The sequence below is a fragment of the Pinus tabuliformis genome, chromosome 6, assembly GCF_031772625.1.
Source record: "Pinus tabuliformis cultivar Carrire ecotype Pingquan chromosome 6, CPIR1, whole genome shotgun sequence".
NCBI lineage: Eukaryota > Viridiplantae > Streptophyta > Pinopsida > Pinales > Pinaceae > Pinus > Pinus tabuliformis.
Genome location: NC_142292.1, coordinates 559,247,606 through 559,391,784, shown reverse-complemented (window position 1 = coordinate 559,391,784; position 144,179 = coordinate 559,247,606). Strand labels below are relative to the sequence as shown.

Here is a 144,179-nt window from a genome sequence, read left to right as displayed (position 1 = left end):
TTCCCTAGAGAGTCTGCTCCTGATGATGATGGGTTAGTTTTTAGATGGTGGGGGGTTTTTACAAATCTACCTTGACTGTCTCTAAATCTAGGCATAAATGAACATGATTTCTAACTGTGTTTTTGTTTATTTTTGTGTATTGAATTTTTTTTTTTCTTTTTGTTTGAATCCTTTAAGTACGCCTCCCCGGCAACGGCGCCAAAATGTAGTGTTCTAGCTAGGGTACTAGACTAGACTATATTTATTATCGACCAGGATGCGTAAGCTTAGAGGCATGCGTCTAAAGTATATAGACATAAAGGATTGTTGGCTAAGTGGTTATGATGTAGGTCACAGGGCTTTTTTACGGAAGACTGGGGTATGTCACCTATCATCCAAACACTCAGGTCACTCTGCTAATATACCTGATTACAATACTATCATTAAATGCATTTACCAAATTAAACACTGAACCTAAACACTGTGTATCACTGCAACAATGATCTCAATCTCCTTACAAAGACATTACACATAAAACCCTTGTTCAGTAAACACCCAGCATTCACTAATATTTATACAATATCAAAATATACAGAGATCATAAATGGATTTTGAAATGAAAACAAAGTTCATGACAATGCTTTTAAAAGACAACACAGGGATCGAATCCCTTACAGGACGCACTTCAAGATCTCAGTGATGACTGTTCAGGCATTACCACAAACGCAAACCATATACATTCGATGGAAATCAAGAGCTATTGAAATCGAAACTCAATCAATTGTAACTGCTGTGCAAACCATATAATACCTATTGAAATCGAAATCCAATCGTAACTACTGTGCAAACCATATAATAACCTAAGTGCGAATAAAATGAAAAGGACAGTATACCGGTTGAACGCAGGGCCCGTCCGCGTTCCAGAGGTACACTGGACTATATTCGACCGGCTATCAAATCAATGCACAAGACACAAGTCGTAACTGTAACTGGATTCTTAGTATTAAGTTCAAAAACTCTGTTTCAGAATGATACAACGATTAACCATTACATCCATTACTCGGACTGTATTTACATATGTCTAGCACAACCATGTCATTTCGATAATGAATGTACATTCGGAATTTGGTTGTTGCCGCTTTTAATACATCGAGCTTTTCAAAATGTTTCTATCCTAACTGATTTCAAAAAGAACAAAAACTAAATCAAATTAGAATGAGCTGTTGTTTCTGCCTTTGTCGCCAGTGTGCCATGCTTTGACCTGAGTTGACCGCGCATGTAGGAGGGTCGATTCGGCTGTAGGATAGGTGTTTGTCCATGCTTGGACATTCTACTTTTCATCCATGCCTTTCGCTCTAGCCCAGCTGTTGTGCCACATGTCAAACAATGAGCTAATTACAGGATGTTGGAACTTCCTGTAACCATTTCACCAAAAACTTATAATTCTTCAACATAAAATTCCTAAATCAATTTCAATGCATTTTAATAACTATAAGACTATTAACTAACCAATTTTCAAGGATTCTAAGAGATATATGATGAAAATGAATGGGCAAATGATATGTTTTAGGAGGAAAAAGGGGGTCATGGGATGATACCAACATGAAACATGATAGAAAACATGTTTATGTCACTTGCTTTCCCTTGGCGCTTGAAGTAGCTTGCTTCATTTTGTTGGGACCTACATCACCGACTCTCACATTGATAGGACGTTCTTCATTTGGAGTTTCTTCCACTATGACGCAACCATAGGTGTTGGTGCCTTATGGAGAGGGCACCTTATCGACAAGTTGGGCAACGTTAATGGGGAGATGCTTCAACCTACTCTCCTTTGCCACCGACTGCTAGCCTAGAGACCCCTGGGCTAACATGCCTTTGCCTTGCCCTTCAAATGTCAGGATAACAGAATGAGAAGCAGAATGAGGCTAGTGGGTGCGATGTGGGTCTTCAGACCTTTCTATAGAGATTTAGGACATAGAGGTTACACGCTCTGATGGAAAGTCAATGTTGATGGATCTGGAGAGGTTATAGAGAGATATTCTAGTTCTGTTGAGATATGTATTTGCTTCAAACAATTGTCTTTCAAACATGTCTTGCTAGCTCCATTGTCCAAAGATGTCATGCTATCTGATTCCAAAAAACCTAGTGGCAATCACATAATCTTCTGGAATCCTCCACTTCCAAGGTGGCCACTTTGTGTCAAATGTGTTTAGGGATGTCTAGATTAAATAAATCCATGTGTCATTAAGCCCAATAATCTTGGGAGGGTTCCCATGATCTCTCCCTCGCCAGCGAGCTTGACCTCTCTCTCTAACCATGGACGCGATCTGAGATTCCAAGAAATTTGTGAAATGATCTTTGGCAACAATGGCGGGGGGGAGCAATGAAAAGCCTGAGCATATCCTCTTTAAATCTCTACATAGAGGAATTTAGGGGAAGACTGCACAATTGTTACAAAAGTAGGGACATGAGTGTTAATTGATATATTAAGGCGACTAGGAGGAAGATCATAATACAGATGCAAAGGGAATGAATTGGATGAGCGATATTAACTCGAGAACAAAATGCTTGGGGAAATGTTGCGATGCATGGCCACCATTCGGTGGTGTCAATCATTTCAAAAGTGAATGCTGTCTTGCCTAGGCTAATAGGGTGCCATTGATGAGGAAGCACCTAGATCTGGGAGAATTATAATTATAATGATTAATTTAATTTTAATTATATCTATATTTTATGTATATATATTTTTTGTAACTAGAGGAATTGACAACTCGTTCAGTCTTGTACTTGTGTGACACAAGGTTGATTATGGTCGTTACTACTATAATTTTGGGGCCTACAACCTATCTTCCTCTTTGTAGACCATGTTACAACAAGGGGATTGAACCTTGGATCTCTTAGTTTCCATGATTTCATATCACTTAGACCACAAATTGAGTTTCCCCTTAGGACTTATTTTTATGTAATTTGACCTAGTCAAAATGTTTTATTAATAATTATATTTTTATTTTATTTTATTTTTATGTAATTTATTGAGTCAAAATGTTTAACATGGCATGGCATGACTTTATTGTGTCGAGAGACGCTCTCCAACCCAGTATGGTAGAGATGTTGTAATAAATATAAAATTAATAATTATATTTATGATTATAATTATCAATCAAACATTTTGACTATGTCAAATTACATAAAATAAAAAATAAAAATAAAAAACATAAAAGCAATAATTATATTCACAAATATAATTATAATTAATATTTAAACCATTCTAGATCCATCTTAGCTTGATTTACCAAGCAATGAAAGGGATCAAATTGCTTGAGATTCAAATCTCTTTTAGAATGAAAAGATGTTTGATTTGTCTCTGTGCTTGGTAGATCTAGAGTTAAAATGAATCTAGACTGGTAACCTCTCTTCCATGTTGGGTTGGAGAGTGCTTCTCGATGCAATTATATATATATATATATATATATGTATATATATATATATATATATATGTATATGTATATATATATATATATATATGTATATATATATATATATATATATGTATATATATATATATATGTATATGTATATATATATATATATATATGTATATATATATATATATATATATATATATATATATATGTATATATATATATATATATATATGTATATGTATATATATATATATATACATATACATATACATATATATATATATATATATACATATACATATACATATATACATATATATGTATATATGTATATGTATATGTATATGTATATGTATATGTATATGTATATATATACATATACATATACATATACATATACATATACATATACATATATATATATATATATACATATATATACATATACATATATATACATATATATATATATATACATTTTTAAATATTTAATACAATTAAATTTAAAATAAATTTTCATTGGTCTAAGATTTATAATATATATTTATTATAAAAAAAAAATATTAGTCCTTTGTAGGTAGATTATTTGGGAATACATGTGTTATGTGATTGATGTAAAATCCATGTTCAATTCTCTGTGATTACCTATGTGATGCTGGCTTGGGGTGGGGTGATGCACTTAGGGGTTATAGTGGTAGTGGACGGAATTGACCATGTGTCACACAAGTACGAGCCCTACCCAATTGTCAATTCCTCTAGTAAAAAAATAATAAGTAAATAAATATAATAACATTTTTATGGTTTGATAAAAATCAATATCTACAGGTATAAGTTCTCAAACATATTGATATTTTATTTTATAATCTACATCTCAGCAAAATCTCATATAATTAATCTATAAACATTAATATATTTTATTTCATATCCATGAGATAGATCAATTGGTTTGAGTGGGGTTTAGTTCTCACTTGGTCTTAGGTTCAAACCTCATGGGGAGGGGTTGATGATGGAAGCCAATTTTGGGGGAATTAAACCATCCCAAAGGGTGTCCAAGTTTGATTGATCTTGGACCAATCTTGATGATAACATCTCACTATTGGTAGATCAGTCTTCCATCGAATAGACAAGCTAACCTCGTTCAAGGCTCAACCTAGTTTAACAAAACATATTTTATTTTATAAAATTTCATATAACTACTCTCTAAATATTAGTATACTTTATTTCATGGTTTGCAAATGGTTCTCTAATATTAATATATATATATATATATTTGTTTGCTAAGTTGTGTCAGTCTTGAGATGATTGCATACTTAACCTTTGGCTTGATAAACTATTACCCAGGGGCATCTAAGCTGTCAAAATCACCTAGGGATCACACATGGCCTGGACCACACCAATCCTTAACATGGTTGGATTTTTGCCCACAGAGTTTTGAACCAGTGACCTTCACATCACAAAGTTCCTTAACAATACACCCTATCACTGTCTGTTCTACGTCCCGTGGGCTAAAGAATACCATACACAAGAATATCAATTGCCATATCTTATTTTTTTTCTATGTGATTATCAACCTTAAGGGATCACTTCGTGCGAGCTTAACCTCAAAGCCTAACCTCGAGAATGTCAAGAAAATTGAACCCATGACCTCTCAATAGGGAAGGTGCTTTATTGATGGAGACTCAACCAATTGAGCTAGCCCTCGAGACTCACATATACATAATTAATTTAATGTAATATTAAAAAATAATGTTAAGGTATTATTAAATTTGATTAATAAAATTTAAGAAAAAAGGGTATACGAAAAAAATAACTATAAAGATTTAGTAAGAAAAAATTCAAAGTAAATGGTTGGGAAAATTATAAAGACACAACATTAAATTTTATTACAAGTTAATGAGAAAAGAAGGAATGAATAATCTTTCTTAAAGTTTGAGGTGAAGAAATGTTTTTCTTTTTTAAAGATCAGAGTTGTTATATTAATTTAGAAAACACAAAATTACATCATAGATAGTCTCTACTGGTCTATTGCTAGGGAAACTAGATAAGTAGCATAAACTCATAACTTTTAAGTTGCCCCTATTGTTTCTAATTTGTTGATTTGAAAACATAAACCATACACAAAAAGAAAGTGTTACATAGACCATGGTGCATATACTGATAGGCAAAATCATGTTCTAAGAAAAAATATAAAACATAGTCTGAGCTCTGAGTGCTTTCATGCTATTGGGATGTGTATGATCAAGCAACTGGGATTGACACTAGTATTTGATGTTGGGGGTTCGGTGCCATTGATTCTTGAACATAAGAATGATTTTTCCATTGACAATGCCCATTTTCTCCATGAGGTCAACCATATGGATAATAAGCTCCTACTGAGACCCTGCTTTGTCAATGAGAACCCCGCCCATAAGAATTTTACATGCCAATATAGATTAACCGTCTACATGTAGGTTGATTCCCTAGCTTGATTTGAATTACCGACATTGGGGATCCAATCTCTAGTCTCCCGCTCCACATGAGAATCAGGGACAAATATATGAGCTTGTTTAACTTGGTTTTGAATATTTGAAATAACTCTCTAGACGAATTCGAGGATAATGGATATATATCGCTCCATGGTGTCCTTGGCTGAGGTTTGGGCGTGGGTGTTGTGCAAGGAGGGGGGTTGAAGGCAGGAGGAGGCGGTCTAGGTCTACCTCGATGACCATGACTTGAGGGACTAACTAGACAGGGGCACACCATTATTGAAGAGGGAGCTAAAATAGGGAAAGCATGATGGGGATGAAATAAATTGGCTTGTGGATAACACCTAGGAGAGAAAGGTAGAGTGTCAAGGAGGAGTTGTAAATTGATGGGAAATTTTGGTAGACCAAGAGGGAGACAATGCCAATTCATAGAGAGATAGTCAAGCAAAATGCCCTAAGAAAAATAGGACCAAGGAGGGGGATTGAAAACCAAAATCCAAAATACCAAGCTGGAGTAAACAATGAAAGCATAAAATGATGCCAGTCTTGAAAGGATACCTGAGAAATGAAGAACCACACAGAGGAGAAGCCCGAAATAACCCCTGAAAGCCTTAAATCTCTAAGATAGATTGCGAGCATTAAAGTTTGAGATTGCATGCTCCCTGGTTGCCTAGTATGTTAGTCTGGGATTGCTCCAACTAGGGAGTGGTTTGCATGGTATAAGAGCAGTTGTGTCTACCAATTTCCTTTGGTCGACTACACAACTAGTTTTCTCCCACTTCACAACATTATAACCACATCCTTTCTCTTACAGAACCATAATTGTGTCCTTGAACTGGCAATTGAATAGTCCTTGGTGTCGATGTACCTTCCTGAGCGCGCATGTTCACATGCATCATTGATGAGAACTTACATTGTTTGAGACGAGTTTCCTAGAGACTAGGTGGCCATGCAAAGTGTTATATGGGGAGCAACCCGCCACCCTTCTTTAAACCTTAGCTTTGTCATGGATGTCTTCTCGCAAAATGGATAACACCCTCCTTGAGGAGTTCCTTTAAAAAATGTTCTGTTAAAAAAATTCAATGTTGAATGTTCCATTCAAAAATGGAAAAGATCTTTATGTTTCCTCATTTTTACATAAATAGTTAAAGTAATGTGAATTAGAGTTAGGATACGCCATTATATCCTTTAAAATCGATTAAATGCTTTTTTTTGTAAGCTAGATGGTAATATTTATATTATAAGAAAACCAAGTTTACATCGATAATGAGATTGCTCCAGAAAACTTTGCATGGACTTTGTACAAGCTAATACACTCTCTATCATTTGTTCCCAGTAGTCCACATCTATCCAAAAAAGACATGCATAGTAGCATAAGACAAGGTAGCCCGTCCAAAATTCCATGCAGTGGATATTATGAGCTTGACAATAGAAACAAAACCATAAACATCAATAGTCCAATAAACCATAAACGTCACCATGACTATTGAGTAAAGAAGGAACTAAACATAGACCAAAATAGACCAAGAACAATAATACTTAATCTAGAACTATAACTGGAGAAACGTCATTGACATTTCCTTGAGGAATGTCTTCTACTAGTGTGGTGATGACTGTTGGAGTCGAAGGTTGCGAACCATAGCCAGAGTCTGAGTCAAAAGCCGCATAACATTCCATCCAGAACATCCTAGAGTCTAAGTCATCCAAATTAGATCGTTTAATCAGTTGTAATAAAAAACAATCGATTAAATGCTTTAATAAACATATACCTATAATTTTAACAATGAATTTAAAATCTCAAATATACACAAATCTTTAAATAAATATCCACAACATAGTTCATAATATGTCAAATGTGAGAAAATGAAGTGGTTTTATGATTTGGACTTCTTATTACATGACTTAAGTATGTACAAACCACAAGGTTTATGATGATTGCTCCCTATCATTCATTGTTGAGATCCTAAATTCCTTATGATGAAACCTAGCACCATAAGATTTGCCCACTAAGATAGCTCATAGTGATGATAAAATTATTTCCAATATAGATATAAGTACGCTAATGATGATGAAGTACATTTTGTGATAAAAACCAAAGTATACCCAAGATATGATATTTATTTATCTTTTGTAATTGCTTATGAACCTTTCTTTTTTACACCACTAGGTCAAAAATAAAAACATTAGATTTTGGAAGGTTAACAATACCTTGGCTAAAATAGTGTAAAAGTGTCACAACGTTTAATACCAAGAGTATCAATATTTATGTTTATGTGAACGTATATACACATGTGCCTTTTACCTCTAAGATAATGTTTAAGATGGTTGTTTCAATTCATTGTTTGGGTTGGGTACAATATAATTCACTTTTTTAACATGATCATTGGGCCTAGCTTATGAAAAAGGCACTTGCTAAAGTTTTTTTTTAGCACCCATGACCCATCAAGAGTGTTGAGACTTTCACCCAGTATAAGATGGAATATTAAAGCCAATCCATTAATATCTTCACAACGAGCACTTTAACTTACTCTTTAACCGCAACTAAAAAGACTTTAAAACAAGGGGTTGTGGGGCAACAAGTCCCTGCCTTAGTGGCCAAGTAATTGACCTTGAATGTCAAAGTTTACAAAAATGGATATAAGGAATTGTGTGGAACCTAATGCATAGAGATAGAACTGGAAATTAACTATTAAAGAAGAGTTGGAACTGTGTGGAACCCAATGCATAGAGAGAGAACTAGAGATTAACTATTAAGGAAATGCACATCATTCCAGCAGTTGGTTCTTATGAACCCAACCGAAAAATATGAAGAGCTATTTCAGTTGCTGCCATTGGGAGGAACTGTGGGTGAACCTCAACCACCTACACCTTCCACCAATGCTAGGAACAATATCTTCATGAAATAAAAGACAACAACACTAGGATCGGGACAACTCTTCTTCATTCAGTCTACAACAACCAAGCCACCATGACTAATCCACTCATTAATCCATGAAATAAATTGGTTCTTTAGCTATCATTAATAAGGGAGTCACACAAACAGTCATGTTGGTGAAAGATTAAAAACTCAAGATGATAGCTATTTGATGGTTCAACGCATAAGAATATTACATTCATTACAATGTTTTCTCAAGGTTTTTATTATTATATTGCATTTAGTTTATGAGTTAAAAGTGTTTTACAGAGTAATATGCCATTCTAATGAGATTATTTTTACTAATTTTGTAATATACATTTAACAATAGTTATGCGTTGGAGAAATGCGAGTAGCCAATTGAGATGGGTGAACAAATGTATATTGAAAATAATTTCTCTCATTAAATAAGAAAGTGAAGAGGTGTTTGAAAACAAAAATAAACATCGCAAGAGAGGATGCCCTCACTAACTAATAGTAATAGCACTTGTGATTTCATGTACGTAGTCTAATGAGCTAAGTTAGATGAATCTAGATTCAATTTTATGATGTATCAAGGGAGAGGCACTCAGGTAGTGCTATTTCATGTATGTAGTCTAACGAGCTAAGTTAGATGAATCTAGATTCGATTTTATGATGTATCAAGGGAGAGGCAAGATTTTACACTCAGGAGAAATCAACAAGGTTATAAATAGAGGAGGTTTAGCTTTAAGTTATGCTTTTGGTGATGGGAACGAGAGTTGAGTATACGATGTTGAATATATGGTCAAACACTTCTAATAATCGGATTTATGATATGAAATGATATATATCTTACAATAATATCAAGGCTTGGTTACTGCTTTGATGTCAAGGTGCTCAGAACTCCAAATTTATTAATTAAATCTCAGTTGTGGGCTAGGGCTATGGATTAAAAAAAGCATTGGTTTTATTTCTGATTTGATAAGCATTACAGTACCAAAGTATTTCAAATATTCCAGGGTTTTAAGACTATTATGTCGAATTTAAAGGGTATTTTAGTAACATTTGCCTTCCACTAAAGACAACATTCCTCTATTTTTTACCAGAAATAGAAGTATTGATGTGTAACCGAATGTCATATGTTATTTCCTTTTATTAATGTTGTTCTAGATAATGAGAGTGCATGTTTCTTTCCTTGATTATTCTTACCAACACGTAAATGTGAGTGATTTTCTAAGAATTTTGTGACAAATAAAAAAGAAGCATTCTAACATAACAACTCTATATGTTAAGGTTCTATTTCTCAGGCATGTAATACATTACCTGATATCAAACAAGATGTCCTCCAAACGTGCAAGGCATGGAGCAATATAGCCAGGCTTGTATTGCTGAAATTTAAAAACCAACACATTCTGTGTTTAATACGTTTATTAATGATGTACCAATAGCAGCCATATTTAAATGAATGTTTGTAAATAAAAGTAACTACAAATCTCTTCAACCTTGAAAAGATAATTGTATTGCTGAAATTTAAAAACCAACACATTTTGCATTTATTAATGTAGATTCTTCAATTGACAGAGATTCATTCTCCTTAACCAAGTTACGAATTTCTTGCAGAATTTTTCTTTCGACATCTGAATTATTGCAAAGCAAATGAAAAAACCAAGGGTAATTGTAGTTGTGTCCTCGCCAGCTATAATGAAATTCAGAATAATATCTTGGAGATACTTATCCAAGTAATTCTCTGGGTGTTTCTCAGTTAATGAAATAAAGCGACACAGTATATATGGTTTTACATATTTCAAGCCAGTGACTGGAGAAACAAGGTCATGAATACCATCAATAAACTAGTCGGAAAAAATGTGAAAAGAATAATTAGATAGTCTGCTTGTGATATCTCATCCTACGTTGACAGCGGTGAGATCTCATCCTTAAACCATGTTATCAAGTTCAAATGGCTTCTCTGCTCTAAAAAGAATACTTACATTTGCAAGAAGAATGATAGCCTCAGAGGATGGGAAACTACATGCACTTGTTTTTAGCGCGCTTTTTCCGTGATCACCTTCAATCTGCTTCCACATTTTACTTTGACCTCTAGGCCCTGTCAACTCAGGAAAGCAAAAATATTCCTAAGCTAATCATATTCACTAATGGGGCCTTTTCCTTGAGCTTGCGGTAGGAAAGTTGACATGGTTATATAACTTTACTAAAACATAGATTTATGTGGTTCAGTACAAAACAAATATGCCACTATTCAGTCAATTGAAACCCGCCACTAACAGGATGTGTCCCCTGAGCTTATTTGGATTGCTGATTGGCCGAATATTTGGCAATCAGACATGGGTGCGGTTAAATTATGTTCGTCTGATTGCTGAATATTCGGCGAATCAACAATCGAGATAAGGATCCTTAGATGCGTCCCCTTAATACCCTAATGCCACCCCTTAATACCTAATGCTATGTGTAGTAGATCCAAAGAATCAAATTTTAGAAATGAATCAGATGATCTTCGTTAACTACAAAATAAAAGTGCTACTTAGATTATCATTTGTTGTAGCACGCTAACAAAGAAATGCTTCAGAAAATTAGTAAACAAATTGAGAAAACCGTTTAACAAATGCGAACTGCATCACAGTTTGAAATCTACACTCTTACTATTGAAATCTTATTTGAGATAACGAGAAACATACTACACTTACCTTTATGTGAACTGACTGTGGAATTATTGGCTTTCTTTGCTGGCAACTTATCATCTATAGTCTTTCCATCTTTTTACAGGCCTGACATCCAGAAAGAAAAATGTTAAAAGGGGCTTTGTGTGACAAAGTCAAGGTAAACATTTTTAAAAAGGCTAATCATTCAAACAATCAAGTATTAGTAAGCTTTCAAATTCGATGTTCTTAATGGTGCCTAAGAAAAGTATCAAGAATCGTGATAGATAAGAATCCATTAAATGTTGCATTAGATTGTACCGACAATGCAAAATATTATTCCTCCAAATGTTATTAAAGGTTAATAAAAGTATGTTAAGGAATTAGAAACTTTTGTCACTTATAAAAATTAAAAGACACTTTAAAAAACCTATACACATGGAAAAACATGCCATCCTTGGACCACTTGTCCACACATACATGCTCTTTTCGCTATCATTTGCATGCTAGGCACCTGTAGAATAAGTTGTTCCTCCGACCACTTGTCCACACAGACATGCTCTTTCGGCTGTCATTTGCATGCTAGGCACCTGTAGAATAAGTTGTTCCCCCAGCTCGAAGCACTTTAGTCTAGCCTTTCAACCCCCTTGCTTGCAGACACAACCAAGGAGAGAGGTAAACTACTGGTTTCTTTTAGACACAATGAGAGAGAGGTAAACTATTGGTGCTGTTGGTAAGACTATTGAAATTGGTGTGGAAGAATTATCATTAAACAATTGTCATTGGTGTGGAAGCAATGTCATCCGTTATTTCATACCATGTGCAAATTCTGCATGTGATTGGGATGATTCCGACCCAAATGGACTTCAGGTAAATCAATGGTATGCTTCCAACTAGTTCTTCCCAATAATAGAATTATTTTTGTGGGAGGCAAGCTAACGTTCTCCTACGAGTTTGTGCCTGTAGGACAAGCATTTTCATTGTCATTTCTTACAGAGACAAATACTCCCAATGTACACAACAATAGGTATCATTTTCTTCATGTTTCCTCTAATGGAAATCTCTTCATCTTCACCAACAAAGATTCCATCTTATTTGATTACACCAACAATCGTGTTGTAAAGATGTTTCCAACAATACCAGATGGACCCATAAACTAACATTTGCACCAGATGTTGCAAAGGAAACTTCGTAAGGCATAAATTGAGGAACAATCGCATAAATTGAAGAACAATCGCGACATGGGTATGGGAAAATATAAATAAGATGCAGAGATGTAGCAGAAATGAAATTCGAAAGCTGTATAAACTGAAGTTGATTTAGGGTGCCTGAGACTATATTTTTTATTAATTATTGAATTAATATTGCATATAAATCTCATAAAATTCCCTATACCTCTCTTTTCCAGCCTCTCTCTCTCCTCCCCTCTCCCTCCCTATCCCTCTGTCTTCCAGCCTCCCCCTCTATATCCCCACCCTTCTCCCCACCTTATCTCCAACTCTCAATCACCCCCCATACCTCTCTATCTCTCTATCTCTCCTTACATCCCTTCCTCTCTTTATCACCCTCTCTATCTCTCCGTGCATCCCTTCCTCTCTTTAGCACCCTCTCTTCCCCCCTCCTTCATTCTCTCTCCTTGTCACACCCTCTATCCCTCCCTTCGTCTCCTTCTCTCTCACACGCCCTCTCTCTATAATTAACCCCACACATTAAACTTTCCCTCTCTTTCTCTCTATTTTCCCCTTCAACTCTCCCTCCCCTCTCCATCTCTCTCTCTCTCCCACCCTCTTTATCTCCCTCCCTCGCTCCACCTCTAACTCTCCCTCTCGCCTACTCCCATGCTCCGTCTCTCACACTCCCCCCTCCCCTTATCTCTCTCACTCCCTCTATCCCTACCTCTCTCTTTCACTATCCCCATCCCCTTCCCTCTGCATGTTTCTTCCTATCCCTCACTCCTTCACTATCATTCTCCCTCTTTGTGTGCCTTTCCCCCTCCCCTTCTCTCTCTCTCTCTATCTCCCCCTCACACTCCACCTCTATCCCTCTCCTCCTCTCCCTTTTCCCTGTCCTTGTCCCTCTCTCTCTCTCCCCCCTCACCCTCCCTCTAACTCTCTCCTCCTCCCTCTCTATCTGTCCCCATACCCCACCTCTCTCTCTCTGTCTATCTCTCTCTCACTCCCTCTTCCCATCTCCCCCTCATCCCTCCCTCCATCTCCCCCTCTTTTTATCTTTCTCACACTCCTCTCTCTCTCTCTCTCTCCCACTTACCCCCCTTTCCCCTCTCACCATCCACCTCCTTGTCGTCCCTTCCTCTCTCTCAACAACTTACTCTCACTATCACTATGCCTCCCTTCCTCCATCTATGTCCCACCCTCTGTATCTCTATTTCCTCCACCATCCATATTTCTCTCCCCCATACCCTAGCTCTCTCCCTCCCTTTATCTCTCTCTTTCCTACCCTCCCCCTCTCCCTCCCTCCATCTATCTCCTTCTCTCACCACCTCTACCCTCCCACTCGCTCTACCTCTATGTACATCTTCGTTGATTCCATTACCTCCCTATCCCTCTCTCTCCCCTTCTACCCCCTCTCTCTTTGTCCCCATTCATGCCCCTTTCTCTCTTTGTCTCTCACTCTCACTCTCCCTATATATCCCTTTCCTCTCTCTCTTTCTCTCTCCCTCTCCCTTCCTCTCTCTTCTCCCTTAACACTTCCTCTCCCTCTAACCTCTTCCTCTCCTCTCCCCCTCTCTCCATCCCCCCTCTCTCTCCCCCCTATTTCCCTTCCTCCCCCATCTTTGTCTCCCCTATTTCCCTCCCTCCCCCCTCTCTCTCCACATTCCCCTCTCTCACTCTTTATCTCTCTCTCTCCTCCTCCCCTCCCCTCTGTCCCCTTTCTCCCCCTTTCTCTCTCTATTTCTTGCTCTCTCTCCCCTCCTCCCTTCCCCTCTATCCCCTTGTCCCAACCTGCATCCCTCTCCCCCTACTCTCTCACTCTCACACACACCCCTTTCACCTCTCCTACTCCTCCTCCACCTTCCCCCCTCTCCCTCACTTCCCTTTCTCCTCTTCCCCTCTTCCTCCTCCCCTACTCCTGTCCTGTCTCTCCCTCTTCCCCCTTCTAACTCTCTCTCCTCCACCTTTCACCTTTCCTCTCTCACTCTCCCTTCATCGCCTCTTCTTTTTATTTTTCAATTAAATTTCCAAGATTAATAATTTCTTAATTAATATTATTAGTACATATACATAAAATTATAATTTTTTTTTCTTAACATATCTAGACCCTAAATGCAAAAGTACACGCATGAGGAAATTTAGTGGCATATTCTTTAAAATATATATATATATATATCCAACTTTCTTTTATTATTAATGTCTCTTTTAATATATATCTATATATATATATATGACACAAAGTATGTATACCATAATTAATTTTAATATGGCCTAACCTCACCATATGAATGGCAAGTTTTATATCATAAATTAAATTCAACTTTAATGAAAGTGACTTAAAGAAAATTAAAGGATGTTGTTCACACTTTTTATTTTATATATAGATAGACAGGCAAAGTATATATATCATAATTAATTTTAATATGGCTTAACCTCACCATATGAATGGCAAGTTTTATATCATAAATTAAATTCAACTTTAAGGAAAGTGACTATAAGAAAATTAAAGGATGTTGTTCACACTTTTTATTTTATATATATACATAGACAGACAAAGTATATATATCATAATTAATTGTAATATGGCTTAACCTCACCATATGAATGGCAAGTTTTATATCATAAATTAAATTCAACTTTAATGAAAGTGACTATAAAAAAATGAAAGGATGTTGTTCACACTTTTTATTATTTTTTATCCATTTAAGTAGATTAATTAATATTGAATTAAGAGTTACTCTAATTTAATATGAAGGTGATAAATGATTCTTTTCGTCTTATGGAAACATAAAATAGATTTAAATAAAATACCGCTTGGTAAGATCTAGTGTACATTTGAACTAAAAAATATATGAAAACCATCTAGATAAGTGGATAAAAGTCAAAGTAGATTGACTTCAAACTACCACAATATATGCATTTTTGTTTTGACTTAAAACATAAGCTTACATTTATATTTATAGTTTGGACGCTTGTGCTGAGAGCGCTGAAGAGCTTTGCCGTGGTATTGGCAGATACATCTCACCAATACATAGGTCCACCATTGTAATTACAAAGAAATGCACACACAATATTGAAACATGTAGAAAAAGATATTGCGAAGGCGGAGGGAGGGCATGAGTTCGAATCCTGATCAACACTTCGAGGGCTTGATCTTTTCCATCGTTAATATGGGAAAAAATCATAAACTTCATGGAAATAGGCGCAAAAATCATTAACTTCATGGAAATGGGGGAGAATTTCATATTGGTGATGATATATAAAAGCATAGGATTATGATGAGCGAGATAATGCGGTATCATATCTGGCAAAGCTTGTTATTTCATTTTTGCCGATGATACCGCTCTACAAATTCGATTATCTATATACGATCACTGTTGTTATTCTTTTACCCTTACATCGAGGTTTCAATCTTAACTACGCTGAATTGCACAGACCATACAACTAGGCTCGACATATTAGATTAAGATCCATTAAAATTATTACCAATCAGCCATGCCAAGCTGGATCAGGTAATAAAATTATTGTCGATCAGCTTAAAATTAGTGTGGGTTTTGACACCATAAAACTTCGAAAGCAACAGATCGCAAAAGTAAATAAAAATCTAGCCATAACCAAACCCTCAACAAAATTTATGTTACTCTTGTTTTCCAGAGCCAAGAAGGCTTGATCCAACGACCTTAACCCCCACCCAGAACCATGGACAAACGACTTCGCTGAAAATACTTGTAAAGTTTTATCGAGAAAGTTATTAGTGGGCAGTTATAGTGTGTCACTAAGCCCAGGAATACCATTGTCTGGAAATTCTGTTCTAATCATCATTCCTCAATTTAAGTTATGTTTGCGGGTGTTGGAAAAATTAATACAGTTAAAAAAACCCACCATTCAAAACCTATGTCCCTAGGTCAGTGAATGCAGTCAACTGTAGGCTCAATAAAAACACTGAGACCTCAAATAGAGGGCTGACACATGGCATCAAGCGTATATTGGCCATAATCTCAACAGCAATAAGTGTGCCCTTACTGCTGTTGTACAGATCTGCTACTGTACTTGGTCACTGACTATGCCCTGCTACTCTAGAGTACCTGCACTTTCCAAACAAAACGATAGTAGACTACCCCTGCTGCCATGGAAGTGATCCCAACACTAAAAGCAATCACAGGAAACGAATATGCATATCATTCATCCTTCTTCCTGCCTCTTTTCTCAGACACCTTTCTCTGGCTTTCATTTATTTTCATTAACTCAAACGCTAACTTTGACTGCAAGGGCTCATCAATATTTTCCTTCTCATCTTTCTCTAGGCCTTTCTCTGTTGCTATTTATTGAGATCCTTCACTCAATGCCATGTTGCACAATGACAAGATTTCTACACAATAATATTAAGTAATCCTAATACTAGCAAGACCAAGGCCAGGAATGTCTTGTCTGGGAAATGGTTCAGTCCAGAAAAAATCCAAGGCAGTTTGTTCAGGTATAATAACACTAAAAGCAATCACAGGAAAACACAGTAATATTTCCTTTTATACAGATTGTTCTTGTTAGCATAATTCTGAAATAGGCTTCTCTCCTCGTGCATATAGGCCATGATGACTCGTCACACACAACATAAAGTATGCAATGTTGTTACAACTGGAGAGCCTGCCATCCATTCAGAGAAGGTAAATCTTAAGGAGAATCCAATTAGGTATAGCCACACTCTTCAGCCTTGTATCACTTGTTTTGGGAATAATACATTTGATATTTCACTACTACACAAGAAAAATGCAAATCAAGAATGATACATTATGAACCCAAAAGACAATGATCCCAACACTAAAAGCAATCACAGGAAACGAATATGCATATCATTCATCCTTCTTCCTGCCTCTTTTCTCAGACACCTTTCTCTGGCTTTCATTTATTTTCATTAACTCAAATGCTAACTTTGACTGCAAGGGCTCATCAATATTTTCCTTCTCATCTTTCTCTAGGCCTTTCTCTGTTGCTATTTATTGAGATCCTTCACTCAATGCCATGTTGCACAATGACAAGATTTCTACACAATAATATTAAGTAATCCTAATACTAGCAAGACCAAGGCCAGGAATGTCTTGTCTGGGAAATGGTTCAGTCCAGAAAAAATCCAAGGCAGTTTGTTCAGGTATAATTGCATGGTAGGGGAATTTATTTAACTTCGTGGTCCATGACAAAAATGAATTCATCACCAATGTTGTCAGAAGAAACCAACCCCACATAACTCCCTCCTAATGCTCGTTCGTTCAAGGTCCTGAAAATATTGGAGGCTTAGATCCCTAGACTACTGGAGTGCATCAAACATATGTTGTTCTAACTCTTAACCAATAAATGGCATCCCACATAGATCATTACAGTATGCCACTTTCTCAAGTATTGTACAAGGTAAGAGAGAACATCAAACCTTCTGCTTCCCTAGCTCCACAACTAATTTTGCCAGCAATTTTTCAGTTTCTATTTGAGTATCCAACAAAAAGGAAAATTTTAGTCTATGTGCATAACAAAATGACTATGCCAACACTTTAAATTTGATACAGAACTCTGAGGAAGCAATCAAAATCTTTTGATTAGTTTCTTCTCCTAAACTCATATGAACTTTTGAATCATATCATGTAATATCAACTACATATAACAACTGAACTGTCGGTGCTGTTGCTGCTGAACTACACCGCCTCCTCCTCCTGCTCCTCTAACCGTACCGAAAACCATGGGAAACCAAATCATACTAACATACAACTCCTTATGGAAACAACGGTGCAGAACAACCTTCTAATCTAGTGCATTTTGGATAAGAAGTTTCAATTAATAGAATGGAGTTGGCTATGCAAATCTCTAAGATGATTGAAATTTTTAGGGATGATGTAGATGCATTGAGATCAGATACAAAATGGACATGCTAACTCTCCTTGCTTATATAGGGAGGGTGAACCTAGTATGTGGTCACTGTCTTTTGGGTTCATAATGTATCATTCTTGATTTGCATTTTTCTTGTACAGTAGTGAAATATCAAATGTATTATTCCCAAAACAAGTGATACAAGGCTGAAGAGTGTGGCCATACCTAATTGGATTCTCCTTAAGATTTACCTTCTCTGAATGGATGGCAGGCTCTCCAGTTGTAACAACATTGCATACTTTATGTTGTGTGTGACGAGTCATCATGGCCTATATGCACGAGGAGAGAAGCCTATTTCAGAATTATGCTAACAAGAACAATCTGTATAAAAGGAAATATTATTGTGTCTAATCTGAAAGATAGTGTGACATACAATGAATGGAACTGCCCCACACCTGTCATCATGGCCTATATGCACCAGGAGAGAAGCCTATTTCGAAATTATGCTAACAAGAACAATCTATATAAAAGGAAATATTACTTTGTCTAATCTGAAAGATAGTGTGACATACAATGAATGGAATTGCCCCACACCTCCACTTGGATATTGGTTGAATTAGGTTTGTGACGGTAGCCATGTAACTGTAGTATGACAAGACATAATGCTAATTGACCTAGAGTCTGTAAGAAATAAGCATCAACCTGTTCAAGGTACACATTACTCTGAAATGCTTGATTAGCTTTATGCAAATCTCTAAGATGATTGAAATTTTTAGGGATGATGTAGATGCATTGAGATCAGATACAAAATGGACATGCTAACTCTCCTTGCTTATGTAGGGAGGGTGAACCTAGTATGTGGTCACTGTCTTTTGGGTTCATAATGTATCATTCTTGATTTGCATTTTTCTTTTGCAGTAGTGAAATATCAAATATATTATTCCCAAAACAAGTGATACAAGGCTGAAGAGTTGTTGGCATTATGATTCTGGTTTGGCTCTATGGTACAAGTGTTGTACTTGATGGCAACTCACTCAAGTGGCAAAACTCTTTTCAGGCTCTTAAAATGATGGAAAATAAGAGGTTCGCAGGTGCATCGTTCAAAAGGTGCGGACCCGCAGGTTCGTCGTCCAGGGAGTGTGGACATACCCGCAGGTTCACCGTTCATAAGGTGCGGTCCCCCAGTTCACTCACTCCAATGCAGAGAAGCGCGCTCACATGGGGTATCCTATGTTTGGCCCTTGGTATTTAGCCCATCTTTTACGATCCTATGGTTTTGGCCCGTGGTATAGGATCTAATTTATTGAACCCCGGTTTGGATCCCTTGTATTGATTTTTTATTGGTTTGTCCCATGGTGTGGATAAGGGTTTGACTATAAAAAGGGGAAGGAGATCCCTTGGCTAGACACTTGTGAAAATTGAATATCTTAAGATCTGAAATTTTGGGTGTTTGGTTTTACAAAGCTAGATCTAAATCAAGGAGAAATCTTAAGGAGAATCTATTGATAGGTCGTGAACTCTCGGGTGCATGATCAGATCTGTGGATCTAACTGACTGTGGCACATGGAAGACTGTTAATTTGGCCCTAATCATAGGTTTGCAGGCGGTCCACGGCGTAGGTGCGGGGGTACGCAATGCGGGAGAAGAGGCAGTGCGGGGGTACGCATCTCAACAGAAGGTGCAGTGCGAGGTACACAGCGCAGAAGAAAGGAAAGTGCGGAGATACGCAGAGGCACAGAAGGAACAGTGCGGAGGTACGCGGTCTGACACACAGTGCAATGCGTATCTGAGTTGAGGTACACAGTTCAACAGAAGGGGAAGGTGCGGTGGTACGCAGAGCAGCAGAAGGATACAATGCGGATCTGTGCAGTTCAGACACAGAAACGCTGTGGATATCCGCAGGTGTATATTGGTGAAGTTGTGGACCTGTCTTGAAACATTTATTGGTTGTCTTTTATCGATTGTTGCAGAGTTCTGGGTTTAGATTTCTGGTATTACTTTTCTGTTTACACCATTCTGAGAAGTTGGTTGATTGTATAAGGAGATTGGGTGATTTGCGTGTACTTGATGATTATTTGATCTTCTTGGATCCAGTCTGAAAATTAATGAAACGTGGTCCTTAAAGAAGTAGAAGAGCAAAGGGGGTTGTAGCTCCCTTCCAGGAGAGACTGGAAAACGAGAGATAGTTGTAGCTCTCTACAGGTTGCAGCCTGCGTACTGGTAAAGGACTGCACCAGTACAAAATCCTTGTAAAAGAAGTTTCTAATTGAAAGAAGATAGAGACATATTGCAGCAGGTGGTTTTCACCCACATTGGGTTTCCACCTTATATCTGGTGTTCTTTGGTGTGCTTATCTATTTTTCTTGTTCTTGTTCATTATTATATGGCACTGACACACAAATTAATGATCAATATCTAAAGAATAAATTAAAGTATAAATCTGGAAGGCATATTGAAAAGAATTTGATAATACTGATTCACCCCCCCTCTCAGTATTATTTCCAACAATTGGTATCAGAGCAGGTTCTTCAGAAGAAGCTTGATCGCTTGAAGAAAGATCTTGCATCATGAGCAACTACGAGAGGGAAGCATCAATCAGGCCACCGATTTTTGATGGGACAAATTTCGTTTATTGGAAGGTAAGAGTTACTACCTATCTTCAATCTCTTGGTACAGAAGTCTGGGATATCATAGATACAGGGTATACTTTTCCTTCAGCAACTCCTACAGATCCGGCTGAGAAGAAGAAATATGAAACAAATGCAAAGGTGGTCAATACTCTATTAGGATGCCTATCTCAATCAGAATTTGTCAAGGTAATGCAGTTTAAATCTGCAAAAGAGATATGGGACAAGATTGTTATGAGCTATGAAGGAGATGATCAGGTAAAAAGAGCAAAACTTCAAACCCTCAGGATTCAGTATGAAAATCTCAGGATGTATAATGATGAAAGTGTGGCTAACTATTTTCTTCGTGTAGATGAGATTGTTAATTGTATGAAAAATTTGGGTGAAGAAATAAAAGAGGCTGTTGTGGTTGAAAAAGTTCTAAGATCTTTGTCCCCTAGGTTTGAATCTAAAGTTTCTGCAATAGAAGAAAAAGAGAATCTACAAAGCCTTAAAATGTCACAGCTGCATGGAATTCTAACTTCTTATGAAATGTTATGAAATGAGGAAAGGAGGTCCATGAGACAGGAGAGAAGCTGCCTTCAAGGCTTCAGGAAAAGGCGAGTACTACGAGTCAGGACACGTGTCAGAAGAAGAAGAAGAATCAAATTTTATCAGAAATCTTCAACGGGGTACTGGACAGTTCCGAGGTAAGTTACCTTTCAAATGCTTTGCTTGTGGAAGAGTCGGTCACTATGCTGCCAAATGTCCTCACAAGGATAAGATTGACAAAGGAAAGGAACCTGTTAGATGGAACAAGAAACAGAATGCAACTAAGAAAAGTTACTACACTCATGAAGACAGTGATGGCCTATCAAATAGTGACGAAGATGAACGAGGTAATGATTATAAACTCTTAATGGCCTTTGAAGATGATGATTACATGGATGATATAGATGTGGATGACTTTTATGAAGAGATTTCTAGACTCAAGACATGTTTAGAAGAAAAGAATGTGATCATTGATACTCTGCAATTTCAACTTGATGAAAAAGAAAAATCTCTTGAGAAGTTAGAATGTGAAATTGTTGGCCTTAGAAAAGAAATTGAGAAAACAAAGGTTCTTAATCTTAAGTTTGTTAAAGGATCTGAAACTCTGGATGAGATTATCAATGTTCAGCGTTCTCCACTAATCAAGACAGGTCTAGGTTATAATGGAGAAACATCTCAAGCATCCACCTCAAAGAGTTATCTTGATGCAGCAAGGAGGAATGAGCAAAAGCCCAATGGAGATCATCAGGTAAAACAGGGACGAATTACATCAAGAACAAACAGAGACTACCAGGTAAACCAGGGGCAATCCATCTTAAGGGTGAACAAAAGCTACAACCAGCCACAGGTAAAAACTTCTCAATTTGCTTCAAGAATGGATGACAATAGAAATTACAATCATTTGGCTAGTAGATTTGATAATCGCAGAAGTTTCTTCAATGGCCAATGTTTCTCTTGCCATAACTTTGGTCACAAAGCAGCTCAATGTGTTGCCTATAAGACAATCATGACTAGAGAAGCTCAAAAACAAAGAAGTACGACCGGGATTACGAAAATGACCTATAACAATTTTTCGACCCTTGAAAATGAAATTGAATGTTCTATTTGTAATAACTTTGGTCATGAAGATTCTGAATGGAGGAGCAGGTTTCGGCAGACAAAGGAACAAGCCTCAAGCACCCGAACATGGAGAATAAAGGAACCACAACCAGAAAGATGTGGGATAGCTTTTTATGTAGAAGGACAGGAAAATCTACGGTACATCGACAGCGGATGTTCGAAGCATATGACAGGTGATAAAGAAAAACTTGAATCATATACTGCTTTAGAAAAGGGTAAGAAAGTTTCTTTTGGAAATGATACCCCTGCAGCCATAAAAGGAAAAGGCACTACTCATTTGAAAGAAAAGGTCAAAGCTAGAAATGTTTTGTATGTTGATGGCTTGAAGCATAATCTACTGAGTGTCAGTCAGATGTGCAATCAAGGAACCGAGGTAATATTTCGATCAAATGGATGTAGCGTTCGTGATCTTGATACAGGAAAAACAGTGATCAAAGGCAGAAGAACTCCAAATAATCTATACATATTTGAAGAAGGACAACAATAATGCTATTTGAGCAAAGATGATGAACATTGGTTATGGCACCGGAGGTTGGGGCATCTAAGCTTTTCACAATTAAGGAAAGCATGCAAATACCAGGCAGTTCATGGTCTTCCAGATATCAAAATTCCAGACAACACCATATGCAAATCATGTCAGTTTGGGAAGCAAACCAGAACTAACTTCCCTGAGAAGGAAGGATCAGCCAGCAGGCCTCTTGAACTAGTCCACACAGATGTATGTGGTCCATTTAGGACAAGGTCACCTCGAGGAGAAGAATACTTTATATTATTCATTGACGACTTCTCCAGGATGGTTTGGTTGGGACTTATGAAACACAAGGACGAAGCATTCGAAAAATTCAAATCTTTCAAAGCCTTGGCTGAAAACGAATCAGATCACAAAATTAAGTGCCTCAGGTCCGACAGAGGTGGGGAGTTTACCTCAAATGAATTTTTTGATTTCTGGGAAGAACATGGAATAAGAAGGGAATTCTCTACAGCTAGGACTCCTCAACAAAATGGAGTGGTGGAAAGGATGAACAGAACGCTCCAACAAATGGCTCGTGCTATGCTTGATGAGTCTGGGACTCTCGCAACCTTCTGGGGTGAAGCTGCATTTGCTGCGGTTGTTATTCTCAACAAAACAAATGTTCGAGTGAACAGCACTCAAATTCCTCATGAGCTCTGGTATGGTGAGACTCCTTCGGTTAAGCATTTCAAAATTTTTGGGAGCAAATGCTATATCAAGAACACTGATGAACAACTTGGCAAACTTGAACCTAGAGTAGATGAAGGCATTCTCCTTGGTTATTCTCCCCACAGCAAAGCATATAAGTGTTACAATAAAAGACTTGGAAGAATTGTTGACAGCATTGATGTAGTGGTTGATGAAAAAGGATACATCCCTAGGCAAGTAAATCATGAAAATATCGAAGAGGATGAAGACTACTCTCCAAATCAGACAAATGATGAAGAAGAACCTCAAGAGGCACCTGAGGAGCAAATAAGGATAGAAGAGAAGACTCCATCCAGGTACGTTCAAAAGAATCATCCAGAATCTCAGATTTTGGGGCAGAAAGAAGCAGGTGTACAAACAAGAAGAACAATTGCAGAAGCCTCAAGCTATTTGGCATTGCTTTCCTCCACTGAACCACAAAATGTAAGAGAGTCATGCAAAGATGAATGCTGGGTCAAGGCGATGGATGAAGAACTTGAGCAGATCGAAAAGAACAACACTTGGGAGTTGGTTCCTAGACCAAAAGATAAGAATGTCATAGGGACAAAATGGATCTTCAAAAATAAGTTGAATGAAAATGGAGAACTAATTAAAAACAAGGCCAGACTTGTGTGTAAAGGGTATGCTCAACAAGAAGGAATAGACTTCGAAGAAACTTTTGCTCCCGTTGCTAGACTTGAGGCCATCCGAATGTTCCTTGCTCTCTCAAGCTTTCAGAAGTTCAAAGTTTTTCAAATGGACGTGAAATCAGCCTTTCTGAATGGGGACTTAGAAGAAGAAGTGTACATTGAGCAACCAGATGGTTTCATCCTTGGGAATGATCCAAATCTTGTATGCAGACTAAAGAAGGCTCTCTATGGTCTTAAACAGGCTCCAAGGGCTTGGTACTACCGTTTGGACAAATATCTTCATCAACAAGGTTTTTCAAAGGGATCAGCAGATAGCAATCTTTACATAAAAATTGAAAATGACAAATTACTAATACTTGTTGTGTATGTAGATGATATTATCTTTGGCAGCAATGAAGAAGCTATGAGTCAAATCTTTGCCTTGGTAATGCAGAAAGAATTCGAAATGTCTTTGCTTGGAGAATTGACATATTTTCTTGGATTGCAAATCCAACAAAATGAAGGCGGGATCTTCTTGTCTCAAACCAAGTATCTCAAGCAGATTTTGAAGAAATATGGCATGGAAGATGCAAAACCAATATGTACCCCCATGGTCACAGGGTGTAGCCTCAGTGCAAATGATGAATCAGCAGCAGTGCATCAACCAACCTACAGATCTATGATTGGAAGTCTACTTTATTTAACAGGTACCCGACCAGACATCATGCATGCAGTGGGAATAGTTGGAAGATTTCAGGAAAATCCAAAGGAAACTCATCTTCAGGCAGTGAAGAGAATTTTCAAGTACCTTCAAGGAACTCAAAACTATGGCTTCTGGTATCCTAGAGATACAGATCTCACACTTCATGCTTATACAGATGCAGATTGGGCCAGAAGTGTGGATGACAGGAAGAGCACAAGTGGTGGTGCATTCTTTATGGGTTCCAGATTAGTATCTTGGTTCAGCAAGAAACAGAGTTTGATTGCTTTATCTACAGCTGAAGCGGAATATGTGGTTGCTGCATCTTGATGCACTCAACTCCTTTGGATGATGCAGACCTTGCAAGATTTCCAAATCACTTGTACTCCACCTATCTCCATCTTATGTGATAATACAAGTGCAATCAGCATTTCAAAGAACCCAGTCATGCATTCAACGACCAAGCACATACCAATCAAGTATCACTTTCTCAGGGAACAAGTGCTTGAACAAAAGGTCAAGCTGGAGTATGTTCCTTCTAAGGAACAAGTTGCTGATATACTCACCAAACCATTGCCCAAGGAGACCTTTGAATACCTCAGGCAAAAGCTGGGGGTTGTTGATGTATCATCTTGTTGTTAATCATCTGTTTCAGAGATTGTTGGTTGTACGCAAGGTTCATATGGGGTATACGCGTACATTTGCTGGCTTATGGATTGGTCGAAGATCGAATGGCACAGGTTCAGGGGGAGCACATATAATGCATTGTTGGCATTATGGTAGCACAGGAGGAGATCATGGATGCTGCTGCAATATGTCTCTATCTCTTTCTCTTATGGTGTATGGTGGATTATGGTTTGTAGATATGGTTTACTGTCAGGGGGAGCATGATTAAAGATTTAAGCATGGTCTCAGGGGGAGCATAACCCTTTGCCCTTGATGTCAAAGGGGGAGAATGACGATGAGGATCTTGAGGTTGCCATCAAGTCCAAAGGGGGAGATTGTTGGCATTATGATTCTGGTTTGGCTCTATGGTACAGGTGTTGTACTTGATGGCAACTCACTCAAGTGGAAAAACTCTTTTCAGGCTCTTAAAATGATGGAAAATAAGAGGTTCGCAGGTGCATCGTTCAAAAGGTGTGGACCCGCAGGTTCGCCGTCCAGGGAGTGCGGACATACCCGCAGGTTCACCGTTCATAAGGTGCGGTCCCCCAGTTCACTCACTCCAATGCAGAGAAGCGCGCTCACATGGGGTATCCTATGTTTGGCCCTTGGTATTTAGCCCGTCTTTTACGATCCTATGGTTTTGGCCCGTGGTATAGGATCTAATTTATTGAACCCCGGTTTGGATCCCTTGTATTGATTTTTGATGGTTTTGTCCCATGGTGTGGATAAGGGTTTGACTATAAAAAGGGGAAGGAGATCCCTTGGCTAGACACTTGTGAAAATTGAATATCTTAAGATCTGAAATTTTGGGTGTTTGGTTTTACAAAGCTAGATCTAAATCAAGGAGAAATCTTAAGGCGAATCTATTGATAAGTCGTGAACTCTCGGGCGCATGATCAGATCTGTGGATCTGACTGACTGTGGCACATGGAAGACTGTTAATTTGGCCCTAATCATAGGTTCGCAGGCGGTCCACGGCGTAGGTGCGGGGGTACGCAATGCGGGAGAAGAGGCAGTGCGGGGGTACGCATCTCAACAGAAGGCGCAGTGCGAGGTACGTAGCGTAGAAGAAAGGAAAGTGCGAAGATACGCAAAGGCACAGAAGGAACAGTGCGGAGGTACGTGGTCTGACACACAGTGCAGTGCGTATCTGAGTTGAGGTACACAGTTTAGCAGAAGGGGAAGGTGCGGTGGTACGCAGAGCAGCAGAAGGATACAGTGCGGATCTGCGCAGTTCAGACACAGAAACACTGCGAATATCTGCAGGTGTACATTGGTGAAGTTGCGGACCTGTCTTGAAACATTTATTGGCTGTCTTTTATCTATTGTTGCAGAGTTCTGGGTTTAGATTTCTGGTATTACTTTTCTGTTTACACCATTCTGAGAAGTTGGTTGATTGTATAAGGAGATTGGGTGATTTGCATGTACTTGATGATTATTTGATCTTCTTGGATCCAGTCTGAAAATTAATGAAACGTGGTCCTTAAAGAAGTAGAAGAGAAAAGGGGGTTGTAGCTCCCTTCCAGGAGAGACTGGAAAACGAGAGAGAGTTGTAGCTCTCTACAGGTTGCAGCCTGCGTACTGGTAAAGGACTGCACCAGTACAAAATCCTTGTAAAAGAAGTTTCTAATTGAAAGAAGATAGAGACATATTGCAGCAGGTGGTTTTCACCCACATTGGGTTTCCACCTTATATCTGGTGTTCTTTGGTGTGCTTATCTATTTTTCTTGTTCTTGTTCATTATTATATGGCACTGACATACAAATTAATGATCAATATCTGAAGAATAAATTAAAGTATAAATCTGGAAGGCATATTGAAAAGAATTTGATAATATTGATTCACCCCCCCTCTCAGTATTATTTCCAACAAGAGTGTGGCCATGCCTAATTGGATTCTCCTTAAGATTTACCTTCTCTGAATGGATGGCAGGCTCTCCAGTTATAACAACATTGCATACTTTATGTTGTGTGTGATGAGTCATCATGGCCTATATGCACCAAGAGAGAAGCCTATTTCAGAATTATGCTAACAAGAACAATCTGTATAAAAGGAAATATTACTGGTTCTAATCTGAAAGATAGTGTGACATACAATGAATAGAACTGCCCAGACCTGTCATCATGGCCTATATGCACCAGGAGAGAAGCCTATTTCGAAATTATGCTAACAAGAACAATCTATATTAAAGGAAATATTACTTTGTCTAATCTGAAAGATAGTGTGACATACAGTGAATGGAACTGCCCCACACCTCCACTTGGATATTGATTGAATTAGGTTTGTGACAGTAGCCATGTAACTGTAGTATGACAAAACATAATGCTAATTGACCTAGAGTCTGTAAGAAATAAGCATCAACCTGTTCAAGGTACACATTACTCTGAAACGCTTGATTAGCTTTATGCAAATCATTCAATTCTTTTACTTGTTATTTATGGGTTGTAAATTCGGCACAACACCCAATCATCAAGCTGGGGAACAGAAGTACCATCAAAATCAACAATACCAATTTTAGTTGAATGAATCAATTCCTATTCATAAAGAATCAAAACACAAGAACTGTGAAAGGAAAATCATTCATATTGATCAATATTCACCGGCATATGAACAATAATTCCATCAAATGTTATCACAAAACAGTCAAATTAGAAGATTTCAACAATATTCTGGAGCCCAGATTCAGGAATTCAACTAATAGCTATACTTACTCTCAAAGAACCCTTCTTGTTAGGAAGACTGCTAGGTCTGGCTCCACTATCAGTAAGACGGTATTCATGCATGATCCAGTTGGTTTTTATCCCTTTGGGTGGTCTTCCTCCATAGAACACCAGGGCCTTCTTCACTCCCACCTTCTGTGTACCTGTTGATGTAGATGTTAATATAGGCTTGTTCGTTCCAGTAGCTTTCCAGTACCTAGATGTTGCAGCTCTATTAGGTCTAGCCCCGTTGGGGTATTTCCTGTTCTCATAGTGTATGTTAATGGAAATCAATTGCTTGTAAATGCAGTGGCCTGGTTCATACTGTGATACGCGTAGAGGATGCTGTTACCCTCGCACAGGAAAGCCTGCTTCCGACTTTTCCATTCATGGTCTCTGGCCCAATTATAGCGACGGGAAATGGCCACAGTTCTGTGATTCTTCCAGAGAATTCGATTACTCAAAGGTGCTACTCACTCTATACTTTTCCATGCGTGGTAATAAAATATAATGTTTGACTTATATGATCATGGCCGGATTTTATGTATTGTGAGAGAATTTGCAGATTTCAGATCTGAAGGAAGAGCTGAACAAATATTGGGATTCTTTAAGCTGTCCTAGTAGTGATGGACACAAATTCTGGGGGCACGAATGGGAGAAGCATGGCACTTGCTCTCTCAATCGTGATGAGCATCCATACTTTGAGTTGGCTTATCCAGTGTACTAATCTGAGTAATGTGTCGAATTTATTGTGCCTAATCTGAAAGATAGTATGACATACAATGAATGGAACTGCCCCACACCTGTCATCATGGCCTATATGCACCAGGAGAGAAGCCTATTTCGAAATTATGCTAACAAGAACAATCTATATAAAAGGAAATATTACTTTGTCTAATCTGAAAGATAGTGTGACATACAATGAATGGAACTGCCCCACACCTCCACTTGGATATTGGTTGAATTAGGTTTGTGATGGTAGCCATGTAACTGTAGTATGACAAGACATAATGCTAATTGACCTAGAGTCTGTAAGAAATAAGCATCAACCTGTTCAAGGTACACATTACTCTGAAATGCTTGATTAGCTTCCCAAGTACCCAGTTTATTAGCTCATTATACTTTAAACACATTTGAACGGTTCGTGTAATTATAATGGTATTTGCACTTACAAATGCATTGTTGCAATCAAAATTAGATGGTAAAGAGTCATGAGATTGATAACCCAAAAAATGACACGCACTGTCTAATTTCTGAGTTGTGTATGTCCCTTCTGCAAAACAGAACAATCGTTAATGTTACGATACTTTTGCTAGAATATCATACAAGAATCTAGATTTGTTAGATTATATACAAACTTATTTAGTTCCATAAAAACAACTCTAAAATCAAGACCATGGTAAAATCTCAAGGTCCTGAAAATATTGGAGGCTTAGATCCCTAGACTACTGGAGTGCATCAAACATATGTTGTTCTAACTCTTAACCAATAAATGGCATCTCACATAGATCATTACAGTATGCCACTTTCTCAAGTATTGTACAAAGTAAGAGAGAACATCAAACCTTCTGCTTCCCTAGCTCCTCAACTAATTTTTCCAGAAATTTTTCAGTTTCTATTTGAGTATCCAACAAAATGGAAAATTTTACTCTATGTGCATAACAAAATGACTATGCCAACACTTTAAATTTGATACAGAACTCTGAGGAAGCAATCAAAATCTTTTGATTAGTTTCTTCTCCTAAACTCATATGAACTTTTGAATCATATCATGTAATGTCAACTACATATAACAACAGAACTGTGGGTTTTGTTGTTGTTGAACTGCACCCCCTCATCCTCCTGCTGCTCTAACCGTAAAAGCTGCACACAGTTTTTCCTTCATTTGGGTTGGATCTTCTGCATACCCATCTGGATAGACATTGCCTGGGATTGTAAAAGCAGTATAAGAACTGGGAGACGTTGCATGTGACACATTATTTCTGGTGGTGTCTCTGTCCACAAATGCCCCCAATTTCAGAGCGGTTTGTCCTCCACAGGCCCATTATAATTATTCCCATACTTTGGATACATAGTATACACGCCCCCTTTACTATCATCATCATCCTCGTTGGGACTGTTATCAAATCCAGAATAAGGCGTCCAATGCTAGATTTCCAGGGCCAGTGCAGCCACAAACAATTTAGCAGTGGCCTTCCTCAAACGTGCCCTCCTCCTGCTGAGAAAGGGCCTCCTGGGATTTGGATTAGGTATCTTATTTAATAAAGCCACTAACAAAATAACAGTGTTCTTCCTCAAACGCGCCCTCCTCCTACTGAGAAAGGGCCTCCTAGGATTTGGATTGGGTATCTGCTACTGTTGGTGCTGCTGAACTGCACCCCACCTCCTCCTCTAACCGTAGAAGCTGCACAAAGTTTTTCCTTCATTTGGGTTGTCTAAAGGGGCCAAGGAAATTATGACCACTCCTTTTAATTCAGGCTGCAATGATGCAATAGCCATGGAAAAGAAAAAAAGTAATAATAGAAGGGTATAAGTCTCACAGAGGAGAGGAAGAACCCTTGTCACTTCAACTGCAATGCACCCTGCAAAACAAACAAAGAAATAAATCTATTTTAGAAATCCCCATCCATCAAAGAATCCCCATCCCGTCCATCAAAGAAGGGGCATGTGTAATAGTAGGAAGAATATCATTTGACCATTTTTCTTAAAACTACAGCTACACATTAAGGTACGAAACCGAGAACTGAGCTCGGCGGAGGATTTCCTGCAACACCCAGAAACCCTTTGATGTGTGCAACCCTTCAACAAATGAAATTTCTTCAGAGAAGCACGAGCCCCATGGCAGGAAATTTCTCCAGAGACCTACGAAGGAGTTATGAAAACTGAATAATATTGAAACGGAATAACGGACAATAACATGATTACATCAAATGGTGGATAGGGTTTCAATCGTCTAACAAGCCATCTGACGGTGAATAACAGATCCACGAATGATCACATGGGAGTTGTTTTCAAAGGGAACGCCTTACGACGTAATTACCCTTCCTTTGGTTCATCCGTGATGCTGCCATTATCGGCATCTGATGGATTTCAAAGGATAGAAATTCTCATATGTGGCAGTGCTCCAGAAAACGGTTACACCTCAGTTGTGGCTAATGATTTCATACGCTCTTCAAAGCTGTGGAAGAATTGTCATTACAAATCCAAACCCAAGTTGGGCAATGGATATTATGCTTGCACCTAGGGTTCTTACTCTCCTGCTAGTGGTGTTGGCTCAACACTACCCTATTGTCACCTGAATTTAAGAAGAATAGATTCCTTAGTCTATTTGACAAATAGAGAAATGCCATTACTTACTATATCTACTAGCAGCTCAGTTACGTTACAGAGTCTGTCTATGGCCCTTTCTTTTCCTTGGACAACTACAAATCTAGAAAGGAGGGAGGGTATACTAGCCAATTATACCAAGCAACTAACGTTGCAAAAGCAAGGCAAGCCTATGTGCCAGGCCTATAATAGGCAATTGTGAATATCTTACCGAGATATATCGATATATTAATAAAGCATGGCATGGCAAGACAAATCGATACACCATTTCCTTTTTCAATTTCCAGCCTTGGAGTTGCTTACTCACAAAGAAAGGAGGTTGAGTGTGGTACAATTCCCCTATTTATTAATAGCAGGTCGAGTTAAGCTCACACATGACAGTCTCTGCTTTCGGATCTTTATTTTATGAAGCTCTTCCCAGTCTGAAGTCAAGCTATGAAGTTGAGGTCATCGAGCTATCAAGCAAGCAAGAATATTGATTTTGAATGACCCGAATGCTTATCAAGGCGAGTTCCAATCCCCTTCCTTATAGGGAGGACCAGAGGGGACCAAGAAAACAGAATCTAACACACACCACCTTGTTTGGTAGGATGGATAGAGTGCTCAATCCCTAGCTTGCTTATTCTGTGAATGGGATTACAATATCGCGAGTGCAAGTAGTTGTACGTGTGGAGGGGTTGTACGAGTGGGTAGAGGGAAGCTCCCCAACTAGATCCATATGCTTGGTTCATCTACTTACTCCCATGGCTTCGCTGCTTTGCTCTATATAGTAAGTGCGTAAAGAGAATTAGGATGGACAGAGTGCTCAATCTCTAGCTTGCTTATTCTGTGAATGGGATTACAATCTCACGAGTGCGAGTAGCTATACATGTGGAGCAGTTGTACAAGTGGGTAGCAGGAAGCTCCCTAACTGGATCCATATGCTTGTTTCATCTGCTTACTCCCATGGCTTCGCTGCTTTGCTCTATATAGTAAGTGCATAAAGAGAATTAGAATATGTGCCATTGTAGTAGATCATAGTCAGGTGAATATCACTCATTCGGTTGAATTCTAGCTCTTCTCATTGTGGATCTAAAATGGAGATTCTTGTGAATAAACTATACCCTGTCATATCATTTCTCTCTTTTCATATAGCCTATATGCCCCTTTTGAACTAACGGAATATAGAGATTTTGGTTATGGCAGTAGCTAGCTCTAGTTTTACCCAGGCAAGAAGAAGGGGAGGTTAACCTGGCTCCGCTTGGTTCACGATTACTTATGTCCCAAAAAATTATTTCACTTCACTAAGCTTGGTGTTCGCACAATATATTCTTCCTGTGATCAACTCTGGTTCGGGTGAGACTGCTTTGACGAGACCATGGCTTGATAACGTCTGGGCAGCAACATTCTACAACATTAGTAAGCCAATGTTAAGTTGTCTGTATGTTAAGTTGTCTTTTCCATTCTATCTTAAAAAAATAAAATATTGTTAATGCAGAGCATCAAGGCGTTCTTGTTTTCTCAAGGTGTTCTTATTTTCTTCTGGCATGGGGCACTAGCAAAACAATGACACCGCTGGCAAGTTTATGACACTTGTTACATTTAGACAAAAGTGGTGGCAGGCATACATTTACAGAAGCAGAAAAACGGTGAAATCAGTTTGTAGGTTCATCAAATAGCAAGAACTATCGCCCATCCTGCATTTGTAGAGTATTTTGAATGCCAACTAGAATACTTACCTTGGTTAGCTTTGATGCTATGAACAATTATGTAAACTTATAAATGGAAATTGATCATTCTACATAAAATTAGAAATCAAAATGTTGTGAATTAATATCCTGGAAAAAAAAAAAGAAGAAAAGAAAAAAAAGAAAAAAAAAAAAAAAAAAGAGATATCACAGGCAAAAGGTTTTTGACCTACATATTGGTCCAGTAATTTCACCTTAAGAAGCAGACCTGCATCTTCGAGAGTGGTTAATTCCTTAAGAAGCAGACTTGCATCTTGGAGAGAGGTTAATTTCACAGGCAGAATGTCTGCAGACCTGCATATTGGAGAGTGGTTAATTTCATAGGCAGAAAGCTTGCAGACCTGCATCTTGTGCGCCATGGGTTAATCTCCTCCCTCACAGTGCGACATGGGACTCAAATGCCTTAGATTATGACTCAGACATAAAGGCAGTTGAAACAAGTTTGATGAACAATTCCGATAAATATTGGCCGAAGCCAAAAGACCTCAGTTTTCCACTTGTATCTTCATGCATTTCCATGCCACTTGTTTTGTTTTCATATCAGTTTTCCACTTGTATCCTCATGCATCGCCATGCCACTTGTTTTGTTTTCAGAGATATCTCTGAGATCACTGAAAAAAACAATATTAATCTCTAACATTAAACGCTAGAAAACTAATGCTAGCATTAAAACATAAAAGTGTTATGTTATAAAAGTGTTCGGCGATTTAGGAAATATATATTAAGTTATTTTAAGTTTGGCCTTGATATGAGGCCAAATATGATGACAAAGTTTAATTAAGTCTTTCATTGGATAAGAAGGAATATTCATTCGAATATAAAATTAAAACTTTGCTTTAATGGGAAAAAAATTGGTTGGTTTCTGTGTCAATTAATAACCACTCGAAAAAACAATTACTATAGTCCCTACAGCCCCGAAGGGGCATGACTAATAACATGCTTTAAGGAGCACTTTAACAAACCACTCAAGTACATCTTAATAGATTTTAAATCAACATATTTTAAAGAGAACTAAAGTGAATTTGAGTTTATAATACATATGTATACGAGGAGTTTAAAATGCATAGTCAATTATTTATTTTTTATTAAGGATAAAATTGTTTTTAATGAAAAATTTAAATAGTGTGAGATACATTGGCGAGATATAGCTTGAGTGAATTTAATGGTTAAGAGCATGCGTTTCCTTCTAAGATGCCACTAGTTCAAACCAGAGAGGTAGAGTATGTATGCCTTCATAGACTTAGTAGTCAAATCACTACATGGAGGTGGGTCCCTTGTCCCACAAACAAGGGGGTCTCATATACCATTGTGGTGTCTGGCTTGGTTGTGACCTTAAAATTAGATAATAATAATAATAATTCTATAAATTTGATATGTTCATTTCCATTATCATATGAATAATAAGTTAACAATTTTGTGTAATTATTCAATTATAATATGACTACTTATTAATATTATGACATTTTATAAACTGTATAATCTAATTATAAATTTTTTTCCCAAAATTAACTATAAATGTTCATAAAGTATATATATATATATATATATATAAATATGTGGACCAAAACTTGGTTGCTTGCTAGAGGTGAAAAGATTAAAGCAAACATTGTTAAACAAATGAAAGATAAATATGTGATCTTCCTAGAGCATATGACGTTAGATTCTCGAGTATCTTATTTATGTCTTTCAACGTACCAATAAGATACCTCGGGGATGTATTTGGATTTGAATGAAGGTGTTTGTAGATTAAGGTCAACTGAGAAGTTAAGCTAACGATGATTTGTTGGTGTACTTCATAGCGAATTTTTTTTCCCTTTTCAGTGTTAAGGAACTAACATCCTTTGTTGGGATTAATAAGTTTACTAAAGTAATTTTACTTTACTCCAGTAGTTAAATTAGTGGAATACATATTACCTTTCTAATTATCAATTATTACAAATATGAAGTAAGGGCTTACATATAAGAATGACAAGTTAGGGGGATAAACCTAATTAGAGGAAGCAAATTCGAGTGAGGAATTAAGAATTCTTGAGAGAGATGTTACTAACATAGTTTAACTATGTTTATTTTTAAATGAAAAAGATTAATATGGAATATGTTTTTGAATGTGTTTATGTTTTCTTATGTTTTTGATATTAAATGTGATTGGTTTTTAAGTTTGTTAATGTGTTTGTGATTAGTAGGATTAATACGCTGTATAAGAAATTATGACCTAGGGGTATTTAAGCCATCAAAATTATTGAGGGATTGTGTAATACTTTTGGTGAAAAGTTCATGTAATAAAATTTAATAAAGGCAAAATAAGACCACAATTAAGGGACATTTATTTCAAGTTGAATGTTGGACAAAGATATCCTAGTAGGCATCACTTAATGTGTTTTTGGCTAAGGAAATTGGCAAAGGAAAAAAGATTTTTTTTGAACATTTATTTATGAAAATAAAGGAAACTAGGAGAAAAGTAAGGTGAAAGATCACATGTTGCATGTGAGGAGGAAAATGAAGGAAAATAATGGAAAATGAAGAAAATAGAGGCCTTATTAATAAAAAGGCTTCTAAGGATCAATTGGTAACCTTTTGTCAGTTCAAGTTTAGAGCTCTTTCATTATTTTCTCTCGCTCACTCTTGGTCACTTAGAGTTTTCTTGGAGCACTCTAGCTTTGGATCAAGGAAGGAAGAGCAGGATCAACAACTTCAACAGGAATACTTGCAGGTAACATATTGCATGTGTGATTTACTAGCTGGTTTTAACATGCATGGCTTTGCATGTTGGTGTATGGTTCTCTTGTTGTCGGTGGCATGGCTTTTTTGGGTTATGGTAGTGGTTTTCAGCCTAGCCTTGCCTTTTTCCGGATGCCATGGTATGTTGAGATGTTTATCTCAGTTTTGAGCTTTGGTTTTCCAGATGGATTTCAGAATCTGGGGTGGAGGTGGTCTCAAGGTTCATTCCAAAAGGCCTAGGAATCCCTTGACTAATTTTGGTGGGATACACGGTAAAACTTGAGGGAGAAGCCTTGGTTTAGGTCCTAGTGATCCGGGTTTGGATTGCGGTAAAGCCTAAGACATTGGTCTCGGTTTAGGGCCTAGTAATCTGGGATTGGATTTCAGTAAAGCCTGAGAGATGAGGAGATGGAAAATTCCTCAAGATAATGATGGATTCCAAATGGCATTCTGATTTCGGTTCAATTGTGATTAGAGCACCGGTTTTGGTGTGATCACGGTTTGGTGAGGGTGGAAATGGTTTAAGATCTAGATTCCCTTGGTTGTTTTTAGATTGGTTTATCCATGAGATCCCACAATCATGCTTGGAATATGACAAGGGGGTGACTAGATGAAAGAAAGATTTGGTTCAGCCATGTCTACAGTCGGGTGGTATGTGAAAGTCACGAACTTGGTCGGATTTGCCTATGATTAATGAAAGCTAAATTCTCTTGCTTTTGCACTTGTTTATACGTGGATTTAATGGTTGTTATATCTCTGTTATTTACATGGTTTTATGCTGGTTATAAGCATGGTTAATTGACTGGTTCATGTCATGGTTATCTCATGTATTTACCTATAATTGTTAAATTGATGGATGCAAGACCCAATTGATGTTATAATAGTTCAATGGAGAAGGCAATGATCTTTTAAGAGTTTTTAGTCATTCACGCTCTGTCTTATATCCTAGACCTGTAGGTTGCATTAATGTCAAGTATTTGACAAAATATCAGTCCCAGTTGGGGATGGTCAGGCCTATTCTTGAGGTTCATTTTTGGTTTAGTAGTCTTGTCATCATGTCTTTGATGGATTTTGAAAGTTATAATAAGTTCTGGGTAGAGGCCATAATTATGGGCTAGAAAAGTGCCTTGAATTCTGCAGACGCTCGCATAGGTCTGCTGGGAAAAGTCCCTAGACACTGGCTTGCAGACCTGTGAGAGTGTCCAGAGGTTCCTGGATGATTTCATGCCTATAGCATGAGAGAGTCCAGAGATCAAGAGGTCTAAAAGATCAATGGGACCCACGAGTAGGATGTTTGAGTGGTTGAGTTGTCTCCTGGGGGTGTTTTTGCTTATGTGGAAGGTATGGTTGATGCGTTTTGTCGATTCCATTTCCTTAAGGTTACCAAGGAGGTTGAATCCCTTCATAGTGGCCTCTCTCATTGCATGTTTACCCCATTTAGCCGGTTACTTGGGTAGATGTGGGAGGAGGGTGGTTACAAATTGCACTTGGCCTAGGCAACATCAATCCTTAATATAGTTGGATTTTAGTTATTTCCTTCTAGCTATTATGAATTTTAACCTTGTGTCACCTCACAAAAAACCCTTCAAAACCAATTACGCTAATAAGATTTTTAACTTGACGCCAAATATATTAATGCCAAAGAAACATTTAATATAAGTGAAATTGAAACTAAAAATTTCGTAATTATAAAGAAATAAAAAAATATTATAAGGCAACTTGAGTGAAAGGTTTGTTTATTTTTTCCCTTTCACATAAAACAAAAAGGGAAACCTTAAACAAATATACTAGATAAACTTAAACAAATATACCACATGGTTGAGAACATGCATTTCTTCTTAAAAGGTTATGAGGTTAAATTATCAGAGTAGAGTATGTATATTTTTATAAATTTTAATAACATGGTGAAAATAAATCCCTTATTTCATAAATAAAAAAAATTAATATCTAATTCAATTAGCACAACCACATTAAAAATATTAATGTGGTTGATATAACCGAAGGCTTCATTTGTATCTACCATTGATAAATATACCATTTGTATCTACAAAAAAAAATACTATTGCAATTATATATATATATATATATATATATATATATATATATATATTGTAAGCTTGTTAGGACTACATCCTCATTATGTACAATATTCCCCCTGATCGGGGCGGGGAATTGAACCATTGACTTCACATCAAGGAGAGCCTTAACATAACACCCGATCACTATCTATCCAAGAGCATAAAAATATTATTATTATTATTATAATTAATAATAATTATTTATTTATAATAATAATTATTTAATATTAAATGATTTAATAATATTTAATTTGAAATTATGTACTTTAGTAATATGAACCCTTAGATTAATAAACTCAATGGATTGATATTATAAACCCAAGAGAATAATAAGCCTAAGGGGTTAATACTAAAATCTCAAAGGATTATAAACCCAAGTGAATAGTATTAACCTAAGAGATTATTACTAAAAAGCCCAGGGTTTATATTCCCTTAGGTTTATAGTATTATTCCCTTGGGTTTATTATTCCCTTGAATTTATAATATCAATTTCTTGGAAATATTAATCTAAGTGTTCATATTCTTAAAATAAAATATTATTCATAAGTTTATAATATTAATCCCTTAAATTCATACCATAATTTAATTATGATTTTACATTTTTTTTTTAAAGCTTGGCAGGTCCATCCATTTTCTATTATATATTAGGCAAATTTACACCACAAAGATTTACCAAGTGCCCTCAACTTGTTGCGAGGGGAAACCAAGTCTGTTGGCCACCAGTCAATATTATATGCCATCCAAAAACAAAATTGCTTCAGTCTTTCTAGCAAAGCTAGGTAGGTCTCAGTCTCGTGTCCAAATACTATATAACTATACCAACTGACATATGCAACAAAAAATTTAAAAGCTACCCGCATAAACAAAAACTAAGCATAATGAAACTAGTCTTTCTGGACATTCTGCTCATCAGAGACATATGCTACAGGAGCAGGATCTTCAGCAGTTGCCCCTGGCATTCCATACAACTCCACGATGCAAGGGATGTGACAGTCAATACAATCCATCCTAATGTCTTGTTTGTGCAACTGAAATAGGATTTTCTCCATGTCTTTTTTATAACTGGGTAGGCCCTGCATTGTGACTGCCATCCCCACAGAGATTTGTTCCATCGCTTTGCCAAGTAGACTTTTCATCAAGAAGTACAAGTACAAGGTGTGTTTGAATTGTGTAATTCTACCTCGTGTATTCCCTGGATCAGGAACCATCGTCCTCCAGTCTTCTATCTCCTCGTCTGGTTCCCTTTCCTGTTTTATCTCAGCTTCCCAGTCATCAATCAGCTTACAGACTCCTTCATCCGTTTCATCTCGGTATGTCGCAGCTGCCTCTGCTATGAGGTGCTCAGCAGGCTTACGGCCCCTGCGGCCTTCCGTCATGCTCGGTCTCTTGGTTGCCCGGTGGGCCAGGCCCCTACTGCCACGACCACACCCTCTCTTTGCTGGAGCCATACCCTGTTCCTTGATGCCCTGTGGACAGTCAAACAACGTTAGTGCCATCAGTCCATTCGCATCATCCCGACGCAACTGCTCATACCATGCCTCTCTGCCTTGCTTCGCCTTCTGCAGGTTAAGGTATCCCAGTGCCCACAAGTGGCCAGGGGAATTGGGTTTCGAGCGCGGTTCCCCAAGCTCCTCATAGTGCCCCTCCCCCTTGCCATGGTGCAATTTCCTGTCATCCCACTGCAGCTGGAGCCAAGCCTTCAGGCCCATCCAGAGCCTAGCTCTGCGATTGCTATCATACCCGCATGCAGCTCCCTCAACCAACATCTGCCCGCCATGGTTATGCTTGCCCCTCTGTCCCTTATACTGCCCAAGGTCCCTAGCTGCACCCTTGCTACCATGCGTATGCAGATGCCAGGGTTTTCTCAGCGAATTACTGACATAGCTAATATCCCGCCCCCCTGCCCACGACTCTTTCCTACCTCTCCCTTCACCACTCAGCCCCCCAGACATGGCACACCCGTTATCCCCTATACCCCTGGTCTGAGCCACTAAGTAGGGGCTTGTATCTCTGCTTGACCCAACATTACCAGTGCCGTTGCCAAGACTTTGGCTTAAATGAAATAAAAAAAAACGTAGAGCTGAGCTATGACCCTCCCTTTCCTCCCCCTATTTCCCCTGGACAGTGCTAAGCCCCATTAGGGCGGCCTCTTGCCCCTCCCTTCTCCCAACGAAACCCCCACTAGTGCATGTAATTGATGCAGGAACCCAACAAGGTCATAGAAATGATGCAGGAATGAGATTGAATTACATACCAGAGAGCTATTGCTAGCCTGCAGCCAAGGTGCCTTCGCCTCTCTTCCGCTCTGAGACACCTTCCTTCTCCACTGCAAATTTCTCCTGCCTGGCACGTCGAATGCCATTCCCATCTCCGCCACCTTACCTTATTCCTCCCTCTGCCACCTTCCCAGCCCACTGACCATGCATTCATGGCTAAGGACACCGCACCCACTGCTTTGAACATGTGGGGAACGACGGTAATTATCTTCCTAGTACAAACCATGTCACTTTAAAGCCTCTCACCTCCGACACCCTCTCTCATCACAATGAGAAACTACAATTAAATTATATATATATATATATATATATATATATATATATATATGCGCCTCTTGCCTGTGACACCCTCTCTCATCTCGTTGAGAAGCTACAATTAAATTATTATTATTACTATATATATATCCAATGAATTAAAATTTATAAACTCCCCAAAATTAATATAAAATATATAAAAGCAGTCTGAAAATAAACTAACCAATAATACTGTCTCATTAATGTTTTTGCATGAATCAAACATCATATAATTATTAAGCTCTCTCTTCTATAAGTGGTTATATTGACATAGTCATGATGTGACGTGGGTTATTTATCTTTTTTTTTTGTCAGTATGATAAGATTCACGGTCAACTCAGTGACGCTGAACCAAGGTTCCAATGGGCACTCAAAAACCATCAAAATATCATACGATAGCTGATGATTCAAACCATAGTGTATTTATTACATTTCAAACTCCCTACGTATCTTCAATAAAGAACTCCGACAAACTTTCACAAGATACCCCCACTACATACCTTTCAGTGAATCCAACTTCCCGGAAAACATAAGTCTGCAGCATTTTTTTTTGGGTGGCTGCACTTTTTTCAACTATTACCTTTACACTTATAAAATATAATAAATGCAATGAATTTTACTTGAGCAGGGGACAACTAGACCAACATGGAGAAGAATATTTTAACAGCAATCGGAGAGTTTCATCTTTGCATGCATCTGACCGTAAAACCCATTTGCCTTTTCGAGCTTTCGTCCATACCAAGTGGCAAGAGCAACGGCAATGAGAAATCCAACTCAACAATTTGCCTATTATCTGATATAATTCCGTTATGCTTTCATCTAGGGACAGAGCATCTGTTGATCCAATCTGACACATCTTATAAAACGATATTCATTCATTCATCCCTCACATTGGTTTTGGTTTTGATTCATTCCCTAGATCTGGTCAGTTGGGGTGCTGTGGCAAATCTCCCGACGATTTTACAATGCTGCCCTTTGAAACATTAGAGCAGGCAGAGCTCGAGCTGGGCAGGGCCCTCTCGTATTGGGAAACTCTCTGGTTCAGATATTCAGCCAGAATACCTGACAGCATTCTCTACTACCACAACATCGTGTTCCTCCTCATCGTTTTCACAATCGCTCCCTTGCCCTTGGCTCTTCTAGACACCAAGAAGATCAAGAGCTTGCAGAAGTATAAGATTCAGCCCAAAATTGAGACACCGAAGTCTGAAATGCTGTATTGCTACAAGGCTGTCTTGTTTGTGTTCTTCGCAGTTGTGGGACCTCTGCAGCTGACATCGTATCCCCTGATCAAGGTAAACCTGCTCTTCATTGTTCACTGTGTTCTTATTTTCTGATTCTGTATGAACAAAATGAGTTCTGTACTTGTTAAATCGGCAAATCTGTATTCATCCATCAAACCAGTACTGTTAATTGTTTTCAATTTAATTATATTTATGAAATCTTTAAGTACTTGGGGAGAAATAGAGTCTGGCAATTTATCACCTCTCTGTATTGAAAATAGCTACACAACCAACAATTTTTTCTGGAACCAAAAGCCTTAGGACATGCCCACAATATATAATGTTTAACAAACAGCCTTTACAGTGGACCTCAGCAATGATACTAAAACATGATAGATGTGATTTTACTGTGCATGCAGCTTGTGGGTATCAGAACAGGCCTGCCGTTGCCTTCCCTGTGGGAAATTTTTGCGCAGCTTGCAGTTTATTTCATGGTTGAAGACTATGGCAACTATTGGATACACAGGTGGCTACACTGCAAATGGGGCTATGAGAAGATCCATCATGTTCACCATGAGTTCACTGCTCCAATGGGTTTTGCTGCTCCATATGCACATTGGTCAGAGGTGTTGATATTGGGGATCCCTACGTTTGTCGGACCGGCAATTGCTCCAGGACATATGATTACATTCTGGTTCTGGGTTGTGCTGCGCCAAGTGGAAGCTATTGAAACTCACAGCGGGTACTTTCTCATTCCGCTTTTTGGTTTCAGATTAGATTATAAACGTTATTAAATGATCGATTCCTGGTGTTAGATATTTGTTTCCGTACTTGCTGGTAGCTTGTCAGAACTGGGATACATGCAGCCTCATGGGTAACATTCTTTTCAGTTTACCTTTGTTCTCAATTGTGTAATTGTTAAAGTCTAGTGTCAGATGAGCTTGAATTAGTGGTTCCGAAGCAGGTTTCTTCTCAAATTTTCAGCGGATTCATCTAATTTTCCATAGCTTTTTTAGTCATTAATATAATACAGAATGTTTTCCCCCAAATTTTAGTTCTTATCCAGTAATGATAAGTACTTTATAAGTTATAATGTGCTGCTGACTTGACTGGCAGCAGCGTTATGCACTTCTGCACACAACTGTACATAGGCGCTCACTCTATCAAGGTGGAATTGGGAACTTGGCCCCTTCTTATCAACTCAAGTGATGTGCCGCTTGGGTTTTCCTTTCTTTGGGAATGTTTCATCACTATACATAAACGCACGAGGAATGTTTCCTCACTATCTTGGGATGCACTTTTGAATTGATGACAATGTCGGCAGTATCCCAACTGGGAACTAAACCAGTAGTTGCTGAAAGTTGAAACTGTAGAGACACCGACTCTAGCAATAAGGCGTAGCTGATTATTATTCATATGCATTGTAAGACAACAGTAGTTGGTTGTGAGAGTGGATTGTGCCAGTGTTTGGAAATTAATTACCAAAGTAAATGTGTGGGATGATGCATCAAAATAGTCTTACAAACTTTCACTTTCTGTAATTAGGGCTATTTCTAGAAAGACATTTTAGACGCTTTCCTTCTGTCATAGACATACACTTGCCTTTGGGGCACATAATCCCTCATTGCAGAAAAGAATTAGGTGGTTTCCTCTTGAGTCAATAGCTGTCCAAAATCTAGCGCCTATATGTCTTTTGTTTTTAAATTTATTATCAGTGCCATTCCTTAACACAGGGCAAGTTAGGGCTGTGTGCTGAACAACATACATTGAAGATTTCAACTACCGAACAAAACTGAAAATTAAGTTGTTGTTTTAGCCTCTGAACATGTAGTATCAAATTAACTGGGCTAAAGATGGAGTAGATGGGAGATTTTCAATAGAATTTTCAGAATGGATAAAATGCAGACTTTGCTCAGGAATATGTCTATATTGTAATTTTAACTTTATATATTGTACATGGGACTCGGGAGAGGAGCTCCCTTTAAGTAGAAGGATATTTTTTTGCTTGAGAGAGCAATGCGGTCTCCTTATTTAAACTAATATTGCATACAATCAATTACATTTAGTCGGCCCTTGATTAAAGAAGTGATGTGTAAATGAATACATGTTTGCTCACGATACAAAAATAAAAATACATCAATAATTTACATTTAGAATGGCACTTAGAAATTTATATTTTCCAAGTAATGTGTGTACTTCAAACGCTACTATGGTATTTGAGACTAGACATAACTGTCTGGGCACTAATTCATGCATTTATATTGCTAACACAGATAATCTTTTCCCTAGGAGAAAGGAATATTATCAATAAAAGCTTAAATCTGATGAGTGCCTAGCTGTTACCATGGAGAAAATAATTATATGGTATTTCAAGAAATTACCTTGGCGAAAACAATTATATGGTATTTCAAGAAATTACCTTGGCGAAAACAGTTATATGGTATTTCAAGAAATTACCTTGTAGAAAACAATTATATGATATTTCAAGAAATTCAGAGATTAAGAAGTCTGATGGGAATTGCTTCTTATTGTTTGCTTGTATTCAAACATGTAAACCCTTTTGTATATCATACTTAAAAATTGTGAGTTTGTATTTGGTATAATGGATTTATGGTTCATTGCTTATAAAACTTTCCTATCACATTGAGATCCTTGATATTATATATCAAATTGAATTTGAACCACTCATCATGGTTGTTTGTATATTCAAGCACTCTATCGATTGACTAGTAAATGTTGACAATGCAAAATGGAGAAAACAGTTATGGGCCATGTCTAGTATTAGGATGCAGTAATTATTTTATTTGTGAAATATTGAGATAGTGGTAAATAATATCATGCATTGTCAATTGAAGGCACAACCCCTGCCTTTCAGGGCTAAAATCTCATTGTGATGTTTGATCGGAGCCTATTTCCATTCACAGGCTTCTGCAAGCCTCGGCCAACTTGCAACAACAACAACTGTAGTTTACCTTCTAGGCCTCAATAATGGCTGAGCCTCTCTTGTGGGCTCCTGCAGCTTTGCAAGCACCGACAGGCCCTCCCTCTGGATCTTAATGCACACAAATCTCTTTTAAATTCCTCTGTAGACACATGCTGCTGCAACCTTCTTCTGTGGAACCTCAATCACTTGCAACCCTCCTTTGTGAACTCTCAGCAACTGTGACCTCGCCATGCAGATCAACATGGAATATGAACTGATGTGTACCTAGAAGACTAACTGTTTCTGTGTCCATTTTGGGAATTAGATTGCCTCAGGATTGTCTCAATACTGACTTGCCATCTAATTGGTGTTTTAGTTACCATTCTTTTGTGATTACTATATAGGAGGAAGTTAATTCACGGAAGGATAGTCAATACAAAATTAATGAAGAGGAGGATGAAGAGAGGAATGATGGCTGAATATGGAATGTGGGAAGTTAGAACACAAAAGTTGAGCCATTGTACCTCACATTTATTTTTGAATAACAGTCAAAAAGAATCTTGCACAACTCTTGAATATCTAGAGTATATAGTCTGCAATACATGTTACTTGCCTCCACAACCCTCCTTATGACTTGTTACACACAGCATCTCTATTCTTACAGTCTCAGACATACTCATTGACATTGTATTCCATATTTTATGTTATATGCTTATTGCTTATACTGTGATATTAATGAGTTTTTATTGTATTGAGGCATATCGTCTTTGTGAATGCTGCTCTCTCTACTCTTCACCGTTCTTGCATATTGTGTTAATAGCTTCTCTATTTACTTTTATGTTCTTTGCATACATTCACAATATAATCCTGTGTGCAGGTGTTAGTTTGGTATCAGAACCTAATGAGCAGCAAAACTTAAAAGTTACATGCCCATTTGGAATAGGTGGCATACAAGAAGCAAAAAGTTCAACCCAAAACTCCTTTAGACCACCTTTCAAGTTTCTTCACAACATACCCTACTCCAGATGGGTACCAGTCAACACTCCTACCCTTACTAGCAACCTTGATATACTTGCATCTGTCTGAGGTCTTATACATGAAGCTTTACAAAATCAGTGTGAGGAATCGCATTGCAATGTTGCACTAAGTGTTATCGGGATTAAATCGGCACGGGGAAAAAATCGGAAAAAATCGTAAAAATCGGGAAAAAATCGAAACATACAAAAATATTCATTTTTTTTTTCAATTTTTTTAATATCTAAAGCAGCTACAACATAAAATAAATACATTGACACATAAATATGATAAAAGAACTAATATATAAGATGTTTAATATCATTTCTAGTGCGACATCACACATAACAGTGAATCATGTCCTGAATAGTAAGTCCTGACTCATGACTCCCAACTCAGCCTCAAAATATCAACAAAAAATATAATAATCTCATATCATGAGTCATAATGTCATATACAATGAAATGTTTAATGAACCAAATAACTAAAGTCTAATACCACTGATTTCCTTTGCCCCTCTAGATGTAGATGTCGGTGGAGTTGGCAGTAGACTTTGCTGTGCTCTAGAAGTTGAAGAACTAGGAGCTACAGGAGGTAGACCACGTCCTCTACTAGTGACAGGGGTAGCTTGGGTCACCTCCTCCTCATAATTATTTTTTTTTTCAACGAAAAAATCGTTGAAAATTTTTTTCGTTTTTATCGGCCGATTATATCGCGAACTTTAAAAAATTGCGATTTTACGATTTTATCGCGATTAGTGCAACACTGTCGCGTTTCCAGTGTGTTTAACAAATAATGCAGCTTTTAACCTTCTTTTGCATAGTAACAGGACCTATGAGATACTCTTAACTCACGAGTATAACTTGACTTGCTAGCCCAATGAGTTTTTTCAACTCGCCATTGAGTCAAACTTGGGTTCAACAAGTTGGACTCATTGACTCAACGAACGACCTGTGAGTACTCATAAGTCATTGACTTTAGCAATGGATCTACTAGCATTGTCTGAGTTTGAATCGCTCTACCCTCTATAAATGCCCATAGATGGTGCAAATGATCTATAACCAATGGACTTATAGCCCACTCACTTCACCAACATGGGCATTGTCGCTGCAAAATCTAGCAAGTCTGGTGAACGGCCTTAACGGGCAAGGGGCCAAACCTTATGGAAACAATGAGGAAGGGTTTCCACTGTCAACTCAAGGACTTCCCACCTGCTCTTTAGTGGGATTTCAACACAAGGGAGGCTTCCCTATATCACCTATAAGATATTCTAATACTAGGGCTTAAGGAGACTTATTTTTGAAGGTCTAAGGATAGATAGGAGGCTTGACAGGGCCAAATATGATCAATGCATTCAAAGCTAGGGTTCAAGCTCTCTAAAGTTAGATCAATAAAAACGCTGCTATAAGTTAGGGTTTGAATGATACTCAATATTGGGGCATGCAAGGCATATAGCAGCCTCAGAAAAACCCTAAAATGATATTCAACAAGAAGGGATCAAGGGTTTCAAAAAGAGACTAGGGTGCTAAGCTCAAACAAACAGGTTTAGGGCTGTTAGACGCGTATAAACAACAATGAAATAAGTTGACATCAACCCTTCTAGGGTATGCAAGGCAACCTAAGATGCTAGATTTTGCTTTTAGAGGGTTTATATAGATTGACCTACAATTTAGAGCCACTTTTAAGCAATAAAACAACACCTTTACACACAAATCGGCTCCTAAACCCTAGTGGCTGCCCTTGCCATCTAGGAGAGAGAGTTTAGAGAATTTTTATTTAATTTTGAGGTGACCAACACACTCTTAGATGATCAACTTAACCTACAAGGGCTTATGGAGTGTCAATGGAGTGAAATACCAAGGAAGGACTATGATGGAGTAAAGAGGGATGCTCTAGGGCATCCACTTCTAAAACCCTATTTATTATTCTTGTGAGGGGATAAATTAATTATAACTTATAAGGTATGCACATAAATATTTTCCTTATAGGCTATGAAGAATACGATTTTACATGCAATTATGAAGCAAGGTTTCACTAATGATAAACATTTAGACATGGAACAAGAGAAACCCTATTTTAAAAATGAAAGTATGCAAAATATCAATGATGAGCAATAAAACTTACAAAATCTTCCACATTAGTACTTCTTTCAATTCCAAAATAATTTCTCCAAGCAAAAGTCACATCCAGCAATAAGTCGCATCCATAGAAGATCACATTATGCCCAAGTAGCAAAAAAGGAGCTAGTTTCACTCTCTTTTCGAGAGGCCGAATGATGTGTGTGATGATGAGAAGAGAAGCGAGGGGAAGGCTCTATTTATATGAGCCTCTCCACTCACTTTCCAAATAAAATGACTAAAAAGCCCTATTGATGAGTTCACTTTGAGTGTTCCACAAGAAAGATGTTACAAGCCAACCTCATAACTCAATAACAAAAAAATATGCCATAAAAGCCCACACGATGGGAATTGTTGAAATTGTAACTAGTTTTGGTCTTCATAATTTTTGTACTCATTTCAATATGTATCCTATGTAACAAACAAGAAAAAGAAAAGAAAAGATATTATTATTAAAGCAAGCTCATTATTGATGGCACTTTATGTAAAAACATGTTCTTCGTGCTTATAGGGTTTCTTAGGTCTTAGGATTTATTGTCTTGAGTCAAAGGAGTCAACATCATGTTTATAAGACCCTTCCGGGCAAAAATATATTTGTAAAAAGAATTATTTTTGAGTCTAGAAAGTCTTGGAAGCTCCAAAGTACAAGTCGGCCCTGGGAACATCAAGTCGGCCTAAAGAAGGGAATTCGACCCCTTGAGAAGGCTATAAAAGGAAGCAGTTTGACCTCATTTGGACACACAAACTCAACAAGCTTGATCTACAAGAAAGAGTTCAATCTATAGCTAGGTAACTGCAAGAAGGAGAGCGAAAGTCAAGGAAAATGAAGAAGGACAAAATTTCTTGGTTTTTGGGCTACATCTCTCTCACACATGCAAAATTTTAGGGTTTTTGGGCTGCAGAATGAGGTCGAAGTTGTAGGACCGAGTTGTAGTAGGACGAAGTCCAACATCTTGTAGCTGGGAGGAAAGAAACTTTGTCTAGACCTTGCTGACCTTAGGAAGAACTGTCTTGATCATGGAAGGTCCTAGGAGGAGGCTGATATAGGCTTTCTTCAGGAGCTACAAAGTCGAAATTGCAGGGTCAAAGTTGCAGGTCAAGTAGCAGCGGTGTAGCTGGCAAGTCAAAGTTGTTGGGTGTAGTAGTTTGGTGCAGATCAAAGGAAAGACTAGAGAAAGGGCCGACTTGGTACTGAGAGAAGGACTTGGTCTAGGGATTGGGTCTTTGTATCTCATTTGAAACAGATTCTAAGAATAGAAGAGTTTCCGGGTTTTCCCCTTGGAGGGGTTTTGCCTTGGCTGAGAGCCTATATCTGTGTCCTCTGTTATTACATTTACTTTTCTTGATATTGTTTGATGATAAGATCTAACTAAAGAACTCAAAGAAGGTAATCTAGATTCACAAGCAAGTATCAAGGTTAAAGAAAATAAGTATAATAAGCTACCATTATCGATTTCTTAACATGGTATCAGAGCTAAGGTGAACAAGGAAGGCAGTTGGAAGGACACTAAAGTGAATTGCTTATCAAAAGATAGGAAGTTCTCGAAGCTTGAAAGAAGAAGACTACACGAAGAATTGTCTCTTGAAGGGATTTGGTTAAACACTCATAAGTAGAAGACCCTTATAATCTAGGGTTTCTACATTGAAGAAGATCAATAATACTTCAATCTCGCAAGAGGGGTGTTGATATCGCAAAAATGAAGTCTATTTGCAAGACATCAATCTTGGAAGTTGTTGGTGAAGGAATCCTAGAAGACATCTTTCAAGGACATCATCAAGAACTCTCCAAAAGGTCTTGAAAAGAATCAAGAAGGTTGGAGACATCATCAAAGAAAATCTTGATCATCAAGTAAGTAACATATTATTACATCATGCCTGAATCTTCAAGTCAAATGGGTTCTTTCTGCAAAGAGAGTAACAAGCTCATTGGGGCATCAAACTATCTAGCATGGAAGAAAAGGATTGACTTGATACTCACAGAACAAAAAGTAATGGGATATTTTACTGGAGAAGTTACTAAACTCGAGAAAGATAAGACACAAGAACTAGCAAAATACAAGAAAGGGGAAGTAAGGGCTCAAAGGATCATAGTTGAATCAATTAAGGATTCTCTTGTTCCATTTGTTGCAAACTTAAAGACTTCCAAGGCTATGTATGACAAGCTAGTGAATTTGTACTTTGTAAGTACAACAAGACAGAAGATGTCTTTGTGAAATAAGCTATATAGAATGAATAAGTCAAAAGATGAGGATGTAGCATCTTTCCTCATGAGTGTATCTCAACTAAGAGACCATTTGCAAGGACTTGGGGAACCTATTACTGATTCCTAAGTAACCATTTGTGTGCTGAATGCATTACAACTGGAATGGAGCAACTTTGCAACAAGCATCTACTCTAAGAAGGATTCAACTCCATTTGAAGAGTTGTGGGTGCAATGCATATTGGAAGAATCAAGGGTCAAGGTCAAGGATGATATTGGATTTGATGAACAACCTCAAGCCTTTCTAGCTTGAGTGAAGAAGGGTAAGTTTGGCAAGCCCAAGAAGAAAACATGTCCAAAGTGCAATGTTTTGGATGCAATAAATTTGGACACTTTAAGAGGGACTGTCCAAACAAGCAGAACAACAAGAGAAAGGAAAGGAGTGAAGCTCATATAACCGAGGCAGTGGGAGAACCTGAGAAGAAGGCAAAGAAGGAAGAAGGGAAGGATCTTTACTACTAAAGAAGGTTCACTGACTATCAAGTTTAATCTTTCTTTAGGAAAGTATGTTTTTGCATAACATCATGGGATAGAAGCATATGATAGTCGCATGATTAGAATTTACATATTTAAGTTGCTTTTTAGAGATCATCTAGATAGACCATTTTGCATATTGATCATCCAGGCATTAACTAACATTATGTTAGAGGAAGTCATCTTGCTTAGGTGGATCATCATGATCCTGGAAGAACCATAATTATGAAAGGTTCTTGGGAAACGCACTATGACAAGGTTAGTATGCATTCCATGTGATGTGTAGTCAATACTGGTAAAGGGATGAAGGAATGCAATGGGTCAGGATGTAGGCTCTTTATGGAATATGTGGATAGCTAGATGATCGGATGAAAGCATAGGAATGCATGCTGGATATAAAAACTTTGGATAAAGATTCATTGAGAATCTTGTCGAAGGAAAGTTGGTCATAAAATATGCTCAAGTATATGGATATACGACGTTGGAAAAATAATAGGATTTGACTCACTTCAAGTTGTAGGACTTTCTCTAGAATATGAAGTTAATGACTAGCATCTAGTGTAATCTTCGGAAGGAAAAGTTGTAACTTGGTAATCAAGTTCGATCCTTGGGCACTCTGATGCATGAAGGAAGTTTCAAGTGGAGATGGTCGATAAGGATGTTGATGAGAAGGTCATCATGGTGAGGTAAGTCCGATTTTCATTATTGTTGGTTATCTGCCTAACAGATTACTTTTCTACCTGGAAAAATGTTGCAGGAATATATGATGGTAGTTGAGGCAAGTTCAATTGTATGGATGAAGGATATTGAGGGAAGGCTCAATATTGGGTGCTTGGCAACTGTGAAGTCAAGATATGGACATCTTGGGATTAAAAGGTCGCAGTGCGAGAAGATAACCTAGAAGGAATATCACTTTCAAGAAGAAGCTATGATCAACTTGAAGTTTGGAAAGGCTCAATGCAATGCCTTCATATCAAAGAAGAAAGTGATGAGCAAGAAGATTGGCATGGGACCTGTCACAAGATCGAAGAGAGAAGGTGGCTCCATGATACCTTGGAAAGAAGCAAGCTCGATGCAAGAGATGCAAAGGAAAGAGGGAGCCAAGCAATTATGAAGAATTGGTAGCTGATACTCTGAAGAAGACAAGCTATGAGGCTTGTGGTGTTGACTTCCCAAATAGAAAGGAAGTTGGAAATCTCCTCTGGATTTAAGAGGGAGCAAAGGAGTCTCCTTGAATAGGAGCAAGGATCTATTCTCAAGATTAAAGGAGAATAGGGATGTCCTCTCTGGTTGAGAGGGAGTGATGCTGGACATCACATGTGCATTCTCCTCTTCAGGTGATGAAGAGAGAATGACGGAGGATTGGATAAGCATTTGTGGTTTCCTTGAGGATATAACATCCCAGAAAGCAAAGGGACTGACACTCTTTGAGGATGTGACAGGTATCCAAGACAAGAGTGGTCGAAGATGATTGATATTCTTTGAGGACTTAGGATTGGAGATCCAAGATAAGAATAGTCCTAAAAGAATATACCTTGTAGACATCCAGATGGGGTATGTGCCTTGTAGAGGTAGTGTGGTATCACACGTAAAGCCTCCCAGCATAATGCTCTTGATTAAAGTAGAGCTTGTCCAGTTAAGCCTCAGGGACAATGCTGGTCTTCAGTTTGAGATATGATGTTGTATTGGTTGTACAATTATGAATACCTCCCTAGTTAAGAGGGAGTGTTGAAAATGTAACTAGTTTCAGTGTTCATAATTGTTGTACTCATTTCAATATGTATCCTATGTAACAAACAAGAAAAAGAAAAGAAAATATATTTTTATTAAAGCATGGGTTTCGTGCTCATTATTGATGGTCTTTTAGGTAAAAGCATGTTCTTCGTGCTTATAGGGTTTGTTAGGTCTTAGAATTTATTATCTTGAGTCAAAGGAGTCAACGTCATGTTTATAAGACTTTTCTGGGCAAAAATGCATTTGTAGAAAGAATTATTTTTTAGTTTAGAGAGTCCTGGAAGCCATTTTTTAGTTTAGAGAGTCATAGAAGCTCCAAAGTACAAGTCGGCCCTAGGAACATGAAGTCAGCCCTGGGAACATCAAGTAGGCCTAAAGGAGGGAATTCGATCCCTTGGGAAGGCTATTAAAGGAAGCAGTTCGACCTCATTTGGATAAACACACTCAACAAGTTCAATCTACAATAAAGATTTTGATCTATAGCTGGGTAGCTGCAAGAAGGAGAGCGAAAGTCAAGGAAAAGGAAGGACATAGGGGTAGCTGCAAGAAGGAGAGCGAAAGTCAAGGAAAAGGAAGGACATAATTTCTTGGTTTTTGGGCTATATCTATAGGAATTTACAGGGTAAGTTCCTCAGACAGAACACCAAAGGACACCGCTCACAAACAGATCACAGATCAATACACCAGTATTTTGACGTGGTTAAAACCCTCAAAGAGGGAAACAGTCCACGGCCTGAGCCAACGCGGCCACTTCAGGCAATTTATTAATAAAAGAATGAAAATTTACATATGCTTCTCTCATAGACGGATTACCCTACAAATGACCCTCCATGCTCTTTAAATAGAGATCATGGACCAATCGGGTGTTAAGCCACGGATCAAGTGTCGGTAATACCGAGGAGAGAATGAACCGTCAGATCACTACATATCGTGACCATCGGATTGTAAGTTACAAAATGTACATAGTAAAGAAACACACTTTACCTAACTCTATACTAGACCAAGTTGTACTTAACTATTTCCTATGTGTCGGAATATCCTAACATCCCCCATTAAGAACAACATGGGATAGGATTGAAGGATTTACAAATATGACACAATAGGAGAAGGAAGGAGGCACTAGAGCCTATCCCCCCTTAGTGACAACTTCTTGAACTCCAACCATAAATCGAAGTTTAGTGAACTTTGCCTCTGTGAGAGCCTTTGTAAAGATGTCTGCAACTTGATCATCTGTTGAACAATATTGCACTTCAAGAACATGGTCATGAATGAGCTTTCTGATGAAGTGCATGTGCAGTTCAATGTGTTTGCTGCGCTGATGTTGGACTGGATCTTTGCATAGTTGAATGGCACTTTGATTATCACACCAAAGTGTAGTCGGATACTGCTGCTGAAAGCCAAACTCTGACAGGATCTGACGAAGCCACAAGGCTTCCTTACTAGCTTCTACGGCACCACGATACTCTGCTTCTGCTGAAGAAAGAGAAATGGCACCTTGTTTCTTGCAAGCCCATGTAATAGGTCCTGAACCAAGAGTGAACACATAACCTGCAGTAGACTTCCGATCATCAGGGTCACCAGCGCAATCGGAATCAGTGAAACCAACCAATAGAGGAGATGCTTCGGCACTGTAATGAATACCAAACTGAACTGTACCTCGAACATAACGAAGTATTCTTTTAGCTGCTTTCCAATGACTTTCATGTGGGTTTTGCATAAACCAAGCAACAAGGCCAACAACAAAGGAAAGGTCAGGACGAGTATGGGTTAGATACAAAAGTTTTCCTACAAGTTGACAGTATAAGGTAGCATCAACTTCAGGAGAAGTACAAGTGACTGAAAGTTTGACTCCAGACTGAAAGGGAGAAGGGGCTGGCTTACAGTCTTCCATGTGAAAATGGCGTAGAATATCACAGGCATACTTGGATTGGGAAAGGGAAATACCTTCCTTGGATTGTAAGACTTGAAGACCAAGAAAATAATGTAAGTGTCCTAAGTCTGTCATTTCAAACTTCCTTTTAAGGCTAGACTTCACATGGTTTTATAAGGTTGGGATCACTATCAGTCAGGATAAGATCATCAACATAAAGAACAAGAATGATAAGAGACTTGCCCACTTTTTTGGTGTAGACAGTATTGTCAGAATGACACCTAGAAAAGCCATTTTTTAAAAGAAAGTTATCCATTTTGGCATACCAAGCTCGAGGGATTTCTTAAGCCGACATACAAGGCTGGAGTCTGTTTGTATAAAGCCAATAGGTTGTTCCATATAGATTTCTTCATGCAAGTCCCCATGCAAGAAGGCGGATTTAACATCCATCTGATGAACTTCCCATTTGAAAGAGGCAGCAAGGGAAAGAACAAGGCGGATAGAGTTCATTTTGGCAACAGGGGAGAAGGTTTCAGTATAGTCAATGCCTTCAACTTGTGAAAAACCCTTAGCAACAAGACGAGCTTTATGTTTATCAACTTTCCCATCTGGTCCATACTTGGTTCTGTAAACCCATTTGCATCTAACAAGTTTTCGTCCCTTTGGTAGAGGAACAAGATCCCATGTATCATTTGTCAATAATGAATGATATTCTTCATTCATAGCTGCTTCCCAATCTGGATGGCCTGAAGCTTCTGCAAAGGTGTCAGGATCATAATTCACTGAAGCTTGAGCCAGTAAAGAAGAGGCTCTCTCGAATTGAGAACGTGTACGTCGCTGATCTGTGGGATCACCGGCAAGATCACCTGCTGCATCTCGAGTAGCACGGACCCATTTTGGAAGCTGAGGAGCTGAAGGAGGATCCTGAGAAGGTGGGGGAGGATTTTCATCCTTGCTTTCATCATCTGAAGAAGAAATATTTTCAAAAGTAGAAGAGATAGGGAGAGGTGGCACATCCGCCAAACTAGGCTCGCAGGCCGATATATTTTCAGCAAACTTTACATCTCTTCTAATGATAACATTTTTGGACTTAAGTGGAATAAGTCTATATCCTTTAACATCTTCAGAATATCCAACAAAAATACATTTTTCACTCTTAGGTTCTAAAGCTTTATGTTTCTCATCTGGAATATGGGCCCATGCTTCACTTCCAAAAACACGAAAGTGACTTACATCTGGTTTGATTGAGCTCCATGCTTCTTCTGGAGTGATATTCTTTAAAACCATAGTAGGAGTGTGATTTATTATGTAATTTGCACAGTTAATTGCTTCTGCCCAATAATTAAGATTAAGTCCTTTAGATTGAAGTATACAATTAGCCATTTCCTTTAAGGTGCGATTCTTCCTTTCAGCTACACCATTTTGTTGTGGAGTATATGGAACAGTGTGTTGCATTTGAATTCCATTCTCAGTGCAAAAGTTGATGAATGTGTTTTTAACATATTCTCCGCCATTATCAGATCTTAGCTTAAGAATTTGATGTCCAGATTGTTTTTCAACAAAGGCCTTAAAGGCCAAGAACATGTTAAATACTTCACTCTTGAGTTTTAAGAAGTATACCCAAGTGCGTCTGGAGAAATCATCAATGAAAGTTAAGAAATACTTGTAGCCAGAAAATGAAGCAACTGGAAGTGGACCACATAAATCACTATGCACGAGTTGTAAAGGGGTTGAGGCGTGCCAAGAGGCACGTTTTTCAAAACTGTTCCGATGATGTTTTCCGAGTACACATCCGGAACAAACACCATCTCTGCAAGATACCATTGGAAGACCTGTCACCATATTTTCTTTACATAGATTCTGAAGAGAGCGATAGTTTAAGTGACCAAATCGCTCATGCCAAAGTTTGCTCACTTCATCATTATGAGCAACAAATACTGAGGGAAGATTTGATGACCCAAAGTTGTGAAACTTATACAACCTTGTAGAATCATCAGCAATGCCAGTAGCTAAAATCTGTCTAGGATCTCTTAGGTCCTTAATTACAACATCGTGAGGTGAAAATTCAACGATTTTACCTTCACCTGAATGGGTTATCTAATATACAGATAGAAGGTTGCAGGATAAGGTTGGAACACATAATACATCATTAAACTGACCATTGTCTAGATGAACAGTTCCAGTCCCTACAACACTAAGAGATCTATCATCACCAACATATATATTTTTGGTGTTACAATCATTTAAAGAAGAAGACATGGCTTTGTTTTTGGCCATGTGATAAGAAGCTCCAGAATCAATGAGCCACTCATGAGAATGAGAAGAAGAAGATACATTTAGTGCATTGCCAGACCGAGATTCTTGACAACCACATGCAGAAAGTGCCATTCCTGAAGATGAAGTTGAAGTTGAAGATTGCTCCAAATGGATGTTATGCTTCTTCATTGCTGCTTCCAAGGCTTCCATCTTCTTAAAGCATCTGGATTCTAAGTGGCCATCTCGATTACAAAAGTTGCAATGTCTATCAGTCTTCTTCCATTTGTTTTTATTTGTCTTATCATTTTGTTGAAATGATTTTTCATTTTGAGGCGGAAATTGCTTAGGACCCTTGTTTGGTTTAGGACCATTCCTTTTAGGATACGACTTCTTAGGATTCTTTGAATTTGGTTGCTGCTGGGCGGCTAACGCTTTCTTAGAAGAGTTTCCAAGATGAAGAAGACCAAGGTGTAAGAGTTTTTCTTGTTCTCTTATTAAAGAATCACAAAAGGAATCAAAGGAAGGGGACTTGTAGGCTTGTCCTTGAGAAATGAAGGCTTCTCTTGTAGAATGGAAGGTGGAAACAAACACAGAATAGGCTGGTCCCAACTTCGTAAGAATGGAGTAGATAAGACTACTATCTTCTTTCTTAACCTTAACACCTTCCAAGAGAAGTCTAAGGGTCTTGAACTTGGACAAAAAATCTTCAATGCAAGAAAAATTATTGGGGTCCAATGTAAGCAATTCATTTTCAAGTTGATGGGCTTTAAGTTCATTTTTAATTCCAAAGACTTTAGTAATTTGTTTCATTGCTTCATCAGGAGTATCAAGTTCTTCAATATGGAATCTAAGATCTGGAGAAATAGACATCCCTATCAACCCACGTGCTTAGTCTTGCCTATTTTCCCATTTAGCTGCCTTGTCTTCATCTTCCGGTTTGGTCTCTTGGCCTGTGGCTATTCTGTAAAGACCTTTACTTCTAAGTAAATCCACAATGTAGGACCACCATTGGAAGTAGTTGGTGCTGTCAAGAATAATTTGGCATGGACTTTCCATTTAAAAAAAAAACTGAAGCTATAGATGTTGAAACTAAGTGTTTCAATGGAAAGATCTCGAAAAATTAGGCTGTTTAAAAAAAAACGGTTCTGAAAACGGCTTCCGGATGAAGAAGTTATGGCTTTTTGAAGAAAATTTGATGAAGTCGTCGATGAAGTGCGGGAATGTGCGGAAATGAAAAATCCGCCCCCACAAAATGGAGACTTGAACCCAAGACCTCTACTCTCATAAATTAGCTTTGCACCAAGTGAGCTATACAAAAAGTTTGAGAGAGAGGGGGGTTGATGCTTTGGGTTGCGTGCTTGCTTTGAGAAAGCTCTTTTTCCCTACAAAACAAAAAACACAAAACCCAACACGGACATACAAAAAAAAAAACGAACCTTACGGCTCGAAGTTAGCTTTAGCCGGAAACTAAATATTTTCAAAAACGAACCTTGCGGCTCGAAGTTAGCTTTAGCCGGAAACTAAATATTTTCAAAAACGAACCTTGCGGCTCGAAGTTAGCTTTAGCCGGAAACTAAATATTTTCCTCAATGTTTCTGATTTTCCGAGATCACACTAAGGCGCAGCGGAAAAGAGCATACGCATGAGAAAAATCCTTCCTTTCTGTTTCTGATTTGCCCAGATCGCACAGAGTTGCAGGGCAAAGAGCATACGCAGAAATGAAAGGTATAGATCCAGTAATAAAAAAAGCTAAATAAACCGAAAACCGAAATAAACAGAGAGAAAATAACTGTAAACTGCAAATAAACACTGTATACCTCCAGATCTTAAAAATGACGCAGCTAGGGCTACTGGAAACCTTTTCGCGTGAAACGAAAGGGGTTCCTCACTGGAACAGATGCTCCCAACACAACAGAGCAGTCCTCTTGGCCCGAAAGCAGTCAGAAACAGTAGATCTAGGAAACGGTAGTCGGATGCAGTTCTACCGGCTTCAGATTTGGATCACCAACGGACGCGGCCCTCAAATAGCTCTGATACCATGTAGGAATTTACAGGGTAAGTTCCTCAGACAGAACACCAAAGGACACCGCTCACAAACAGATCACAGATCAATACACCAGTATTTTGACGTGGTTAAAACCCTCAAAGAGGGAAACAGTCCACGGCCTGAGCCAACGCGACCACTTCAGGCAATTTATTAATAAAAGAATGAAAATTTACATATGCTTCTCTCTTAGACGGATTACCCTACAAATGACCCTCCATGCTCTTTAAATAGAGATCATGGACCAATCGGGTGTTAAGCCACGGATCAAGTGTCGGTAATATCGAGGGGAGAATGAACCGTCGGATCACTACATATCGTGACCGTCGGATTGTAAGTTACAAAATGTACATAGTAAAGAAACACACTTTACCTAACTCTATACTAGACCAAGTTGTACTTAACTATTTCCTATGTGTCAGAATATCCTAACAATATCTCTCTCACATGCAAAATTTTAGGGTTTCAGGGCTGCAGAAAGAGGCCGAAGTTGCAGGACCGAGTTGCAGTAGGACGAAGTGCAACATCTTGTAGCTGGGAGGAAGGAAACTCTGTCTAGACCTCACTGACCTTAGGAAGAGCTGTCTTGCTCTTGGAAGGTCCCAAGAGGAGGTTGATCTAAGGTTTCTTCAGGAGCTACAAAGCCGAAATTGCAGTGTCGAAGTTGCAGGCCGAGTAGAAGTGGTGTAGCTGGTAGGTCGTAGTTGCTGGGTGTAGCAATGTGGTGCAGATCAAAGGAAAGACTTGAGAAAGAGATGAATTGGTACTGAGAGAAGGACTTGGTCTAGGGATTGGGTCTTTGTATCTCATTTGAAGCAAATTCTAAGAAGAGAAGAGTTTCCGGGTTTTCCCCTTTAAGGGGTTTTTCCCTGGTTGAGAGCCTATATTTGTGTCCTTTGTTATTGCATTTACTTTTCTAGATATTGTTTGATGACAAGATCTAACTAAAGAACTCAAAGAAGATAATCTATATTCACAAGCAAGTATCAAGGTTAAAGAAAATAAGTATAATAAGCTTCCATTATTGATTTTCTAACAGGAATAAATGCCCCAAGGGCATGAAATCACCCTCCAAATGAGCTCAATAAACCATCATCAAATTGTGAGATAAGGGCTAATGAGTGCTCATACTCCAACAAGTGTTTCGAGGATCATGTGCAAGCCATCAAAAGTCACTCCATGCTGACACATTGTGCCCAAGGTGCCCTATGTCATCCTCAAAGGAGGTAAAGGGTGATGTGGCATTAAATAGTTCAAGCATTGGGGCTCCAAGGTGATGTACAAGCCCTCCCTTGTCATCTCAAGGATGATCATCATCTTCAAGACCCTGGATCAAGTGATGCCCATCAAACAGTGTCAAGGCCAACTTGGGGGCATCCTGGGTCCACTAGGCACATCATTAATATCTCCATCACTAAGAATCGCGGGCTCAACGTTTTAGCATTTGGGGGTCCCTCGGGGTGTCCATCATTAAGTGAAGTCATCAAATAGCCCAATGTTGTACTCTAGGTAAGCAACGTTGCACCATCAAAGTCAATCTCTCTCTTTGCACTGGATAGTAATGCCTCTGCTTCTCTACCGAGGAGGGTGGGGCAGTGACGTCAAGAAGGCTCTGTGTTGTGATGTGAAACACGTAACAAAACCTTCTCAAGCTCAAGTGTAAATCAACAATCATTAGGTAACTATATCCATAGATGCGTCGTAGTGGACCATCCTTAATATTAGGGGCATAACCAATACTTCGCACAAAGATCACCTTCAAATATCTAACTAGACCAAGTCCCGTATAGGTGTTCCCTCTCTTATGTTAGGGATGGCTAGATGTATAACCCTATTAGGTGTTTCCAACCTGCTAAAGGGGAAGTGATATGTCCCAGGTTAATCCATTAATCGGTAGGTGCATGTGTAGATGGTGGTAATGGAATGAGCATGACTTCAGGGCAAGGTGCCATAGCCAAGTGACTAGCTAATGGTGGTCCAACATCCTGAGTGTATAGATGTAATAAGGGAGCAATCATGGAAGCATGAGTTACCCCTTTCCTCGACTTTCCACCTCTCTGGTGTGCCTTTTACTTTTTTATGATAGTGCTTTGATATGGGTGCATAACTTAGGAGCCCAAACTTGCATTTGAGAGATTTAGCATTTATTACCCCTTAAGGATGAGGCGTTTATCTCTCATCAGGGTTTGGAAAATACAAGGGTTTCTTTTTATGGATGGAGCATCAAGTGCTCTAGGAACTAGGTGATGGCTAATAAGGGGGGTAGAGCTCATGCTAGACATTTGCCCACAAGCTAATTTTGCCCCATCCATATTTTGCATTTTATCTTTTTCTTTCATTGTAGCTTTTCTTTTCTTTTATCTTTCTTTTAGATGCATCAACCTCTAGGGCAAAGTTCTTTGGCCCAGACTTAAGGATGAGGATGAGAGGGTGCCAATCCCCATGACCAATGACCACTAGCCCGAAGAATGGATATGGAATAGAGGGAATGATGGAAAGTGGTATGGAATATCATGGACATGCTACTTTAATCAGAGCCTCCCAATAGTGTCCTTCCTATAGCCCTAAGGCCTCAAAGGAAGTCTCATTGGACTAGAGTCAAAGACTAACCTCCTAAGTGAAGTGAGGGAACAAGAATACAATCAAGATCATTCAATCATTTGGATCACCCCTTGATTCATATTAGTATGCCCCAAACAATAAGTAAAAGCACATGATCGTTGAGGGATGACCCACCTTCCTTCATGAAGGAATGTGAAATGGGAGAAAGAAATATGATCGAAGTAATATGTGGAGGGTCCATGGCATCATGTCAAGCGCTGATCAATAAGGTTGCTTGCTGGTTGGCTATCCTTAAAGGAGAAAAAATTATCCTATGGGTTGCCCACTTTTTTGTGGGTAATAGGTACTTTGTAGAATTAACTTTCTAATCTCTATTTCTCTAACTTATGTAAAGATCTCTGTCCTCTGAATAGCTAAAAGGCCTTTGTTCTTGATTCAATTTTGAGATAATCAGGCCAATAAAACCAAGACTCTACAAATATTGTCTTTAGTGCAACTCCTCTGCATGTTGATATCCAACTAAATTGAATCTATCAAGATGATCAAGGCTGAGACTATGCTTCTTTTATTGTTGTATGGGCATGAAGGCTCTATGAAAATTTCTGAATCTAACACATCAGAAACCCCTACTGCAATATCTGGTTTATTATCTCCTACTTGTTCTTTACATTAACAAGTTATTTAATAATGTAAACATCGAAATAAACACAATTGCAGTCTTCACAAATATACAGGTCAACAACTGAAATAAACCGAGACAACACAAGGGACACCGTTATTTTTGGACAATTGTCCCTAGAAAAACCTAATGTAGGAAAATTGTTGAGCAGATGAGGGTTTTATTATTATGTAGATTTCTAAATACAACTAGGGTGCCAGAAATGGCTTACCGAACAGAGAATGTCCTCGGCAGTAATACCTTTCTCTGGAGACAGATATTTCGGCTAATCAACAACTGGATGATTGGCCCCACAGTGACTTCGACTGTTCCTTAGTTGGAGAGCAAAAGTTGCTCCAAGCTATCTTCTGGAACTGCGTCACCCTCCTACGGCTCTACGTCTGCTGATCAACACCTAGTCTGCCTCATAGAAATTCCTCAGCGTAGCCTCTTCAACCCAGCGTCAGCTCTGTAGCCCTCTTGCGCTGCTTGTATCAGCTTCTGCAACTTTTGTGTCAGCATTTGGCCCTCTGCGCTGGCCTCCTTAGCCTCTGCGTCAACCCTGGCTACCTCTGTGTCAACCCTCCTTAGTTTTGCGTTGTCTCTCTGACACTTTTCTCTGCCTTTTTGCTATGTATTTTCGGCCTCTTGCCGAATTGCCCCTCGTTGCAACAGATCACTAACTTGATTTCTCAGCAAACCCTGCCCCAGAAAATCGAATTGATTGATCAACTTGGTGTATCTCCAACTGACCCTCAAGCCTCCCCTTATACTTTTCCTATTGACAATTCAACAGATGAGATTAAGTCCCTAATCAATGACTTAGATTAGATCTAGCTTGATCCTCGTTGTTTAGAACTTTCTCACCCATATTATATTAATACACATTAATATTTTAATTTTTCTAAGTTTAGACTTAGGAACCCCATTAAAAATACTAATTATTTTAATATCTCTTCACGCGGGTGGAATTTCTCCAAACGATTTCTGGGTCTTGGAGATCTCATGTGCCTTAGTCTCTTCACCAATTTTCATGGCTAGAGCACATCCGATGGTACCAAAAATCAACACTCCCTCTTAGCGAGAAATGTGCTCTAGTAATGCTTCATCATAGAAGCATCACACTGATTTCCGCATCGGTACCTGTGTTGATGCTTGGCCTGCTGCCTCACATCCCTTGCACTGCTGCCCATGACACTGCCATTGCCACTGCTACATTTGTACTGCAGCTCCCTCTCAACATGCTGCCCATAGAACTGCCATTGCTAATTGCTACACTGCAACTCAGTTACCGAGAAGTAACTGACTTCACCCGAACATTGACATCCTGGTCAGTCTGGAAGCCTCGTGATGCTGAAGCTACCTCCACTGCTATCTTGTGCACCCTCTGCTGCCACTGCGCTACTGCAAACACCTTTGTGCCTTTCACATTGCTGCAACTTGCACTGCACTGCCTCGTATTTCTGCACTCTAGCCCTGCCTTGCTGCTTCGTCACACTTTGCTCCACCCGACACCTGTCATCATGCTACTATCTTTAAGGGCTCTCGTAGCCGGGTGTGATCCAAGAGTTTGGGCACCTCAAGGATCCTGCTCGTTCTGTAGCTCTTTCGAACTACAACTCTAAATCACCCCACCTCCCTCGTGGAGATGTGGCTACCATCTCTGCCAAATGAATGTCGAATTGGTTCTCTTCTCCCTCTTTCGCTGCTGCCCCAACAAAACTCGGATCTGGATTTCTTCAGCGCTAGAAATCCTCTAAGGAACAAGCTCCTCTAGACTCCCTTTGAGTCCTGATTTCCTTCATGGAAATCCTTCGGCCAAATGTTGAATCACTCCTCTCCAATCATCCTTTGCTTTTGCAACTCGAATCTGGATTTCTTGGCTAGAAATCCGTCGAGGTAGTGCTTCCCTCTACCTTGGTTCAGTCTCCTTAGACACTATTCTGCACTGACAAAAACAATGTCCCACCAGCTCCTCAAATCAAAATTTGCACAACTCCCTTAGCCTCGACAACTGAAGAATTTGAGCCCTTCTGGCCCTGCAAAATCACAGTGAGAGCTGGATTAGCTCCTCCTGGCCTTAACGTCAATCCTTCTTGGCTGAGAAAGATGACTGGGCACTGTGTAGCCCTGATCTGCCCCCCCTTCTACCTCTGCGCTGGTTCTCCTCCTGGTTCAGAATGCTAACACAGGCTCTGCATAGCCCTGATCTGTCCCCCCTTTTGCCTCTGCGCTGGTTCTCCTCCTGGCTTAGAATGCTGACGCAGGCTTTGCATGAGCCTCTGTGTCACCCTCTTTGCACTGCGTCACTCTTCCTTCTGCATCTCTGGCTCTGGAACGACGCTGTCTCTCGTGACAACTGCAGCAAATTGTTCAGATTTCTTCTGCTGGTGTCTTTAGTCTTGTTGTGATCTGCAATCGCTCTGTTACCATGTGAAAATTTCTGAATCTAACACATCAGAAACCCCTACTGCAATATCTGGTTTATTATCTCCTACTTGTTCTTTACATTAACAAGTTGTTCAATAATATAAACATCGAAATAAACACAATTGCAGTCTTCACAAATATACAGATCAACAACTGAAATAAATGAGACAACACAAGGGACACCATTGTTTTTGGACAATTGTCCCTGGAAAAACCCAATGCAGGAAAACCGGTGCAACAGATGAGGGTCTTATTATTATGCAGATTTCTGAATACAACTAGGGTGCCAAAAATGGCTCACCCAACAGAGAATGTCCTCAGCAGTAATACCTTTCTCCGGAGACAGATATTTCGGCTAATCAACAACCAGATGAATGACCCTACAGTGACTTTGTGTTCCTCAGCTGGATTGCGAAAGCTGCTCCAAGCTATCTTCTGGAACTGCGTCTCCCTCCTACGGCTCTGCGTTAGCTGAACAACACCTAGTCTGCCTCACAGAAATTCCTCAGTGCAGCCTCTTCCACCCAGCGTCAGCTCTGCAGCCCTCTGCGCTGCTTGTGTCAGCAACCTCTACAGCTTTTGCATTAGCCTCTTGGCCCTTTGCGCTAGCGTCCTTAGCCTCTGCATCAACCCTCGTTGCCTCTACGTCAGCCCTCCTTGGCTCTGCGTTGTCTCTCCGACACTTTTCTTTGCCTCTCTGCTATGTATTCTCGGCTTTCTACCGAACTGCCCCTCACTGCAATAGATCACTAACTTGATTTCTCAGCAAACCCTGCCCCAGAAAATCGAATTGATTGATCAACTTGGTGTATCTCCAACTGACCCTCAAGCCTCCTCTTATACTTTTCCTGTTGACAATTCAACGATTGAGATTAAGTCCCTAATCAATGGCTAAGATTAGATCTGGCTTGATCCTCGTTATTTAGAACTTTCTCACCCATATTATATTAATACACATTAATATTTTAATTTTCCTAAGTTTAGACTTAGGAACCCCATTAAAAATATTAATTATTTTAATATCACTTCATCCGGGTGGAATTTCTCCAAACAATTTCTGGGTCTTGGAGATCTCATGTGCCTTAGCCTCTTCACCAATTTTCATGGCTAGAGCACATCCGATGCTACCAAAAATCAACACTCCCTCTTAGCGAGGAAAGTGCTCTAGTAATGCTTCATCATAGAAGCATCACACTAATTTTCGCATCAGTACCTGTGCTGATGCTTGGCCCGCTGCCTCACATCCCTTGCACTGCTGCCCATGACACTGCCACTACCACTGCTACATTTGTACTGCAGCTCCCTCTCAACATGCTGCATCATGCTGCCCATAGCATTGCCAGTGCTAATTGCTGCACTGCAACTCAGTTACTGAGAAGTAAGTAACTGACTTCACCCAGACACTGACATCCTGGTTAGCCTGGAAGCCTTGTGATGCTGAAGTTACCTCTGCTCTACTATCTTGTGCACCCTCTGCTGCCACTGTGTTACTGCAAACACCTCTGTGCCTCTCGCACTGCTGCAACCTCCACTGCGCTGCCTCAGATTTTTGCACTCTAGCCCTGCCTTGTTGCTCCATCACACTTTGCTCCACCCGACACCTGTCATCATGCTACTGTCTTTAAGGGATCCCGTAGCCGGATGTGATCCAAGAGTTTGCGCACCTCAAGGATCTTGCCCGTTCTGTAACTCTTTTGAACTACAACTCTAAATCACCCCACCTCCCTCCTGGAGATGTGGCTGCCATCTTTGCCGAATGAATGTTGAACTGGTTCTCTTCTCCCTCTTTTGCTGCTGCCCCAGCAAAAATTGGATCTAGATTTCTTCGGCGCTAGAAATCCTCTAAGGAACAAGCTCCTCTAGACTCCCTCTGAGTCCTGATTTCCTTCACGGAAATCCTCCAGCCAAATGTCGAATCACTCCTCTCCAATCCTTCTTTGCTGCTGCAACTTAAATCTGGATTTCTTGGCTAGAAATCCATCGAGGTTGTTTACAAGGATATCTCTGCAACTTCATAAAGAAGAAACCTCGACCTACTCTGTCTTGGTAATCACAGTCCCTGTGATCATAGTTTCAACCTCCTCTCATCCTCGGAGACTACTGTCTCGGCCTACTTTGAAGCAACACTATAGTGATGACAGTCTCGGCATACACATGATGATGATCTCGGTACTAAGAGGAACACAGTCACATACTCGTGGATGGAGAGACACACTCTCAGCTTACTAACAGTCTCAGACAATGAAGATCTTGATGCAAGGAAGGATCACAATCATTATGTTTGCAATGATAATGATCTCTGTCTCGACATAATTGTGATCTCACAGTAACACACTCTCGACATACTCTGTCTCGGTATATTCAAGATCTCATAGTGACTCATCTTAGCATAGTATCAATTATGATCTCTGTATAGATATGGTCTCGACCTTGATGGAAACATAGTCACAAGATTATGATCTCGGTGAAGGTACAACTATGGTATTACAACCCTCTTATACATGTCTTAATATGAAGATCTCGTTGATGAAGACCTCGGTGAAGTTGCAACAATAATGGCGTAGCAGTAATGAAGATTTCTATGATGCAGCAGCAATGACGATGATTTCAACAGTCACAAAGGAGAGGATTGGTGTCTTGGTCTTGGCATGGCGTAATAGGTCAAGGGTCATGGTCTTGGTATTCGTCAATTGGAATCTCTATAAGAAGAATTTTGTGCAAGTTTTCCTCTCAAAGAGTGAGAGATTTTGGCCCTGGTAGAAAGCCAACATCATGTGTTCTTATGTCTTTTGTTTTTGATAGTTATTTGATGAACTAAGCAAACACACTCTAATAATAAGGAAAGATTGTGCTAATGAGAAAAAGTCAAAAGAACCTCACAAATAGTTATCATGACGAGAAGAATCTCATTAATCTTCATTAGCCCTAGATTCTTCAACACCGAGAAGGGTTTCTTTAAATGTACAATGACTCTAATGACTAAATAAATCTTAGAAGTCCTCAATGGGGACTTTGACCTAAAACATGATGACCCAAGCATGAAACCCATGCTTTAATAAGTCATAATAATAATAATAAAAATATTTTCTTCATTCTTTTGATAAGTACATGATACATCTCAAATATATTTATGAAGACTGAAACTAGTTACGAATTTCAACATTCCCTTATTCTTATATTGTCTAAATCTTGAGGCATTCCCTTGCCCTTGTTGAAGAATCAAGGGCAATAGTGTATAGTAGGATTCTTCTAGACTTGATAACAATTTGTGAAGTACTTTTACAATTTATCTTAGCTTGATATTCTTCTTATTATTAGTGTGTTTGTTTACTTCATCAAACTGCTACCAAAACATAAGAAACAAGAACACAAAATGTTGGCTCTCTGCTAAGGCCAAAACCTCTCTCTCTTAGAGAGGAAAACCCTTTGGTAAGTTTCTCTTATTGAAGCTTCTTATTGATCAATGCCAAACCCTAGACCTTTGACTAGAATGTCCTCCAAGCACAAGTCAAGTCCTTCCTCCTTTCTGCACTTTGTTCCCTGACACGTAGTCTTTCTTCTTCCAGTGCTTTACTCCCTGACACTTTGTCCTCCTTCTTCGTTCTTTGACTGGAGATAGACCTTGCTTATGTGAGCTCTAAATGAGATGCTTCTCTTCTATACTTAGTAATGTCCTTTACTTGTGGAGACACCTTTCTCTTGATCAAACGAGATTCTTCTTGAGATGTATATGTAGACTTATGTGATTGTACAACAGCCCTAGATTCTCGCACGTGTGGTAGGTATCCTTCTGAATTAGGGTCCTTTCACCTTCGCTTGATAGAGAGTCTTCTTCGCTTGAGTAGGAGGTCTTGTAGGCTTGAGTTTAATCAATGAATGAATTGAATTAATTTACAATGAGCAGTGAAGCTCAATAAATAGTACAACTGTATTTACAGAAACAACAAGTTTCTACTAAGAATATAGAAACAACAAGTTTCTACTAAGAATATAGAAACAACAAGTTTCTAACAAGAAACTGCTAATTACAATCATAGATGAGCAGTAAACACTAAAATAGCATTATTCTAATACCCTCCCTTAATGCTCAATCTATTTACAACACCTATAGACCCTCTGAATTTTACAAACTTATCAGGACCAAGAGGCTTGGTGAAGATGTTTGCTGGCTGCTCTGTTGTGGGAACATATAGCAACTGAATGGATCCGTCTTCAACAAGCTGGCGAATGTAGTGACAATGAGTTTCCACATGCTTTGTTCGTTCATGGAAGACTGGATTCTTGGCGAGTTTGAGCACTCCCTGATTATCACAGAACAAGGGAGTAGGACCTGCCTGGGAAACATGCATATCCGCAAGCATACGTCGAAGCCAAATTGCCTCACAAGATGCCTTAACTGCTCCCCGATATTCTGCTTCTGTCGAGGAGAGAGCCACTACCTGCTGCTTCTTACTAGCCCATGTGACAGCGCCAGATCCTAGACTAAACACATACCCAACTGTAGATTTACGGTCATCAACCGAACCAGCCCAGTCTGAATTTGTGTAACCACTGAGTGTAGGATCTGAACTTCGAGTGTACAGAAGTCCATAATCAGGGGTGCCTCTTACATAACACAGCACACGCTTTGCTGCTATCCAATGATCAGCCTTAGGAGCTGTCATGAAGCGTGAAATGTAGCTCACTGCAAAACTAATATCAGGTCGAGTGGTAGTAAGGTAGATGAGGCTGCCCACTAACTACCTGAATAAAGTTTCATCCACAAGTGGTGAGGATGACTGAGCTGAAAGTTTGAGCCCTGGTTCCATAGGAGTCGTGGTAGGTTTGCAATCTTGCATTCTGAACCTGTCTACAAGATTTCTGGCATACTTGGACTGAGAGAGAAAGATGTTGTTCTCAGTCTGCCAGACTTCCACCCCTAAACAGTAATGAAGAAGTCCCAAATCTGTCATATCAAAAGTGCTGCACAAATCCTGTTTGATCCCATGGATCAAATGTGTTGAACTGCCAGTAATGATAAGATCATCCACATAGACAACCACAAACAGAATATCATCACCAATATGTTTGATATACAAGTTTGCATCAGATGGACTCTGTTGAAAACCATGATCTGTTAGGTACTTATCAATTTTCATGTACCAAGCCCGAGGGGCTTGTTTCAGACCATAGAGTGCTTTGACTAATCTACAAACTTTCTGTTCTTGACTGGCAACCTTGAATCCTGGAGGCTGCATCATGTAGACTTCTTCCTGTAAGTCACCATTCAAAAAAGCACTCTTTACATCCATCTGATGGACTTTCCAACTGAACTGAGCTGCTAAGGCAAGGACAAGCCGTATGGTACTCATCTTGGCTGTAGGAGCAAAGGTCTCCTCATAGTCTATGCCTTCCTTCTGTGAGAATCCTCGAGCAACAAGGCGAGCCTTATACTTGTCGAGGGTCCCGTCAGCTTTGTATTTTACTTTATACACCCATTTGCAGCTAATGGGCTTCTTCCCTGTAGGAAGATTAGAAAGGGTCCAAGTGTGATTCTTTTGAAGACTCTGGAATTCTGCTTCCATAGCCTGTTCCCACTCAGGTATACCCTTAGCCTCTGAATAGGTTTGAGGCTCAAAAACACTATGTAAGTTAGCCATAAGAGCAAAATTTACTGTAGGCTGGTGTTTGCTCTTATTTCGGGAAGTTCTACCTTCAAGGAGCTCATTATCCCGGAGATCACCAATAGTTTTAGCCCACCATTTAGGCCGGAGAGTAGAAGAACCAATATCAGGAGTGGATGGAGGAGGCTCAGGAACAACAAGAGCAGCAAGAGGAGGATTATTTTTCGGAGGAAGCTCAGGTAGTGCATCATCAAATACTGATGCTGCATCATCCCTCCCATCAGGTGGACCTAATGGAAGAACACTGTGAGGCTGATCCTCAAAACACTGCTCAGAAGTAGGAGACTGAAAGAATCCTCTGTCTTCATCAAACACTACATCCCGACTGAAGCTAAGACGACCAATGTTTATATCTATCAGCCTATAGGCCTTGTGGTGGTCACTGTACCCTGTCATCATGAGTTTCTGGCTTTTGGAATCCAACTTAGAGCGCTTGGTAGCTGGAATCCAAACATATGCAATCGAGCCAAACACTTTGAGGTGACTGATCTGAGGCTTACGACCAGACCAAACCTCTTTTGGAGTCTTCCCCTTAACAGCCTGAGTAGGTGATCGGTTAAGAAGATAGACAACAATAAATACTAAACACTGCTTCAGCCCAAAATTTGTTTAGAACACTCCTGTGTTGTAACATGGAACGAGCCATTTCAACAACCGTACGCTTGCGACGTTCGACAACACTGTTCTGCTGAGGAGTGTAGGGTGTAGTTAACTGGCATTTGATGCCATGGGTATCACAGAAGTTGGAGAAAGCAGAAGAAAAAAATCCCCCCCCCCGTTATTTGTCCTAAGAGTTATGATATTACAGCGAGACTCTTTTTCAACTAAGGACTTAAACTTCTGAAAGATACTAAATACATTAGATTTATGTTTTAGAAAGTACACCCACATCTTTCTACTGAAATCATCTACAATAAGCAAAAAATATTTGCAACCAGTAACTGAAGATGTATTCATAGGACCACAAATATCAGCATGAATTAACTGGAGTACCTTAGATGCATGCCAAGATTCTCCATCCTTGAATGAAGACCGATGTTGCTTGCCAGCTTGATAGGCGCTGCACACTCCCAACTGCTGAGTCTAAATATTAGGTAATCTTGACACAAGTCCCTCTCAAGAGAGCTGAGAGAGATATTGAATGTTTAGATGCCCATATCGCTGATGCCACAGAGTGTTGATGGGAGAAACACGAGCTGCTAGAGCCACTTCTGGAGAATCACCAGTGTCAAGAAGCCTATATAGACCATGATCCTCTAGGCCAACAACAACCGTAAGACGAGTCTCCCTGTCAATAATGGAGCACTTGTGCACACTGAACACTACATCAAGCTGAGGAGAGTTCCTCATAATCTGGCTGACAGACAGTAGATTAATTTCCATACCAGGAACATAGTACACATTCAGGAAGATGAGTGTGCGCCCACCAGACTGGATCTGAACTGTACCTCTGCCAACCACTGTGTACTCTTCACCTCCGCCGAATACCACGGAATCACTGAAAGGTGAGAAGTCAATGAACCAGTCACGCCTGTGAGAAAAATGACATGATGCACCAGAGTCAATGTACCAGGTAGAAGATGGGGCATGATCTGAGGACCTCTTAGCCATAAAGGCGTAAAAAGCAGATTCCTTCTGCTCAGAATGTTCTGCAACATTCGCTTGCTGATAAGACCCTCCCTGCTTCTTCTATTCAGAAGCAATCCTTTGTCGGCAATCTTTCTTCATGTGGCCAAACTTGTGACAGTAATTACACTGCACATTTTTCTTCTTAGCGGGATCAAAAGGCTGAGAATAACCTTTCTGCTGAAAGGACTAAGAGGACTGATATTTCGCAGCAAAAGCATTCTTTGAGGAGGCTGATGAAGCACTACTACCAAACTGTTGTTTCCAACGATCCTGCTGCATGAGTTTGGTGCATAACTTGGAAAACTTCAGATTAACATTAGTGGAGGTAATGTTGAGTGTTTCTATGAAGTGCTCATAATGTTTTGGTAGACTTTTCAGAGTGATGACTACCATATCTTCTTCCTCCATGGTTCGACCAATGGCTTCGAGCTGATCTCGAATGCCTTTAATCTTGTTAAGATGTTCCTGTAAAGACATATGTTCTTCCATCATGATGGAGAACAACTGATTCTTGAGGAAAAGAAGCTCTGCTCTTGTCGGATGTCTCATGCAATTCCTTCAAATGTTGCCAGATTTCGGTAGTTGTCTTGCCAGAAGGAATTTGTGGTAACTGATCATCAGTCACAGAGAGTTTGAGAAGCATAACAACCTCTCGATTTTGAGCATCAAACTTATCTTGATCTGTACTGGCTGTACTAGGACGGAGTTCTTTGCCCAAAACGAGCTGGTCAAGACGTCTATATTAAAAAATGGTCAACATTCTCTGTTTCTAGATGTTATAATTTGTGCCATTAAAGCGCTGATTGAATTCAAACATTAGATTGGTTAGCGAGGCCATCTGCACGTTTCCCAAGACACGGAAAACAATAAAGGAGTCTGGCACAGATTTCAATGCAGACGCCGGCTGATCCAGACAAAATCTGACAAGTGTTGGAAACAAAATTCAAATCCGCTGACTTGAAAGTCGAGGCACGAAAAACGATGCACCCAAAAAATTCACAAGACCCACATCAAATCTGTAATCGGAAAAATTTTCGACAAAAGAAAAATGGTAAAATACCTTGGTCGAAAAAAACAAGGCACGAGAAAAAAAATCACGTGCTTAACCACGCGAACAACAATCTTTGTAATATGCTGTAGCAGCAGCACCCACGTCCTCAACCACGCGGACAACAACACCCACGTAGCAAATTTGTAACATGCAGGATAGTGAATATGGGCCCACGTGCTATCACGCCCGGTTTCCGGAAATTCGAATTAGGAACCTGCTGTTCCTCCGCCAAATGCCCTGCTGTTGCAGATCCGCTCCATCAAATCGTTAAATGGGTTGTTGTTAATGCGTTGCAGAGATGGCTGTCAGCCTCAGTGTTTTTTTTTAATTTTTTTATAACCGTGATTGCCTGGAGGGTGTTCCTAGCATAGTTTGTAGAAAAGTTACAGGAATAACGATAAAATCGTTTCCCTGGAACCATCCAGTCAATATTCTCAACAAGGAAACGAGAAGAAATAAAAGGGAGCGAGGTGGCCTCAGCAGTCTTCTTTCAACGGCGTCGGATCCAAGCCAGTAGACCCTTATCTCAATTTTGCTAGGAGCTTCAAGGCATCTGTTTTCACCTTCTCAGTCCTCGTTCTCGTCAAGGAAGGTTTCGAGCTGTAAGAAGCCACCTATACCGTCCTTAAGCTGTCGAAACAAAATAGCTGAACCTGGAGAATCTCCGTCGCACAATTTGCACAAAATCGAATGGAGGATCTTTGAATGTGTAAGATGCCTTCTCCCCAGAGGATTATTGCAGAAACCGGTGCAGGTCGCGAACTCCTTTTTCGTTCTAAAGGGATGTCACACGCCGATTGATGCGAGTCTCAGACTCCACCAATTCCACGACTCTTGTAAAGCTTTTCCAACTCCGCTCTACCAGTCTCGGTCTTTGCCGTAAAAGGCTGTCGGTCTCGTGGTGGTGGCGTGCGTGGTGTTTTTCACCAACAGCCGACGCTGGGAGGAGAGGACAATGAATCCAAACACTGGTGTCGCAGTAGAAGGTGGAATCGAGTAGGTTGCAGAGCCTAACCTCGCACAAAAAAAATCCACACGGTAAAAAAAATCTAGTTCGAACAGTGTCAAACATTGTGCGCATTTTTAGCGAATTTGAGCATGAGGAGTTCGAGCCTGGCCAGCACGAAGCACGAGAGGAGTGTATCAAGTCTCTCGGATGACACCAGAAACCCTCACGAAACCACCGAAGAAAAACTCAAACAGCGAGAAAGCACGCACTCAGATGAAACAATGGCATCTGCAATGATGCAACAAATTCAAAACCTAGAGAGCAAATTCGAAATGAAGCACAAATTTTTTTACACAAATGAAAAATTATTCCGAAAGAAATACCTGTGCTCTGATACCATAATCAATGAATGAATTGAATTAATTTACAATGAGCAGTGAAGCTCAATAAATAGTACAAATGTATTTACAGAAACAACAAATTTCTACTAAGAAAGTAGAAACAACAAGTTTCTAACAAGAAACAGCTAATTACAATCCTAGATGAGTAGTAAACACTAAAATAGCATTATTCTAATAGAGTTTCTAGCCCAAACAAAGATGGATGTGTGACTATGATCTTGCTGTTGATATACCTGCAGACTGCCCTCATTTTCCTCGCACGTGTGATTGTACTTTGCCCTAGAAACTGTCCCAAAACTTCGCTTTTCTTCCTTCTTTCTTCGCTGCACTTGGAGACCCCTTAAACTTTGTCCTTCTGTGTTTTTCCTTGACTTCTCTTTCTCGCTAATTTCAGAGGTGAGTGATGGTCGTTACGAGGGAGTGGACAACCTCTATATATAGAGGATTGTCCCTCCTTTAGGCCGACTTGAGGCTAACTTGGTGTTTCTTCATCATTTTTGTTGCTAGGAGGATGTCGTTGCATGGAGAGGGCTTTACTTTGCTTGGAGATATTTTCTTTGACTCTTATACAACTTTATACATAGTGTAGCATGTCCTTAAGGGTCTTCAATAAATACATTGACTCTTTGACTTCCTAGAAGCACTTAAATATGTGCTTGACCTACTTCAATGAGCAAGAAACTCATTGATAAATATAACAAAAATAATATTTCTTTTCTTGAACAAGGCCACATAGCTAGCATTCCCTGTTGCTTAGTTTAATAAAATATTTTAATGTCATGATGTGTTGTATGTACTCCAAACAATAATAAAATTGTAAAATGAGTTATATGAATATTTGTTTAACCTTTTTTTATTAATTTTTTTAATATAATTAAACATTTTTTTTGTAGATAAAGGTTTTATATATATATATATATTTTGAAGAGAATGATAACAAGTTAATAATTATTTATTTAATATTGAATGATGGCAATTTTTTTATATAATGCTCATATTATAGTACACATGTCATGTCATTAGAGTATAGATTGATATAATGAGAGTTGTACAAATTGTACACATGTTATTTTTACATATTTTTTCAAATTTATATTTTTTAAATTATTTTTTTGTAAATTAAAAAATAAAACCCATAAAAATGGTCTATTCAATACTTTACACCAATGAGAAAATGGAATTTTTGAATTTAATTACAAACCATTTGTGTTTATGGTACATAGTAATTAATATATAATGTTATTTTTCAAATTATTTATATTTATTGTACATAGTAATTAGTGATATAGTACATAGTAATTAATAATAGAGTACACAAAAGTCAATTCTTGTCATCATTACACAATAAGAGGGGAGACATTTCGACTAATCATATTTGAGATAAATAGAAATAAATTTTATTTAAAAATAATAAATTTAATTTCATAATGTTAAACTTTGGATAGATTTTAAAATTTTTTAGTCAAAGCAAAACTAATAGCAAGTCAATGAAATAATAAATACAAATATCAAAAGTACATTTATGAAGACCGAACCTAGTTACACTTTCTTCAACACTCCCTCTTAACTAGGGAGGTATTCATAAATCATTACAAGGTGTTTGGCTATTTTTCAATCTTGAAGAATTCACATAAGAGAAACTGGATTGGCAATCCATTTGTTATAGCATCATAGTAACCAACATTGTCCATAGCAAAGGCCTTGACTAACAACTCTATCTCTCATTAGATCAGAGCACAATGTTGGCGAGATCAATGACTTATAGACACCTTAGTCATTGTCTCTCAAGGTACATACCCACCTAGGTGTTCACTGAGTATGACCTTCTAGGACTATTCTTGTCTTGGGTTCCCAGCCCTCAAAGAATATCAGTCCTCTTGCCTACTCTTGTCTTGGATGCCCTACATATCCTCAAAGAGTTCCTAAGTGCTATCCGAAAGTCTTCCTGTGACAATCCTCCTGTAATGCGGATCTCAGGCTTGTCTCCATACGAAAATCATAGAGAGTCCGAATTTTTGTGTCTCTGTTTTGCGCAGACCCTAGCTGGGTATATATAGTTGTTATGTCTCCATAATAAGCCGACATGATAATGAAGAGTTGTGTCTCCTAATTTTGAGCGACATGACTGTTATTAATTCAATTTGCAGGCCGACATGACGAAGAGGATTGTGCTTGTCATTTGGAGGGCTACTTGACATTGTTATAGACTCGAATACATAGAACATAGGCTCAAGAAGAGCTTCTTTACATGACATTGACTCTTTGAATTTCCTATAGCACTTAACTATGTGCTTGACCTATTCAATGAGCAAGAAACTCATTTTTATAAATGACAAAAATAATAATTCTTTTTATTTACAAGTACAAAGATCAAAATTACATTTGTAAATACCGAACCTAGTTACACTTTCTTCAACACTCGGGCTTTCGGATCATGTAAAAAGAATTATTTTTGAGTCAAAAATGAATTTAGTCTCCTCCACGCCAAGTCGGCCTCAAGACAAGTAATTCGACCTCACATAAGTGCTATAAATACAAGGAGTTCGAATTCATTTGGAGCATCTCATTCTCTCTCACATAGTTCGACCTTTGAAGTTGGGAGCTGGAGAAGTGCAAAATTGTCTAAGGGTTGGAAAAGAAGATGGAAAGAAGTGCGAGTTTCTAGAGGAAGATAGAAGGGCTAAAAATCAAAATTTTGGGACAACTCTCACCTTGTTCTAAGGTGTATCAAGGGAGATTGAAGTTCTCCAAGTTTGGTCGAAGTTGCTGCTGCTACTGTTGCTGGGTCGAAGTTGGTGCTGATGCTACTAGGTCGAAGTTGCTTTTGAAGGGTTGTCATCTGCAAGAAGGATTGGGGGCTGAATTGGATTATCTCGAGAAACTATTGAAGGAAGAATTGTTGATTGGATTTTCCCCTAGATAGGGGTTTTGCCCTGGCTGTCTGCCTACATCTGTTGTCTTTGTGTTATTTTTTGGTAATTGCTTGATGAACTAAAAGATAAAAGAAGAACACAAAGATAAAAGAATCACAAGTAATTATCTATATAAGAAAATATTTCTGCCTTTCTAATTTTCTAACATGGTATCAAAGCTTTGGTGAAGGAAGAATAAAGACAGTGTTGAGTATCTACTTGAAGGAATCTAAAGGATTGATCTAGGGATCATATAAGGAGCTCTTATAAGAGAAGAAGCTCACTATCTTCAAGGACAATGTCTAACACACTAAAGAGTGAGAACAAGTTGGAAGGAGCATCAAACTACAGATCTTTGAAGAAGAGGATTGACCTCATTCTTGAAAAGAACAAGGTCTTGGATGTGGTCAGAGGGAAGGTGAAGAAACCTACCAAAGAATCTAGTGACACAGAAATGTAATGACCCACCTATAACTATAAATAAAATACGAGTATTAGCATACATATGAGACTTCCATATGATAGCTACGTATGCATGGACCCGCATGTATCACACTATATATAAGTTAGTTACTACAGGAGGAGATATAAATTAAGGTAATGAATTAATATTTCACCAGAATATCATATATATATATATGATAAATCCTTTTTTTTTTTTTTTTTTTTTTTCCGAAGGTGGTAAAACCTATGAATTAATATGATAAATCCTTAAACTAACAGAAAATGTTAATTTTAATTTACAAATTAAAATTTAAAATTTAAAATTAATAAAATAATATAAATTAATTAAAATTATAAATTAAATAAATCAAATTAATTCATTAAAATAATAAATAAACTTTATCAAATCAAATCTCCATATCCGAATAAAATCAACAAAATCAAATAAAATTTGGTTTTATAAAATTACACATATCAAAATAATGACACGGAGATGGGAGGAAGGCGGTGGATGGGGAATTAAAAGGAGGAAGGAAATCTTGAGAAGGGAGGGAGGAAAAACAGAGAACAATTTCAATTTTAACACAGAGATACATGCACTCTTGAGTTTTGAGTTTTGATTGTACTGGAGTTTTTGGGCACGGGGGATCAGATTGCTTCAATTGGAAAGCATTTTGAGACTGTGTACTTAAGTTGTACCTAGTTCGGCAGGGTGGTTTTGGCTGTTTTGGTAACACCGCCGGAACAAGAATTGCAGCCAGGACAAAATTACTACAGAACAATTGCAGTAGAGCTTCACAGCAGAGAAAACAGGTTGGTTTTCATTAGTTAAATAATTTAAATTGTGTTAAATTACATATTCTGATTTTTGAATTTAAGGTTCTTACACAGACAAGGTGAAGTATAGGGAATTGGAAATATTGGCTATGACTATGATGGTAGAAAGCATTAAGGACAATCTTGTCCCATACATTTCCAATATAGACCATGCTCAAGAAATGTATGAAGCGTTGACAAAATTATTCACTATTAAGAACATAGGTCAAGTAGCAAGTTTAAGGAGTGAGTTAGGGACTGCAAAGATGACTAAAGATGATAATGTGGCTTCCTTCTTTGTAAGGATACCAAGGATTAGAGATGAACTTCAAGGCATAGATGAAATAGTGCCAGAGAAGGAGCTAGTAATCACTGCACTGTTGGGATTACCACCTACTTGGAGCTCTTTTGCTTTAGGTCTCAATAGTTGGAAAGAAGCTCCCACCTTTGAACAACTGTGGAATGCATGCACCCAAGAAGAAATGATGATGTCATTAGTATCCAACAACAAAGAAGGAATTGCGGCAAATGCTTACTCTGTCTCTCACAAGAAAGGACACTCCAAGAAGTCAAGAGGACCAAGGAAGAAGGTTGATATGTCCAAGATAGAATGCTACCAATGCCACAAGATGGGTCACTATAGGGAATTGGAAATATTGGCTATGACTATGATGGTAGAAAGCATTAAGGACAATCTTGTCCCATACATTTCCAATATAGACCATGCTCAAGAAATGTATGAAGCATTGACAAAATTATTCACTATTAAGAACATGGGTCAAGTAGCAAGTTTAAAGAGTGAGTTAGGGACTGCAAAGATGACTAAAGATGATAATGTGGCTTCCTTCTTTGTAAGGATACCAAGGATTAGAGATGAACTTCAAGGCATAGATGAAATAGTGCCAGAGAAGGAGCTAGTAATCACTGCACTATTGGGATTACCACCTACTTGGAGCTCTTTTGCTTCAGGTCTCAATAGTTGGAAAGAAGCTCCCACCTTTGAACAACTGTGGAATGCCTGCACCCAAGAAGAAATGATGATGTCATTAGTATCCAACAACAAAGAAGGAATTGTGTCAAATGCTTACTCTGCCTCTCACAAGAAAGGACACTCCAAGAAGTCAAGAGGACCAAGGAAGAAGGTTGATACGTCCAAGATAGAATGCTACCAATGCCACAAGATGGGTCACTATAGAAGTGACTGCCCCGACAATCTGAAGAATAAGAAGAGAAGCAAGGATCAAGCCAATGTAGCTGAAGAAGGATCTCCAAAGAAGACCAAGCTTGAAAAATTGGATTTAAGGGACTTACACTACTAAGTCCTTTGATCTAAGCTTTTGTTATTTCGCTTTGATTTCTAGTTTTTAGGTTTAACATATTTTTGGAAAAACATTTTTATTTGTTCTAAAGGTTATAGGTATCCCTCAAGCTTGGAGGGAGCCCTCATCAACCTCCAAAGATAAGTATCCTATTACCATTTTCATTTTTTGTTTTCTCTACTTATCTGGTTTTGTTTGCATAAAATACTAATCACATTTCTCCTCTTATTTCCTTGTGATATCCCCAATTTTGATTTTTTATTTAACAAGATTAACTAATTTTATTGGGGAAGTCCTAAGCATAGCACAATTTTGTAATCTAAGCATTGGAGACATTTTTGGTATATGGGACTTAGGAGAAATTGAAAACTTCAATATGGGGGCCACCCCTCATGGAATATGCACCCTTAGAGGAAAAATTGATTTTGTGGAAAGGAGGTTGAAATATTTGGATGAGGGACCCATAAGGAAAGGTGAGGCAACAATTATAAAGAGAGGGTTGAAGGCAGCATTGGGCACCTTTTGATAATTTAACATTTACACATTGTTGCTCTAGCTGTTTAGCTGAGTCACAGGTGTTGTTTAGCACCAAAGGTTTCCAAGGGGAAATCTCACCCTCTTCTTCAGTGGACCACGAGTGCCACCCTAGGGAGGTATTGTCATGAATTTGTGGAGACTTGGGGGACCAGTCTTAGGTGGTACGACTTGCCTTAGCTTCAGCTTGGATGTAGAAGAAGAACCACACAGTTCTTGGGTGAAGTGGGGTACTGAAATTAAAGGCTATACCATTACTGGGCAATTCCTTGTCCAAATTGCAGGTGAAGGAAGAGAATTTACGGGAGTTGAGAGTGCCCTTCTCAGCAAGACATATTTCTTTGGTTGGGCCTGCGTAGACTTGTTCCAAGACTGCGTAGTCATTGGTGGAGCTGATTGTGGGGAGGCTTGAGAGAAGGATTTAGGAGCTGTGCTGCTGGGATTTAATTTGGAGGATTGGAGGAGGATTGTTGTAGTTTGGAGAGCAAAGATTGATAGGAGCAACCACAATAACAAAATTCGAATTTTGTGGAGGGCCAAGCTGTGAAGGGTCAAATTTTGAAGGTTGGAACCTAGGGAAACCCTTTCTAGGTTTTTGACAAGGATCTCATATCTAAAATTGCAAAATTTTCTGGGCATATTTGAGTGGTCAAACAGGGGTCCCAACTCAGCCAACAGCAAGAGGAGCTAGGGAATTTGGGCTGAAATTCCGAGTTCAATTCCTTCATGGGTTTTTGGTGGAGAGCTCGGGGTTAATTTTTCGGAATTTTCCGAGCACCGGAGGAAGCTCTAGCAACATTTCTTCATAGGCAGCAACATATTTCTTGGCAGTTTCGGCGTAGAGCCAGGAGAGAGCTGCATCGGATTTGGGAGGGACTTCTTATGGTTCATTTGGGCTTTAGCTAGCTTGCCTTGAGCAAGCCCAGGTGCACTCTTTCCAACACCTCATTGTACCCTCTTCATATTATAATAAAATGGCTCAGGAAAGCAGTTTTTGGTGCAATCTCATGGACTGATTCATGTGTTTGATTTTCATGGTTTTTATGTCTATGTTTGCTTTGTTATTTGCTGTAAAGATTCCCTAGGAATATTACATTCCTTGTCTAGGAAAACTTGTTAAATACTCAAGGAAGAAGGTCTCGTAGAACAAAGCATTAGAAGTACAAGGTTTGTTAAGACACAAGAGGTATGTTTTGAATTACAAGTTTTGCTCTCTCCATATTCATTCTTGATAAGCTATTACTAACATCTTTATGTCTAGCTTTCCTGAATCTTAAAAGATTCTTGATTGGGTGATTCATCATTAGATAAATTTACCCTCCTCATATCTTTGATTGCTTTTGTGGAACCTTAGAAAGGTTCATTATGAAAAACCCTAACTTAAGGGTATGTCGATGTTTATGTGTTCATCATTAGATAAAATTACCCTCCTCATATCTTTGATTGCTTTTGTGGAACCTTAGAAAGGTTCATTATGAAAAACCCTAACTTAAGGGTATGTCGATGTTTATGTGTGAAACCCTAATTTGCTTAGGGTTATTGTTGAAAGAAAATGTCTAATGTTTTGATGAAGTCTAAAGTAATTGACTGATGCTTTGATGATGTCTTGTTTGGGGTTTTGGTATGGTTATGGAAACCCTAACTTGTTAGGGTTGAATGGTAATGTCCGAAATCTTGAGCCTTTGAAGTATTGGTAAACCGTAATTTAGGGTTTTCTATGTCATGTATTGAAACCCTAGATCAGTGGGGTTTGTTAGAATGTATAAGCAAGACCCTTATAATGTCCTAGAAATGATTTCCTTGGGATGTGTGTGTTTGTCCGATCAAACCCTAGTCTGATCAAGTTTGTTATATGTCTAACTCTGATTGATATTTGTGTCGTTGGATTTGACTAACACATGCCATGATATGCTTGTGCATGATGATGGAATCCTAGATGTATGAGTTGATCTATTTGTTGATGGTCATGAGTCCCTAGATTTGGAACTAGGCCCTAGTCGAAGTTTGTTTCTCTAGGATGATAACATTTTTGAATTCTAAGGTCTTGTAATTAAAGCTTAGTAGAAGTCCAAATCTTTGATATATGGTGACTATCTGATAATTTGAGATTTTTGTAAGATTGTTGAAATTTGAGTTTCAGTGGTGATTGAGAAAAATCTAGGGTTTGCAACAAACTCTAGTGGAAGCTAGTCATGTTATCGATTGAGCTGTGATTGGTTTTGATTGTCAAATCTCATGTATGAAATTTAGGGTTTGTATGAAATCCTAGTAGGAAGTCTAACATATGAGTTTTTGAAAGTTGTTAGATACATTGTGAATCTATATTTGTTTGAATTGTTTCTAGGGTTTACTATATGTTGTAGTAGGGTATGTCATACCTTTGGAAGAAACATTGAAATCTTAGACGTAATGAAAGTTGTTATGAAATAAGCCTTGATGAAGTAGTCTAGGGTTTATGACAAAGTCCCTAGCAAGATGTTGAAGAGTGTGTCTCTTGTTTGTAAGTTTGGGCATTTGATATATAAAGTTGAATGCTTCCGTGATTTCAATATGGTTAACTTCATGCTTTTATAGATTTGGTTGTACTTGCTATCTAAGTTGTGCAGGTACGTGATCTTCAAGATATTGAAGATGTTTGTATAGAAAAGTTGATGTGATAAGCATGATTTGAATAAATCTGATAAGAAGGATGGATGCCATGAAAGATTCTTCGATGTCGTAAAGAAAAAGTAGGACTCTCTAAGTTAAGAGGGAGCTTAGATGAAATCTCCCTAGGTTAAGAGGGAGCTTGAATGAAAGAAATCTCCCTAGGATAAGAGGATGGTTGAGAATATTCCTTGTATAAGAATGATTAGATCTTCTTTGAATAAGAGGGAGTGACGGATATGGTTCTCTACTTCATGTATCATGCATTAGACCAGAACTAACAACCGTAAGTTTTAGTGAAGGCCATGAGTGAGGGAAGAAAATTGGAGAATGTATTTTGAAGCACTGTAGAGATAAGAAAAGCCTGATTGATTTGTGGAATATGTTGCTGCATGGGAAGTAGGAAAGGAAGTTGCATGGTTGAGGAAAAGCTCTAAGTCCTACTATGAAAAGTTGAGAAGCAACATCAAGTTGTTTGGAAGACTCCGAAGGTTTGTATCTATTGAAAGTTTGTTACTGATTGGGGTTGTGTTTGTACGGGTAAATCTCTCGGAAGTTTGATAACATGTTTTTACATGTTTAGAGTTGTTGATCAGTTTGATTGGAGAGATTTGTTGCTGATCTGTTCTGATCGGGAAGCATTTATTATCGATTGGAAAGATGAGGCTTTGTGGGAGACATTGCCTGGGAGGACATCTGGCTGACACTTTGTGTTGATGTCTAGTTTCTTGAAGTAGGGAGGGTGGCGTTGGTCATGGAGCTCTGACCTCGGATACACACCTAGTTACTTGGGTTGATGGTTAGTAAGTAAGCCTAATGGTACCTTGAGAGGTTGAAAACTTTAGTCTATCTTAGTCCCATTTGGATAGATTGTCCAGGTCAGGAATCTAGTCCATGGCATTGCGGTTCCTAAAGTTCTTCATGGTTCATTTGTTCTGAGATGTTCCTTGTACTTGTACTGATGAATACCTCCCTAGTTAAGAGGGAGTGTTGAAATTTGTAACTAGGTTCGGTCTTCATAAATGTATTTGAGATGTACTTATCAAAAGAATGAAGAAAATATTATTATTATTATTATTATTATGACTTATTAAAGCATGGGTTTCATGCTTGGGTCATCATGTTTTAGGTCAAAGTCCCCATTTAGGACTTCTAGGATTTATTCCGAGTCATTAGAGTCATTGTACATTTAAGGAAACCCTTCTTGGGCTTTCAGATCATGTAAAAAGAATTATTTTTGAGTAAAAAATGAATTTAGTCTCTTCCACACCAAGTCGGCATCAAGAAGATCAAGTCGACCTCAAGACAAGTAATTCAACCTCACATAAGGGCTATGAATACAAGGAGTTAGAATTCATTTGAAGCATCTCATTCTCTCTCACATAGTACGATCTTTGAAGCTGGAAGTTGGAGAAGTGCGAAATTGTCTAAGAGATGGAAAAGAAGCTGGAAAGAAGTACAAGTTTCTAGAGGAAGATAGAAGGGCTAAAAATCGAAATTTTTGGACAACTCTCACCCTGTTCTGAGGTTTATCAAGGGAGATCGAAGTTCTCCAAGTTTAATCGAAGCTGTTGCTGGGTCGAAGCTGGTGCTGATGCTGCCAGGTCGAAGTTGCTTTGGAAGGGTTGTCACTTGCAAGAAGGATTGAGGGCTGACTTGGTGTGGAAGGAAGCTCTATCTGGGTCTAGAGTCTTGGATTATCTCGAGAAACTATTGAAGGAAGAATAGTTGACTGGGTTTTCCCTTAGATAAGGGTTTTTGCCTTGGCTGTCCGCCTCCATTTGTTGTCCTTGTGTTATTGTTTTGGTAATTGCTTGATGAACTAAAAGATAAAAGAAGAACATAAAGATAAAAGAATCACAAGTAATTAACTATATAAGAAAATCTTTTTGCTTTTCTGATTTTTTAACAAGGAATGCCATTAACTACCTTGCACCAATCTCCAATAGATCTTCAAGAAGGGAATCTTCTTCTAGAAGATTATAGTAAACAATTTATTGGAATGGGGTTGCCTTTGTTGTCGATATCAACTTGCTAGTTGCTACCCTCTTTGATAGTGACGTTAACCTCTTGTGTTACTGCAACTCCTTGGCCAACTTCTACTCCTTGGGTTGGAGATGCAGACAACTCATCTTCTTCAATCTCCACTCTTCATACTCTTCTCTTGGTTGCATGGTTGCTGGGGTGAAGCTCTTGATTAAGTCAATAACACTTTGCTTCCAATGGCCGCTCAACATGTAGTGGCAGTAGAAGTTCTTGGTGTTGTTGTGTGGATTGCTTGACATAGTCTTTTTTCCTTGTGCCTCTACGTTCGTTGTTGGAGTGGGGTAGTCTTTGTTAAAATTGGCAACTAGGGCCAAATTCCACTTTGGACAACTCATTTGATGGAGATGATAATTGCATTGAATTCCTCTTTTCGCGAGGACCAAAATTGACCTAAAGATCATCAAATTTGGACAAGCAGAAATGTGTTTTTGAATTTATGCTCACACGTGTAAATTGTCAAGGTTGGCCACATCATCATGTAGGCTCATGAAGCCCAATGGATGTGTCTCTTGACCCTCAACAATTTGTATAAATATAAGAGACCTCCATCCTCATTTGGCACCTCACTCACTCACACATTCTTCTCTCTCATCATCTGATTGGTTCATACAACTTATTAGGCATCTCTTTTCCTCACACTTGTGGCAACAAAAGGACAAATTGTAGGATGAATTACATGGCCGAAATTCAGAGGCTGTTGCAAGTTTGACTAGCGTTGACCAGGGGTGGTTTGACCTAGTGTTGATAATATCAATATCGACAAAATATCGGCGAGGGTCCAGAAAACATCTTATCGACAATATCGACAAAAATATCATCAAATATCGGCAAACATAAAAAATGCATAAAAAATGCATAATATATTCATTTTTTCTTCAGATTTGTAAACATATAAAGCAATAACAACATGAAATAAACACATTGGCACATAAATACGAAGAACACACTGATATATATGATGTAGTGGATGTAAAATAAAAATGATACATCAAAGACGATACCAAATCCTGCTAATCCCTGATAATTGTCCAATCAAGGACTCAAATGTGGAGAACCAATACAAAATAACATCACATATATAAAAGTATCTCATCATCATGAGTTATAAACTTATATGTAGCAAAACAAATAAAACTAGCAGCTATCTATCTGAGACCAGTGCCCTCTCCCTAGTAGCTATCTTTCTGTCTTTTTCATCAATTGCTTCAAGAGCTTTTTGTATAAGAGAGTCAGGTGACTGGGGGCCGCGGTTGACAACCCGACCCTTCCTCCCATTACATGTCAAGTTAAAACATAAATAAGGCCTGCGCCCTTATGGGGTAAGAACAACCCTTGTGGTGCAGTGGCAAGGTGCTAGGCTGCTGGATGCAAGGTTGCATGTTCGAATCCTGCCTAGCCTGTTCGACCATAACCATAATTTTGGCCAACCGTTTGGTGCCACTCAACGACCTTTGGTTGGGCCACGTGGCACACCCTAATTGGTCCACCACATAAAACATGATCCAATCAAATAGTGACACTTTGACCAATAGGAGGCTGCCACTTGGTAGAACTTCATTGGTCCATACCTACACAATGGGCCTGACGATGTTTAGTAGGACAGTAGCCTAGTTAGCGAACCTGCTAATTTTTTCGTTGTTGGGCCAAACGATCAGAACACGATAACTTGAGCATACGATGTTAGATTGAGGTGAAACGAACGTTGTTGGATTCAGAACGACGAACACTTTGATTTGACGTTGGTTTCGAAACATTTTGGGCACTTTCATTTTTGAGCTAAAATTTGATCACTAGATCATACCTCCCCACTAGGAACTTTTGGACTCCAAAAGTTTACTTCTCCTAGTAAATAAAATGAGGCTGAAACTCAAAATTACCCAAAAACTCAATCCATAATGCTCTGTTTTCAATTGGTGCCCTTTAAGCTCCAATCAAGGCACTTCACCTATCTTCTTCGTGAAGACCTACTGTCCTGTTAAGAATTGAGCCAAAATTCTTATCGCTGATGTAGGAACAAAAACACTAATGAGTGGAATTTAAAAATTCTCTTTAACCCCATCTTTCATGGCTCAAACAACTTCATCTTGAAGTTCAATTGTTGAAGACAAACTTGACTTTCCATCTTGGAAATCAGAAGCAATACAAACTTGCTTTACCATCCTCAAACTGAGCTTGTACACAAAAGTACACTGCTGCAAAATTTCAATGACACCATTGGCTTTGCCTACAAAAACATAGTCATCTTGTACAATCTTAAACAAAGATTCTATTCACAACAAGTTTCATCTTGAACACTTGCATTGGTGAGTACATGACAAACTTGTAGACAAACTTGGATGACAAACATTGTACATTCCAAAAGTCCTCAAACATTTGGACTTATAAACAAGCCAACTACATAACATGTCAATGAAAAACACATACTTGTTGTTCATAGTGATTATTCTTGTTCACTTTACAAAGGTACCCAACTAAACAAGCTTTTACAATTTACAAAGCAAAAACAAACTATACAAACAGTCTACCCAATCTTTGCCTCTCCTAGGCTTATGGGTTCTCTTTTTGCATCAACTTTGCTTTGAAGGTTGCCTTAGGAACACTGCGAGTCCTCTTTGCCACCTCTTGCTTCCTTTGCATTGGTTTGCATAATCTCTTTTCCCTTCTTGGAACGAAGCTCTAGATGTAATTTCCAACATCGATCATTCCCATGCCCATGCATCTTGCAATGGGTACAAAAGTACTTTCTCTTGCTTGCCGACAAGGAAGTCCTCAAGTGTGAAGGAGATTCATCATGCTTGATGCCAAGAATCTGATCCATTCTTTTGACCATTACCATGCGTTGCTCACAAACAACCACACAATGGTCAAATGCATCACAAAAAGTGCAAGGATACATATTCCACAAATAGTCAAAATTACCAACATTTGGAAAACACCCATGAGATTTATACCTTTCCATTGGGCTGCAGCTTTGACGATGTGGAGTGGACGATGACATGCAAGGTCCTTTAAAGCATTCATCTCTCTTAGGAGACAAATGAACATTGTCACCACCATCTTGGTGTGACATATCATCCTCTGATGACTGATTTGCCTCAAACCATTTAGAGCATTCTCCAAACTCTCTTTGACCATATCCCAATCCTTGATATTTTGGTCTCTCTTGTACCATGATTGGATTGGTGATCCCTTGGCCATTGATGCCAAGGCCTCCTCCTTCATAACCCATTTTAGATAGCAACTTCATACCAATGCCTCTAGTATGTTGTTCAAATGCTGCAAAAGAGGTGTTATGAACATAAACAAAAGGATTTGAACTTGAAATGCTTATTACCTCCTTAAACTTGCCATCCACCTTTTCTACTTCAGATGATGATGACGACTTTGTAGATGACTCTAGCCACCCACTCTTACCAACTGACATATGATGAGAATCCATGAGATGCTTACAAAATGCACATGCATCATTTTCCTCATAAGGTCCATAACCTCTGTTTGAACCATGCCCACATATTGGCTTCACTTTGGAGGTTTCCTTTACTGTCACGGGAGTGGAACTTTCAGCAACTTGTTCCTCAAGCACATGCTGCAATTGAAGGCACATATGCCTCTTCTCCTCTTCAACAATTTCTAGCATTCTTCTCAATTCAATGTTCTCCATTTGAAGAGACAAATTCATCTCCTCTAGCTCTTGGAAACTCTTCTTGCCCATTCTTGCAACTTGGTCAAGCCTTGCTCTGATACCAATTTGATCTGAAATTGGAGAACTTCTCCTTCCTAAAAAGTGATCGTTCTCTTGATGCTTTGCAAGGAAAAATGGGTCTTATGACAAAATAGGTTTTCAAAGGTCTCTTCAAGGACTATGAGTTAGTTTTTCATGTAAACTTAAAACATAAGCAACATCTCATCATTTAACTCATACAAGCATTCATGAAGAGCAACAACAAAGAATTTGGTGATGGAGTTCACCCCTCCTGGGCTACATCTCCGGGCCTGCCAACATAGCTAGATCGCTCCATATATTTAGTGAAAAAGAGTACATAAAGTTTGCTGATAAAACAAGTGGCTAGTTTCCCCAATGTTTTAAAAATCGGCCGAGCCGGCTCGGATTCGGCTGAGTTGACCGAGTGATACCCTTGGCTAGTCTAGCTCGGCAGAAAAACTGGTCTGGTGGCCGGTTTGTTACCGAAACAGACTCGGCCAGTTTGGTAACAAACCGGCCAGGCCCGAGTTAAATCGGTCGAATCGGCCAGTGATGCCCAAAGATGCCCAACGATATCTTTTGAAGGAAAAACGAACCCCAAACTTAATTCTAATTTGGTTTTAGGTTATCTTTAAGGAAATTTACTTCTCCCAAGCCTATAAAAGCTATCCAACCCCTCACATTTTCTCACAACTATCTCATTGCATTTGTGTGAGAATTTGTGAAAAGTTGTCGAGTTGGTTTTTGGAGCAGCAGTGAGGAGTCTTGGGCAATCATTGGAGCAGCAGTGAGGAGCTTCTTGGGCAGCGATTGGAGCAGCATTGAGGAGTTGGTTTGTTGGAGCAACATTGAGGAGGCGGTTTGTGCCTAGAGGTTTTTTATTTTTCACTTCTAAAATCTGTTTTTGCTTGTTTTTTGTGGTGAAAATCTGGAAATTGAAAAGAGTATTTTTTGTAAAAGAAATGAACATTGAAGCATTGTTTTTTGTTTTGTTTTTATTTTCATTTTCAGATTTTTTTTCTTTCATTTCCAAGTCCAAATATCAGAAAATGGCTCATAGAATGAAAGATGCTGCTTGGACATATGATGAAATGATTGATAATCAAATGCATTGCAAATTTTGTCATAGAAAAATTAAGGGGGGTGGAGGGGGCATTCATAGGCTGAAACAACACTTGGTTGGTGTTAGAGGCCAAATTACTCCATGTGAAGCACCATTAGCACAAATTGGGGAGACTAGGAAGGAGCTGCTAGATAACTAAGAACTTTGAGAAGTTTGAGCAAGAAAAAGCTAGGCAAAAAGAAATAGACGCTGAAATTGGGAGGAAGGGGAGTATAAAACAAATGATGGCTGCCAACCCCAATTTTGATTATGAGGGCTCTTCATCTATCCCTTGCATTGATGCATCCAACCCCTCTCGCTATGTTCCTCCCTCTTTGGAGTCTGTTGACCACTACGTGTCAACTTCCCATAGCAGTACACCCCCTTTTCTTCGCAAAAGGGATAGCGCTTGATTGACGTGTCCGTGCCATTCGACAATCATCGTCGACTTGATCAATTTATGTTGTAAACCCAGTCTGCATGTGTGAATTGTAAATAATCTTAGCAGAGTTGAGTCATGTATGTAAATTGCCTAGGTGGACCTAATTTTCTAGTGATAATCTACGTTCCGGAAGGTTTTTTGTCTCACCGATCCATGATCGGCAGAGTTTTCCTTCAGCCTAACCCCAAAGCCGGAATGAATTTTGTCATTAGAATCTTAGAGGAATCCTAGTGTGTTGATCTGCTAGATTATATTTGGTCGCAGAACTGGGTGGTCTATGAGGGTCTATGTCAAATGGGTTTTCCCCTTTGAGATGTAAAATTGTAAAAGTCATGATGTAAAGTGTCTTGAGGGTTAGAAAATGTTTTAATCCCCTCATAAGTCCTAAGTCCTAGGTCTTAGGTGATTTTTCCAAAGGCTAAGTTCGAGGATCCAAAAATAAAAATAAAAAAATAAAAAAAAATTAATTAATTAAAAAATAGATAAAAATAATAATAAAATTTAAAAATTTAAAAAATAATTAAAAAATAAAATAAAATAAAATAAAATTTTAAAAATAAATAAAAAAATAAAAAAATAATAAAATAATAATAAGTCAAATTTTTGAGTAAATAAATGCAGAATTTTAATTTTTTAATATATTAAAATGCATTTAAAAATTCGACGGATGAGATTAAAAGAAATCTTGATCCTCATCGACGGTCGAGATTAGTTTGACATGGATCACTCGAACTAACTGTTGGGAATTTTTCCTTTAAATAGGGTGCTAGGGGTCATTTGAGATGAGATTAGGTCTGCGAGTCTTGTGCTGAAGAAAGCTCTCTTGTAAACCCTTTTCTGGTGCTAATAAAGAAAGACTTTGGGGTTAAAAATCTTGTTGGTGTTACTCTTCTGGAAGTGCTGTAAGATGATTTATTTTTCTGCATAATTTTATTTTCAGCCATTAATTATAGCTTGATGAAGATTGATTTAGGCACAGGTATCTTGTCTGATCTCTGGGGTTTGAATGATAGTTTAGATTTTGAAATATAATGGCAGATATCTCCATTTGATCTGGATTTCACTATTGTTTTCTCCATTTATGTTAATGGTTGATTTTAAGCTGTGCAGGAAATCTTAGTTTTGAGTTTACTGGGTGTTAGGGGAAGTTCTCGGCTGAACCAGCCAACTCCCGGATTGTGTTTTCTGAAAGAGACCAGCCAGTTCTTAGTCCCGGGCTTATCATCTGAAATTTTGTATGAATGCATGCAGGGTTTTTTTGAGGCCTCTCACATTAAATTAAAATTCTGAAAATATTTATGTGGCATAACGAGAAATATGGCTATTTTAGAGCCTGCAGTTTGTGAATATTGTAATTATTTAGTTAGGGTTTTCAGTTTCGTTTCTTGCACATATTATTTTTGGGTTTTCTTTTCTTTTGCAGATTGCAGGTACAGGTTTTGAGAAATATTTCAGGGTTTCATTCAGACAATCTGGAGCAGCTGATTCAAAATTTTATTAAGATTCCTGGAAAATATTGAGAGGTTCTGGTGGAAGTTCTGCAGATTGACTGCCTGGTTTCTTCTGAGCAGGAAGATTTCGATTTTGTTTCGAAATTTTCTTTTGTGATCTGGGTTTGAATTTTAAAATCTGGAAAATTTCTGGGTTTTTATTTGGTCACCCTTTTGTTTGCTGCCTGGGGTTTTTATTTGCGATTTTGTTGAAGAAATGTCGAAATTTTGATGAAAGTTTTGTTGCCAGCGTTCTTCTCTTTGTTGTTCGATCTCTTCTCTGCCGGCGGCTATCAAGATTGCATCTCCATCCATCAGTGCTGCTTTCAAATCCTGCACGCTTTCCTCACATTGTCATCTGGCCTGCGTAGCTCCATTTCTTCCCTTCCTTTCCACGCAGCCTGTTGACCCCTCATCGCTGCTATATCTGCACTCCTCGCTGCCCATTCGCAGCTCCTTCCTCCAGATCCGCGTCTCTTGCTCTGTCTACCTGCGATCCCTGCGTTTTCATCCCCAGATCTGCTCTCTCCTCCACGCTGGCCATTCACCCTCACGCAGATCTCTCTATCCCCTCCACCTGCGTGCTATCCCTCCTTTGCCGCGTCCAGTCCTTCAGCTCTCCCAGCTATCCCTCTGCGGCTACTCCTTTCAGCTCCTCCTCATCCAATCGTTGCTCCTTTCCGCCATCCGCACCCATTCTCCCTTGCCATCGACTGCACATGCAAACAGCAAAACAAAAAATCGTTTAATTCTTTCCTACACGACTAAGCTTGTTTTGGTTTTCATTTATAGGTACGGTGGCTTAGTTTTGGGGTGAGTTTAGATTTTATCTGATTTTTTATTTAGATTTTATTTAAAACATTGTATAGTTAGGATAGTTAGATTACCTTTTGATTTTTATTTTATAATCTTCAGATATGTTACGTTTAGTTTTAGTTTTGTTTTATTTTTTTTTAAAAATCATAAAAATTAAAAAAAAAATAATATAAAAAAAAAATCGATTTTCATTCTGCATAGTCTAAGTTTTAGACGCATTATGATTTCATTTTATTTTAGGTTCTATATGTATATATATCTCCAGGCTTAAGCTTCACGTAAAAAAAGGAAATCATTAAAAGTCTTTTTTTTTTTTTTTTTTTAGATCATATTTTGCTTTCATTAGTTTACTTTAGTTTTAATAATCTTCAAGTTTTATTTTTGCTTAGTTCCTTTTTTTTTGTTTTATTTTAAATCATAAAAAAATAAAAAAAATAAAAAAGGTTCTTATAATTTAGATTCTGGTTTAGGTTTTTAGGATTTAGACTTTTCTAAATTTAGTTTTAATTTTGTTTAAAGTTAGAATTATAAAAAATAAAAATCATTAAAAAAAAAAAAAAAAAATAAAAATAATAAAAAAGAAATTTGAATTTTTTTTGTTTTGTTCAATGCTATTAGGCGTTAGCTCTTTTCAGTCTTAAACTTCTTTAAGTTTAGATTTAATTTTGGTTTAAAGTTAGATTTTAATAATAAAAAATTTCATAAAAAAAAATAAAATAATAAAAGGTTTCTTTTAATTTAGTTTAGATTTTAATATTATTTAGATTTTTTGATTTAAAAGTTTCATTTAGTTTTAAATTTTGTTTTATCTGAAAAATATAAAAATATTTTGAAAAAGCTTCACAAAAAATTGAAAATTTCATTTTTGGTGTCTCTATGTTCCATTTCTCTATAGTTAAACGCACTTAATGTTTATCTTGAAGTTAGCTATGTGAAAGTGGTAACTGATCAGCATCTAAATTTTATGATCATTTAAAGCATTTAATTTTTCTTTAAGTTTAATTGCTGGATCACCGTTAAGGCGTTGTGCATTTGTTGAAAATCTTACATCGCTTGGGTTATTTGATGATAAATGATTGTTCTACATGGTTTATATTTCTGCAATATTCAATAAATAATCATTTAATCATCAGCTCCTTAAGGCACTGGTCTATTAACTTAATAAAATCAATTAAGTGCTTGTTTCCCTTCGTGTCTCCCAGCCCAACTGGCTCACAGTTGGTCATCCATTGTCTCATAGGGTCTACCCCCCTTAGCCGCGGGAGACAGGCTTAAACGGAGAGATCGGGGATTAGGGTGACAGCCCCCGGTCTGAGTGTTGTCGTGACAATCTGTGCGACAACAGAGTCTATTCAAGAAAATGGTAAGGATAAAATGAAAAAGAAGGGTGATATCAAAAGTTATTTCACACCCTCCTCTCCCTCTGATAGTGCACATGGTCCTCAAGCTAATAGAGGTCATATGTAGCCCACTTTAGATGACCATTGGAAGAAAGAATTGAGAGAGACTGCCTGTGATTACATAGCTAGATGGTGATATGATGCTTATATCCCTTTCAATGCTTCTCATTCACCACGTTATGAACCTATGTTTGATGCCATATTTTCTACTGGAAAGTGCTTCAAAGGCCCTACTATGCATGAGTTAAGGGGATCTCTTTTGCAAAAAGAAGTTTCCTCCATTGATGAATATTTGAAAGATTTCAAAAGCTCATGGGCAAAAACAGGATGTACCATCATGTCAAATGGATGGATTGATCAAAGGAACCGTACCATCATAAACTTTCTTATCTTTTGCCCACAGGGAACCATGTTTCTAAAATCAGTTGATGCATCTGATAGGGTGAAAGATGCACACTTGTTGTTTCAGCTTTTGGATGAGGTTGTTGAAGAGGTGGGGGTGGCTAATGTTGTTCAAATCATCACAGATAATGCCTCTAACTATGTTCTTGTTGGTAAAATGTTAGAGGAAAAACACAAAACCATCTTTTGGACCCCATGTGTTGCACATTGCATAGACCTCATGCTTGAGGATATTGGCAAAATAGATTGGGTCAAGAACACTGTAGAGCATGCCAAAAGCATAACAAAATATATCTACAATCACTCATGGATTTTGAGCCTGATGAGGAAACACACAGGGGGCAGGGATATTATTAGGCTTGCCATCACTAGATTTGCAACTCATTTTTTGACATTGCAATCTATGCTTTCCCAACATAGAAACTTGCAAAAGGTGTTTTCCAGTGATGAATGGAATGAATGTCAATGGTCTCACAAACAGGATGGAAAAGATGTGAAAAAGAAAGTTAATGAAGAAATATTTTGGAAAAAGGCAACAGAGATTGTGAAGGTTGCTGAGCCACTGGTTAAGGTGTTGCAGTTGGTGGATGGGGAAAAATTGGCTATGGGTTTCATTTATGAGGCTATGGATCAAGCAAAGGAGCAAATAAAGGCAATATACAAGGATAGAGTGGCTAAGTATGGGTCCATTTAGGAAATCATTGATCAAAGATGGAACAATGAACTTCATCACCCTATACATGCAGTTGGGTTTTTTTTTCTGAACCCAAGGTATCATTATAAAGCTCTAGAGGCAGAAGCTTTGACTGGGGAGGTTAGAGATGGATTGATTGACTACATTGACCGCATGGTCCCTAAGGAGAGTGATCAGTTGGAGATACACCGACAGATCACTTGTTTCAGTAGAGCCACAGGTACCTTTGGCAAGAACCTAGCAAGGATTTCAAGGGAAGCAGACAAGCCAGGTAAACAAACAATTTCAATTTCCAAATTCTTATTTTGTTAAATTGTTTATAATTTGAAGTTTGGATATAAATTGTTGAGCTAACTCATTACACAACCATGTTTTTTGCAGCACAATGGTGGGAGGCATTTGGTAGCCATTGTCCTCAATTGCAGAAGTTTGCAATTCGTATTTTGAGTCAAACTTGTAGTGCTACTGGGTGTGAGCTCAATTGGTCTATCTTTGAGAGGATTTACACGAAGAAGAGAAACTGGTTGGAACAAAAACGGTTAGATGATCTAGTCTATGTCCAATACAACCTCCGGCTAAGACGCAACCAATTTCTGAACAAAAGACCTGATACAGATCCCATTGTGTTGGACGATATTGATCCAACATCAGATTGGGTAGTGGAGAGTCATCCGACAGAGTTTGATTCTAATGAGGATATTGGTATTAATTTCGATTTACAGACAGAGGCATTAGTTGAACATAATGTTCAGTTGAATGCAGATCCACTTGTACTAGGCCCAACCCCAAGTCATCCAGTTGCAGGCACTTCCTCTACTCAACCACGATAGAAGCTCATATCTCGTCTATCTCAGCGTGCAGCTATTGCGCTTGCTACTGCTACTACTTCTACAGTTGCAGTTGGAGATGGTGATGAGGAGGAGGAGGAGCCATGGGTTTCCTTGTTTGACTCTGATTCAAAGTCTGAGCCAGAGGATGTTGGCTTCTCTAGCAGTAGCCAGTAGTATTGGTGACTAGTGGCGTTTTACATTTTACTTTTGTTGTAGAGGGCATTTAGATCCTCCTTGGTTATGTGCTTTTGTTTTGATCTCTATATCATGTATGTATTGGACAGTGCACTTGGTGCGATTTTGATATAATGGATATAATCATGAGCCTACTTTGATCATATGTTGTTTTCTCTCTATATTCTAATGCTTTGTGTTTGGAAACATGAATGGGAATCTTTAAAATTATGTTTTTTTCATAAAAAAATAAATATTTAATGTATTTTTTACAACGACCGAGTCGATACGGAGTCGGAGTTGGAGTCGGAGCCGACCCTCAGCCGGTTCCGAACCCAAGTCAGAGTTTTAAAACATTAGTTTCCCCTTCAAGGAAATGTTCTCCTGCAAAGAACTCTCACTATAAACATCATGACAACCTACAATTAGTCATGAAACCATCAACAATAAAAGGTGTCTCCTACAAAGACCCAGTACTCCATCTGAAAATGAGCATACATGAGCATACAAGTACTTCAATTCCACATTGAAATACAAAAGAAAGCTTTCCTCAACAAGACATAGTGAGAAAAGAATAAATGAGTTGAACCCTGCAAGTAACAGCTATTGCAGTAAACATTTGAAGGTAAGAAAACCCCTACAAGGCCTTCTCCATGCTCAAACACCTTCAAGAACTGCTCCAAAACACTGATTGATCCATACATCCATGGACTTGAACCTGCAAAAAGTCTCTTCAGATGTGCTCTAATCAGCAAATAGAGGTCACCATTGGATCCAGAATGTCCAAAAACCCCTAGATAGACTCTTCTTGAGCTCCAAAAGGCCAAAAACTCTCCAAGTTATGGCTTCAACAAGCTCTGTCTTTAGTTTCTCTGTTATTTGTCCTACAAATCAGACTAACAATCTAACTGTCCTACAAATTCTCCTGTCGAACGTGTAATTTGTTGGATAATTAAATTGCCCAATAACCCTTAATTGCTGAATAATATGGTCACGTGGGCACTATAGGTCTGAGGGCTCGGCTAACCGCCCGCCCCCGCTGGCCTACGTGCCATTTCTTCTAGGTCGTGGTCCTGTTGGCACCCATAAGGCTAAGAGTTAGGCCAACGGCCTGCCCCTACCGCTGAGCCCCCGTTCTACGCGTCCAAGGTCACATTGGTGGCCATATGGCTTGGGATTGGTCCCCTTACAAACTCCCTCCACCAAGCGCCCTCGCCACAGTCTTGTGAGGTAGCATACGACCAGAGCTAGGGCTACTTCTTAGCCCCTTCCTGTCGATGCTCCGGTTCAGCTCCCGCCGATGGTCTTGTGGGAGATATGCGACTAGGGGTTGGGGCTGGTCCCCGGGCCCCAAACCTTTGGGCCAAGGTTATTTGTTGAGTTGGGTGGGGCTGATAGTCTGACCCCTCCTCCCATTACATGCCGAGTTAAAACGTAAATAAGGCCTGCGCCCTTATGGGGTAAGAACCACCCTTGTGGGATAGTGGCAAGGCGCTAAGCTGCTGGATGCATGGTCACAAATTAGAATCTTGCCCAACCTGTTTGACCATAACCATAATTTTGGCCAACTGTGGGGTGCCACGTTGCTGGCCTCTGGTTGGGCCACGTGGCACACCCTAATTGGTCCACCACATAAAACATGACCCAATCAAACTGTGACATTTCGACCAATACGAGGTTGTCACTTGGCAGAACTTCATTGGTCCGTACCTGCACAATGGGCCTGATGATGTCAACAGTACGGTAGCCCAGTTAGCAAACCTGCTAATTTTTTAGTTGTTGGGCCAAACGATTAGAACGTGATAACTTGAGCATACGATGTCGGATTGAGGTGAAACGAATGTCGTTGGATTTAGAACGACGAACACTTCGACTTGACACCGATTTTGAAACCTTCCGGGCACTTTCATTTTTGAGCTAAAATTTGATCACCGGATCAAAGCATTAAAATAAAGCTAGAAAAAACTTCGCATGCTCAATTAGTGATTTTACTTGAGTGAAAGGTACATTTTTATTAGGGTCATGACAAAGGAGTTCACAATCAATGCCACCAACATCAGGATACATAGAGGGCTTGGTGCTCTTGATTAAATGTTAGTTCTCTACCCTCATACATGATAGAATCTAGTGGAAACATTGCAATAATACCAATCTTGTGTAGAATTTCCTTGAAATTTTGCAACTATTATAGTGAACAATCTGAAAAACTGAAAACTAGTTTCTTTTCACTAAAACACAAAATTTCTCTACTTCAAATTTGTAGTGGAATAGAACATAAATAAAACACAATCACACAATTCAAGTCACAATTTTTTTTACTAGGGAACCCAACTGGGAAAACCCTCTGCTTGATGAGGATTTTGTTGATAGAAAAACTGAGCAATCGGTATCTTACAAAATACAATTGTTTCAATTTGAAAGACACTTGTCTTTTCAACTTGATCTAAGCTTGAAACCCTTGCAATATTGTTGATCTCTGCGACCCTCTACCAACCTGTGCACAAGCTTCTCTTGCACACTCTTCTCTTACAAGCTCCACGCACAAACTTGTGCTTCCTATTGCTTGGTCTCACCAACTTGTGCTCACCAAAACAATGATTAAAGTTGTGCCTTCGTTCCTCCTTTTTGAATGGTTAAAATAATGAGTTTTCTAATTAAGGAATTGAACTAGAGCTTTTCTAGTTAACAAAAGTCAACAAAACTAGTTAACTGGATTATCCTAAAATTTAGGAGGCTAACTCCACTTAAGCTTTCAGTTCCCAATTTAACTCACACTAGAAGATCAAAACTCGACCTTCAACTTCAACATATCAGAAACTGCCTCATGCACTCCTATCTTTTAGGGAAACTCCCAAATTTTAGGAACTCGACCATGTGCAAAAAAGGGAACTCAACTTTGATTCCTTGAATTAAGGCACTGTTAGCTCTGCTACAAACTTCAGTAGTTGGGGGATAAAATGACAGCTTGGCAGTGTTGTTGATGGTTAAAGAAAGCTTGCAGCAGTCTTTTCTACCTTCTCCTTCTTCAATTTCCTCATATTCTCCCAGCCACGCCATTTTTCTTTTTCTCCTAAATCCTCTCGGTTCTCAGTTTAAACACTTCATTTCACCTCTTCATCGCTGTGAGAGCTAATGATCTTTCGGCCCCGAGCGCTACTTCTGAATTGCCATGTAACCGCGGTAATACAACTGCGCGCCTACCCCACTATCCCTCTGTCCTTCGTTAAATCCCCACTGTTGATCGCCCTGATCTAACGGTCTCCACGTTTCCTGCCCGCATGTTAAACTTCGTGCGCTTTCCTCGCTTTCTCACCATCCGTTGCGCCATCGGACGGTAGTCACAAGCCCCGATCGCGCGAGTTGCCTGCTCGTTAACGCGTGGGGAGAGTGGTTTCCCGCTGGTCGCGGAAGCCACGCGTCGCAATATTACTGCATCGCGCCCCCATATACGGAAACCGCCGTTGCTCGGTAGGCGGTGCGGGGAATACCGCCCGCCCGCAAAACCACCTTTCCCCGCTCGTTAACGTTTGCGCTTCTCTGCCGTGCGATAACCGTTGGATCTGCCACGGGCAGATCTAACGGCTCTCGATTGCCCTCTCCCGCTGCCGCCCGATAGCCGTCGGATCTGCCCGACCGCGATCCGACGGCCCTCGTTTCTCCATTCTGTTTCCTCCCGATACCCCTCATCAAACGATCTCCGTCGTTGATTTGTGTGATCCGACGGTTGAGCTTCGTTCCTCCGTTCATTCTGCTCCCGCCATATTGTCTGTACTACCCGCAGCTGTTCTTTAATCCTCAACAACTGTATTTAAAGAAAGGGATGGCCGAGAAGAAAAAGGACGGCCTCGAGCAGTCAAATGCATTTACCAGTGATGGAGTTTCACTCATACAACACTTCATCTGCTCGAGGAGTACAATAGAGTACCAGAAAAGGTCGATTTGTTCATTAAAACATTCAGATTGTAGCAGAAGACCCACATTAGATTGTAAATGTGGTTGGTGGTCCATTATGACCCCTCCACGCATAGCATAGCAGAGTGTTTATGTAATCAGCCTCTATATATATCTAGAAGACAAAATGTAAGAAGGTTGATGAGTGTTATTTTGTTGTAAGCTTCAACTTCTGGAGACTGTAACTACTGTGATACCTGCAGCGTCTGGTCTTCATTTTCAGCTAATACAAGCTTCTTTTGCTGTTAATTGCTCACTGCCCACTTCTTCTTCTTTGTTCCAGGTTGTGCCTGCTATACATTTATTCATGTGCTGTTGAAATTTAGCATTAGAGGGGTTGTCATCCCACCTCTGTGTTTGAATTTAGCATGTATCGTTGAATTTGTTTGCAGGTTTCTGTTATTTTAATGCCAGGGAGCTGTCATCTTGTCTGTGCATTAGGAAATAGATTTACAGACCTTTTAACTGGTTGCAGCTGGCCATCACAGGGTCTTGTGCATCTGCTGGTGTGATCAGTATTACCCATCATCACATTTTCCTTCAAATTGTGAGTAATTGGTGGTCTAAAGCCTTGTAGTCTGGGGGTGTTCACCCATGTTTGGGGTTAAGCATAGTAGAAGTGGTTATCTGGCTTGAATATGCAACATTTCTTTCATTCATCCACCATTTTCCAACATTTTTGTTGAGTTTGTAATGTTCCTGAGCATCTCTGATATACAACCTAGGAGAGTTTCTTGGGGTGATAACATTAATTGGCGCTGTTGCCGGGGAGAGGAGAATTGAAGCTCAGCTTCCCTGGGAGAATGACACAGTTTCAAGCTTTGATGATAGACAAGGTTTGGACACATATTTTGGTTGTAATCATCTATCTGGCGACTCCATTGGAGGAAGACCAAGCTTTGGCGACTCCACATTGCAGTTTTGGCTCAGTTTGTGAGGTATGTTCAGAGATATCTTCAGAAATCACCAGCTGAACCAGTGCCTGATCCTGAGAAGATCGTTCAGCAGAAGAAAATATCGCAGTAAGGAGCATCAGGATCAGGTAAGCCTTGGAATTTTTATGTATCTCTGCTAGTGTAGAAATACCTTCAGAGATTCATATAGCTCCTTGTTATTCATTTCCCTTCGGATTCCAGTTCAAAGAAAAAAGCATCCATGCTGTCCATCATATTCCTCTGTTTCTGTTATTCTTTTCATTGATCCATTCCACTCAGTCTACTAGTATCCTTTTACCTTACCTCAGTCATGGCAAGCCAACAAGCTCTTACAAAGATAGAAAGAATTGTTGCTGCTAGGTATGGACCCTTAGTCTTGCCTACACCTTTGAATGCCATGCCTGCAGGAGATTATCAAGAATTTATGCCTAAGTTTACTTGTGCAGAAGGAGTATCAGCTGAAGAGCACCTTGAATCCTTTTATAGCTATGCTGATAATCTAGACATCAATGAAGAGGATGTGTGGATGAGGGTTTTTGTCCAAAGCCTAGATGGGGAAGCTAGAAAATGGTTCAGAGAATTACCCCCTAGGTCTATAACAGATATTGAGGCCTTAGATAATGTGTTCCTAAAGCACTGGGGAGATAATAAAGATCTGCTCTATTATCATACTGAATTTGGGAACTTGCAGAGAGAAGATGGTGAGCTGCTGTCTGATTTCAACATCAGATTCAATCAAATGTACAGCAGAATGTCAGTTGAAGTAAGACTCACCCCTGTTTCTGCTATGATTACTTATGTCAATGCTTTCGATTCTCAGTTCTACCTGCTGTTAAGAGAAAGGAGATGTGCTTCTCTGGCTGATATGCAAAATGCAGCCTTTGAGGTAGAAGCAAACATCATTGCTACAGACAGACTCAAAGGTGATGATGAAGGGAGAAGACAGGGAGGTGAATCCTCATCATCCTATGATCCTGAAATAGATGAATTGGCTAGGATGATAGAGTTTTTAGCCTCTGAAGTTTCCAAACTAAAGGCTGAGCAGTTTTCTGAAGAAGCAGGTGTTCCTTGTGACTTTTCTCTTCCAAAGCCAAATCCACATAGAGAAACACAGGAGCAGTTGCAGATTTTGCAAAGAAACAGAGATGCAAACGAAGATCAAAGGGTGAGGACCCTTTTACAGAATATAGTCATGGAAGAAGTGCAGTATGAAGAAGAGGAGGAGGTTCATGGTTTAGGAGATAAGGGCAATGCCCCCTTCTTAACCAGAGCTGCATATGAAGAAGCATTATCAAGAGGTACTGCTTGTCAGTTTGTTGTACCTGCAGAACAACAAGCTTATCAGCAGCAGCAATCAGCGGAAGGCACCTTCATCCTCCAAGAATCTGTGCTCGATGCTAGTTCAACTTCCCATGGCTATGCAGATCTGTAAATTAGCTAGCCTGCTATCATTCCTAGCACAGTGATCAAGAAGGGAGAAGAAAGCTCCCCATCATCTTTTGTTTCTCTGTCTGCTCAAGTGACAATCCCTCTAAGTTGCCCCCTGAACTCTGAGGCAGGCCATAATTCAATGCCCAAGGCTGATACTGATCACCTCAGTCTTGATATTCTGAAACCTGCTCAGGTGGCCTCAACACAGATTGAAAAGGCAGCTTATCAGATGACAGAGGAAGAGGATGCACAGTCTTGGAACTCCTCCTTGGATGTGGACTATTCTAAGAAAAATAAAGGAGCAGATGATGTCTCTGTGTCCCCTGCACAAGAAAACGATGGTTCATCATTCATATTAGTTGTGCAGACCACAGATGACACAGAAAAGTACACAGCAGCCATGATTATTCAGCAGGTGTACAAAGGCTCCCATGAAGAACGTCCAAGGAGGAAAATACATAGAAGGGAGATGAAATTTGATCCATTTCTACCTATTAAGCTCAAATGTCCTAAACTGTTTGAGGTAGAGGATCAAATAAATCTTGTTTTGCAGCTCTATGATGAAGGGGCCGAGAGCAGGAGAAACAGTTTTGGGTGGCCCAGCAGATGGGCAGTTTTTTTTTTAAAGTTTTAAGTTTTCAGGCCTTAATGATTGTAAGCAGTTTCTTTTTCAGTTTTTAGAGTAGACTTGGTGTGACTCCATGCCCAATGGATACTAGGACATGTTTTGGAAGCTGGTTTTGTATGAAGGCATTGGTTTGCAGGTTCTTGAGACCTCATAGGGAGGATCTCATCCCCAGAAGGAGCCAGTGTTAGCTCTGCTACAAACTTCAGCAGTTGGGGGATAAAATGACAGCTTGGCAGTGTTGTTGATGGTTAAAGAAAGCTTGCAGCAGTCTTTTCTACCTTCTCCTTCTTCAATTTCCTCATATTCTCCCAGCCTCGCCATTTTTCTTTTTCTCCTAAATCCTCTCGGTTCTCGGTTTAAACACTTCATTTCACCTCTTCATCACTGTGAGAGCTAATGATCTTTCGGCCCCGAGTGCTACTTCTGAATCGCCATGTAACCACGGTAATACAACTGCGCACCTACCCCACTATCCCTCTGTCCTTCGTTAAATCCCCACCGTTGATCGCCCTGATCTAACAGTCTCCACGTTTCCCGCCCGCACGTTAAACTTCGTGCGCTTTCCTCGCTTTCCCACCGTCCGTTGCGCCATCGGACGGTAGTCGCAAGCCCCGATCGCGCGAGTTGCCCGCTCGTTAACATGCGGGGAGAGTGGTTTCCCGCCGGTCGCAGAAGCCACGCGTCGCAATATTACTACATCGCGCCCCCATATACGGAAATCGCTGCTGCTTCGTAGGCGGTGCGGGGAATACCGCTCGCCCGCAAAACCGCCTTTTCTTGCTCGTTAAACGTTTGCGCTTCTTTGTCGCGCGATAACCGTTGGATCTGCCATGGAAAGATCTAACGGCTCTCGATTGCCCTCTCCCACTGTCGCTCGATAGCCGTCGGATCTGCTCGACCGCGATCCGACGGCCCTCGTTTCTCCATTCTGTTTCCACCCGATACCCCTCATCAAACGATCTCCGCCGTTGATTTGTGTGATCCGACGGCTGAGCTTTGTTCCTCCGTTCATTCTGCTCCCGCCATATTGTCTGTACTACCCGCAGCTGTTCTTTAATCCTCAACAACTGTATTTAAGGAAAGGGATGGCTGAGAAGAAAAAGGACGGCCTTGAGCAGTCAAATGCATTTACCAGTGATGGAGTTTCACTCATACAGTGCTTCATCTGCTCGAGGAGTACAAAAGAGTACCAGAAAAGGTCGATTTGTTCATTAAAACATTCAGATTGTAGCAGAAGACCCACATTAGATTGTAAATGTGGTTGGTGGTCCATTATGACCCCTCCACGCATAACATAGTAGAGTGTTTATGTAATCAGCCTCTATATATATCCAGGAGATAGAATGTAAGAAGGTTGATGAGTGTTATTTTGTTGTAAGCTTCAACTTCTGGAGACTGTAACTACTGTGATACCTGCAGCGTCTGGTTTTCATTTTCAGCTAATACAAGCTTATTTTGTTGTTAATTGCTCATTGCCCACTTCTTCTTCTTTTTTCCAAGTTGTGCCTGCTATACATTTATTCATGTGCTGTTGAAATTTAGCATTAGAGGGGCTGTCATCCCACCTCTATGTTTGAATCTAGCATGTATCATTGAATTTGTATGCAGGTTTCTGTTATTTTAATGCCAGAGAGCTGTCATCCTGTCTGTGCATTAGGAAATAGATTTACAGACCTTTTAACTGGTTGTAGCTGGCCATCACAGGGTCCTGTGCATCTGCTGGTGTGATCAGTATTCCCCATCATCACATTTTCCTTAAAACTGTGAGTAATTGGTGGTCTAAAGCCTTGTAGTCTGGGGGTGTTCACCCATGTCTGGGGTTAAGCATAGTAGAAGTGGTTATCTGGCTTGAATATGCAGCATTTTTTTCATTCATCCACCATTTTCCAACATTTTTGTTGAGTTTGTAATGTTCCCGAGCATCTCTGATATACAACCTAGGAGAGTTTCTTGGGGTGATAACAGGCACAAATCAAGTAATCATGTTTCTCACTAAGGCAAGGAAGGTGTTCCTGGAAGAACCTCGTCCACCCGAATCTGTCCCAAACACTACCAAGTTCTCTGCTGCTGCAATTGCTTCCTTTGAACTTGAAGACTTCCCTGCTTTCTTCTGTAGAACCTGCTTTGTAGACCTGTTCTTTCCCACCATACTCCACGAGCTCGGCTCCTCCTCTTCATCATCTTGCTTGTCAACCCAACTGCCAACTAGCTTAGACTGAAACTGAGATACCGACTGAGGCTCCATCTTGAGAGCTCTATCTTGCTCTCGCTCAACCATCACTTATCTACTCTATGCACTACTTGCCTTACTACTCAAGGTTGCACTTGTCTCTACCTGCGACTTGTAGAGATTCTTCACCCTCACAACTATCTGCTTGTTACATCCAAAAGCTAAGTGTTGGAGGTGCGTCTTACCTCTGCTGAAGATGATATCATATCCCTTGTCCTCAACGGTGGCTATTGAAACAAGATTTTTCCTCAATATTGAAACATAAAAAAACATCTCTGAGATGAAGGGAATTACTTGACTCTCTCTCAAAGTTGACAGTACCAATTTCTCTATCTACACACTGACCATCATCTCCTAGCTCAATCTGAACTTGCATGTCCTTCTCCTTTAGGTGGATGAAACTCTTCCTGTTCCCGGTCATGTGGAAGGAAGCTCCTGAATCAATATACCACATACTGCTATTTGTTGAGCTTGCCATGCAAGCTATCAATAAAAAATCCTTCTCGAACTAGGCAGAAAAATTATCTACCTATGCTAATACAGCAACATGACCCTTCCTGGCCCCCTTCTTCTTACCAGGACAATTAGAATGCCCTTCTCATTGGACCCGACCTCTCCTTTGCCCTTCTTGCCCTTAGCCTTGCTACCCTTGCTAAAGAAAATGTTTTTATGTCTCAACCAAAAGGTTTCATTGTGAAGGGACAAGAACAAAAAGTATACAAACTCTTCAAATCCTTGTATGGCCTAAAACAAGCACCATGAGCCTGACATGGAAAATTGACTAAACATCTTCTGAAATTAAATTTCAAAAACTTCAATCTTGTTGGAACACTGAGAGGGGGGTGAATCAATATTTCCTGGATTTTTCACAATTGTTTAATTAATTTAAATATTCAGAGCAATAAACATGAGACACAAGAAATCACATCACATGAGAGACAATACACCAGAAATGTGTTGTCCAACCAAGCTTTATTACATGTATGATTACATACACAATTTTGTAGTTGTGCTGGAAGGAAGTACAAGACTCCCAAGTCTGAAGATATGTAGACTAAGTCTGCAGGTCAACCAATTATTGCTGTTCCTACTCCTTCATTCACTGCATCTGCTACTGCTACCACATTAAGTTCTTCTGCAAGCCACTGCTGCTGCAACTTCCACTGCCACTGCTGGTCCATCATACTTTGCTGCAACTTATTTGCTTCTGCTACCTTCACTGTTGCTGCTGCAACTCTTTTTGCTTCTGCTGTAGCTATCACTCTCTCTGGTCCTCCTTCTGCACATCCTGCTTCCACTGTCCGACTTCAATGCCTCTGCCTTTCCATACTTCTGCTGCCACAACTTCAACAGGGTCACTGTCACTATCAATCAGAGAGATCACTGTTATGCAAGGTCAAAGTCACATCTGTCATATAGAGTTATTAATGATATCGACCATCACAATCTTGTATCCTCTGGCATCCATCTACCAGATCTATAATTGTCAAATAAAATGGAACACTCTAATCATTGTTTAACCCAGTTTCCTGTCCAACTTCTGTCAAACCTTTCTTCAGATCAAACCTCTGCTGTGAAGATGTTTGGACCAAACTTTGTCATATATTTCAAATCAAGAAAATATCTTATCTCTGCTTTCCATGGTATTAGTGTAGCATTATTAGTGTATATTATGATGATGATGATGGTGGTGGTTAACGTCCACTGAGACCAAATTGGTCTATCGGACCTATAATTTTCTTAGTTCTTAATAGTTTGGCTTCTCGTCATTCTTGGTGAGATTGGTGCTGTAGCTTTCTTTTTTTTTCTCGACGGTCTTCCAACTTCCTTTATCTTGCATCTCCTTCATCTCTTCTAGTTCTTGGGACATTGGTGTCTTAGCTTTGCGATTTGTTGTGTTCGTCCTTTTGAAGATAGTCGGAGAAGAAGTTTGGTCTGGGAGATCTGCTTCGCTGTTAAATGAAGTTTTATTTTGTGCGGTATTCGAATCCTTATAGCTGTTGATTCTTGAGGGGTTGTCGAGTTCACTTTTTTGCTGTTGGGTGGGGCTTTCCTCGTGCTTGTCTTGAGAGTTGTTTCTTTCTTGCCCGATTTCTTGCGATTCAGAGTTTTCTGGAGAGTATTCTTCCTTGATGAAATTGTAATGTTCTTTTTGTGCTCCTTCCCACTGTAGATTTGTGGTGATTCTTTCTAGCATAATTTTTCTGGGAGGCTTTTGGGCAATTTTTGGCTAGATGGCCTGTCTCAAAGCAGGATCGACATCTGAAGAGGACACTTTCATAATCGAGTTTCTGGTTCCACACATAGTCTTTACTTGTTAGGTTTATTTCAGCTGGGAATCCGGCGCTGAATTCCATTTCCACACAGATGCGTGCATAGGTGGTTTTGGCATATTCCTTTGTTTCTGGGCACCTGCAGTAAAATTTCCCAATTGCATTTCCAATGGCTTTTAGCGAGGAGAAATTCCAGAGATGCAAGGGTAGGTTTGGCAATCTCACCCAAACTGGTGCTGAGGTTATGACTGTTGTTGAGGGATCGAATGATGGGTTCCATGGCTTCATGAATAGGCCTGAGTTTTCCCAAAACCAAGGGCCGGAATCTAGAATACATTGTCTGCTTTCAGGGTTTTCAAAATCCACTATAAAGAAACCCCTAGCACAGGGGTAGATATTAATTTCATTAGAAATGACAGGCTTCCATACCTCCGAGATCCAACTGTGGAGAGCTGTCAGCCGCGGCCAAAAACCATTGAACCGGCAGATTAGGGCACTTTCAGAAAACTTCAAAGCCTCATCAAGTGAGGCCTGGACCACCTGGACAGTGGGAGTTGGGGCTTCACTGACGATATGGGCAGGAGCTTGCCCCCAGAGGCGGACAGAGCTGAGCCAGCAACTATCTTCGCGAAGCTGGGAGCCATCTGGAATCAGAGTCAAAGTGTTTCTTACAATGTTGTCCCTCTGTCGTTTAATGAAGTCCAGATCGCCAAGCAGAGAGCTCAGGAGATCGTGGTGAGACTCGTTAATAGTGCCAATAATAATATCGATGCCAAGCATCCCAGGGTGGAAGACTTCGCCGAAGATCGTCACGCTCGCAATGGTTCAAATCTCATCGACCACCATCATGCTCAAGCCGTCAGATCTGAAGACAAAGCCCCAGATCTAGCAGTAGATCGCCCAGCAACAACGCTTCCTCTCATAGATCTCGTGGCAGTAGATTGCCCAGCCAAACAATAGATCACCCAGCCCAGCAATAGATTGCCCAACAGTTCGCCCTCGTGGCAGTAGATCGCCCTCGCGGCAAGAGATAGATGGGAAAAATAACCCTGAAAAGGATAACCCTCGCGGCAGTAGATCGGAGTTGAGAGTAATATCAGTTGTGGAATTGATGGAAATAACTGTGTAGATCGCCCAACAGTTTGTCCTCGCGGCAAGAGATAGATGGGAAAAATAACCCTGAAAAGGATAACCCTTGTGGCAGTACACTACACTTGTCTGCAGAAGATGGCCACAGAAGAAGATTCTTATCACGCAAATATCTTATCACCCAAATCTCGTGGACACTTCTGAAGCAATTACGTCTGAAGATGATCTAATGCTCCTTTCTGCCACTGTTTTCAAACACTGCTCTGGAAATACACTTGCCATACTTCTAGAGGACTCAGACAATATAGTGATGAGCTAAGGTCGTCATACCAACAGATCAGGTTTTGGCAGGTCACCTCTTAGTTTTATGATGCCACTGAGCTGGGCACAGTATATTAATTAGTCTGCAATCAAATCAAAACTTTTGTCTTTTCTTTGATCAGAATGTTGTTTGTCACCAAGGGTCTGAAGAATAGCAACTGGACTTCTCAACAATCATATGGAGCTGCTTCAGATTGGTGTACAAGGAGGTTTGCACAATCCTTCAATATGCATAGATCTGTTTTAACCTCTACAAATGATGTCAACTCCAGAACTTCGACAAACACAAAATGTAGGACAATTGCAGGACTGAGTCAACACTTGGTCACCTTAGCATGCTTGAATTACAATATAAGGTGTCAAAGATTAAATCAGCAGGGACTATGAGGAGGGTTTGAATCTTGAACTTGATTCAAAGTGGAGATCTCAAATTTGCCCACAAGTCAGCTCAGGTGAATAGCACAAATATTGTTAGGGTACAGATTATCCAAGCTGCTTGCAAAGTCTTCCATAAAACTGGACACATGCCCAGCGTATTAACTTCAAGAAACCAACTACAATTTGCCTCAACTGAACATGGATCAGGACTCAGATCAGCAAGCCATGTATCAAGACTGTTCCACATAGATGCAGGTTCAGATGCCTTCAAAGATCCAAGGCTGCCTCAATTGTTATTCTAAAGGTAACCTTCTAATCATGTTGAAGAATTCATATCTTCAGTGCCAAAGAATATGCCAGATATACCACAAGCCAGACCTGATCCTAAAAGAGACTGAAGATATCTTAAATATGCGGACCTATGGTGATCTGAAAAATACCAGTGTTACACACTGTTGCCACTGAAATTTATTTTGATCAAGCTGAATTAAAGCCTCAGGATCAATGAATCTGTTTCAGAGTACAATCACAAATTTGCCTTGGAAGGTAATTTATCCCAGATCCTTCTGTCTTGAAGAGCAAATTACTAAGGCACATAAATTTCAACCCAGGAAATCTCATATTCGAACTATATAAATTCAATACTCAGATCAATGTTTTAAAACTCAGACTCGGACTTGAACTGGCCGAGGGTCAACTCCGACTCAGTATCAATTCGGACTAGTAGATTCCAATGACTTTGTCTTCGTAAAAAGTAAATTAAATATTTAATTTTTAATAAAATCATATTTTTAAAATTTTTATCCATCTTTCCAAACTCAAAGCATTAGAATAATAGAGAGAAGAGAACACTTGATCAAAGTTTGCTCATGAATATATGTATTATATCAAAATGGCACCCAATGCACCATCCAATATTTGTAATATATAGAGATTAGAACAAAAATAACAAAACCAATGTTGCTCCAAAAACCAACTCAATGGCAAATGCTGCTCCAAAAACTAATTCTCAATGCTGCTCCAAATATTGCCTAAGAACCTCTTCAATGCTGCTCCAAAAACCAACTCCAACTGCTCACAAACTCTTCACAAATGCTCACACAAATGCAATGAGATAGTTGTGAGGAAATATGTGTTGAAAAATGTGTAACTAGGTTCGGTCTTCATAATTATGAAATGTACTCTTGTGTATATAAAATGAAAAAGAAATTATTATTATTATTATTGAGCTCAGCTTTCTTGCCCAAGCAATTTATTTTATAGGTCAAGCACCCATTGAGTGCTTCTAAGGTTTGTCCTAGGTATAGGAGTCATTGTCATATATGAAAGACCCTATGGGCACATTGTAAATTGTAAAAGAAAATTTATTTTTGTGTTGAAAATGTCAAAAAAATACCTCCAAGATCAAGTTGGCCTAATGAGCTGTCAAGTCGGTTTACATGAAGAGCCATGTCCAACCTTGAAGGAAGCATATATATAAGAAGAACTCATCATCCATTTGGATCATTCATTCACTCATCTTTCATGCGAAGAAGGAAGCAACAAAAGGTCGAAAAGGAAAATACGAAGAAGAGAAGGACAAGGAAAGTCGAAGTGTTTGGGTCTCTCTACATTCTTCTGGCAGTATGAAATCTGGGCAACAATTTCCTCTGGGTAGCAGAATCTTCTGGGGCAGTGCGAAATCTGGGCAGCAGAATCTTCTGGGGTAATGCGAAGTCTGAGCAACATATTCTTCTGGAAGTGCGAAGTTAGGGTTTCTGCACTGGGGAAGTCTAAGGTTCGATTTTGGAAGCAAGAAGAGCAAGTGAAGGTCTCTTAGGGTTTCCTACTAGCCCTAGGACTCAAAGAAAGGCAAGCGAAGTCAAGGGAAGAGCAGTGAGAGGGAGATCGAAGTCTCCTAGAGAAGAAGCAATAGTTGTAACAGTTGCAGCAGTTGCTGAGCAACAAAATTTCAGATTTATTGGGAGGTCGAAGATATTGCAGTTGGAGGCCGAGGAAGACTTGATCTTGGAGGGTATTTGTCTGAGTCTAGGTCATGGTATTCGTCAATTGAAAGATCTGAAAGATAAGAAGAGATTTTCGGGTTTTCCCCTTAAGAGGAGGGGTTTTGGCCCTGGATTGCAGCGTATATATTGTGTTACTGTTCTTACTGTTTTGCTAGCTGTTTGATGTATTGCACATTGGAAAAATAAAGATCAAGGCTAATAAATAAAAAGGCAACACAAACATTTATTAAGTTAAGAGAATTAACATATACATTGCCCTATTGAATTCTCAACATGGTATCGAAGCTTTGGTTCTCTAAGGGCATCATGAAGATTTCCTCTACAATGAAGAAGGTCATCACGAAGATTGCAAGCCATCTCAAAGGTATCAAAGAAGTATGGAATCTCATATTCTCTTCAAAGAAGGTATCACTCAAGGAAAGGGATGAAGGACTCTTCTCGGCTCTCTCTGGGACATTTCAAGATGTAGACATCTGGGTGATTGATAGTGGTGCATCAAGGCACATGACTGGTCACTCCCACCAATTGAAGACCTTATCAAAAGGAAAATCTGCATATTCTGTGGAACTTGGAGACAACAAGAGATATCCAGTGAAAGGCATTGGATCATCATCTATAAAGCTAGAAGATGGAAGAAACATCCACCTCAACAACATTCTGTTTGTTCCAGTTTGTAGGTTTCGCTCAAGCTTTGGAGGAAGCCCCCAACAACTCTCAAAGATAAGTATCTCATGTCTTTTCAGTTTTGGGTTCATGTACTCATTTAGTTTTGATTATATTAAATACTAATCACCTTTCTCCCTCTGTTGTCTTGATTAGGAAAAACATCTGCAAGGAGGATCTCTCAAAACAAGGTTAGTCAAGAAACAAAGGTATGCTTTGAATACATTGATTGAAAGGATTATTCATTTGATGATCTATTACTAACCTTGTTATGAATAAGCCGTATTGAATCTTAGTGATTCTTGTTTGGGAGATTCATCTCTTGATAAATCTACCCACCCCACTCTTATTTGATTTTTGTAGAACCCTAGACAAGTTTTGGAAAACCCTAACTGAAGGGTATGCTATTGTGAATGTCTGAAACCCTAAGCTATTTAGGGATATTGTGAAATGTTAGTTGAAGTTTTATTGATAATGTCATGTTTAGGATTTTGGTATGATCAGGAAAACCTAACTTGTTAGGGATGAATGATAAAATCCAAAATCCTGAACCTTTGAAGTTTTGGTAATGTAGGGTTTGTTGTGTTCTACATTGGAAACCTAGCTCATTAGGGTTTGGTGGAATGTGTGAGCAAGACCCTTATACTGTCTTAAAAATGATTTCCTTGGTATGTGTGTGTTTCTCTAATCAAACCCTAGTGTGATCGAAATGATTGAGTGTCTAACTCTTATTTGATATTGTTGAGAAGTTGGGTTTGACTAACACATGATATGAAATGTATTTGCATGAAATAGATATGTCCTTTTGGTTGAAATCCTAGGTTGGTCTAGGTCAAGATGTATTAATATTATTAAGACATATGATATGTTTATGTATGGTTATGAATTCCTAGATATGTGTTGACCTAGTCATTGATGGTCATGAGCTTTAGGATTTAATGGAAGTCCTTGTCTGAGATTCTAGGATGATGATATCTGAAAATCTAGGGTGTTATAGCTAAACCTTAGTAAAGTTAAAATTGTCTAGTGTGTGTAATATAACAATCCGAAATCTATTAAGTGATTGTTGGAAATGAAAATCTAGGGTTTTGCGGTTAAATCCTAGTAGTAACATTGTCTAGTGTGAAATGTAACAATCTGAGATCTATGTATGTAATGATTGTTGAGATTGTGAAAATGGAATTCTAAGGTTTTGGAATTAAACCTTAGTCAAAGTAAAAATCTCTGGAATATGATGATTTGAGATTTGTATAAAGTTTGATGAATTTGTGAATTCTAGGGTTTTGGAGTTGAACCTTAGTTGAAGTAGAAATCTCTAATGAATGTTAACTTGAGATGTGTGAGAGATTTGTTGAAATTTGAATTTTTGGTTGAGATTGATGATTGCTCGGAAATCTAGGGTTTGCAACTAACCCTAGTAGTAGTTGGTCATGTTATTGACTGTCTGATGGTTGATTGAAAATCTAAGGGTTTGGAACTAACTCTAGTGGAAGCTAGTAAGGATAATGACTAAGCTATGATTGACTTTGATTGATCCTTTTGTATCAAATCTAGGATTTGTATGAATCCCTAGTGAGAAGTCTAAGATATGTATTTTGAAAGGTTGTTAGATGCTTTGTAGATCTATATTTGTGTAAAGTGTTTCTAGGGTTTGCAAAATGTTGAAGTAAGGTATGTCATATCCTTGGAAGAAACATTGAAACCCTAGATGGAATAAAATATTATTATGACAAGTCCCTAGCGAAGATGTTAACAAGTATATGTCTCTTATATAAAGTTGAAATGCTTTCGTGATTCTCATATGGCTAACATCATGCTTCTGTAGAATTGGTTGTACTTGCTATTAAAGTTGTGAAGGTACACAATCATCAACTTGGTGAAGATGTTCATTGATGTGATAAGAATGATGGGGATGATGATAACTCTGATGAAATGGTTGGAAGCCACGAAAGATTCTCCGATGTCAAAAAGAAGAAGCTAATCTCCTGAAGGAAGCATGAATAGAACAGATCTCCCTAAGATTAAGAGGGAGTCCAGATAAAGAGGTACTTCCTGGTTGAGAGGGAGTGACAGATATGGTTCTCTGCTTCATGTGTCATGCACTAGACCAGGACTAACACCATAAGTCTGAGTGAAGGCCATGAACAGGAAAAGGAAACTGGAGAATATGTTGCAACATGTGAAGTTAGCCGGGAAGCAACTTGGTTAAGGAAGTTGTTGTCTGACTTATTTGAAGGATCGATGAACCCTACAGTGATACGTTGTGATAACACCAGTTGTATTCGTTTGACTGAGGACCTAGTGTTTCATGGGAAGACAAAGCATATCAACTACAAGTATCACTATATACGAGAGCTAGTACAAAATGGTGTGGTGCAACTACGGTATATCTCCATTGATGAGCAGGTAGCTGACATATTGACGAAAGCACTTCCAAACAAGAAGCTTGTATACTTAAGGGACAAGCTTGGTTTGGTGGATTTGTCCTCCCTAATTGAGAGGGAGAGATAGACACAATATTCTTGATTTCACTTGGGAAGAAAGAATGGAGGATTAGGTAACCATCTGGCATTTGATACTCTTTGAGAATGTGGTAGGGAATTTAAGATAAAAGTAGTCATGGACCGATATTCTTTGAGGATTAGCTACCTAAGATAAGAATAGTCCAACGGGAGGGCATACTCTGTGAACACCCGGGTGGGGTATGTACCTTGGAGAGACAATGATGATGGTGTCTATACATTGTTGGTCTTGCTAACATTTTGCTCTGATCTTGTGGAGAGATAGAGCTATTAGTCAAAGCCTTACTATGTGACAATGCTGGTTATTATGATGCTAGACATATGGGTTACCAATTCGACTCTTCTTATGAGATCTCTTCAGATTGAGAATAGCCATGTACCTCTTATGAATACCTTCCTAGTTAAGAGGGAGTGTTGAAGAATGTGACTAGGTTCAGTCTTCATAATTATGAAATGTACTTTTGTATATATAAAATGAAAAAGAAATTATTATTATTATTATTATTATTATTGAGTTTGGGTTTCTTGCCCAAGGAATTTATTTTATAGGTCAAGCACCCATTGAGTGCTTCTAAGGTTTGTCCTAGGTATAGGAGTCATTGTCATATATGAAAGACCCTATGGGCACATTGTAAATTGTAAAAGAAAATTGATTTTTGTGTTGAAAATGTCAAAAAAGTACCTCCAAGATAAAGTCGGCCTAATGAGCTGTCAAGTCAGCTTACATGAAGAGCCACGTCCACCCTTGAAGGAAGCCTATATATAAGAACTCGTCCTCCATTTGGATCATTCATTCACTCATCTCTCATGCGAAGAAGGAAGCAATAGAAGGTCGAAAAGGGAAATACGAAGAAGAGAAGGACAAGGAAAGTCGAAGTGTTTGGGTCTCTCTACATTCTTCCGGCCGTACGAAATTTGGGCATCAGTTTCTTCTGGGCAGCATTGTAAATTGTAAAAGAAAATTTATTTTTGTGTTGAAAATGTCAAAAAAATACCTCCAAGATCAAGTCGGCCTATTGAGCTATCAAGTCGGCCTACATGAAGAGCCATGTCCACCCTTGAAGGAAGCCTATATATAAGAAGAACTCGTCCTTCATTTGGATCATTCATTCGCTCATCTCTCATGCGAAGAAGGAAGTAGCAGAAGGTCGAAAAGGGAAATACGAAGAAGAGAAGGACAAGGAAAGTCAAAGTGTTTGGGTCTCTCTACATTCTTCTAGCAATACAAAATCTGGGCAACAGTTTCTTTTGGGCAGTAGAATCTTCTGGGGCAGTGCGAAATCTAGGCAGCGGAATCTTCTGGGATAGTGCGAAATCTGGGCAGCAAAATCTTCTAGGGTAGTGCGAAGTTTGAGTAGCAGATTCTTTTGGAAGTGCGGAGTTAGGGTTGCCACACTGGGAAGTCTAAGGTTCAATTTTGGAAGCAAGAAGAGCAAGAAGGCAAACAAAGGTCTCTTAGGGTTTCCTACTAGCCCTAGGACTCAAAGAAAGGCAAGCGAAGTCAAGGGAAGAGCAGTTAGAGGGAGATCAAAGTCTCCTAGAGAAGAAGCAACAGTTGCTCAAGAGCAGAATTTCAGATTTACTGGGAGGTCGAAGATATTGTAGCTGGAGGCTGAGGAAGACTTGATCTTGGAGGGTATTTGTCTGAGTCTAGGTCATGGTATTCGTCAATTGAAAGATTTGAAAGATAAGAAGAGATTTTCGGGTTTCCCCTCAAGAGGAGGGGTTTTGGCCCTGGTTTGCAGCCTATATACTGTGTCACTGTTCTTACTGTTTTGGTAGCTGTTTGATGTATTGCACATTGGAATAATAAAGATCAAAGCTAATAAGTAAAAAGGTAACACAAACAATTATCAAGTTAAGAGAATTAACATATACATTGTCCTATTGAATTCTCAACAATATAAGGGGCTTGGGTCACCTTTCTAGGCATGGGAGAGGGACAAAAGGGCTAGGAAATAGTTTAAACAAAAAAGATTGATTTCAAGTCCACCCAGCTTGGCTTTATCGCGACTCGCGGGTTTAAGTTGTGCTCGACCGGTCCGGCTAGTTCGTTACTAAATTGGCCAAATCGGTGACCAAATCAGTCGGTTTGGTAACGAAACGACTGCCGAACTAGATAATTGACCTAGTCGATCCTGGTAGGGGTATGGCTTAGTCAACAAGGCCGAGTCTGAGTCAGACCGACCTAGTTTTAAAATTATGACTCAAATCTTCTTCAACTTCAAACTGGCATAGGGACGTGCATTAGTCACAGAGGTGTAATCACATAAGCTTGCCTTTCATCACATAAGAGTATCCTTAGACCTTCGCTTAGTGCCACAAAAAATTTTGCAGGAGCCGAGAAAAGCAAACAAAACTAAACTCCAAGACGCAAGTCACAACATGAAACCAAAGTGAATTTTGCCTTTAATTACACGATCGCAGAGTAAATCCCAGAAAATCATGTTGAAAGGAGCGAGTTACAGTCCTGCAAGAACAACAAATCTCCAAAATAAAAATTAAAACATGAACCCAAATCAAAACCTTCCACCCAAATTTTCTTGGCTGCAGAGAAACAACTTCATTTATTCGCTTATTGCTTTGGAGAGGTATTCGATGCGTTTATATAGTTTTATGAGAATGTAATTGTGGTCGACAATGTTGGAGGGAGTGAAATCCAATATTTGAGTTTTTAACTTAATCCCCTTTGGATTGTAATTAGATCTTGGAGAAATGTCTAGAAAGTGGCTGACCAATACTTAGGAATTTAAATTCCCTTTACTTTTATTTTTTACTATGACAATAGTCCAAATGACTTGACCTCCATAAATTTATTTTATTTTTTGATGTTTTAATAAAAGCTTCTTAATTCTTTTGGGCCAAAAAGAATTTTCCACATCATCAACCCTTTGGTGTTTTGGTCCATAGCTTGGGGTTTCATCTTTAAATCAACGTTTCTCACAAACTGTGAAGGCCCTCGAAACACTGCACATACCACCAGATTCAAAAAAACGAGTAGAATCCAATTAAAAAGGTTTTCAATACAAACTCAATGCTCTGCAACTTCAAAACTCCAATCAAAGGTGGGGTGTCTCCATCATCCAAGGAACTCAAGCCCTAGGACTAGGGTTTTATCCAATAGCTGGGGTTTCATCCTCCACCTGCAATGTCCACAACATCCATAAGCCAAGAACATCAATTTGCATCATCATTAGTTGCACAAGGGACCCAAACCCTAGGGTTTTTGCTCCAATTAGGGTTTCATGGTTATGCTACATCATCCTGTAAACCCATCACATCAATGGCCTCCAAACCCCGACATCAATGATGACACCTACATGTACTCTGCATCCTGCACCTGCTCTTGCTACATCTATTGCTTGACGTCAATGACAGCATACTCAACAAACCTCGATGATGCAACCTTATTTTTCATGAATGTTGGCAAAACTATTGTCTATCTTATGGTATATGTAGATGATTTATTGATAATAGGGAATAATGAAAATTATATTGCATCCATAAAGAAAGAATTGAAGAAAGGATTTGAGATGACAGATTTTAGACACCTTCATTACTATTTGGGCATTGAAGTGACCCAACATCCAAGATATATATTCCTCTCTCAAAATAAGTACATTGGAGAATTGTTGAACAAGTTTGGCATGGCTGAATGCAATCTTTTGTCCACTCCAATAGAACAAAATCTAAAACTCACATCTAAAGAAGGAAATGAATTTGAGGATGCAACTAAGTATAGACAACTTGTGGGAAATCTTATCTACCTCACCACTACCAGACCAGATATTTCATTTTTTGTTGGAATCCTTTCCAGGTTTATACAAAAACCTTGTGAGGGACATTGCTCTGCTACAAAAAGAGTTCTAAAGTACTTGAAAAGGACTCAAGACTTTAGACTAAAATATCCACAGGTGGATGATTTTAGCTTGATTAGATATTTTGGTTTAGATTTTGATGGAGATAAGGAAAATTGAGTGTTTACTTTAGGGTATGTTATGAGTCTTGTACCAAGAGCTGTTTCTTGGAGGTCACACAAACAATTTGTTCCAGTAGATTCCACAACAGAGGCAAAATATGTGGTAGTTGTAGAGGAAACTAAGGAGATTGTGTAGCTCAGGAAAATTATTGAAAATTTGCAAGAGAAACAAGTGAACCGTGAAATCTACTCCTCTTTTGATTAACAATACTTCTGCAATTAAATTGGCCAAGAATCCAAAATGGAGTGTCTACTTCAAGCTATGTTATGAGTATTGGATCAGGATTGTTTTCTTGGAGGTCACACAAACAGTTCGTTCCAACAGATTCCACTATAGAGGCAAAATATGTGATAGTTGTAGAAGTAACTAATAAGATTATGTGGCTCAGGAAAATTCTTGAAAATTTGCAGGAGAAACAAGTGAAATCTACTCCTCTTTGGATTGACAATACTTCTGCAATTAAATTGGCCAAGATCCAAATTTCATGATCGAAATAAACATATCAATACAAAGTATCATTTGCTTCGAGATCATATAGAGGCCAAGACTATTCACCTACGAAATTGTTCCACAAATTAGCAATTTGCAGACATCTTCACCAATGCACTTAGAAGAGAGAAGTTTGAAAGATTTAGAATGATGCTTGTGTTGAAGAACGTAACTAGGTTCGGTCTTCATAATTGTATTTGAGTCGTAATGAAATGTATTTATCAAAAGAAAGAGAAAGAAAATTTTATTATTATTATTATTATGACTTATTAAAGCATGGGTTTCATGCTTGGTCATCATGTTTTAGGTCAAAGTCCCCATTGAGGACTTCTAGGTTTTATTGAGAGTCATTAGAGTCATTGTCCATTTTATGAGACCCTTGTTTGGCTTTTGAATCATGTAAAAAGAATTATTATTGAGTCAAATAAGTCATTGGTCACCTCCACACCAAGTTAGCTCTTACCTGATGAAGTCGACCTACATTACCACAATTCGACCCATAGAAGAGGCTATATATAGAAGTGCAGTTTGATCCATTTGCTCACGCTCACTCAACAAGTTCGATACGCAAGAAGGAGAATTGTAGGAGAAGGACAAGATCGAAGTTTTTGGGCTATCTCTCTCTCTCTCGTGTGAAGTTACTCAGCTACTACTGGGGTCAAAGTTCTGCTGCTGGAGAGGTAGAAGTTTTGTTGCTACTAGGTTGAAGTTCTGCTGCTGCGATGTCGAAGTTGTTGTTGGAAGGTTATCATCTGAAGAGGAAGAAGCGCTGACTTGGTGATTTGAGGAAGTCTGTGTCTAGGTCAAAGAGCCTTGGATTATCTCGTCTTGTCTTGTGAAACTACTGAAGGAATAATTGTTGACTGGGTTTTCTCATGTATAGGGGTTTTGCCCTGGCTGTCCGCCTACATCCAGTGTCCCCAATCTTCATGTTTTGTATTTGATAATTGCTTGATGAAACAAAGATAAAAGAAGAACATAAGAAAGTTAATAAGAACACAAGAATATCACAAGTAATTATCATCATAAGAAAATCTTTCTGCCTTTGTGATTTTCGAACATGGTTTCAGAGCGAAGGTGAAAAAGAAGGAAAAAGGCAGCCTGAAAATCTATTGAAAGGAGAATAAGGAGTTTTAAGAAGTTGAATAAGGGTCATCAAGAAAAGGAATCATATAAGGAGAGAAGCCTACTATCTTCAAGAACCATGTCTAATTCATTGAAGGAGAAAACGAATCAGAAGGAGCTTCCAATTACAGGGCATGGAAAAGGAGGATAGATCTCATCCTCAAGAAGAATAAAGTCTTGGATCTAGTCAAAGGAAAAGTAAAGAAGCGTACAGATGAATCAAGTGAAGTAGAGAAACCAAAGTTTAGAGAAACAAAAATATTGGCCACGAGCCTAATAGTGGATGGAATAAAGGATAAACTCATCAAAGAGCCTTGGATTATCTCGTCTTGTCTTGTGAAACTACTGAAGGAATAATTGTTGACTGGGTTTTCTCATGTATAGGGGTTTTGCCTTGGCTGTCCGCCTACATCCGGTGTCCCCAATCTTCATGTTTTGTATTTGATAATTGCTTGATGAAACAAAAATAAAAGAAGAACATAAGAAAGTTAATAAGAACACAAGAATATCACAAGTAATTATCATCATAAGAAAATCTTTCTGCCTTTGTGATTTTCGAACATGGTTTCAGAGCGAAGGTGAAGAAGAAGGAAAAAGGAAGCCTGAAAATCTATTGAAAGGAGAATAAGGAGTTTTAAGAAGTTGAATAAGCATCATCAAGAAAAGGAATCATATAAGGAGAGAAGCCTACTATCTTCAAGAACCATGTCTAATTCATTGAAGGAGAAAACAAATTAGAAGGAGCCTCCAATTATAGGGCATGGAAAAGGAGGATAGATCTCATCCTCGAGAAGAATAAAGTCTTGGATCTAGTCAAAGGAAAAGTAAAGAAGCGTACAGATGAATCAAGTGAAGCAGAGAAACCAAAATTTAGAGAAACAAAAATATTGGCCATAAGCCTAATAGTGGATGGAATAAAGGATAACCTCGTCCCATATATATCCAACATAGATTTCGTTCAAGAGATTTGAAAGGATACTTCTACATTCGAGCAATTATGGAATGCATGCGGTCAAGAAGAAGTCAGAATACCTTTAGTAAGCAACAAGGGGAGTGAAGAAGAAAAAATCTTGAATTCCTATTCTACTCATCACAAGAATAAAGGAACCTTCAAGAAGTCCAAAGGGCCAAGGAAGAAGATAAACCTATCCAAGATTGAATGCTACAATTGTCACAAGATGGGTCACTATAGAAGTAATTGTCCTGAGAATCCAAGGAATAAAAGAAGAGATAGGGATCAAGCAAACATTGCCAACGAAGGTTCACCAAAGAAGAACAAGATGGAAGGATCCAAAGTCAAAGACCTATTTGCTAGGGACTCTATCCCTTACATATCCTTCTACTCTAAGTTTTGAATTGTTTTCCTTTATGTTTTGATTTCTAGTACTTGTAGGTCTAACATGCTTTGGAAGAACATTTTTGAGTTGTTGTAGGTATCCCTCAAGATTGGATTAAGAGGGAGTCCTCACCATTTTACCAAAGATAAGTATCTTACTCCTTGCATTATCCTTTTATATTTGGTTTCCCTCTCTTATCTAGATGTGTTTGTATTAGATGCTAATAACATTTCTTTTCATATTTTCCTTGTTTAGGAAAGCTTGCTAATATACTCAAGGGTTATGAAGGAGACCTCAAAGAACAAGCTTGAAGCATGATAGAAGTTTTGTTGCAAAGGAAGCTTTTCAAGAATTGATGTCCTACAAGGTTTGTTAAAGAACAACTCAAAGGTATGTCTTAAACCATAAGCTTTGTTCTCTTCATAACAAAGGTATATTCTTTTATTTTAAATTTGCTTTACATTACTAACTCGTTATGTCTAGGACCTTTGAATCACAAAGATTATTATTTGGGTGATTAATCATTAGATTGAATCTACCCTCATTATACATTTGATCATTCTTACGGGACCCTAAAAAAGTTTTCTGTAAAACCCTAACCTAAGGGCATGTCGATATTCTACTTAGGGTTATCGCTGAAATCTAGAAAATACTATTCTTTTGGTGTTTAGGGTTTTCATACTATTATGATAGAGACCCTAGTCTTTTAGGGTTTGTTGTGTATTGAAATCTTGGACCTTTAAGGTTTTGGTAAATTAGGGTTTATGAGAAAAACCCATATATATCTAGAGTAAGCTTCTAGGAATGAAACCCTAGGTGTATGTTTATCCGTCTGATCAAAACCCTAGCCTGATCAAGTTTGTTGTATATCTAACTTTAATGTTTGTATCTTGGATTTGCTTAATATATGTTGTTGTGATATGTTTGTGCATGATTATGAAATCCTAGATATGTATATGTGTTAACGTAATTGTTCATGCTTAAGAGTATGTATATTCTAGGGTTTGTAACCGTTGACACCTAATCTTTGGGATTAGGTAAATCCATGTAAATAATGTAAATAGGAAAATAAAGGGAATTGCAAGACGAAGAGATATTGGGACATGAAACCAAATGGTCTCTCTCTCCATGTATATATTCATGTTCCATGTTAATGCAAAAATATAATTCGCTTTGAGGAGTTACCTCCTAGTCTAACATGGTATCAGAGCCAACCCCATTTTTGGCTTCCTTCCTGCCTCTGTGCTGCATTTCTGCTGACTGACACTTCTGTCACATTCCCGCAAAATCCCATGCATTGTTGTTGAATGCATTGGTTGAGACTACATGTCATATTCCTAGTGTTGAAAGGGTCGAATTGTTGCATTGAGGCATTGCTTTGCTACCTAGTGCGTAGAAGGTTGAATCTGTGTGAAAGACTGGAGCGAGTTGTTGCGTTGAATGGTTCAAGTTCAATGGCGTTTGGCGCATGAGGCTTCAACAATCAATCCGACAATTAACGGAGCCTCCCACTTCACTCCCAATTGCAAGTCGAAACTCGCTCCTAGGGACAAGGTGCCGATTTCCCCTCGCCTTCACCTCCATGTATCTCAGGGACTTGGCCATCGCTGTTGCCATTGCTTTTGCGTCGAATTCTCTTCATACTGTTACCCAATTTGCAGCTAAGTTACTGAAAACTTTGCAGAAACCCTTAAGCAAATAGGCACCTTTGTGTCGAACTTGCTGGAGCGATTGGTTTTGTGTGTGAGTTTCGACTTTTAGAAATGTCTATATATTGCTCCAATAAACTTCGTTGAAAATTATTGCAAAGAAGATCGACATCAGTTGAAAAACCCAGAAGGCCGGGTTGCGATACTCCAGGGATTAAGAATCACAAGGGTGTTACAATTATCAGTAATCTATATGATTTTTCCACGGAGGAATGGGTCAGATTGGTAAATCTTGCGCAATGTGTTTGTGGTGCATGGTGCAGCCTTGGAGCAGTTTTGTGTTGAAGAAAATGGTGCGGTGAATGGAATATGGTGAATGTATTGGTAGTATAAGCGGCATATAAAGTGCATTGAGTATAAGGTCATGGTTTATAAAGTGAAGGTTTTGAAAAAAAAAGGTTTGGTATATTATTTATATGGTATGAAATTGCATGGAGGTTGGAGGAATGTTAAGGGTTTATACTCTTAATTGAAGTTTTTTTACATTAATCTTTTTTGCAAAGTATTTTGAGCCCAAATCAATTTTTATGATGCATTCACTAATTTCCATTGTGGGAGTAGTTCTCTCTGGCAAAGAGAACTATCATGAGTGGTCCCGGAAGATAAAACACACCCTCATTTTCAATGAGTTTTGGAAAGGGGTTTGTGAGGGAGAAGGAGACAATGCACCTGCAAAGCCCACTTCAGATAAGGAGCTTGCCATTTGGGAAAACAAGAATAGCAAGGCCTATGCCTTGATTGCAACGTCAGTAAATGAAGAGGTGAGTCACCATATTTCGCCATTTTCAAATGCTTTTGAAGCCTTAAAGAAGTTGAAGGAATTGTATGACTCACACTTTGAACTTGAAGTTGTTCAATTGATGATTAAGTTGTTCAGTCTTGAATTGAAAAATGATGACCCTCTTGCCTTAGCATCAGAAGTAAGATCCATTATGCATGATATAAAAACCATTGGTGTTGAAATAGATATTCCTCTCATAGCTTATGTCAAGGCACTATATCCCACCTATTCACATTATCTTGAGTCATTGCAAGCAAGTGGAAACCTTAAGGAGATTACCTTTGACTCCCTTGAGAAGAAGTTTGCTGAGAGAGAGAAGGATTTTGGGAAGAAGACAACTCCTCAGTCTTCTGAAGAAGCTGTGTCTTGCACATAGAGAGAAGAATCATGCACAAGATTCTTCTAGAGGAAGAGGTGGCTGAAGAGGAAGAGGAAGGAGGAATTTTAGAGGCAGGGGGGCAGACAATTCCAAGGAGAAAAGTTTGATCTTCATTGCATACGATGCAATAGAGATGGACATGATGCATCCACATGTAAGTTGCCTTGGGACATAATTGAGTAGGAAAGAAATGAAGGCAAAGGTAAAACCAATGACAAAGGGAAAGGTAAAGCACCCGAATCCGCTCACTATGTTGTGGCACATTGTAATAATGGAGTAACTGAAGACTTGTTTAATGCTTCACTTGCTTCTTAGAAAGATGATTGGTTGCTTGATTCAGGAGCAACTTGCCACATGACTTTTAAGAGAGATTTTTTTGAAGAATTCACTGACAATGTTGATGGAGCAATATACTTTGCAGACAAGTCAAAACTCAAGCCATTAGGACTTGGCACCATCAGGGTTAAACTACCTGGTCTTCCAAACTTTCTTCTGCATGATATTTTATATCTCCTAGAGCTGAGGAGAAACTTGCTGTCCTTGGTCCACATCCGCTAGCAAGGACACTCCATTCATATATTTGATGGCAAGGTTGAGGTCAAAAAAGCATCAGATCACTCACTTGTCATGACGGGGATAGAAGAAGAAAGACTTCTGAAGCTGCAAGGAACCTCTGCTCGTGCACATAACTTCTCATACAATTCTCACTATGATGAAGGTACATTTCCATTAAGTCTTTTATGGCATGCTAGATTTGGACACTTGAACTATGACAACCTTCGTTTGTTGAAGAAAAATGGTGTTACTGGTTTGCCTACAATTCCCAGGAAACTTAAGCAATGTGATGCTTGTATTCTAGGAAAGCATAGCGAACAATGTTTTCATGATTCTCATTCCAGAGCACGTAGGAAACTTGAACTCATTCTTTCAGGACTTATGTGGCCCAATGTCTGTTCCTTCTGCAAATGGTAATAAATATCTGATGACATTTATTGATGACTACACTAGAATGTGTTGGGTTTATTTATTGAAGAACAAATCTGATGCTTTTGAAACATTCAAGACTTTTCATGCATGGGTTGAAAATGATGCACAATCTCATATTGACTCTATTTGCACTGATAATGGAAAAAAATACACTTCAAATGAATTTGAAAACTATCTTCGCCAGCATGGGATCAAACATCAAACAACTTTGCCTTATAATCCCAACAGAACGAAGTCGCTGAAAGAATGAACAGGACAATCTTAAATATGGTACCTTCCATGATGTTTTTCAGGAATGTTAAACTGGTGTTTTGGGCTGATGCAGTTCTATGTGCTGTGTATATAAAGAAAGGTGTCCATCTAATACTATGATCTATAAAAAACAAGACTCCCTATGAAATGTGGTATAGCCACATTCCTTCGGTAAGGCATGTCAGGGTTTTTGGTTCCACCTGTTATGCCCTGATACATAAGGAACAAAGAAACAAACTCGGTGTAAGGAGTCATGAATGTATCTTCTTGGGGTACTCAAATACTTCCAAAGCATACCGCCTCTATGATGAAGTGAACAAGAAGTTTATAATATCTAGAGATGTGATATTTCTTGAATCTTCCAAGACTGACAATGTTGTTGAGCAACAACTTGATCGCTTGGATAGATTCAGACATGCAAAATCTTTTCAAACGTTTGATAATGAGATTCCACATCTTCAAGGGGGGGTTCCTGTACTATTACTAGATCAATCTGTGGATTCTTCTTCTGAAGCGCTCTCTCCCCCACATGAATCTCCAACCATTGATGACACTTTGAGTGATGTGATTGACAGAATTGGGAGACTAAATCTTGATTCAGCCCCAACTTAGTCAATTGAGCAGCCTAGGCCATCTCAGAAAGGTCCTCCAAAATGGTTGACAAAAACACTTGAAAGTGTTCATCCTGATAAGGTTGGAAAGATAGGAACAAGAAGCTCAACTAAACCAAATGGAGGTGATGTAGACAATTCTGATTCACCTGTTGATATGGATGTTTCTTATTATTGTGAACTGAATTTGTGTACAGATTTTGAACCAACTTCCTTCAAAGAATCCGCTTCTCATGATGAGTGGAAAGAAGCGATGCAGAAAGAATATGATGCCTTGATAAAGATGGCACCTAGAAGCTGGTTGATCCTCCATTAAGAACCAAACCAATAGGCTGCAAGTGGGTCTACAAGAACAAATATAAAGCTGATGGCTCACTTGACAAGCACAAAGCTAGGCTTGTGGCAAAAGGTTTTGCACAGAAGGAAGGGGTTGACTATGAGGAGACCTTTTCCCCCACAACAAAATGGGTTACCATTCAGACACTCTTTGCTTTGGCAACACAGAACAGTTAGAAAGTCCATCAAATGGATGTAAAAACTGCTTTCTTAAATGGAGATCTGAAAGAGAATGTTTTTATGTCCCAACTAGAAGGATTTGTTGTGAATGGTCGGGAACATAAAATATGCAAGCTTGTAAAATCCTGTATGGCCTCAAGCAAGCTCCGCGAGCCTAGTACGAGAAGTTAACTGAGCATCTTCTGAAACTTAACTTCAAACATTATGATCTTGATGATGCAACTTTGTTTGTCAAGAAAGTTGGCAAAACAATGGTATATCTTGTGGTGTATGTAGATGATCTTTTGATGACAGGGAACAATGAAAGCTACATTACATCCATAAAGAAGGAATTGAGGAAAGGTTTTGAAATGGAAAACTTGGGCTATGTTCACTACTATCTTGGTATTGAAGTAACTTAACATCCAAAGTTCATATTCCTCTCTTAGAAGAAGTACATTGGAGATCTGTTGAACAGGTTTGGCATGACTGAGTGCAATCTTCTGACTATTCCAATGGAACATAACTTAAAACTCACATCCATTGAAGGAAAAGAATTTGAGGATGCAACAAAGTACAAACAACTTGTAGGAAGTCTCAACTACCTGACTACTACCAGACCAGACATTTCATTTGCTGTTGGAATCCTCTCTAGGTTTGTGCAAAAACCTTGTTAGGGACATTGGTCTGTTGCGAAAAGGGTTCTAAAGTACTTGAAGGGAACTCAAGACTTTGGACTTAAGTATACATAGGTGGGCGACTTCATCTTGATTGGATACTCTGATTCAGACTTCGACGGAGATAAAGACACCGGGGTATCTACTTTAGGTTATGTAAGTTCTCTTGGATCAGGAGTTGTTTCTTGGAGGTCACGCAAACAATCAGTTCTAGCAGATTCCACAACTGAGATAAAATATGTGGCAACAGTTGAAAAAACAAAGGAAATTGTGTGGCTCAGGAAAATTCTGGAAGATATGCAGGAAAAACAAGTGCATTCAACCCTCTCATGATTGACAACACTCCCGCAATAAAGTTGGCCAAGAACCCAAAGTTCCATGATTGAACGAAGCATATCAATACAAAATACCATCTGATTCAACATCATGTTGAGGCTAAGACAATCCACCTATGCCATTGTTCCACAAATGAGCAGATCACATACATCTTCACCAAAGCGCTTGGAAGAGAAAAGGCTGAAAGATTTAGAATGATGATTGGACTCATCAACATCCCTTCAGATTAAGGGGGGGGGATGTTGACACCTAATCTTTGGGATTAGGTAAATCCATGTAAATAATGTAAATAAGAAAATAAAGGGAATTGGAAGACGAAGCGACATTGGGAGATGAAACTCAATTGTCTCCCTCTCCATGTATATATTCATGTTCCATGTTAATGCAAAAAATACAATTCACTTTGAGGAGTTACCTCCTGGTCTAACAGTAACTAAGCCCTAGTAGAAGTTTGATATTCTAGGATATGGTATTATTGTTTGAGATGTGATGATAAAGTCTAGTGCTTACAAAGAGTTGGTCATATTGTTGAAACCTTAGATTGTGCTATGATTGGTTTTGATTGTTGATATCTAAGGCTTAGTATTTCAAAGATGGAATTTAGGGTTTGCGTTAAATCTTAGTAGAAGTCTATCATATAAATTCTGAAAATTGTTAGACGCATTGTAGAATTGTACTTGTTTGAATTTCTTCTAGGGTTTGCAATATATCATAGAAGAGTCTGAAAGAAATATTGAGACCCTAGATATAATGAGACTGATATATTGATTGAGTTATTGATGTGATCTAGGGTTTGTAACAAAACTGTAGCAAGAAGTTGAAGTATAGTCTCTTGCTGATTATGAACCTAACTAAATATGGGTATTTGATATATGATTTTAATATAGTTAGCTTCATACTTCTATGTATTTGGTTGTACTTGCTGTCTAAGTTGTGCAGATAATAATCTTCAAGATGTTGAAGATATTCGTAAGAAAAGTTGACTTGATTGGCAAGCATGATGAAGGAAGTTATATAAATGATGATGATCAAGATGACTTTGATAAGAAGGATTGAAGCCATGAAATATTCTCTAATGCCATAGAAAGTAGTTGATCTCCCTAAGTTAAGAGGGAGCCTGGATAAAAGAAAGGGTATATCTCAAAGTTGAGAGGGAGGGCATATTATAGTCATGATGGATACCTTGAAGAAGAAATTGGAGAATGTATATTAAGGAGCTGCTGAAAGAAGGAAAGCAGGATCCAGATGTAGAATATGTTGCTGCTGTGAAGTAGGAAAGGAAGCTGTATGGTTGAGGAAACTTTTATCAAGATTCGTTTGGGAAGTCTCTAAGTCCTGCGGGCATATTATAGTCATGATGGATACCTTGAAGAAGAAATTGGAGAATGTATATTAAGGAGCTGCTGAAAGAAGGAAAGTAGGATCCAGTTGTAGAATATGTTGCTGCTGTGAAGTAGGAAAGGAAGCTGTATGGTTGAGGAAACTTCTATCAAGATTCGTTTGGGAAGTCTCTAAGTCCTGCTATGATAAATTGAGACAATCAAGGCAACATCAAGATGTCTGAAGACCCCAAAGGTTTGTGTTTACTTATGTATTTGAAAGTTTGTTACTGATTGGGGTTGTGGTTGTTTAGGTAAATCTCTTGAAGTTTTGGAAGCATGCTTGATGTTACTGACGTGTTTGATTGGGAAAGATTTGATGTTACTGATTTGAATAACTGGGAGTGTTGAGGTATTGTGTGTAATACAAAATGCCTAGGAGGACATCTAGCGGGCCTGTGTATTGATGTCTAGTTCCTGAAGTAGGGAGGGTGGTGTTGGTCATACAACTCTGACCTTGAATTACGCACCTAGTTCCATGGGTTAATGGTTAGTAAGTAAGCCTGATGGTACCTAGAGTGGCTGAAAGCTTTAGTCCATCTTAGTCCCACCTGGATCGATTGCCCTGGTCAAGAATCTAGTCTGTGGCACCATGTGTGCCTAAACTATTCATACTTCATGTGTTTTGATATCTTCCATGTAGTTGTAAATATATGTGTAATTATGAATACCTCCCTAGTTAAGAAGGAGTGCTGAAGAGTGTAACTAGGTTTGGTCTTCATAATTGTATTTGAGTCATAATGAAATGTATTTATCAAAAGAAAGAAAAAGAAAAAGAAAATTTTATTATTATTATTATGACTTATTAAAGCATGGGTTTCATGCTTGGGTCATCATGTTTTAGGTCAAAGTCCCCATTGAGGACTTCTAGGTTTTATCTGGAGTCATTAGAGTCATTGTCCATTTTATGAGACCCTTACTGGGCTTTTGAATCATGTAAAAATAATAATTATTGAGTCAAATAAGTCATTTGTCACCTCCACACCAAGTTGACCCTTACCTGATGAAGTTGACCTACATTAGGGTAATTCAACCCACATAAGAGGCTATATATAGAAGTGTAGTTCGATAAATTTGCTCACTCACTCAACAAGTTCGATACACAAGGAGGAGCAAAAAAAGTGTGAAGTTCCTAGAGAAGATGGAGAATTGCAGGAGAAGGACAAGATCAAAGTTTTTGGGCTATCTCTCTCTATCTCCTGTGAAGTTACTGGGCTACTATTTTTTGTCGAAGTTTTGCTGTTGTTGAGGTTGAAGTTCTAATGCTACGAGGTCGAAGTTCTGCTGCTGCAAGGTCGAAGTTCTAGGTCAAAGTTGCTGCTGGAAGGTTATCATCTGAAGAGGAAGGAAGGGCTGACTTGGTGATTGGAGGAAGTCTGTGTCTAGGTCAAAGAGTCTTGGATTATCTCGTCTTGTCTTGTGAAACTACTGAAGGAAGAGTTGTTGAATGGGTTTTCCCCTGTATAGGGGTTTTGCCCTGGCTGTCCGCCTACATCTGGTGTCCCCAATCTTCATGTTTTGTATTTGATAAATGCTCAATGAAACAAAGATAAAAGAAGAACATAGGAAAGTTAATAAGAACACAAGAATATCACAAGTAATTATCATCATAAGAAAACATTTCTGCCTCTCTGATTTTCCAACAACTTGGACTCACAAACAACCCTTCAAGTTAAGGGGGGAAATGTTAGACAATTAATCCTCAGGAATCGGCTGTAATTATGTAAATAGAAGAATTCAATCATTTAGAATAGGAAAATACCTTGGAAATTTGGAATTGGAATCCCAAAGGTCACTATTCTACTTGTATATAATGATATTCACCTCAATAGAAAACCAACATTCGGGAGCTATTCCTTGGCTTGGCAATTTTCATCAAAGTGTTGAATCTTTTATGTCTCTAACATCTCCTTATAAATATTACTATCAAGTCTTTGTTGAGGAATTAATTAATTCTTCCTTCCATTTTGCCTCCAATTTGATTGAAAGTTGCTAGGGTTTGAGGAGTTGAGAGACCTCATTGTAGCCTTCTCTCTTTTCCTTAAATTGCTTCCATCAATCCTCTTCCATAGAATTTTTCCTTTAGATTCCATTAGTCCTTATTGAGAAAGGTACTAGTGCACTATTGTATCAATCCCTTAAAATATCAAAAATAAAACTCAAAATTTTATTTATTTATTTATTTTTAATGTTTTCTAGGTAAATTAGTGTCAGGCGATGTCAAAATCTGCAATTTTCGGCATTAATTACATTGGAATTTATAGTCGTAGGATTAAACTTTGCATGCACTAAATTGGAAAAGTATAAATATCGTTTTTATGCATTTTTTCAGCCAGTAGTTAGAGGTTCTTATTGAGAAAGGTACTAGTGCACTATTGTATCAATCCCTTAAAATATCAAAAGTAAAATTCAAAATTTTATTTATTTTTAATGTTTTCTAGGTAAATTAGCGTCAAGCGATGTCAAAATGTGCAATTTTCAGCATTAATTACCTTGGAATTTATAGTCGTAGGATTAAACTTTGCATGCACTAAATTGGAAAAGTATAAATATCATTTTTATGTATTTTTTCAGCCAGTAGTTAGAGATGACGTTTAGGAATTTTCTTGCTGTTTTATATTTTTTGAGCCATTGAAAATTGCTGTAATCCTTTTCCTAATTTACTCATTAAATAGCCTTTTGTTTCTCACTTGTTTATTATTAATTTTGGACTTTGTGTTATTGATGTTATAATATTTGCATGCTGTAACTGTGATAATTAAAGCCCTAGTTTATAACAACGATTTGTAATTTAGGATAACATGTGTTTGGGAACCTATTTCAGTCTTTCCAGGATTTGCTAAACCCTCTAGATATAGCCATAGTTTCCTTTGAACTCGTTGTCTTGAAATTACATCTTATCTCACCTGGAATCCTAATTATTGAACATTTATCCTTGGGTGTAGTTTATAATAGAACTTTTAGGGGGTATTTAGCTTGAAAGCACTTGGGTAATTTAATTCCTAAGATTTGCTGGGGAAGCCTCCCTTGTGGGGATAGTATTTGAGTACAAAATAGCAGGGAAACAATTGCTAAGGTGATTATGGTGACTAATCTCATTGTTGCTCTTAATCTAGAGTGCTTAGTGAGGCTTTCTAGTGAGGTGCTATATTTTGTAGCGACAATCCTGTTACATCTAATACTATAAGAAAGGAAACAATTCTATGGTGAAAATTGGGCCAGCGACCAGCATCTAAAAATAGCAGAGCTATGATACCATTACTTGTGTCATGTCATGATTGCACACTCGCCACTTTCTAAGAATCTATATTCATGATATGAACCAAAAGACAAACACTTTGATGCACCCTCGTGCTTTGAGGGCACTAGCACTGGAATGTCGCTGTACCTAAAATAACAGACTGTAATGTCCTCTCATTAGAAGTGCAACCTGAAACTTGGTCCCAATGAGAAGAATGTGAATTATTGATGAGAAAAATCTATAATAGATTAATATCGTGTTAGTTTAATAACATTATAACACAGGCTGTACATATATTTAGGAAATGCATGAAGTGAGTTATGTAGCATTTCTGGCACGCCTTCACCAAGGCTCCAACAATCCATGAATCACCGTTGTGAATCAAGAAAGATGTACTTTCCAACATTACGGTACTGTCATCATCATGGCTAAATTTTGGATGATCAAATTTGCTAACTCTATAAGAATTAGAGTTGGGCTGAAAGAGCAAATGCCAAACTGCAATATTGAAGTTTAACCTAATTGTCATATGCCAGATTATCACCTACAAAAAAACATTTTAACTGCAGATGGTGACTATCATGATTCATCCGCATTAGTAAGATTCTTCTAGACTTGATAACAATTTGTGAAGTGCTTTTACAATTTATCTTAGCTTGACCTTCTTCTTATTATTAGTGTGAGTGTTTACTTCGTCAAACTGCTACCAAAAACAAAGACTTTATCTCCTCCTCTCCACTTGTTTCTGTTTTGGTGGAAGGAGAAGTCTCTAGGAGAATACGCTGTCTTTGGGAGAAGATCTATATGCTGCCCTAGAAGAGATGCCCTAGACCCTAACGCTGTCATGGAGGAGTCCTATACACAAGTTATTATATGCTGCCATGGAGAGCCCTAATTACTGTCAGGGAGAAGTCCTAGACGTGAAGGGGAAAGGGTCTTCTAGGAGTGCCTACACTGCTCTAATTTACAGTCAATGAAGCAAGTCCTAATCGCAGTCATGAAGGAGAAACCTTAACGCTGTTATAAAGACTTTAATGCAGTCATGGAAATGCAGCAAGGAGAGGCTAAACGCAGGTCTATAAGAGACCCTAAGATGCTGTCCTTAAATGCCCTAAATGCTGTCCTAGGAGAAGTCATCTAGACGCAGAGGAAGGAGGGTCTTGTTATGCCCTAGCCGCAGAAAATAGGAGGACTAATGCAGCCCTATAAACACAGTTGAATGACTGTATAAAGGAGACCTAATTTGCTATGGAAGACAAGCCTTAAACGCTGTCAAGAAAGGGCTCCTATACACAGTCAATGTATGATTTAATATGCACTCAAGGAGATCCCAGATCCGCTGATGTATGAGGCTCTATATCCGCAGGCCTCTATGTTGCCCTAGTCGCAGTCCTCAAGGGTGACCCTTACATGCTATCTAAGGAGACTCATAGCAGCTAGAGGAGGCTCCTAACTGCAGCTCTTAAGGGTGCCCTAGGACGATGTCAATGAGTGTTTTATATGCTGCAAAAGGGAGGCACGTAGAAACCTTAGCAAGCAATGAGGAGGTCTGGCCGCAGGCTTATGGAAGACCTTTGAACTGTCTCTCATCCACAGCTAGAAGGGTTGCTAAGTCACAGCCAAAGGAAGGTTCAGCATAGCTGTAGGTGACAGCTCACTGCTGTAGATGTTAGCACTATGATAAAGGCTGTTCCAGGTATGGGAATGCTTGCAAGTGGAAGTCACAGTCATAAGGTAAACTTGTTTGGTAAAGGAGTTTGCACTCAGACTTATCTCAGACATTGTAGGGCTGTCTTCAAATGATTGGATGCTAACATTTTGAAGCATTGATGATTATAAAGACAGTTACTTCTGTGTTGCTATGTGCTAGGCCATAGGCCATAGCATCATAGCAAGGGTTTCTTAGAGCTGCTCTATTGGACTGTTGGGAGATTATGAAGGAAGATTAATACAGCCACAGGTGCCATCATCGGATCAACAGCTCTTCACTGTCAAGGGACGTGCTTCAGTACTATCATTGGTTGAAGACTGTCATGGCAATTCAGGATTGCATCTCAGAACTGTCATCATTAGTGGAATGACTATCTTGCTACTGCTGTCATAAATATCAGTGTTATGTATTTGAATTTTGTACTATCTCTCTCTCTGCTGAACTATTGAAGATTATAAGAAGATTTGATCAATGGTTTCCCCACATTGGGGTTTTTCCCTGGCTGGCGCCACATCTTGTGTCCTCTTGTCTTGGCTTGTTTTCTGATGTTTATGTTTATGTTCTATCTGCACTTTACTATCATGCTGATGTGATTGCTAATATGGAATTGATATTGAGCTAAATGGAAAAATTGAAGTAAATTGCTCTAAGCATAGAACATACCTAAAATTAACATAATCCCGTCTATATAGCATCATAGTAACCAACATTGTTTCCACAACAAGGCCTTGACTGACAACTGTTATCTCTCAATAGATCAGAGCACAATGTTGGCGAGACCAATGACTTATAGACACCTTAGTCATTGTCTCTCAAGGTACATACCCACTCGGGTGTTCACTGAGTATGACCTTCTAGGACTATTCTTGTGTTGGGTTCCCAGCGCTCAAAGAATATCAGTCCGCTTGCCTAATCTTGTCTTGGATGCCCTACACATCCTCAAAGAGTATCAGATGCTAGATGATTACCCAATCCTCCCATTCTTTCTTCCCAAGTGAAGACAAGAATGTTGTGTCTATCTCTTCCTCTCAATTGAGGAAGACATGCCCAAGTATCCTCTAACACGTTACTTGTCCAAGTTCCTTTGTAATTGGTAACTTGTTATAACTCCCTCTTAGCTAGGGACTTGTCCATTCATCAACAACTTCTTCTTCGTGGGTCCTCCAGTTGCTTGATCTCCTTCTTTCCTTTGATGTCATGAAGTCTTTGTTCGAACTTCTTCTTGGTAGGGCACCATCCATCGATCACTTTCCTTCTTATTCCGCCATGTCATTCTTTTCTTCAAGGAAGGTGGCCTTCTTGGTACATATCTGGAACCTTCTTCATATGGCTACTTTTCTCTCCATGCTTCTTTCAAGAGTTTCCATCCACCGCATGAATGCTAGTTGTACTTGTACTTACAAGTCTTGTTGTAGTAGCCGTGCATGAACTCATCCAGATATTATTCAAGAAATCAAAACATCATATTAAATAAAATCATGATTCATACCTTATGATGGCTCTTCATCATGACATCTTCTTGTAGGTATCAACATCCTGCATTCACGTTGACACATCTCCCAAAGATATCCATTGTCAAGGGTCTACATCTTTTCCATCAGAGTCTTCATATCTTTCCGGGAGATTTTCTAGTCAAGTCTTCTTGATCTTTTTGGATGTTGATTGTCTTCATCAGGGTTGCATATCTCACGATCTCTTCCTTCCTTACACATTCCATTCCCAGGTGTCCTTTTAGAGTTTACTAATCAGAGTTATGTAATTGTAGTCAACCACCTCATATTTCATATGAGGACATATTATGTTGATTTCATCTGGTGTGACTTATGTCTTTCTGCATCCTTTCAGAGGAGGAGATCCTTTTCCTTTGATCATGCTTCTCAAGATAGAAGTATTGATCTGCAACCATATGACATGACATTATAAAACTTAAATACAAGTATACATACCTCATTTTACCTTTAGGTTGTCTAGGCTTCTTTCAGCAACTTCCTTGATTGAAAGATCTTCAACTCCTTGAATTGCTCTTACGTCATCATATCATTATTCATGAACTCCACAAGTTGGAGTTTCTATTGAAACACTTGCTTCATCCCTGGATCAGTGAATCTTCTAGTGAAGATTCCATCAGAGAATCTTGAGGATCTTAAAGATCCCTATCCAACAGATGTTTCCCTTTTGTTGCATGATGAGCATTCTTCAAATGTTTGAGTTCTGCAAAGTTGTTGCTTACAACTTGCCTTCTTTCATAGAAACCCTAAGTTGTTGACAGAGGCATCTTACTTATCCTCGTGATCATAGTCACCCTCGTGATGATGTCACGAGATCTTGTTTCTAATACTTCCATAATGTTACACCACATCCTATAACATATTGTAGTCTTATTCTATGCAGGATCTAGGAGCCTAGAAAGAGACTTATAGAGAGAGGCTAACTTAAAGAATTCTATTCCCTCTTATCATGGAATCCATTCAGCTCCTTCCATCCTAACCAGTGGCATGAATTTTCTTTTTTTTCTCCTCTATTTGATGTTGTCCTTTAAGGATCATCTTTTCTTCTTTCAGCTTCTTTTAAGCCTCCAATATTATCTAAGTGAGAGAACTTTAAAAGTTTCTTCTCATGAACTCAAAGGAGACCTATTTCAATGACTTCACCTATCTATAAGGACTGAGACTATCCTCCTTATGCAAGGACCAGCATATCGATTTGTAAAACGAAGTCATTTAAATCAAAGATAGATCATAACCATGAAAGATACTTACTTGGCACATGAAGAGGAGATCCTTACCTTGATGCTTCTTTGAATGAGATTCTTTGCTAGAGCATTATTGAAAACCTCAAGACTCCTTGCACTGTCCAGCACCAAGCATGACAAAGACTGCTCCAGCCTATATGTTATTATGATGTTCGAAACTGCTTCATCATCTTAACTTCTAAGGCACTTTGACTCCTTATCAGGTCTTTATGGTTATTGATATATGGTACTGTATTGCTGACACATAAATAGACTGTGGAGTATTAGCAGCAGTGTGTAGATACTGATCATCTCTTTATGGCACTTAGCATTGCTTGCCCAGAATAGAGGAGCTAACACTTCTTTAGCCCAAGTAGATTTATCCTAGTTTTGCTTAGCAACATTATCTCCAAAATGTGACTTTACCGAGGTAGTATGCAATACTCAGCATACTGTATATGTCACCAGGACTGCATGCTGCAAAACCAAGATATTTTGTAAGTATGAGAAACTGAACTGTGTGAGATATTTGTATTTTGTGATCTTGACACCACGAAGTGAGATTATAATGCCACCGATTTGAATTCTTCTTGAGGAGATCCGAGACTATTATTGTTCTTGCAGTAGTGGCATCCTTAAATCATGAAGTAGTATAGAATATCACTGTGAGCCCGAAACATAAAGCATCCCTGTGTACTGAGATCATGCAGCATTATTGTGAAGTATCATTTGTTGTTACATTAAGGCATTCATCATTGGAAGCACCGAGACTGTGAAGTATCTATGATACTGTATTGAGACAGTGATGTCTTTGTGTAGAGAGGCACTGAATAGAGAGACTGTCTTATCTCCTCGAAGACAGATCTTTGCATGTCTCTTCTCTGCCCTTCCTTAACCATCTCTCTGATACCATGTTGAAGAATCTAGGGCAGTTAGCATTAGTAAGATTCTTCTAGACTTGATAACAATTTGTGAAGTGCTTTTACAATTTATCTTAGCTTGATCTTCTTCTTATTATTAGTGTGAGTGTTTACTTCATCAAACTGCTACCAAAAACAAAGAGACAAGAACTCAAGAAGTTGGCATTCTGCCAAGGCCAAAACCTCTCCCTCTTGGAGAGGAAAACCCACACGTAATTCTTCTTATAGAGATTCCAATTGATGAATACCAAGACCGTGACCCTTGACCTACTAGGCCACTCCAAGACCAAGACACCAATCCTTTTCTTTGTCACTGCTGAGATCATCATCATTATTGTTGTATCATGACTGCTCCTTCAGTTAGATCACTGCTGCACCATGACTGTTCCTACATAGAGATCTTCATTACTGCTGTATCAATGCTACGCCTTCATTGAGAACTTGATGCACCAATGCTTCACCTTTACCAAGAACCTTATCTCATCAATGAGATCTCCATATATATATATATATATATATACAGCTGTACTGAAATCTTCATCTTCGTTAGTATTATGACTGTTATCATAATCACAATGATGCTGAGGACATGACTGTGTCCTTTCCACCGAGATCATCCTTGTCACTGTCATGCTGTGAACATATCACTGTAATACTTATGACAAGAGTGTATGCTCCTGAAATAGCCATCCGAGAACCACAGGCTTTTTCCCAACCGAAACACTGTAATATCATCTCCATCTGAGATTCCTGTAACACTAAATTTGTCCGAGATTTCAGAGAGGACAGCGAAGGTGTCACTGTAATTATGACCGAGATTTCAGAGGCACTGTACTTGACCGAAGTTGCAGAGCATGTCTGAAAATCCGAGCTTCTGTGGTGACCCTAGCTGGGTATATATAGTTGTTGCGTCTCCCTAAATAAGCTGACATGTCATCTTGAACTGTTGTGTCTCCATATCTGAACCGACGTGTCATTAAATATATTTTGAGGCTGACATGACTGCCTTCTTGCAGTGTTTTGTTTGCAGACTTCTTTGAGCTTGTCTTGGAGGGCCTTTTTAGACTAGTATATATTTACATATATGCTCAAGAAGAGCTCTTTACATGTCTTTGACTCTTTGACTTTCCTAGACCAATGGAATGAGCAAGAAACTCATTCTTATAATTTACAAAATGTAATATTTCTTTTTCTTGACAAATACAAAGATCAAAATTACATTTGTAAATAGTAAATACTGAACCTAGTTACACTTTCTTCAACCATAAAAAGGAAGAAGAAAATTGATATATTGTGCAGTTCTCAGTCTATCATATTTAGATGTTAAATTTCTCGACTTAAGAGTGAACCTATAGCTATAAGTTCCAGGTATTCCACTGCCTGGATGGTTATTTTTCCAGAGTTCCAGGAAGGAACATAGTTTAAATGCTCACTTTTGTCATTGGAATTTTCTTTATCAGTTAGTTTAGGCCTTATATATTACCTGTTGCTTAACTTTTCATGAAATATGTCGGTTGTGGGTCTTGTATGCATGGTATTACGAATGAGCTGTGTTAGGATGGTGATATACAACATTGATGGCATACAATCATTAGTTGCATTTGTATTTCATTCAATTGATATATATATATATATATATGGATTCTAATTCTTATTTTTCAGTTTCCAGGTTAAACCTAGATTGGTACTTGCTCTAGCTATCTTACTTTTATCGATGGTTGTACAGATATGACTTTCCGTGGACTCCTACCAAATTAATTCCTTTCTATGGAGGCGCGGAGTATCATGACTACCATCATTATGTAGGAGGACAAAGTCAAAGCAACTTTGCCTCAGTGTTCACATACTGTGATTATTTATACGGGACTGATAAGGTTAGTTACTGCCTATATATTGGAAAATTATTTCCAGTAATTTTGGTATGCATCTTTAAATGGAGATGGCCTTGTTTTTATGGTCTCATCTTTATTCAAAGAACCACAAAATTTATATTGAAATGGACATTATCAGTCTTTATGAGCTAATTGCTTCTGTTAAGAGAACTGCAGCTGAAAAAGAGTTAGAGGATGACTTAGGATAATTGTAGCTGTTGTAGGATGACTTCATATTTAGTTTTAGTTGCTTAACAATTTCATTTGCTTTTATGCTCATCCAGGGTTACCGCTATCGTAAGGAGCATCTTTTGAAGGTAGACTTCTTTTCCACTGTAATGATTTTCTGCCTATTTTTCTTTCCATATTCTTCGTGGCGTTTGTCATCTGTGCCTTTCAATACTGATATTTGATAAAACGGCAATTTGATTTTTGTTTTCCTTCTGGTATTTAGTATTTTACACCTGCCCTCCATCTCTATCATTATTTTTGTTTTTAAATTGGCAAAGTGCAGGGTTCAAACGTAACTCTCCACCTATTATAATCCCACCAAGAATCGACCTCCTGCCATGGTTTGTCTGAAATGATATTTTCTGTGCAGGCACGTGAGTTGAATATAGCTGAAGCAGATGATTTTAAGAAAGAAAACGGCAATGGAGCAGTTTCAGATAAGTTTGTAAAAGATCAGAAGTCTCAGTAGGCAGGATAGATGCTTCTTTCCTCCCTCGTGTGTTCTTTGCGTGTGTTTCACATGTAGATGGGATAACTCTCATGCCTTTCATATTGCCTCTATGTCATACAAGATTGGTGATTGGAATTCTCAAAAAGGGTGGGGCAGCATGTTTTCAGATTCTGAATGTGGTGTGTAGAAAAGAAGATAGAACATGATGATGTTTATTTGAAATGCAAGAAGACCAATGTTTGTCATTGATTTATAATGCGAAAGGATCTTGCTTTGCTTACATTTATCATGGAAATAACTGCTTACTATGTAGCTAAGGTGTTCAATGTAGGAATGGTAAGGATTTTCCATGGTGATAGACTGTACTATCTCAATTGCTGCCGCTTTCTCTAAACAGATTACCATAAGCTTACTGATATTGACAAAATCTGTTCTGCATTGTGAAATTCTAAACTGTCACATTACTAGATGAGTTTCATGTTGTTTTCAAAAAGTCTAAGGCAACGAATGGCTTTATATATTCTGATCCTCGTTACAAAAGACATCATGTTTGCTATTTTGGATTGATCCAATTGCAGTTGGTTAAGCGAAAGAAAGTTTGTTCAATGCTGAGAAGGTTGCCGCTACAAAGATGAGGATTGGGAAAATAATGATGGAAATATCGAGATTCATGTTGATCCATTTTCATGCATCACTTTTGATTTCCAAGTTACCCATGAATCCATCCGCCCCTTTCTTTTCATTCGTCAAAGTATCCCACATCTGCTTTGCCATGTTCTTTTCGACAATATGTGGTACGACATGATCCTTGATCCCATCAAGGATTATGCACTTTGCCTTTGCCATTGCATCCTCATACTTCTCATTATCAGCGGGGTCTACTGGGATAGTCACAGTTTTCAAGGCGAAGCCCTTGATGTGATGTCTATCCAGGACTGACAAGATCCTGGCCTTCCAGATGACAAAGTTGGAGGCCTCGTCCAACCTGTCCTGATCCCTCAGTTCGTTCATTGCCATCTCCGCTCCTCTTCTGGACTCCCTCTGAGATTTGACTTCCCTCTTGGAAATCTCCCTCTAAGTCCTGATTTCCCTGTTGGAAATCTTCTTGCCAAATGCGAACCGCTCCTCTCCAATCCTCTTTGCAACTGCAACTCGGATCTGGATTTCCTGGCTAGAAATCCGTTAAGGCGGCGACTCCCTCTACCTTGGTTCTGTCCCATTAGGTACTATTCTGCTCCGACAGAAACAACACCCCACTAGCTCCACAATTTGCCCACAGCTCCCTAGGCCCCAACAACTGAAGAAACTGAGCCTTCCAACTCTGCGCAATCCCGACAAAGGCTGAATCACTCCTTTGGCCAACTACGTCAAGCCTACCTGGCTGAGTAGGATGACGTGGCTCTTCGTGAGCCTCTTCTGCCTCTCTCTGCCTCTGCGCTGGCCCTCTCTCTGGCTCGAAATGATGATGCAGGCCCTCTGTGTCACTCCTTCTCTACTGCCTTTTGCTTAGGAGCAACTCTGTCTCTCGGGATAGCTGCTACTGCTGCAAATTTCTGATATTGTTGGTGCCTTCAGTCCTCCTGTGATCTGCAATGCTCTGATACCATGTTGAAATTTCTAAGTCTGACACGTCAGAAATTCCTATTGCATTATTTGGTTTATTTCACCTACTTGTTTATTCCATTAACAAGTTATTTATACATATAAATACTGAAATAAACACAAATGCGGCTTTAACTCATACATATCAACAACTGAAATACTAGACAAACACATAAGGGACACCGTTATTTTTGGACAATCGTCCCCAAAAAAACCCAATGCGGGAAAACCAATGCAACAGTTCCGAGGGTTTTATTATTATGCAGATTTCTTGAGTACAACTAGGGTGCCAAACTGGCTCACCCAACAGAGATTTTTACATGGCAGTAATACCTCTTCTTGGAGATAGATATTCAGCAACTCTGCCCCACGAAAATCCTTTAGGCGCTTTTCCAAGGCTTTGCGTCAGCCCTGCTAGCCTCTGTGTCAGCCTTCTGCCTCTCTGCGTCAGCCTTCTGACTCTCTGCGTCAGCTCTCTGGTCTTTTGCGTCACCCACATAGGCCCCTCAGCCTCTGTGCAGTCTCTAGCTGCCTCTGCGTGGCTCCTGCTGCCTCTACGTAACTCTGGCTGCCGCTGCGTTAGCCTCTTTAGTCACTGCGTTGACCCTCTAACACTATCTTTGCCTCTCTGCTATGTATTCGCTGCCCCTCGCTGCAACATATCACTTGTTCGAATTTTCTCAGCAAACCCCGCTCCAGAAAATCGAACTAACTGATCAATCTTGGTGTATCTCCAACTGACCCTCAATCCTCCTCTTATACTTTTTCTGTTGAGTCTTCAATGGCCGAGATTAAATCTCTAATCAACAGCTAAGGTTAGATTTGGCTTGATCCGTGTCATTTAGAACATTCTCACTCAGTTTTATATTAATACCCATTAATATTTTAATTTTTCTAAGTTTAGACTTAGGAAATCTATTAAAAATATTAATTATTTTAATATCTCTCTAACCAGGAATTTCCCCAAACCATTTCTGGGTTTTGGAGATTTCATTTGCTTTAGCCTCCACGAATTTTCATGGCTAGAGCACATTCGATGCTACCACAAATCAACATTCCAGCACAAGTCATAGTCTGCACTTACTGTTAGCTAGTTATAATTGTGCAAAGAGCCTTGTATACCCTATTCCCCACACACTTTACACCTTTGTACATTCATACCTTCGCATTTCCATTCCACACTTAGTGAAATTCTCGTTGCTTTGCATACTTTTTGAGGGTCATTTATGATCTATTAATGAAATTCCGATCCATGAGGAAAAAGGTGGTAAATGAGGGTTAATGTGGAATAATTATCTCGTTTCCCATGAAGCAACTTGCCTTTCAAAATAACCTCCATTTACGGTTCGTGCATGCCCCAAAGAAGATCGTATGTAATGAAGGCATGTTTTAGTAAATGATATTCGTGAATGCCTTTAAACAACTCAAGTTCTGTATTTCATCAATGATAGTGTTAGATATATAAAAGCGCATTGGAAGAATAAGGAATATGGCAAGTAGAAAAAGAAAAGAACCTTTTTTAGATACTGCCAATTACCTCATCCATTGGTCTACTGCATATAAATGGTTCTTGAGCTTAACTCTAGAGAAAAAGCTTAAGAACAATATTTGGACAATTGGTTTAGTGAAAGATGGGTGTGTGTTCGAAGTTTTTGATTTCAGGGAGTTGGTTTCCTAGTGTGTTCGTCAGTTTGATTCAGAAAGTAAATCAATTCAAGTAGCAGTCGAAGGAAACAACCTGGTCTTGCTAACTCCCAAAGTTTTTAGAATAATGCTCCATCTGCCTGAACCCAACAAAAGTATCAAGCTTACTGACTTGATTCATTTTTGGATGCCTAGGGTGGTGGGTTGAATTTGCTAAATGACTTAATGGCTCGCTCAAATGTCTACTGATCTTTTTTCCATTGATATATCTTTGTTGGCGGAGCTGTATCAAGATTTGTTGTGGCTATTTGCATGTTTGATGGGACATTGCTATGTCAGTTTTGCATGTCTTGTATTTTTCTTTCCAAAAAGAACCTATGTTTGAGGTAATTTCAAATGAGATTTCCTACCAACTGGTCAATTGCTTGAGTACTCAGATTTTTCATGACTGTATATCTAGTCATGACGATTGCTTATTGTAATGTGTTTGAGGGATTACCCTTAAGGAATAATATGGATGTTGAAAATGGACGTATCCAATTTTGGTACCCAGTTTTTTGGAAGCGTAAGGCACCATTCAGATCTCATCTTATTCAGCATAAATTTCTCAATGAATTCAGATATATGTTGATTGGAGTAGAACCAACAAGGATAACTCAAGAAGAAAAATATTTCCTTTCAAGGAAAGGAAATTTATATGCAAGAGGAAGACCATACTTACATAAGGTTGTATGAATATGATGGAAGCGCTTTTATCCTTTCTACATTTGTTTGTG

At 38.9% G+C, this 144,179-nt stretch overlaps 1 protein-coding gene across 1 annotated transcript; it reads left to right on the top strand.

Annotated features, from left to right (window-relative positions):
* The first annotated feature begins 41,698 nt into the window (after positions 1–41,698).
* LOC149259736 (very-long-chain aldehyde decarbonylase GL1-10-like) lies at positions 41,699–140,469 on the top strand. The gene is made up of 5 exons (XM_089419084.1): positions 41,699–42,304; positions 42,652–42,974; positions 139,331–139,478; positions 139,760–139,792; positions 140,077–140,469. The coding sequence occupies exons 1-5, from the start codon at positions 41,975–41,977 to the stop codon at positions 140,173–140,175; spliced, it is 933 nt and encodes a 310-aa protein (XP_089275210.1). The 5' UTR covers positions 41,699–41,974; the 3' UTR covers positions 140,176–140,469.
* Positions 140,470–144,179: the final 3,710 nt, after the last annotated feature.

What these genes read in the sequence shown, in the direction of transcription:
- LOC149259736 (XM_089419084.1), top strand. Translation starts at nt 41,975, where the DNA reads ATGCTGCCCTTTGAAACATTAGAGCAGGCAGAGCTCGAGCTGGGCAGG. An exon ending in CATCGTATCCCCTGATCAAG is followed by an intron (nt 42,305 to 42,651) that starts GTAAACCTGCTC and finishes CTGTGCATGCAG; the next exon opens with CTTGTGGGTATCAGAACAGG. An exon ending in GCTATTGAAACTCACAGCGG is followed by an intron (nt 42,975 to 139,330) that starts GTACTTTCTCAT and finishes ATGGTTGTACAG; the next exon opens with ATATGACTTTCCGTGGACTC.